This window comes from Kogia breviceps, chromosome 3 (assembly GCF_026419965.1).
Source record: "Kogia breviceps isolate mKogBre1 chromosome 3, mKogBre1 haplotype 1, whole genome shotgun sequence".
Classification (NCBI taxonomy): Eukaryota; Metazoa; Chordata; class Mammalia; order Artiodactyla; family Physeteridae; genus Kogia; species Kogia breviceps.
The window spans coordinates 11,241,829-11,386,007 of NC_081312.1; the positions used below are offsets into that span (position 1 = coordinate 11,241,829).

The 144,179-nt window shown below is 40.5% G+C and overlaps 5 protein-coding genes and 1 long non-coding RNA gene across 12 annotated transcripts; 3 read left to right on the forward strand and 3 right to left on the reverse strand.

The window, feature by feature from the left end:
- Positions 1-2,860: 2,860 nt before the first annotated feature.
- On the reverse strand, positions 2,861-17,065 carry LOC131752498 (uncharacterized). The gene is made up of 4 exons (XR_009334498.2): positions 16,613-17,065; positions 11,815-11,895; positions 3,724-3,852; positions 2,861-3,087 (listed from the first exon to the last, which is right to left on the reverse strand). It is a non-coding gene; the product is annotated as an uncharacterized lncRNA (long non-coding RNA).
- A 170-nt stretch (positions 17,066-17,235) lies between these two features.
- On the forward strand, positions 17,236-101,073 carry BTBD7 (BTB domain containing 7). Of its 5 annotated transcripts, none has more exons than XM_059056865.2 (11): positions 17,240-17,483; positions 48,580-48,767; positions 49,337-50,416; positions 79,098-79,306; positions 81,207-81,282; positions 84,549-84,709; positions 87,761-87,904; positions 90,545-90,734; positions 91,152-91,330; positions 93,157-93,591; positions 95,752-101,073. In XM_059056865.2, exons 2-11 carry the CDS (start codon positions 48,686-48,688, stop codon positions 96,565-96,567), a joined length of 3,372 nt encoding a protein of 1,123 aa, XP_058912848.1. In that variant the 5' UTR covers positions 17,240-17,483; positions 48,580-48,685; the 3' UTR covers positions 96,568-101,073. The 5 variants fall into 5 exon arrangements, with proteins under 5 accessions (XP_066883958.1, XP_058912848.1, XP_066883961.1 ...); XM_067027856.1 differs by lacking the exon at positions 17,240-17,483 and adding an exon at positions 17,767-18,009; XM_067027857.1 differs by lacking the exons at positions 48,580-48,767; positions 49,337-50,416 and having other exon boundaries at positions 17,236-17,483.
- Positions 101,074-109,066: 7,993 nt separating this feature from the next.
- On the reverse strand, positions 109,067-126,427 carry UBR7 (ubiquitin protein ligase E3 component n-recognin 7). Of its 3 annotated transcripts, XM_059056887.2 has the most exons (12): positions 124,717-125,039; positions 123,989-124,006; positions 122,655-122,788; positions 121,793-121,853; positions 120,818-120,913; positions 119,827-119,880; positions 119,166-119,271; positions 117,727-117,935; positions 117,404-117,553; positions 116,733-116,895; positions 115,647-115,708; positions 109,067-111,279 (listed from the first exon to the last, which is right to left on the reverse strand). In XM_059056887.2, the coding sequence occupies exons 1-12, from the start codon at positions 124,864-124,866 to the stop codon at positions 111,187-111,189; spliced, it is 1,296 nt and encodes a 431-aa protein (XP_058912870.1). In that variant the 5' UTR covers positions 124,867-125,039; the 3' UTR covers positions 109,067-111,186. The 3 variants fall into 3 exon arrangements, with proteins under 3 accessions (XP_058912870.1, XP_066883962.1, XP_058912871.1); XM_067027861.1 differs by lacking the exons at positions 123,989-124,006; positions 124,717-125,039 and adding an exon at positions 126,310-126,427; XM_059056888.2 differs by lacking the exon at positions 123,989-124,006 and having other exon boundaries at positions 124,717-125,030.
- Positions 125,058-128,562, forward strand: GON7 (GON7 subunit of KEOPS complex). Its single transcript, XM_059056910.2, has 2 exons — positions 125,058-125,329; positions 127,753-128,562. Exons 1-2 carry the CDS (start codon positions 125,122-125,124, stop codon positions 127,845-127,847), a joined length of 303 nt encoding a protein of 100 aa, XP_058912893.1. The 5' UTR covers positions 125,058-125,121; the 3' UTR covers positions 127,848-128,562.
- A 10,747-nt stretch (positions 128,563-139,309) lies between these two features.
- On the reverse strand, positions 139,310-144,063 carry LYSET (lysosomal enzyme trafficking factor). Its single transcript, XM_059056909.2, has 2 exons — positions 140,570-144,063; positions 139,310-140,123 (listed from the first exon to the last, which is right to left on the reverse strand). Exons 1-2 carry the CDS (start codon positions 140,665-140,667, stop codon positions 139,712-139,714), a joined length of 510 nt encoding a protein of 169 aa, XP_058912892.1. The 5' UTR covers positions 140,668-144,063; the 3' UTR covers positions 139,310-139,711.
- MOAP1 (modulator of apoptosis 1) lies at positions 140,700-143,535 on the forward strand. Its single transcript, XM_067027600.1, is given in 7 exon segments — positions 140,700-141,337; positions 141,704-141,827; positions 141,829-141,898; positions 141,901-142,494; positions 142,497-142,591; positions 142,593-142,716; positions 142,719-143,535. Coding segments are annotated over 7 exon segments (1,785 nt in total). The 3' UTR covers positions 142,859-143,535.
- Positions 144,064-144,179: the final 116 nt, after the last annotated feature.

Consider the following 144,179-nt stretch of genomic DNA (forward strand, 5'->3'; position numbering starts at 1 on the left):
AATAAAGCAAAAAAGTTAAAAATCACTGGTCTAGGTCAACCTGCTGATTTTACAGAAAAGGAAACAGCCTTCCAGAAGTAAAGTGATTTATCCAAATTCAGCAACTTGCCATAGCAACAGTACTTTAAAAATAAATAGAACTTCCCAGAAAATGTTTTTTCTGTATTGAAAAATGGCTTACCCTGATCTTTCTGAATAAAAGTATTTTATAATCATCAATCTTTCTTAAAATCTTTGACAGAAATATTTGCCACAAATATTATATTTTTCATGCTTACAAATTAAATACTGTGTTCATCATGCTTATAAATTAAATGTTATAAATGATTTATAAGTCTTGTCTAAAGACATGAATTTATAATTTCTATAAATTTCTTTGCCAAAAATTATCAAGGAAAAAGGACAAGCTTAATCGATATAAATGCTACATTTTACTTATACTGTTAATTAAAATTATTCCATTTCTTCTATAAACTTCCTCAACACAGCATTACACACAGCCACTACTGGAAAGGACTGAAACTGGCAAGAGAGATGAACCCCATTTGTCTCATCAGCAGTTTAACCACTCAACAGGTTATATTTTTAAATAAAAAGAGCTCAGAATATTTGCCAGGCTTTGAGCTAAATGTCAGAAAAACAATAAGATAGGAGCTATCTGTTTTTCCATCTACAGACCACATAATAGATGCTCACTAAATGCCTGTTCACATGAAAGAGCAATTTCAGTCTTCTGATCAAAGAGTAAATATTTTGATTTATCTACTACCCTACACCTAAGGATTAAAAAATTATCACACCTCGCATTTCCTGAAGGAATTTTAAATCTGGCTATGGAGATGAGATAGATAGGTAGTATATGTATATGGAGATGATCAGATATCTGAACTTTATACCAATTGGAAGTTAGCCAATAAAGTACTCATCTGGGAAATCGACAGTGAAAGTTCTACCAATGATATCACTGTCAAAATATTTTACAATCAGCTGTTTCACCAAGAAAATCATTAGTTTATTGTCAGATCTCACTTTTAAACCAAGAGTTGAACTACTTCATTTATTCCCCAAACTCACATTTTAAAACTATTCCATAAAAATTTAACCTGAAGACATGAAAGCTTCTACACACTAATTCTTCCCCAAAGAACATCCTGTAAATTCTTAAGATTTCAAAATAAAAACTTCCAAAACACCTCACAAATAGAAGACCTCCTCCAAGAAATTCCCCTTGATCCTCATTATTTGTAGAGTCCATATTTGCAAATTCTCCTACTTGCTAAAATTGATTAGCAACCCCCAAATGAATACTCACAACACTTTCACATCATTCACAGACATGCAGGGGTGGTGAAAAATGTGAATTGCCCAATGCTAAGGTCAAACAAGGCTATGTTCTTAACTTCTTATTTCAGTTCTCATACTGTAAACAAGTGTCCTTTCCATGGTCTACTTAGTGTCACACTTTTTACATTTTTGTACTTTTGGTTGGAGATTTCACTGTTTAAAATGGCCCCCAAACAAACCAATATATACAGCATGGATAAACAAGGTCCTACTGTATAGCACAGGGAACTATATTCCATATCCTGTGATAAACCACAATGGAAAGGAATATGAAAAAGAATGTATATATGTGTAAATGAATCACTTTGCTGTACAGCAGAAATTAACACAACACTGTAAATCAACTGTACTTGAATAAAATAAATTTTTAAGAATAAAATAAATTAAAAAATAAAATGGTCCCCAAGCATAGTGCTAAAGTGCTGTCTAGAGTGTCTAAGTACGAGACCGTGATGTGCCTTAGAGGAAAAATATATATATTAGATAAGCTTCAATCTGACATGAGTTATAGTGCAGTCGGCGATGAGTACAATACTTATGAATCAATAATATATAATAAATACGGTGTCCTTAAATAGAAACACACATAAAATCAGGTTATATATTGGTAGGTTGAGAAATATATTGTGACCAGAGGCTCACAGGAACCTAAGCCTGTACTTCCCCTAGGAGCAGTGGTTCAGTGTGTACTAATTCAGCATTCAGTGACTACATAATAAAACTACCCCAAATAACAAGAATCCACTACTTTGAAAGTGACACCTTTATGCATGTAAAATTAACAAGACAGGGCAACAGAGTTTGTTCACCAAAATGAACGACCATTTCCCAACATATAGCATTATTCCATGAGAATACTCAGTAAATACGTGTGTCAAGTAAATGGTTCAGAAAATTAAGCACTCCAGTTTTATGGCAAAGACTCCTCCAGTGCAATATTCCTCCCCAGCCAGCACAAAGGCAGACCGAATGGTCTACCTGTAATGGTCTCCTTTGTCATTAGCTGGAGCACATGGAGACGGCCATTAGAAGCTTAAGCACACAATCACCAGAGTCAGAGAAGAAAAATGTTCGGTTAAGTCTGGTCTTACGTTGCAGTTCTCATTAGTGTACAACTGACCCCTGAACAACACAGGTCCACTTACACAGGAATTTTTTTTCAACAAATATATATCACAAGATCCGAGGTTGGCTGAATCCTCGGAGGCAGAACCTCAGATACTGGAGGGCGGACTGTAAAGCTTCGGAGGGAATTTCGACCGCAGGGAGGGTCAGCACTCCTAATTCCGCCCGCACCGCCCCCTCCCCTCCGGAGGCCCGCACCTCCCCACCTTTCAAGGGTCAACTGTATTTTCCTTCAGTAGATTTTGTCCGCTTTCACGACGTTTCGAAAATAACCTGTGACCACACATTAATACCAAGCATGAACAAGTGTCTCAATTTTATTTAACATTCTTAAGTGACTGTATAACTCTATGACGCACAATACCAAAAAAGTGCAAAACAGTCACCATAAGCATGCGGTTATGAAAGTGAATACCCACAATGGTTGCATCATCAATCCAACTAAGAACTTTTGCGCATTTAAAGAAGCCACAGCGTTTTCTGAAAGTTTGCTGGACGTAAACAGCTGCTCTACACCTTCTCCCACTACTGTCTTCGGTTCTGGTTCAGATTGCTCAGCAAATACCCACTAGGGGTTAAGAAGGCGGTGAAAAACACCGCGAGGGCAATAGCCACCGCCTGGAAGAGAAGATGAAAAACGCTGTTAGCGACGGCGGCTTCCGGGAACAGTCACTCGCTGCCGAACAAAAGAAAACGAAAAACGCCCTTAAAGGTTTTGAGGAGTTTGGCTGTTGTCATCGAAACGGGGGCCTGGTGAAACCTGAAAAGCGGGAGCTCCCTTCCTAGTCGACCCAACAGAAATTTTTGAGGAGAACTCATTTTCCTTCTCATGGCGCCCCAGTTCTGACCTTTGAACTCTGGAAGCTAGACGCTGCCCACGATTTCCAACGTTTTAGGGAAAACGCTACGTCTTGGCAATTTAGAGGGCGATCGAAGGTGGCAGATATTCTGAGGTGGGCAACGACAGCTCTGCCCCTCGGACTTCGCGCCCATAAAAGGTACCGAGGACGAAGGCTCGGCCCTTTGAAGCCCGCGCGCTCCTCCAGGTCGCCGCTTCCCGCCGCCTCAGGCCCAACCCCGGCGCCCTCACCGCGACGCCGCCCCGGCCCCCCACCGGGCCTCTGAGCCCTCCAACTGCGGCCCGGCCACCGCAGCCTCCCACCCGAGCGGAGGCCGCGTCCACCCCGCCTCGGCCACGCGCTCCCGTCCGTCGCGTCCCGCCTGCGCCGCCCCAGCGGGTGGACCCCAACTCACGATGGTCGACGCGGGGCGCTGTCGCGGAAGCGCCAAGTGGACCAGGCGCTGACCAGGCTGCAGGACCAGCAGGGTCACACGGCGGCGGGGAAGTAAGCAGACAACCGGCAGGCGCGGCATGACTTTCGGCTGAGGCGAAGACGCGAGGATCGGCGAGGCGAAGTGATGTGAGGGAAAGCGAAATGACGCGGGACAAGGTTTGAGCGCGGGAGCTCTAGAACTGGGCGGGCAACTGGTCTGCGCAGGCGCCCGGGCCAAAGGGTGGGGGGCCTGCTCCCCTTCTCCCCGCTAAGCCCCACCCCCGCCACGCCCCTTCCGCTCCGCACCCTGCTGTGCCCTGCTGTCTCACACGTCCTCCCCACTCCCAGTCCTCGTGCACCTCTTCTCGCGTCACACGTGCAATACCCCAGTCCCGGTAGCCCTAGGCCCTGCTTCCTACCCCTCCCACATTGCCCTCTTCCTTACCTACCTTGCCCAGGCCCCCAGCGCTAAGGCACACAGTATCTCGATTTTCTGCTGGTGAGATGCTGGACACCTCTGTACTTACTTCCCCTTATCTTTCATTCCTCCCTACCTATACCTCGCAACATGCCATTACTTCTGTTCGTGGAATTTACAACATTTATACTCTGTTCTCTAATGTTAATTACATTTTCCATACATTATCTATAACTTAATTCCCAACATTGAAAACCAAGAACAAGTATCTGCTGTGTGCTGATATAAAAATATTCATGGCAGGAATAGAGTGTTTGGATCCAGTAAAGAAGGTGATATAATTATATGTCACTAGACTTGTAGCTCTTGAAGGAGAAATGGAATATATTGTGATTTTCAAATTTAATACTATAATAATCCTATATCTACTCTCTAAGATGATCTAGTTTCTTCACATTATTTCACTTCTAGGCTTATTGCACAACCAGCATTCTAGGATTTCTTTTAATTGTCTTATTTCTACTTCCTGAATTCTTTCTCTGTTTTTGGATTCCTACTTCATTTTGCTGTAGTACATCCTTAAGCACTTCTTTCAGGAAGGGTCTGTGGTTGATAAATTTCCTCAGTCCTTGGAAGTCAAAAAAATATTTTGCTCCATACTTAAATGCTAATTTGGCTGAGTATAGAACTCTGGGCTCAAAATCATTTTTCTTCAGGAATTTTAAAACCATTATTCCCTTGTTTTCTAGCAGTTAGTGTAACTGATGTGAGCCAATATAATTCTCATTCCTTTGATGTAGCCTCTTGTTTCTTCTTGGAATCTTTTTATCTTTGGACTTGTGAAGTTTCTCCAAGTTAGGGCTAGATATGGTTTTCTTTCATTCATTCATGAGACTTTTTAATTTGAAGACTTGGATCTTTCTTTAGCTCTGGGAGCTCTACTTCTATGTATTATTTATGTCTTTCCCTCTATTTTCTTTGTCTTCTCCTTGTGTCTTTACATGGGGTGGCAAGAGCAAGGGAGCTCTCTGTGGTCTCTTTTATGAGACAGAATACCATTCACCAGGGCTCTACTCTTGACCTAATCATCTCCCATAGGCTATACCTCCTGATACCATCACATTGGAAGTTACAATTTCAACATATGAACGTAAATATGCAGTCCATTACATTTAGTAAAAAGAAGAATGCAAAACATCTCATTAAAAAGTTTTAATTCTTAAAAATTATCATCACAAGAAAAAAGATTTTGTAACTGTGTGTGGTAACAGATGTTAACTAGACTTATTGTAGGGATCATTTCTCAATATGAAACCGCACACCTCAGTTGGGACTTGAACCCACAATCTTCCACCTGAAGCCACACAACTCGTCTCTGGACTTAATGAAGCTCAGGTTCTTTATGTTTCAGTGCAGAAGGAATTCAGCAAGAAGCAAAGTGATAGGTAAGAAGTAGATTTATTAATATCCTTTGTAAAGAGGTTGCAGGAACATGGGGCATGAGAGGATGGTCATGTCCCAGGTCTCAGGTGAGTTCTTGGGGTGGGCCACCAAGTGAGGGTCCCTGGCTTCTCGCAGGAAAGCATTCAAGAGCAAACCATAGTAAAGGAAAAGCAGAGATACACATTCCATAGACAGAATGTGATCTGTTTCAGAAGGTAAGGGCAGCCCTGGGAGATACACCCTCCGTAGGCAGAGTGCGGGCTGTCTCAGAAGGTGAGAGCAGCCCTGAAATATGGGGTGGTTAATTTTTATGGGCTGGGTAATTTCATAGGCTAATGAGTGGGAGGATTGTTCCAACTATTTTGGGGAAGGGGCGGGGATTTCCAGGAGTTGGGCCACTGCCCACTTTTTGGTCTTTTATGGTCTGCCTCAGCACTGTCATGGCACTTGTGGGTGTGTCATTTAGCATGATAATGTATTACAATGAGCATATAATGAGGCTCAAGGTCTACTGGAAATTGAATCTTCTGCCATCTTGGACATAGTAGGTTCTAACCAGTTATTGTGTCCTCAATGGCTGTGTCATTCTTTTAATGGTTGTGCCCTGCTCCCCTTCCCTCTTGTCTCATTTATACACAAATAGCATATCATTATATTATACACCTGAAACTAAAATAATGTTATATGTCAATTATATCTAATTTAATTTTTAAATTTTTACTTATCTTTTTACTGAGTATACTTGATTTATAATAATATATTAGTTTCAGGTATACAACATAGTGATTCAAAATTTTATAGATTATACTCCATTTAAAGTTATTAAAAATAAATAAATAAAATAAAGTTATTATAAAATATTGGCCATATTCCCTGTGCTGCACTATATATCCTTGTAACTTATTTATTTTATACATAGTAGTTTGTATCTCTTAATCCCCTACCCTTCTTTTGCCCATTGCTCTTTCCCTCTCCCCAGTGGTAACCACTAGTTTGTTCTCTATATCTATGAGTCTGTTTCTTTTTTTTATATTCGCTACTTATTTTTTAGATTCCACATGTAAGTGACATCATGCAGAATTTGTCTTTCTCTATCTGACCCATTTCACTTAGCATAGTACCCTCCAAGTCCATCCATGTTGTTGCAAATGGAAAATTTCATTCTTTTTTATGGCTGAGTAGTAGTCCATTATATATCTATATCTATATCTATATCTATATCTATCTATCTATATATATATATATATCTCACATCTTCTTTATCCATTCATCTGTTGATAGACACTTAGGTTGCTTTCATATCTTGGCAATTGTAAATAATGCTGCTATGAACATTGGGGTGCATGTATTTTTTTGAATTCAGTATTTTCATTTTTGTTGGACGTATACCCAACCATGGAATTGCTGGGTCATATGGTAGTTCTATTTTTAGCTTTTTGAGAAACCTCTAGATAGTTTTCCACAGTAGCTGCATCAATGTACGTTCCCACCAACAGTGTATGAGGGTTCCCTTTTCTCCACATCCTTGCCAACATTTGTTATTTGTGGTGTTTTTGATGATAGCCTTTCTGACAGGGGTGAGGTAATATCTCATTGTAGTTTTGATTTGCATTTCTCTGATGATTAGTGATGAAGAGCATCTTTTCATATTCCTGTTGGCCATCCATATGTCTTCTTTGGAAAAATGTCTCTCCAGATCTTCTGTCTATTTTTTAATTAGCTTGTTTATTTTGTTGATGTTGAGTTGTATAAGCTGTTTATATATTTTGGATATTAATCCCTTATCAGTCATATCCTTTGCAAATATTTTCTCCCATACAGTAGGTTGTCTTTTTGTTTTGTTGATGGTTTCCTTTGCTGTGCAAAAGCTTTTAAGTTTGATTAGGTCCCATTTGTTTAGTTTTTCTTTTGTTTCCTTTGCCTTAGGAGACAGATCCAAAAAATGTTGCTATGATTTATGTCAAAGAGTGTTCTGCCTATGTTTTCTTCTAGGAGTTTCATGGTTTCCAGTCTTACATTTAGGTCTTCAATCCATTTTGAGTTTATTTTTGTGTATGTTGTGAGAAAATGTTTTAATTTCATTCTTTAACATGTGACTGTCCAGTTTTCCCAGCACAACTTATTCAACAGCCTGTCTTTTCCCCATTATATATTTTTGCCTCCCTTGTCGTAGATTAATTGACCATAAGTATGTGGGTTTATTTCTGAACTCTCTATTCTGTTCCATTAATATATGTGTCTATTTTTGTACCAGTATCATACTGTTTTGATCACTGTAGCTTTGTAGTATAGTCTGAAGTCGGGGCGCTTGATACCTCCAGCTCTATTCTTCTTTCTCAAGATTGTTTTGGCTAATTAAAAAAAAAAAAAAAAGAATATCTACTTCCTTAGTTTAGGGGACAGCAATCTATGGCCCACAACCTGTTTTTCTAAGCAAAGTTTTTTGAAAGCCACATGCAAAGTTTTTATATTGATTGCATACTGAAATGATACAATTTTGGTATATCTGGTTAAAAACACAGTATAAAAATTAATTGTACCCATTTGTTTTTAGTTCTTTTAACATAGTGACAGAAAGTTTGAAATTACACAGTTTTCATATCAACCCAATGTTCTCTTGGACAGCTCTGCTCTAGAATCTTACCCTGAGCAATCAGATCCTGCATGAATGTGCCTAGCTACCTCCCTAACCTCATCTCCTTGTCTTCACTCTCCTCTTTGTACATCATGCTGAGTCACACCAGTCTCTTGAATCTACATGGCTTCATTCTGTCTCACTTACAGGTCCCTGCCTGAGAAATCTCCCCTGGACATTCCCACAACTTACTCACTTACATCATTCCATTCTTGTACTACCCTGCAAAAATACAGCCCTCACCCTATTCCCCATGGCTCTCTTTCCGCTTCTCTGAATTATTTTCTTCATGGCCCATCAGGACCATCTGAACATGGTAACTATGTGTCTCCTTCACTAGGAGGTGAGCACTGCAAGAGCAAGAGTCTTGTCTGACTTGCTCACCCTGAAGCACCCCAAGAGGCACCTCACACATGGTAGGTACTCAATAAATATATGTTGAATGAATGAATAATGAATGCTCACATCTCTTTGCTCTCTTTTCCTTCCCAACTAAAGACACTGTCTGGAGAGAGTAGCCTCTCTGACACAGTAGAAATTGACAACATAGGCAAGGGAGGCACTAGATTGTGAAGAGAGGGAATGAATGCACAATGGCACATTTCAATATTGGTCACCTGTTTGTAGCTGTGATATGGGAGAGCACAGCTGGACGAGAGATAGTAATGTATAATGTTCCCAGACGTTTCTCTCCCGCTATGGGTCAAAGAAGACTCGAGTTTTGCCTAGTCAGTTTCTTTCTCTCCCTCATCCTTCAAGATGAGATGTCAGAACTATCCCTTTGAACTCTTGTAATGCAGAATCAGGAGGAAACAGAAGGGGCAAAGGACAGGAAGCTCAAGACACCATTGGGTGCAGTTTTCTGAAGAGTTGAAAAAAAAGTGTTGCAAAGAATTGCACTGTGTGAGTAAAGTAGAAGGAAAAATGAAAGGGAATTTTTAGAAGGAGTGTTGTAGTCGATATATCCCATTTAGGACATCTGAAAAATTGAAATAAAAAACTTGAAATTTTGAAACTGTTTGGGGGTGACAAACTATATATCTCAATTGACATATCTGAGCCTGGACCACATGGTTGATGATTGTATGTTTAGACCATTTACATTAAATGTAAATAAATGTAAGTAATAAGAGGCAAAGTTTATCATATTAAATTTTTTTAAAGATCCAACTATATACTGCCTAAAGAAAACCCACTTAAAGATGAAGATATAGATAGACTAAAAGTAAAAAGATGGAAAAAGATATACATGCAAATATTAGCTACAGAAAGCTGGATTTGCTATACTCTCAAAGTAAATGTCCTTGCAAAGAATTTTTGCACAGATGAAGAGAGACATTTCATAATGATTAAGGGATCAATTAATTAGAGGACATTAAATTCCTAAATGTTTATGCACTTAATAACAAAGCTTCAAAATAGTTGAAGAAGAAACTGATAGACGCAAAAGAAAAAAATAGACAAATCTAAAATTATAGTTGGAGAATTTAAAACTCCTCTTTCAATAATGTTTGTTTTCAACAAAACAAGTAGACAGAAAATCAGTGAGGATATGGAAGACTTGAACAACACCATCATATTGAAGTAACTGATGTTTATAGAACACTGTATTTATCAATACCCAAACACACATTCTTTCCAAGTGTACATGCAATATTTACCAAGATAGAATATGTTCTGTGCTATAAAACAAGTCACAATAATTTGAAAGGATTGAACTCATACACAGTATATCATTTGACGACAATGAGATTAAATTAGAAATCAAAACCATAAAGGTATCTGAAAAAAATCCTCAAATATTTGGAAACTGAACAACACACTTCTAAGTAACCCATGGGTCAAAGAAGAAATCACAAGGGAAATTAGAAAATATTTTCAACTGAATGAAAATTAAAATACATCAGATTTTGTGGGATGTAGCTCAAGCAGTACTCAGAGGGAAATTTTTGGCATTAAACACATGTATTAGAAAAGAGGAGAGGTGTAGTTAAGTCTTTCATTTCTAATTGTGAAACGAGAGGCTTTGTTTATTATTAAAGACTTTATTTCTCTCTAGAGAGGAGACCGGAGGGAATACTGGAAAGATGTTGGACTTCAACGTCCTACAAATCTAGGTTCAATTCCTGGCTTTGTTATTTTTTAACTGTGTCACACTGGACCACTTACATCTTCTCTCAGCCTTAGTTTCCTCACTTGTGAAACTGAGTTAATAACACCTACAGTTCAGGAATACTTCAAGGATTAAATGTGCCTTTGGTACATAGATGGTCACACAATGATATCATGCTTTCCCATGTATCGCCAACAGTAGAGGGCAAATTGTGGGTTAGGGCACAACAAATAGTCAAAGTAGATCTAAATGGCCATGTACAATATAGGGGTAGGGAAAAAAGAGGTATAAACTAGTAGGTATAAAATAAGCTACAAGGATATATGTACAACATGGGGAATATAGCCAATATTTTAAATAACAATAAATGGAGTATAACCTTTAAAAACTGTGAATCACTATTGTACACCTGTAACTTATATAATATTGTACATCAACTATACATCAGTAAAAAATAAAAATTTTTTGAAAACAAAAACAAAAAGGAGAACTATGTAGGAAAGTTGCTAACCCTGAGATGCAGAATCAGTTATCATATTGTTAGAGAAACTCAAACTACGGAGTGACCTAAATCAAGATATATAAAGCCCAAGTAATGAGATAATTTCTACCCTTGTACTTGTTTTTTCTGTAGTACCTGCCTTAACATAAAACCCTAGACGTTTTCATACAGTTTTCTCTGATTGGTTATTTTTTGATTCCAATGTTGTTGACCTCTGGCATAGTCTGTGAACTTCTCTTTTCGTAGCAGCAGTAGTAGTAGTAGTAGTAGTAGTAGTAGTAGTAGTAGTAGTAGTAGTAGTAGTATTTAACCCTTCTAAAGCACCTATTATGTGCCTGGAACTGCTCTAAGCACTTCACAAAGTACTAACTCTCTTAATCCTCCTATACCCCTATAAGGTAGGCCCTATTTATAGATTATCCCCATTTCCAGATGAAGAAACCGAAGCACAGAAAAATCAAGCAAGTTGCCCATAGTTATATTAATGGTTCGGGAGCTTTTTCTTTTCTTCTTTTTTTTAACATCTTTCTTGGAGTATAATTGCTTTACAATGGTGTGTTAGTTTCTGCTGTATAACAAAGTGAATCAGTTACACATATACATATGTCCCCATATCTCTTCCCTCTTGCGTCTCCCTCCCTCCCACCCTCATAGGGAGATTTTTTAATCTCAGGAACTCCTTAGAGGTTATTGATGCCTCTAAAGAGCTTTTGTTTATGTAGGTTATAACTATTACTATTTACTATATTAGAAATACTTAAATATTTAAAGTATTAATTCACTTTAAAATAGCAATAACAAGCCCATCACGTACTAACATAAACATTTTTATGAAATATAAATAAATATTTTTTAAATAGTGAGATAAGTGGCATTGTTTTACATTTTTAAATCTCTTTACTGTCAGGCTTAATAGAAGACTAAACTACCTGAAAAAAATAAAAAATAAAAATAAACTACCTGGATTCCACATCTGTTTTTGCATTCAATCTGTTGTGATGTCCCATGTCATGTAACCTCTGGAAAATTCCACCATACGCTCTACAGAGAATGAGTGAAAAAGTCAAATATCTTAGTGTTATTATGAAAAGAATTTTTATTTAATTGTGTTTTTAATGAAAATAACGGTGACATTGTGGGACCCCTAAAAGGGTCTAGAGGACTCCTATATCCCCATAGTTTGAGCACCTGTGTGTTACATGAGTCCTGTAAGAACTGATTTAATACAGCCTATCCCCACTTCCTGGCCACTGTTGATTGGTTTGAAGTTTGGCTCCTGACTCAAATATTGGGCCAAAGCACCCCTCTCCAGGGATGTTATGCTTGGGATCAGCAGATTGAAACTCAGACTCTTTTATGAAATGAATGGTCTAACTTGGGAGCCATGTTGTTTTTCAACCCACGGAGAAAGCCCTTCCATGGTGAGTTAATAATGAAGCCAAGCTGTTGAAAGCAGCAGGTAAGCAACAGAAGGAACATCCTGACCAAGTTCAAATCCCTGGTTCTCCCTGTTCCTGAAGCTCTGATACTTTCCTGTCCTTGAATTCTGGGCCACTCTTTATTTTCTCTATGATAAATCCTGTGTTGGGCTTAAACTAATCGGAGCTGGATTTCTATCACTTGCAACCCAAAGAGTCTTAACAAAGGCTCTGTTCGTCAAGTCTTTTTTTTTTTTTTTTTCAAGTCTTTTTTTTTCTCAGGTTTTCCCCCACTTTTTAATAAAAAAGTCAACAAAAGTGCTAAAGTAAGCTAAGACAGAGCTCTGTAAGAGACAAGTCTGGCTGAATTAATCCGAATCATGAAAAGTTTAGACTGGGGTGCAGCTGATGTGAGAATCAAGCATCTTAGGTCTTTCTCTGTGACAAAAACCTTAAATTACTTTTGACAGTGTCAGTAAATCTGACTCCAAATTCAGCCACAATGCAATTAAGCTCCCTGCCGGCCCACCCCTACCCCAGGAGGTGGCACTTTTAGCTTCTCAAATTACAGGTACAAACAAACTTCCTCCTTTGGTATCTCCAAGTCACAAGAGACTAGCACTGTTGACTTAAACCTCTCCAATTTTCAATAAAGGGCTTGGTGAGCCCCGGATTCAATATATTCTCAGTGACCTACAATGTGGAACCTTCCTGCTACAGTTATATAAAAGGGCTTGATTAGAGCTATAGACTAGAGATCAGGTTTTTGAGCTCTGTGTATACAATGAAAAAGAAAGGCACACTCGCCCAGTTTTTTTAAATGCGATTTTTATAAATGTTCATGCTCTAAATGAACTGGTGTTAGGGTTCTAGAAAATTATATAATGTACTAAAACTGCAGTGCCTCAGGCTCAAACATCTTCAATTCTCTCGTCTCTAGAAAAAACTTTTAATTGCTGTTCCAGGACCGAAAAGGTCTTTGAGGAATGCAGTGCCTCTCTCTGGGTCTGTTTGTGTCTATCTCTACAAGTGCATGACCACAAAGAGAAACTCAAGATAGGAAAGCAGCAAGAGCAGAGAGCTGCAAAGGTGGGAAAAACACTTGAGAGTTATGCAACTGGTAACATCAGTTAACACACTTTTGAATTGAAAGCACAATGCTGATATAAGATCCAACAAAAGCTGCCATCCATTATTACAAAGAATCCTGAGAAAGAATTGCCCTTCTGCAGTTCAAAAGATAATCTTGGTCTTCCAAGTTCATTCTTTTAAATTTGTACAACATTATTATTATTTTTTTTATTTTTATTTTTTTCCGGTACGCGGGCCTCTCACTGTTGTGGCCTCTCCCGTTGCGGAGCACAGGCTCCGGACGCGCAGGCTCAGCGGCCATGGCTCACGGGCCCAGCCACTCCGCGGCATGTGGGATCTTCCCGGACCGGGGCACGAACCCGTGTCCCCTGCATTGGCAGGCGGACTCTCAACCACTGCGCCACCAGGGAAGCCCAAACATTATTTTTTAATAGAGTCTTTCTTCAAAAAAAAAAATTATAAGCGATGAAAAGTTTTAGTTTTCTTACATCTCTTTTTCATTTTTAAATCCGACATTCCTCTTCCACTCCTGAGGCACACCCAGATATTCTTCAATGGATTTCTGTTATGCAGGAGTGAAGAGAGATTGTAAGTTGGAGCCAACAGATCAAAGGTCAGACCTCCGCACTATCCTTTACTAGCTGCAGAGCTTTAGACAAATAAAGTAAGTATGATAATACTTCTCTTAGAATGCTGATATGGAAGAAATAGAATTTTCCTTTTCTTCATGATTTCAAAAACTCAGCTTCTATATTGTATTTCCAGAAAGATGAGCCTAGGGAGAGGCTTTGGTGGATCGTTACGTACGGTAGAAAAATGAAGGATCAGATTGGAGTAACAGAAAATGGGGTGACATTCACTGATGGAGGGAGCAGGGAGTGGAAAAACAGAACACTTGATTGCAAGTGACAGAAATGTACTGCTTTTATCCACCTCCAACTAGTTTAAGATGAAAAAAGGGGAGTTAGGCAACTTAATGGCTCATAAAAACTAAAATACCAAGGATGGATTGGTTTAGGGCACAGCTGTGCCCAGGAGTTCAAATGATGTCAAGGCTTCCATTTTTCTCAATTTGTTTCTTTCTGCTTGTGGTCCCCATTCTTTCCTATTGCTCATGTCTTTCTCCTTATAGCTAAGGAAGACAATTTACATTGTCCTTTAAGGTCATAATTCCAGAGAAATAGATTAAGAAGAAACATCTCGGGGCTTCCCTGGTGGCGCAGTGGTTGAGAATCCGCCTGCCGATGCAGGGGACACGGGTTTGTGCCCCGGTCCGGGAAGATCCCACATGCCGCGGAGCGCCTGGGCCCATGAGCCATGGCTGCTGAGCCTGCGCGTCCGGAGCCTGTGCTCCGCAACGGGAGAGGCCACAACAGTGAGAGGCCTGCGTACCACACACACACACACAAAAAAGAAGAAACATCTCCTAGGAGAGCCTGCCAGAAATTTCCAGAATAGATTCTCATTGGCTGGCTTGTGTCACATGCCCACCGAGATCTGTTGACTCTAGAACCCATACTCTTCACTGCTCCTGAATACTGTCTTAGCACTTAAAAAAATTTTTTTCAGTCTGTCTTCCTATTAGAGTCTAAGCTCCTCGAGGGCAAAGAATCATTTATTTTTTACCCTGAGCATCTAGCATTGTGCTTGGCACATGGTATTGGATGCTTTAAAAAAATGTGTGTAGGACTGAACTGAAATAGACAAATCTAAACTCTGACATATGATGTGTAAACCAAGTTAATTCAGTATCTAGTAAGTACACCTAAGTGGTATGATAAGAAAACACAAGGTAGATGACTTAAAGGGTGGGAAAAAATCATGGAACACTTACGCATGATTTCTGTAAAGGTAAATCTTACCGAACTAGCATACTAGAGTTCTCCCAGTGTGCAGACAGACAAAAGGACAAGGTGAAACCAGCAGACCTTATTTGGCTTTTCAAAAAGTCTTTGATAGATTTACACATCAAAAGCTTTTAGAAAAATGGTGTTACCCTCGGATTTTAGAATGATATTGTTGGTATTGTTTTAATTTTGTTTGTTATGTTGTGTCTAGGAAACAGAATCAAAATCAAGCCATGAAGGTTAGGAATAAATGAGAAAGTGTAAATAGTGGGGACCGATCTTATTTCATGTTTAATAAATTATCAAGAGGTGGTTTGGACAATGGAATTTTTAGTTTGCATATAACAGCTCTTTCAGTTAATGCAGTAGTTAGCTGAAGACAAAGGCAAAATAATAGAAAATAATGATAGGTGCCTTGAATTTAGATAAGATTCAATTGTGCATTTAGGGGGAAGTATAACAGTATAGGGGAATTGGAGGTGGGCACACAGAGCCAAACCTTTGCTCCAACTAGATGGGCCTATTTCCCTTGCATTTTTTCACTTTTCCATGCACTTCTTGTCTCCTGTCCACACGTGTGCTCTGTTGAAGAGACCCTTACCAGCTAGAAGGAACCTTTTTTTGGACAAGGGAATATTACAATCTCTGCTACAATCTCCAAACCTTCGAGGATTGGGGTTGGGGAGAGATGCATGGGGTGAAAGGGGGAAAAATTAAATAACACAAATTGGAAAGAAATAATCTTTCCAAGGAAGTAAGGAGGTGATGAATGAGCACAAGAAAGATACATCAAATCTGAAGAAAGTCCAGACAAAAGTAACCATCATATTCAAAGAGATAAAATACTTCCATTAAAGGATGTTAAAAAAAAAACTTAAATCTTCCAATCAAATGCAAAACGTATAAAATAATAAAGGACCAAGAGATGGTTAAAAACACATCACAAAATTGGAAATTGCTATTATCTTTTAAGCTTAGAGATGGTTTGAGAGCAACAAAAAGACTTGGTGGCATGACTTGGAAAACTTGTTTCTCAAAGGGTGGGGAGAGATTGAAAATGCAAATACTTTAAAGGGGGTTTTAAATAAATTCCCAGAGGACAAATACAGGATGTATTGCTAGGGCCTGTCAGAACTGTGAGAGATAAAGTGTCTGATGACCCGGGTCAGGTTCTAGTCTTGTCTTGCCTACTTACTAATGCTGCATGTGCGCCCCGGGGCAAACGACTTAGTATTTTTGAGCCTATTTCCTTAGCTGTAAAAGGGCGATAATAATACCTGTCCTGACTACCTCAAAGGGCGGTTTTGGTGTTCAAAGGAAGCCATGAATTTACCAGTGTTTTGCGAACTGTAAGGTGCTCCATAAATATAAGTGTTTTTGTTAGTGCATCGCTGAACTTACTGCAAACTCCCAGGCAAGGGGCATCTAGGGAGAGCGATTTGGCTCTCCCACGCGGCGACTATGTTTTCATCAATCTTTATCCCACGTTTATGGGGGTATCTTGCTGAGGAAAACTTTTCGGTGCCTGATGAAAAAAAAACAAATCCTCTATACAACTAGCAAGGTGGTGTCTGTAAAAGTACCATACAGACAGGGCTTAAGATAAACTGCCAAGAAAACGCCAAGACTGTCAAAAAGGACTTCTCCGTGGAAGCGCAGTCTTCGCTTTACGGAAGATGCGTCGTGAGCAATAGACCATGATGCCGGCCGCCGAATGGAAACATGAATTGGTAGAACCGGTCGTGCGGTAACGTAGTTATTATAATTCCACTCTGACAGATTTAACGATTTGCCACAATTCCGCGGAATAAGCAGGATGCTGCAACGAGCTTCAGACTCCGAGCCGAGAGCGGGAATAATACGCGCGCACTCGGCTGCAACCGATCCCGGGTCCCGTGAACGCGCCTCCCCCCGCCAGGCAAGGCGCGCGCGCCGCCGCCGGCCCACGTGACCCCGGGCGCGGCGGCGGCGGGGAAGGGCGGGGGCTGGGGCCGGCTCCGCAGCGCCGCGCAGGCGCCCCAGGCCCGCGCCGAGCCGAGCCCCTCCTGCTCGCTCCAGGCGTCAAAATGGCGGCGAGGGAAACCTGGAGAAGCCCCGGAGCCTGAGCCACTGACAGGAGCGGAGACGGGAGCTGGCGGCGGCGACGGCAGGAGGAGGATGGCCGGGGGCGCTGGCTCCGGTACGGACGGCGGTGCAGGCGGCGGCGGCGGGGGCGACGGCCGCGGTCGCAGCGGCGGCAGCAGCAGCAGCAGCGGCGGGAGGAGCCTCTGGGGTGAGTGTCCCTCGATGTCTCTGAGGCTGTGAGCTGAGGCTGTTACCGGCGCGGTGCTGGACGTCCCGACGAGGAAGGGGCTGTGCGGGGGCCGTGGGGGCGCAGGGCTGGGGCCCGGCCGCCGCGGGGGGCGCGGGGCCGGGGCCGGGGAAGGGTCTCTGGTCCGTCTGGGGCTGAGGCGGCGGTGGCAGACTGACCGGTCCCGGTGCGCTCCGTGGGGCGGGCTGGGCAGTGCGCCGCCGTCCTGGGGGCAGAGGCGCGAGGTGTGGCGCTTGGGGCGGGGAGAGCGGCCCGAGGTGGCCGCGGCGGCGGCGGCCCGGCCGGCTCCAGTCTCGGGGCTACGAGGGGCGGGACTCGCCGCTCCCAGGACGCCGGGAAACCGCTCCCGAGACTCGGGCGCGTGTTTACCCGGCTGCGGGGCTGCGACCGCCCCGGGGTGGGCGTGAGAGCTGCCGCCCGGAATCAGGGGTCGAGGAGTACAGGCCTGTGGACGGCTGCTCCCTGGGGGAGAAGTTAGATTGTCCGGGTAAGTTACTGTTTCGGGATCAAACTGTTGTGCTTTGACAGGTTGGGAGAGAGACAATACGGAGTCTTTGGTAAAGGATCCTGTGCTTGGAGTACTTGAAAGGCTAAAAGCGTGCATTTTTCAATGCCTCATCATTTGCACAGCTGTTTATTAGCCTTACCCCGAAGATGAGAACTTTCTCACCGTTTGGGGGGAGGAAGCCCTGAGTGTTGCTTCTGTTTTGAACTACAATAGCACCTCTTCACATACCAGCACAGATAATAAGTACTCTGGATTAGGCCTAATTCGCAGAAGCAGTCTTGGTTTTACCAGAGAACTGTTTCCTCTGCTAAAACATCTTACTGTAATGAGGAAATAGGCATTTTTACAGAATTACTTCGTTTTTTCAAGTAGCAGAATCTTTTGTCTCTGAATAGCATCCATTTCTTTTAGATTGCTGAAATCAATTACTTTCTCCCGGAAATGTGGAAGAAAGATTTGAAATTGCAAGAATCATACATGTTAATGGCAGCTGTGATAAAACTTGTCCTAGAATTTTGAAGTCAGAAAAATCTTTAGCGATCTGATGTGACTTGTTTAAGAACTGGGAAACTAGGCCCAGGGAGATGAGTGACTCGCTGTGGGTTCTGCAGCTGGCCAGGGATTGGACCAAAACTAGAATCTAGGCCTCTCTCCGCCCTTATTTAGAGAGCTCTTTTCACTACACTCCTGAGCCTCGTATTCTTCATTGATTGCATTCTTCACCACCATCCTCATCCCTGGGTCTTTGTACAATGTAGTTGAAAGGAGAAATCAGAGAGAGCGCCTCATTCTGATTTTTGACAGTTACTGTCAGTTACCACAAGTAACTGATGAATTTTTTCCCTGGCTTGAATTTAATAAAAACCAACTGACATTTCATTTAGAGTTTTCATAGGTCTGTGACTGACTGTATTTCTGTCCAATTATAGCAAACCAGTATTCTGTCCCACGAAACTTAACTACTATATTGTTTTGTCCCTCATTAACAGAATTTAAACAGGTTCTTTGTATCAGGCTCTAATTTTAGGATTTAAAACACCTGTGTTGTATTTGCCAAGTTGTACCACCTGGTTTCCACATAGCCACTTGAGTCACAGCAGTTTTCTGTGTTGTGTGTCACAGGTTAACCTTCAGAAAAACAGTCATGTCAAATGCTTCTGATTTCATATTCTAGTCATTGAAACTCACACACCAGAGTTGTACCTTGTGTTCAGTTACACGGGTGATTATTGAAGATCTGCTTTGTATTTTGCAATACTAGGTGCTACAGGAGAAAGAAACAAGTGAAATATGTAGACTTTGCCCTCAGAAAAGATAAGATGTACCCCTCTGAGTCTAGAAAACAATCTATCAATACAAAGAATGCTGTAGGTGTTCTGGTTAAAGGGAGATGAGTGAGGCCTCAGGAGTCTAAATAACTTCCTGGAACACTTGGGACTTGAGCTAGCTTCTGTGAGGGTTTAGATTTACAGAGAGATTGGAGCAGTTACTTTGTGAGGGAAAAGCAAGAGTGTAATGTGGAGATTAGCTTTGGGGGAGGGGAATAGGGAGGGAAACTAGGATGAGCTGACAACTGAATTTCCTTGGGAGGACATTAGACAGTTGAAAGGATATGTTTGTAGAAGGGTTTGAGTACAGGATTGAGGAGATTTGGATTTTTATCCTCTTGTGCAAGATATGGGGAGCCTTTGAAAGTTTGGAGGCCACACATTAATATGATAAAACTGACAAGACGCACCTGTCAGTGATCTGTTGGTTAAGTTAGAATGAGGAGAGAGTGGAATGAACCAGGGCCAGTAGTAGCTATTGCAGTTACCTGGGTATGAAGAGATGAGATCCTACACTAAGATAGAGTCACTAGGAAAGATGCATAGCAGGTATTGTCTTATTTGTTGCTGTTTTTATTGTGGTAAAATATACATAACATAAAATTTGCCATTTTAACCAGTTTTAAGTGTACAGTTCTGTGGCATTAAGTGTATTCACATTGTTGTGCAACCATTATCACCATCCATCTCTAGACCTCCATTCATCTTCTGTAGCTGAAACTCTATACCCTGTAAACACTAACTCCCCACTTCCCTTTACTTAGCCCCTGACAACCAATATGCTGCTTTCTGTCTCTACGAATTTGATTACTCTAGGTATTTCATGTAAGTAGAATCATACAGTGTTTGTCCTCTTGTGACTGGCTTATTTCACTTGGCATAATGTTCATCCATGTTGTAGCATTTGTCAGAATTTCCTTCATTTTTAAGGCTGAATAATATTCCATTGTATGTATATACTGCATTTTGTTCATCCGTTTATCTGTCAGTTGATACTTCATATGCTTCCACTTTTTTGGCTTTTGGAATAATGTTGCCATGAACATAGGTGTGCTCATATCTGTTTGAGTCCCTGCTTTCATTTCATTTGGGTATATATCCAGAAAATTTTACATTCCGACCAGCATGCGTCAGGGTTCCAGTTTCTCCACATCCTCACCAATGCTTGTTGTTTTTATTATTTTGATAACAGCCATTCTAATGGGTGTGAAGTGATATCTCATTGTGGTTTTCACTTGCATTTCTCTAGTGATTAGTGCTGTTAGCATCTCTAAAGCTTATCAGCCTTTTGTATATCTTCTTTGGAGAAATAATCTATTTGAGTTCTTTGCCTTTTTTTTTTTTTTTTTTTTTTTGTGGTATGCGGGCCTCTCACTGTTGTGGCCTCTCCCGTTGCGGAGCACAGGCTCCGGACGCGCAGGCTCAGCGGCCATGGCTCACGGGCCCAGCCGCTCCGCAGCATGTGGGATCTTCCCAGACCGGGGCACGAACCCATGTCCCCTGCATCGGCAGGCGGACTCTCAACCACTGCACCACCAGGGAAACCCCTTTGCCTATTTTTAAATTTAGTTGTTTTTTGTTGTTGTTGTTGAGTTGTAGGAGCTCTTTTGTATTCTGGATACCAATCCCTTATCAGATAGATGATTTGCAAATATTTTTGCCATTCCATGCATCGCCTTTTCACTCTGTTGAGTGTACTTTGATGCACAGAAGGTTTTTTTTTGGTAAGTTTTTAATTTTAATGAAGTCCACCTGATCTAGTTTTTCTTTTGTTGCTTATACTTTTGGTGTTAAATCTGAGAAATTATTGCCAAATCCAGTGTCATGAAGCTTCCCCCTTTAAAAAACTTCTAAGAGTTTTCCCCTCAAAAAACTCTTATGTTTAGGTCTTTGCATGTGGATATCCAGTTTTTCCAATGCCATTTGTTGAAAAGACGATCTTTTTTCCATTGAATGGTCTGCCCATCTTTGTTGAAAATCACTTGATCATACATTGAGGGTTTATTTCTGAAATCTATTCTGTTCCATTGGTCAGCAAGTCTGTCTTTGTGCTGTCACTGTACTGTTTTGATTACTCTAGCTTTATAGTAGTTTTGAAGTCAGAAGTGTGAGGCCTCCAACATTGTTCTTTTTCAAAATTGTTTTGGCTATTTGGGGTCCCTTGAGATTCCATATGAATTTTAGGATAGATTTTTCTATTTCTGCAAAAATTGTCATTGGGATTTTTTTGATAGGGATTGCATTGAATCAGTAGATTGTTTGGAGTAGTGTTGACATCTCTTCCAGTCTTCCAGTCCGTAAACACCAGATGTCTTTCCATTTATTTGTGTTTAATTTCTTCCCACAAAATTTTGTAGTTTTCAGTGTAAAAGTCTTTTATCTCCTTGCTTAAGTTTACTCTTGAGTATTTTATTCTTTTTGATACTATTGTAAATGTGATTGATTTCTTAATTTCCTTTGCGGATTGTTCATTGTTAGTGTATAAACACAACTCATTTTTGTGTGTTGATCTTATATCCTGCAACTTTACTGAATTCATTTATTCTAATGGTGTGTGTGTGTGTGTTTGTGATTAGAGTTTTCTACATATAAGGTAAGGTTGTTTTCTAACAAAGATAATTTTATGTCTTCTTTTCCAGTATGAATGACTTTTCTTTCTTTTTCTTGCCTAATTGCTCTGGCTAGGACTTCCAGTACTGTATTGAATAGAAATGGTGAAAATGCACATCCTTGTCTTGTTCCTCATCTTAGAGGGAAAGCTTTCAGTCTTTGACCATTGAGTATGATGTTAGCTGTGGATTTTCCATACATAACCTTTATTATGTTGAGCTAGTTTCCTTATATTCCTGGTTTCTTGAGTGTTTTAGCAGGTATGTTTTAAGAAAAAAATTCAGTTATGGGTGCTGAGTTTCTGCCTGGTGAAAGAAAATTCTTGTGTCATTGGTGGAATGTTATTGTCAAGTTGTTTTTTTTAAGCATCATCTTTGTACATTTGCAGTTATGTTCTGGCTGAAAAAAATAGTGCTATAGTTATTCAGTGGGGAAGACTGACACTAATCAAATAATCATACATATATATACCTGAGTAACTATAGTACTATTTTGCTTCCAGCTGTATTCCCAGCATCTAGCATAGTGCCAGGCACATAGGTGCTCACTAAAGTTATCAATTGAATTTAAAAGCAGAAGACTAAGATTTAACCCAATAAGCTAAAAAATATATTGTTTATAATTTTTATAGAAAGTGTTTATTCTATTTTAAACCACCTTCCCTCTTAACCCAGTCTTGGTACAGTGTTAATAAAAACAAAATCAGACTTCTCCACTCTAAAAAGAAACAGGCAAGTGACTTTTTCTAAAACAATTACCTTTTTTAAAATGAGGCAACATTTTTCTTTTTAAGTTGATGCTAATGGAAGTTGGTTATCAGAATCCAAAATTTCAAAGGGAAGTGTAATTTAAAGGAAACTTTTCATGTACTTACTAACTTCAGATTTATAATGAAATTCAAACATTCAGTACCTAGTTTATTTACAAAACAAGTTCAAAAATTTTTAATGCAAGCTTCAGTTCTTTTAATTTTTAAAATTTTGGCAGTCTAAATTTGACATTACAAGTTGTCTTTCACAGCATCCTTACTATCTCAAATAATGTAGAAACTTCAAAAACATATAATGTACTAAGTTTTATAAATTGACATTAAATCCATATAATGAACATAATATGTTAAAGTTGGAATAAACAGAAATCACTTTAATTCAATACACAGAACATCCTTTAATCGACAAGATTCAAAAAAATCTGCTTTTTTGAGCATTGTTGGAGTTTTTAGACATAGTGGTGATGTATTAGAACACTGGACTGGGAACCAAACCTCCATTCAGATTCTGATTACTATTTATGGTTTTGCAATCTTAAGCAATCCATTTTACCTGTCTGAGGCTTAATTCTTCCTCATCTGTAAGAGGGAAAACACACACACACACACACACACACACACACACACACAATATTTTTACATAGCAACTTTGCCACCTTGTATTTTTTATTCCATTCTTTCCCTCCCTGTTACCACTTACTTACTAGTCTGGACTATTTATTGAACAGCCTACCAGTGGAGTCTCTGCCATTTGTTCTCCCACTTTTCCTCTCCTTCTCTGGCTGTTCTCTATATTGCTACCACACTTTTTAAAAAATGCAATTGGAGGATGTTACTAAAAAATGCAATTGGAGGATGTTACTTCCCTACCTAAAAAACTTGTGTTGACTTCCCATTGTCTATCAAATAAAGTCCAAACTCACAACAGTTTGTAGACTGTTGTCTAACGTTAGATTTCACATTATTCTAGTCATACTAAGCTGTTTCTTGTTCCTTCTACTTCTGTTTTTCATGTGTTTATCCCAGTGCTTGGAGTTCTCCTGTTCTTTGCCATCCAGGAGACTCTGAGAAGATGACTCATCACCCATTTCAGCTGTAGATTTTGATTACTCCAAGCCAATCAACTCAAGGCATTTCCCTGTAAATTATTTGGGACAAATTATTTGGGACAAATTATTATTTGTCCCAGTTAGATTGAAAGGAAAGAAACATTCTGTTTCTGGGGGAGAGGATTTTTTCCCCTATTGTTTTTGAGCAAGAGAACTTGTGGCCCCAGTCACCACTGGCAGCTGTCTTGTGACCACAGGGGATGATGAAACATGCCCTGAGGATGGCAGAACAGAGAGGTAGAATGAATGTAGGTGCATGACAACATTATTTTAAACACTATTGTGCTGGGCCTGGGGCTTGGTGGGATTTCTCCTTGTGAATGAATTCCTATTGTTTAAGCCAATTCTTTGGGGTAATTTGCCATCAGAAATCTGATTCTTACAGTCGTCTTTATTCTTCAAGACCCAGTTCAAAAGTTAGTTTTACCAGTAATCATACACTCACTCCTTTAGTACTTTGGACCTTTCTTCCAGTCCTTATTTACTATATTATCATCAGTTGCTTGTGTGTCTAACTCCTGCACGTTACTCTTCGTACTTCGAGCCAAAGCCTATAGGATGTAGCACAGTGTCTGGTAAATTATAGATACTCAGTGAGTTGTTAGGATGAAATAATAACATGAGTAAATGCTTTGTAAACAATCTTTTAATAAATATGAGGTATGTTATTGAGTTTAAAACTAAAGCGAGATGGAAAAATCAATTAGGCCAGGCATGCAAAGTGTTCTTTGCTTGCTCTTAATTGTTTTCTAAAAATATTCACTTAGATTAAAAGTTTGACAGTCTCTTCTGGCTACAATTCCTTAAATTTTATGAACACTCTTACCTACTTAAAGCAGGAATCATGGAAGGAGCAATAATGAATTGTGTTGTTAGTGTGCAGTTTCTTTCCTTCTTTAGGGGGAGACTGAATGCCAGAAGAATTTCAAGTATAGTGTCTTTTTTCCCCTATATTCTGAAATTATACTTATTTAATTTGTTTTTTCTGGAATTTACTTGTGAGTTGTTCTTTAGAGAAAAATTCCATAACATGCTTCATAAGACTTAATTATTCTTTTTTTTTTGTGTGGTACGCGGGCCTCTCACTGTTGTGGCCTCTCCCGCTGCAGAGCACAGGATCCGGACGCGCAGGCTCAGCGGCCATGGCTCACGGGCCCAGCCGCTCCACGGCATGTGGGATCTTCCCGGACCGGGGCACGAACCCGTGTCCCCTGCATCGGCAGGCGGACTCCCAACCATTGCGCCACCAGGGAAGCCCGAGACTTAATTATTCTTGTCTTCAGACTTTCCCAAAATATTTCTTGCTTGCTTGAGACTGCACATGAGAATTTTCTGGTTAGGAAAAAAGCTTTGTGGCAGAACTAGATGAGTTTGTAGTGAATGTTAGTAATAGCTTATGACAGAGAAATCTCATTATAGCTTTAATTATGAAGTCATAGTTCTGTCACATGCTTCAATGATAAAGTCTGACAAGGGAAGAAGGATAGGGAAGGAGAGTTAAAATTCTCAACTTGGTGTACCTCACCATTTGTTGGCTTCAGTCAAATAAAACTTTGACATAGTAATTTGTAGTTATTTTTAAAACAAGGTAAGGAGGAATACAGTACACATTCGAAATTGTAAAATCATCTGTTGGGATGAGTATGAAAAGACATTTGTCTATGAAGAACAGCCTTCTTGTTTTGATGTCTAGTAGTTTGTTCCCTTGGTACCTTAGTTTCTACATCTGTAAAATGAACAGTATCACCCTCTATAGGGTTCTTTGATTAATTGAGGTAATCTATGTGAAAACACAATATAGTGTTCTGAGCATAGATGCTCAGGCATTCCTTTTTTTTTTTTTTTAAGCAGAGATTATTTTATTTTTTATTAAAAAAAATATTTATTTGGCTGCACCAGGTCTTCCTTGTGGCACATGGGATCTTTAGTTGCAGCACACAGGATCTTTAGTTGCGGCATGCGGGATCTAGTTCCCTGACCAGGGATCAAACCTGGGCCCCCTGCATTGGGAGCCCGGAGTCTTAACCGCTGGACCACTGTTGGGAAGTCCCTCAGGCATTCCTTTTAATATTGAGCTGCATGAGCCGCTTGTATTTTTTGGAGATTAATCCTTTGTCAGTTGCTTCCTTTGCAAATATTTTCTCCCATTCTGAGGGTTGTCTTTTTGTCTTGTTTATGGTTTCCTTTGCTGTGCAAAAGCTTTTAAGTTTCATTAGGTGCCATTTGTTTATTTTTGTTTTTATTTCCATTTCTGTAGGAGGTGACTCAAAAAGGATCTTGCTGTGATTAATGTCATAGAGTGTTCTGCCTGTGTTTTCCTCTAAGAGTTTTATAGTGTCTGGCCTTACATTAGGTCTTTAATCCATCTTGAGTTTATTTTTGTGAATGGTGTTAAGAAGTGTTGTGATTTCATTCTTTTACATGTAGCTGTCCAGTTTTCCCAGCACGGGCTTATTAATTCTTGAATGAGAAAGTCAGTCGATTTGTGTGTGTGTGTGTATGTGTGTGTGTTTAAATAACAAAAACTTTCTAGAATAAAGTTCAAACTCCCTTTCACGGATCATATGGCTTTTTGTTATCAAGGCTCTGCTGCTTCTCTGGGCTCATACCTTATTACTGCCAAATACCTTCCCGTTACTCTGCATGTAGAATTGCTTTAATTTCCTTAGTGAGCCAGGTTTTTTGTTCTTTCCTTGGGCCTTCACATAGTCAGTTTCCTCTGCCTTTTAGAGCATTATTTTGGCATCCCAACCCCTCCCCACCATTACCTTCACCAAGAAAAAAGTTCATACTTATTGTCAGTCTTAGATCTTATCTCAGATATCACTTTCTCAACAGCCCCATAAAGTAAATACTTTTAAATATTATCATCAAATACAGAAAAGATAAACAATTTGAGCAAGATCACAAAGCTTATAAATGGCAGATCTGGATCCAAACCTAGACAGTTTGGCTCTAGAGTTCACCTTCACTAATATGTGCTTCCTCTACATTGTAACTGCCTATTTATCAGCTTGTCCCTAAGTAATTTAAAAGCAAAAATTATGTCTATCTAGTTCATTGTTATATCTTCATGTGCCTATTATCAGCACATAGTAGGTGCTCAGAAAATGTTTAAATGAATGACTGTCTCTTATTTGAGAGCAGAATTTGTGATTAAACTCCTCTTAGTACCTTTCACATAATACGTGTCAGTAAATAGTCTTTTCATGCTTATGATACAAAGTGAAATTTATATGATCAAGTTCATTGTGGCTTTGAAATATATTGCATTTTGGAACCAAAGATAGTTACAGCCCCATTTTTATAATCACTGTTAACTCATTTTATCCTTCTATAGTAATGTTACTTGGCATCTTAAACTGGTGCTTTTGTAGGCTTCCTTTTCACATGGTATCCCTATGAACTGTTAAAATACAGATTATTTGTAACTCATTTCTAAATGGTACATAGGAGATTTTACAAAATAAAATTACACTAGTATATGCACTCTGATCATTTATATCTATTGACCTTTTAATGGACGTGATTGCTGTACATATATATATGGAACTTAGAAAAAAATAGAAGTACTCACATTTTAAACCCTGATGGTATCCCGAAGGATAAATGGTTTATCTATATAGAATAGTCACAGGGTAAATAATGATTTAAGGCATGCACATTGTCGTTCATGTTGATGGGAGAAATTGGAATGTTGTATTTCAGTACACTTTTCAAATAAGTAATGCCTGAAGCTACTTCCAGGTTCATGCTCTAATCAGGGTCAGTAGGTTAGAGAACCAGAAAAGTCTTCCTCCTCCATGAATGTTCTCACTTTACCAAAGACTTTGCTTCTTTGGTTAATCATTTTCTCTTCTGTATCCCCTATGCTCTGGTACAGGGTTTCTCAACTTTGACACGTTGGGCCAGATAATTCTTTGTTGTGGGGCGCTGTCCTGTACTTGCAAAATGTTTAGCAGCATCCCCAGCCTCTACTCACTAGGTTCCGATAGTACCCTTCTTCACTCCTAGTTATGGCAACAAAAAATGTCTGTCTCCAGGGGAGCAGAGTCACCCAGTTGAAAACTGATGCTTTACTGTATCATCCCTACTCATTTGTTACAATATCTCCCTCTCTTTCATACACACACCTTTCCAGACTTTCACGTGCTCTCTATTACTGCCTCACTTCTTGGCACCTTTTTCAGTCTTTTTTGAAAAGAGTTATAAAACATCTGCTCACTCCAATTTTATTTCTGGTTCAGTTTCCTCTCTTCAGGTCTATGAAACCACATTTTTCTGGTTTTCCTTTACATCTGTGGCTGCTCCATTTTGGTCTCCTTTATCAGCTCTACTCACTGGACAATGCCATAATTTTTGCTTCTTTCTTACTTTTTCTTATCTTGTCAACTCCTGCCTTTCTTGCCTCATTTCTTTGTATGTTGTCCTTCTTATACCTATTAATTCTTAAGCTGTTCTCTCTGTTGAAATGCCCTTACCTATGTTTCTCCCTATTTAAATTCTAACATCCTTCAAGAACCAAAGCAGATGTCATCTTTCCATGAAAGCCTTTTCTAATCACTAAAGCCTTTTCTAGTCCTCTAACTTCCATGCCATGTTCCTATTCTTTCTCTCTGTCTTCCACTTGCAGCTTTGTGTTATTTATGTATTGGAATATGTCCTGCACTAGACAGTAAGCTCATCTTTGTATCCCTGGCATTACCTGGCTCAGTGCCCTGCACATAGTTGGTGTTTAGATAGTTGTTGCAGCAATGATGAGGAGGTAGCAGTAGAGTGGAAAGGATTTAGTAAAAACAGTAATGACCTGAAAGGTTGTTAAAAGTAGGAGAAAAAAAAGAAAACTGAAGAAAATTTGAAACTGCTTGTGGAATTCTTTACATTCTCTTCTTTCATGGTTTCTTTGATATGGGCCTTTTCTGGTTTAATTCTCCATTTCTAAGCACCTTATTTATCAAGGACCCGTTATGAGCCAGGCACTCTTCAAGATACTTGGAATACAGTTACTGGAAAAGGAAACAGTCCCCAGTACTGTAGGAACTTAGTCTCTTTGAAGATGTAGAAATCTTAATTAATTGCCCCTGCAGAGTGGTAAGTACTGAAATTAAAGTGTATCCAAAACTTTCCAGTAGCACAGAGGAAAGGGGTGACTTCTCAATTTGAAGTAAACCTCTTTCAGATGCCATTTCTTACATGCAACCTATTCTGGTCACTACCCAGAATGATTAGTGTTTTCCATGCTTTCCTTTACTGTGTTCTCTTTCAGCTACCAAATTATAAGCATTTCCTGTGCCTCAGTACTTAGCCTTCCGTTCATTCTTTTATATCCTTTTCTTTAGGAAATGGATTTAGTTTTGAGGCTTCAGCTGACAAGTTTCAAAGCCATACCAGCTATAACAAAACATTTTTTTGTTGTGAAATAATATACATGCAAAGAAGCATAGTAAACAAATTTAAGTTTAACTTATTTTAACAAATTATTTTAAAGCTGACACCACCATGGTCACGAAATAGAACAGTGGAAGCATGCTCAAAGCCCCACTCATGCCTCTTCTCAATCACAGCCACCTTAAAGGTCACCCCTATTCTGCTTTTCATGGTAATTTCTTCTAAGATTTAAAAAAAGAAGAAGAAGAAGAAGCCCTGTACCTGAACACCAACTAGGTATTTATTCCAAAACAATATAGTTTCATTTTGGGAGACTGGGAGACAGAGGTGAAGGGAGACATTTCACAGTATTCTATCTTGTTCCTGCACTGAAACCCCGAAGAACATCCCCAGGTTCACTAGAAGGACTCACCTGACAGAGCATAGAGTCCTACTCATGGAGATCATTTATTACAGCACGGGATACAAAACAAAATTAGCAAAGAAAAAAGACACATGAGGCTAAGTCCAAAGAAAAACAGCTGCAAGTTTCCAAGAGGTCTCTTCCTGTGGAGTCACACAGGTCACACTTAGCTCCTCCAGCACTGACTTGTGACAGTACAAGTGAAATATTGTCTACTTAGGGAAGCTCATTAGAGACTCAGCACCTAGGGTTTTTCCTGATGGCTGGTCACACAGGCATCTACTACCTAACAAGTATCAAAATTCTAGGCTCCCAGAAGGAAAGCAAATATGCAGCATAAACCATACTGTTTGCACAAACAGTTTAGGTACAGTGAGCTGTCCTTATCAGTTAAGGAATGGAACACAGAAAGTCCAAGTTCCCAAAGACCAACCAGGACCAGCCTTTCAAGCAGGCCTTTCTAAGGGTAGCAGTTTCAGGCCTGCTGTGGCTAACTTTTTTCTGCTTGATATTTTTCAATTCAAAATTTAAATAAATAAAAACTCAGCTTTCAAATTGTGTCATTTTCTCTTAAAATGTATCAACACTAACTAACCCAGTGCAAACCTTCACTTTATACCTCCACTACTATCATTTGATTGAAAGTATGTTCTATGGAACATTGGACATGACCTATTATTGGTTTTTCTTAAAGTTCAGGAATACTGAATTAAGCAAAGTTATACAGGTTACTTAGCTGCAGGACTCTCAGCCTTTTGCAGTGATGTGTGACCTGGCCTCTATCTACCTGTCTTGCCTCATCTTACATTATCTCCCTTCCCTACTTCCCCTGTGTCAGCCACCTTGGCCTTCTTGCTCTTCCTAGAATTTGCTAAACTATTGACTCTGCTGTAACTCCCCAGCATCACATCACTACTACCTCTGTCAATAAATAATGTCAAGCTTTATTTATTTATTTATTTATTTATTTATTTATTAATTATTTGGTTACGCTGGGTGTTGGTTGTGGCAGGCAGGCTCCCTAGTTGCGACTGGCAGGCTCCCTAGTTGCGGCTTGCAGGCTCCTTAGTTGTGGTATGCATGTGGCATCTAGTTCCCTGACCAGGGATCGAACCTGGACCTGCTGCACTGGGAGCGCAGAGTCTTATCCACTGCACCACCAGGGAAGTCCCTCAAGCATTATTTATGTTTATGTATTATTTATATTTATGTGTTTAAGATCTTTCTTCTGTATGCTATGTGTTCTCTATGTCTTGTGGGCTTATTAATGTCAATAAATCAACTTATTCTTTCTCATAGCAGCCCATGCCTTTCATGGCATTTATCTCAGTGTATGATTTTATTTTTGTAATTATTTTTTTAAAATGTCCATTTCTCTCACTTGATTGTAAGCAACATGAAAACCAAGACTATTTTGTTCACAACTATAACCTTCAACACTTAGCATAGGGCACATAATTGGTACTCAGATTCTTAATGAATAATATAAATAATTCTATAAAACTGGGCTATAGTAAATACACAGTGTTTCCCAAACTAACCAGGATTTTTTTTAAGGCTTATTTCATTGTATTTTGCAAGACTGATGTTGTGTAGAATACACTTTGGGAAATACTGATATACTTTAAGGTGTAAAATACATAGGTAGGATTTGTAGCTAGGAGTTTGTATTTATTGTATATTCTATTTTTTTTTTTTTTTTTTGCGGTATGCAGGCCTCTCTTTTTTTTTTTTTTTTTTTTTTTTTTTTTTGTGGTATGCAGGCCTCTCACTGCCGTGGCCTCTCCCGTTGCAGGGCACAGGCTCCGGACGTGCAGGCTCAGCAGTCATGGCTCAGGTCATGGCTCACGGGCCTAGCCTAGCTGCTGTATGGCATGTGGGATCTTCCCGGACCGGGGGCACGAACCCGTGTCCCCTACATCGGCAGGCAGACTCTCAACCACTGCGCCACCAGGAAAGCCCTATTGTATATTCTTGATTGAACCTCTGTTAGGAAGATTAATTCAGTGTTGGTGGGCTAGATGAATTAGACTGGAAGCAGAGACCAAGATTGATTTTTGTGACAGTTCAAGAGAGATAATAAATAGTGACTTAGTCTTAAGTGATTTTGCAGTGGGATTGGTGAACCAGTTTGATATAGAGGAGAAGGATGAGGGAAAGATGCCTGCAGTTCTGTCACTGGATGCCCAGGATGTCTTCAGCAAATGACATTTGCATAGATTGGAGTAATTGAGTTTCTTCTTCTGGAAAGCATCCTCCTATTAATCTGGAAAATATATCCATCTTGTTTCCAGGCAACACCAGATAATTAAATTATCTTCATATTTAGGAATTAATATTTATTTTTGAATTAGCATACTGAATTACTTAATAATAACTGTGCTGTAAACTCTTTATCTAATGACAGCTTTCTGCTGTGGTTGAAGAGTGTGTTTACCTACATAATCTAATTTGGAGATGACAACAAAAATTGAGAACTTTTTTGTATATTGTTCTAACTACTTACATATGTATATATAAATCTGTTTTCTGATGTAAAAGTGTTTACGGGAAGGACCATGAAATTCAGACGTTACTAAAGGAAAAGACTGAAACAAGTGACTATTTAAAAAATTTAAACATTTATGACAAAAGCCATCATAGTTTTAAAAGGCTAATATGGGGCTTCCCTGGTGGCGCAGTGGTTGAGAATCCGCCTGCCGATGCAGGAGACACGGGTTCGTGCCCTGGTCCGGGAAGATCCCACATGCCGCAGAGCAACTGAGCCCGTGAGCCATGGCCACTAGGCCTGCGCGTCCGGAGCCTGTGCTCCGCAACGGAAGAGGCCACAACAGTGAGAGGCCCGCATACCGCAAAAAAAAAATTAAATAAATAAAAGGCTAATATGAATATTCTCCCTTGATATTTTAACATTAATATAAAAAGCGTTACAAATTAATAAAAAGAACAGCCACATAGAAGAATGGGCAAAGATTATAAAGAAACACAGAGGCTAATAAATATATTGAGATTCAGTTTCACTTATAATTTTTTAAAACGAAGATTGAAATAATGAGATCATTTTTTCCTCCATTAGATTGGCAAAGGTTAATATGACCAGAGTTTTGATGTTCTCATGCAAAGTTGATAGGAATGTAAGTTGCAACTTTTCTGACTAATACATCTCCAAATTAGAAATATATATACCCATTTATCCAGTAATACGATTTCTTTTTTTTTTTTTTGGCTGCACCTAGCAGCATGTGGGATCTTAGTTCCCCGAACAGGGATCAAACCCGTGCCCCCTGGGTTGGAAGCCCAGAGTCTTAACCACTGGACCGCCAGGGAAGTCCCAGTAATATTATTTCTTGATATTTATTCTAATGGCATATTTACAGTGGTTAAAGATAGAGGTAAAAGGATTGCAGGACTGTTTATAATATTGAAAAATTGGAAATGATTCTCAATATGTTTTGGTGAAGTAAATTATGGTGTATTTATACAGTACAGTTCTATTTAGGGGTCTTTAAAAGATAAAGTAAAATTTGTATGTACACATGTTTCTATATCCCTGGTATATTATGAAATGAAAATAGTTTTTTACAGAACTCTTTGTTAAATATCCCTACTTAAAACTATTTAAAGTTAATTTATGTCAAAATGCTAGAAGAGCAGAAATCAAATTGTTACTAATTGTCTATGTGGGAAGGGAGGCAGATTTTAGGGAATTGCCTTTTGTCATACTCTCCTGTGTAGGTTTTTTGGTTTTTTTGTTTTTAATTTAAACAACAAAAGTATAATTCTCATAAGTGAATGGGGAAACATTACGGTTCTGGGGTGGGTAGCATAGAGAAAATTTAACATGTATCTTGTTCTTTGTATATTGTGATCTGTTCTACAATCTTTAAAATTCTTTTGAGTCAACAGTGTGACTCTCAACTTTTCAAACTCTAGTAATAGAAGGCAAAAACTTCTGGGAGAAAAAGAAACACAGCTAAAAATTACAGAGATGCTAAAAATTATTTTTTTCCATATTTTCAATAAAGAAAATAAACTCATATTTTAATCTTGTAAAACTAAGAGGGGGGAGGGGATGTACATTGCCTGATGGTGGTGCTTGTGTACTGTCACCAAATAGTATGATTAGTTTTCTATTCAAATTAGATACCCCATCTGAAAATGTTCTTAGGAGCACAATGACTTTTCATCAGAAATTTAATAATTAAACATAAACGTTGAATAATTATTTAGGGATTTAAAATTCAACAAAACTAATGGTCTCTTTATGCAAAGGAGATGTGTGGGTATGGAGAAAAATAATTAGGTTAATAATACGGAATCCTGTAGCTAATCATCAAATTTGGAAACAACCCCCTAAAATATTGTTCTTAAATTTAAACTAATTCACCTGCTTGATGTCTAGCAGTGAAACATCTATAACGTGGTTCACTTTAGCTTTTTGTTTTTAATGACTTTACATTTAAATTTAGCCATTTCTATTCTTGGATAACCTACTTAAATATTGGTTTTAAGGGCTTCCCTGGTGGCGCAGTGGTTGAGAGTCCGCCTGCCGATGCAGGGGACACGGGTTCGTGCCCCGGTCCGGGAAGATCCCACATGCCGCGGAGCGGCGGGGCCCGTGAGCCATGGCCGCTGAGCCTGCACGCCCGGAGCCTGCGCTCCGCAACGGGAGAGGCCACAACAGTGAGAGGCCCGCGTACCACAAAAAAAATTAAAAATAAAAAAAAATAAAAATATTGGTTTTAATTTTACATTTAAATACACATCCGAATGCATAATAGTTTTCAAGTTTAACATTAAATGTACGTTTAATTTTCATAAATGAGAAAATTTCTACATTTAAAATTATTTCGAAGAATTTAGTATCTCTTTTAATGATTCTTTCACTGGTTTTGGTTTTCTTATCCTATTTAGAATGATCATCACTAGTTTTCCCTAGTGATTATTCCTAGGCTGTTCATGAATCCTTGAAGACTAGCTTTTAAAAATCATTTAGGTCTTCCCTGGTGGCGCAGTGATTGAGAGTCCGCCTGCCGATGCAGGGGACGCGGGTTCATGCCCCAGCCCGGGAAGATCCCACATGCCGCGGAGTGGCTGGGCCTGTGAGCCGTGGCCGCAGAGCCTGCGCGTCGGAGCCTGTGCTCCGCAACGGGAGAGGCGCAAAAAAAGAAAAAAAAATTGTTTAAAAGCTAAGAGGTAACATATTTCTGACCATGCTGAATTTATGAAGCAGGTATTTTATTTAGGAAGTATTTTATAACTAGAAATATTAAAAATACCAAGAATATATAGTATCAGTATGAATCTGCACTGTAGCCAGAGTTCTAAGAACCAGGTTCACCTCATTTATCTGCATTTATCCCCTCATTTTCTAGCTTAAAAAGTTTTATTGGTTACCCTTAAAAGAATGTTGCATAAACTGGTGGAATGGGATGTATTTTAAAAAATATTCTTTTAAGAATACATTTTTAATCGGAAAAAAAAGTAGCAGCAGGAGACTGACAGCTGTTTTGATTTATAATAGGTTCTATTAGAAGAAGCCCACATGGGCTTAATAAGATCCTCCTAAGCAGAACTCTAATAAGTAATCTCTATTTGCAGTAACACAACTTAATTTTATAGAAAAATGCAATTTAAAATATATCTTTGTTTAATATGAACAAAATGTTTTCTGACTTGCCTTTTATTGGTGGTGGGTAGGTAAGGAAAATACTATTCTTATACATGATCTTGAGCTACCAAGTACAGGTGCACAATGTCTTATTTTTAATTTGAAATTCTAAGAGTTCTGATAACCATTTCTTTAGGGACACTCATTTGATGGCAAACAATGATGTGACCTGAATTCATTTGGCAACAAAACCTAACCTGAACTAACACAGCTTAGTTTAAATGTTTAATATATTTTCTTGTAAAATATGGGGTAATATGACTAATCTCAGTGGGTGTGTTTACATAGTGTATACAGTAAATGTTTCATATACCATATTACTTTCTTTTAAAAGAGAGAGAGCATGAGAGAGAGAGAGAAAGAGAGAGAGAAGGAAAAGAGTCTGAATTTTAGAATATATCTAGCTCCAAAAGTTTCTCCCTGGTAAGGAATTGTGGACTTGTATTCTGAATAACACTCTTAAACTGGTGTTTTAAATTGGTGATGAACATTAAATAAAATTTTTATTGGTAGAACTACGATTGAGAAACAGTGTAATATGTAACATTTTATCGTTTAATTCTGTAGATAGAGTTTAATTACCAAATATGCAGGAAGAATATATGAAAAGTAGAATAAGCTAATGGATTATAGATATCAACTGTAAATTAAAATGTATTACTTAAAATTAGATACTGGAGGAGAGAGATAGGAGGAAGAAGATACTAGCTAATTTCAGTATTGCTCATAGTAGGGAGCCAGTGGATAGTAGCCAGAAAATAGGGAATTGGGGGTATTATATAAAAATATTAGTAAAGTTACTTGTGGGGTAGGGAGAGACTAGGTTGAAGTAGACAGGGGGAGCAACTAGTCTTTGAATATATCTTATTTTGTGGTTTTGACTTTAGACTCATCTAAACATTTTACAGAATTATGTAGCATAAGTTAATTAAAAATGCTGTGCCTAGGGCTTCCCTGGTGGCACAGTGGTTGAGAGTCCACCTGCCGATGCAGGGGATGCAGGTTTGCGTCCCAGCCCGGGAAGATCCCACATGCCGCGGAGCGGCTGGGCCCGTGAGCCATGGCCGCTGAGCCTGGGCGTCCGGAGCCTGTGCTCCGCAACAGGAGAGGCCACAGCAGTGAGAGGCCACAGTACAGCAAAAAATAAATAAATAAAAAGCCGTGCCTAAAAATCAAAAGTGAAATAAAAGTGTACTTCCAGTTAGTGATGTAATCACCCAGAGCAAACTATTCCAAGTGACTTTACATACACAGTAATTTATAGGATATCCTGAGTTGGGTATATCCTAAGGGTAAAAAAGAATTGCCAAAAAAAAAAAAGATTTTCGTTTATCGTAATGTTGATGATAGTGTTGACATTTTAATTCTTGGCTATTGTGTGTGTATTGTGGGATAAAATAAGTGAACAATTATGTAGGCAGTGTTGAGAACAGGGTTTTGACATGTGAGAAAGGAGAAACAGATGTAAAGTTAATGAGATTAAGTAAAAACCCTCTAAACCTGAATTTGCATTGGAAGCATCAGTATACACTCATGATGTATGTGTATGTATCTGAATACACATGTGTAGAAAATTCCCGAACTCTTGTACTAAAAAGGCAGTCAGCACCCCCTAGCACCCAGACTGTGGTTTCTATATGCCATTTCTCACTGAAAGGAATTAGGGCTCCTTTAAAGAGATGGCTGATTACAGGTCTAAGGTAAGGAAAATACAAGATACGCCTAGAATAAGGTATAACCCTAGAAAGCAAAGAAGCTCTCAGAGACAAGTAGTGTTTGTGTCATATGATCTCAGGGACCAATTTGAGTAAGCTTCCACTGTCCAAATATGGGACAATTTGAGCCTCAATTGGGATAAATACAAATAATTGAAACCCATCAAATATGGTTAATTCCATGAACACATAAGTTTTTTAACTTGCTGATCATCTTTAGAGAATGCTAGGATGTTAATTGTTTTAAAAATTAGTAAATAAAGGTAAAGAATTATTTATTCTTACCTTTCTGTTCAAACAACTGAATAGTTGATGAATTCCTCTTACAGAAGTATTCCAGCTTATGAATAAAGAAGGAGTGATAGAATATTACCATGTTGCAGCCCCTAATGAATTAATGACTCTAGTTGGTGCTTACTGATCATTGTTAATATTAGAGAATGAGAAGTAGACCTTTGGTACCTATTGTTGGAAGTACACATCACCACAAGTGAAGCAGTCTTGACAAAATAAACTTTAAAAGTACAAAAATGACACTAAATCTGATTAAGTTGTTAGATCTATAAATTTCTGTAAATACAGGGCTGAGAGAAACATATTAAGCTACATCATGGTGATGCATTTGCCAAAATTCAGGCTGTGGGAAACTACCATATAACCTGATTTCTTCAACAACAAGGAGAAAAAATTGCAAGGGGGGAAGGGTTGGGGAGGGACCTTTTAAAGGAGATTTAAGAGACATAGTCGTCCAGTCACAATGCATGGGCCTTATTTGGATCCTGATTCAAACAAACTAAGAAAAAATAAACCAGTAGTGGAAATGTCAATACTGCCTGGGAAGTTCATATTAAGGAATTGTTGTTCATAATTTTAGATGTGATAATGGTACTGTAGTTGCCCTTTTGTATCCTTTCTTTTTTTTTTTTTTTTTTTTTTGCGGTATGCGGGCCTCTCACTGTTCTGGCCTCTCCCATTGCGGAGCACAGGCTCCGGACGCGCAGGCCTAGCGGCCACGGCTCACAGGCTTAGTTGCTCCGCGGCATGTGGGATCTTCCCAGACCAGGGCACGAACCCGTGTCTCCTGCATCGGCAGGCGGATTCTCAACCGCTGCGCCACCAGGGAAGCCCTGTATCCTTTCTTTTAGAGATTCATCAGGAAGTATTTACAGATGAAATAATACACTATCTGGGATTTGCTTCAAAATAATCCAGAAAGATTGGGTAGAGAGTGGATTGGGATGTAGTGATACAGGACTGCCACAAATTGGTAATTACTGAAACTTGGTAATTGTTGAGCTTTGTCTTACGATTATCTCTACTTTTGTTATATTTTTCTCTCGTTTATTACAGAAGCTGCAAAAGTATCTCCTGCACAGGAGGAAAAAATAAGTGATAGATAGGAAGGAGTGAAAATAGAGAAGCATAGTCATATTTGTCTTTGGTGTTTGAATGCTTAGGGGTTTGATATTTATGGAGTATAATCCACAATCCAGAAACTTTTTATTGTTTGCCAACAATGAGGACCCAACGCAGCCAAAAGTAAATAAATAAAATAAACTTATTTATTAAAAAAAAAAAAGACTTGTGACAAAAACAACAGTGTAGTTAGACATATAGACGCATAAGGAAGACATGGCTGTTCCCATCAGAAAGGTTGGTATAGGACTGAGGACTTTTAAGGTACTTCCTTGTTTAGGGGGAAAAACAATGAATTAGGGGTCAGAATGACTGGTATCCAGTTTTGGCTTTGCCATTTTACTATATATTAATATTTTACTTTGGATAAGTCACTTCATCTTTTTACCTTAACTACCTAATTCAGAGATTAGAGAATGAAGCCTGTCCTATCTACATTGAAGACTTAATGTGAGAATAAAATGACTTAATGTGTAGAAAAGCATTTTGTAAACTATATATCCCTGTTAGAAGATACTCCTGCTACAGTCATTAAAAGAATGTTAAAAAGGGGAGCACAGGGCTTCCCTGGTGGCGCAGTGGTTGAGAGTCCACCTGCCGATGCAGGAGACACGGGTTCGTGCCCCGGTCTGGGAGGATCCTACATGCCGCAGAGCAGCGGGGCCCGTGAGCCATGGCCGCTGAGCCTGCGCGTCCGGAGCCTGTGCTCCGCAACGGGAGAGGCCACAACAGTGAGAGGCCTGCGTACCGCAAAAAATAATAATAATAATAAAAATAATTTAAAAAAATTTTTAAAAAAAGGGGGGGGAGCACATGTCATTGCTTTTTTTGTGGGGCTTTTTTTCCCTTTACTTTTTAAAAATTATGATTAAAGATACATATAACATTAAATTTACCATTTTAACCAGTTTTAAGTGTACATTCACATTGTTGTGCAACCATCACCACCATCCATCTCCAGAACTTTTCATTTTCTCCAATGGAAACTGTACCCATCAAACACTAACTCCCCAGTCCCTGGCAACCTCCATTATTCTTTCTGTCCCTGTGATTTTTTTTTGTTTTGTTTTTTGTGGTACGCGGGCCTCTCACTGTAGTGGCCTCTCCCATTGCGGAGCACAGGCTCCGGACGCGCAGGCTCAGCGGCCATGGTTCACGGGCCCAGCCGCTCTGCGGCATGTGGGATCTTCCCGGACCAGGGCACGAACCCGTGTCCCCTGCATCAGCAGGTGGACTCTCAACCACTGTGCCACCAGGGAAGCCCTGTCCCTGTGATTTTAACTACTGTAGATGCCTCATATAAGTAGCATCATATAACATTAGTACTTTTGTGCCTGGCTCATTTCACTTAACATAATATCCTCAAGGTTTATCCATGTTGTAGTATGTATTAGAATTTCCTTCATTTTTAAGGCTGAATAATATCCCACTGTACATATATACCACACTTTGTTCATCCATTTGTCTGTCGATGGACATTTAGTTTGCTTCCACCTTTTGGGTGTACCACCCTGTTTGAGTCCCTGTTTTCTTTGGAGGGGTTATAAAGCCAGAGGTGGAATTGCTGGATCATATGGTAATTCTACATTTAATTTTTTTTTTTTACATTTAATTTTTTGATGGCTCATGGTGCTTTTTTTTAAAAAAAACAATACTGTTTATATATTTTGAAACATCTCAACAGAGTCATATTTGAGGCTGTATGCACACTGTGATCTATACTTTTTTTTCCCTAAGAAATGTTTTTTTACTCCCAAGAACTAGTGCAGTTTTTAAATCACACTCTTGTAAGAGGCTTAGGCTGTATGTGTGGAATATGGATCCTGAGGAACAATTTTTGGACTGAAGAGCTCAAAGAATGATTACAAACAAGTCTTTCCTTATTAAACGGTTATTTTTTAAAAAACTGATTTCATTCAGCTGTTTTGAGCTCAATACTTCCTCTATGCCAGGCACTGTTCTATGTGCTGAGGATTTAGTGTCAAATAAATGAAGTTCTGGCTCAGTGTTAAGTGGAGCTTACATTGTAGCATGAGACAGTTAACAAACAAACAAGTATATATTCAATAATTTCAAGTGCTGAAAAGTGCTCCAAAGAAAAATAAAGTGAAGAAAGGGGATAGAGAATGATGGGATCGGACAGGATGTTGTTTTTAGAGGATGATTAGGGAAGGCGTCTTTGAGGAGATGGCATTTGAGCAAAGGCCTGAATAAAGTGAGAGAGTGAACCATGTGAAGACTTTGTGGAAAAGTGTTCCAGATGAAGGGAATAGCAGGTCCCAAGGTGGGAGCTTTTAAAGGAGACAACTCAGAAGTTAAATGAAGATCTATCTCAACCAGTACCCTGTACCCATATGAGGAAATGGATTGGTTTAAGATATCTCATTGGAAAGAAAAGTAAGAGAAAAATAAAGATGGAAAAAATGTTAGGGAAATTGATTTGTATATTCTGTTAATGATTTTCGAACTTTGGGGACTTCCCTGGTGGTCCAGTGGGTAAGACTCTGCACTCCCCGGGTTTCCTCCCTGGTCGGGGAGATAGATCCCACATGCATGCCGCAATGAAGATCCTGCGTGCTGCAACGAAGATCTGGCACAGCCAAAATAAATAAATAGATAGATAGATAGATACATACATACATACATACCACTTTGATAATTCTGGAATCACGGTGGGTGATGGAGGCTTAAGGGCTTGTATACTATAACCTTATGTATATTTTTGAAATTTTTCATGCTACAGTTTAAAATCAGAAATATGTAATATGAAAGAGCAAATAACATTTTTTCTAAATATAAAAATTAAAATGTACTACATTATTTCTGGCAAATGTTATAATTTTATAAAATACTGTTTATTTCATTTGATGTTGAAACATTTATATATATATTATTAATGGGTGATAAAATGAAACATTCCTGAAATGGAAGGATTTTGCTAAATATTTTTTCAAATGAGTTCTGTGATGCTTGAAGAGAAATATAGTAATAACTAATCTATTTTACTTTACCTGGAAGAGATTTCCTTAGATAAGTGAATTTTTAACCTTAGCCATAAAGCTTCACGAATGTATATTTTCTGATGGCAATAGTTTTTTGATGGCAATGTTTGTAAATTTTTTCAAACTTTAAATTGTGGTAAAATATAACACAAAATTTACCATCTTAACCATTTGTAAGTGTACAATTCAATGGTATTACATATTGTTGTGTGTGCATACTGTTGTGCATCTGTCACCACCACCCATCTCCAGAACTCTTCATCTTTCAAAACTGAAACTCTGGGCTTCCCTGGTGGCGCAGTGGTTGAGAGTCCGCCTGCCGATGCAGGGGACGTGGGTTCGTGCCCTGGTCCGGGAGGATCCCACATGCCGCAGGGTGGCTGGACCCGTGAGCCATGGCCGCTGAGCCTGCGCGTCCGGAGCCTGTGCTCCGCAACGGGAGAGGCCACAGCGGTGAGAGGCCCGCGTACAGCAAAAACAAAAAACTGAAACTCTCTACCCATTAAATACTAACTCCCCATTCCCTTCCTCCCGCCTCCAGCCCATGGACACTACCATTCTGTTTTCTGTCTCTGTGATTTTTACTACTCTAATGGCCTCATGTAAGTGGAATCATATAGTATTTGTCTTTTTGTAACTGACGTTTCACAGCATAATGTCTTTAAAGTTCATCCATGTTGTAGCATGTATCAGAATTTCCTTCCTTTTTAAGCCTGAATAATATTCCATTGTATGTACATACCACATTTTGCTTTTCATCAGTTGATGGACACTTGGGTTGCTGCCACGTTTTAGCTACTGTGAATAATGCTACTATGAACATGGGTGTACAAATATGTCTTTGCGACCCTGCTTTTAGGTCTTTTGGGTATATAGCCAGAAGTTAAATTGCTGGATCATATGGTAAATCTATTTTTAATATTTTGAGGAACTTCTGTGCTGTTTGCCACGGTAGCCCTTTCCACAGTGCACAACAGTGCATGAAGTTTCCAGCTCTCCACATCCTTGCCCAACATTTGTTACTTTCTGGGTCACTGATAATAGCCGTCCTAATAGGTTTGAGGTGGTATCTCATTGCGGTTTTGATTCGCATTTCCCTAATGATTAGTGATGTTGTCTTTTCGTGTGCTTGTTTGGCTATTCATAGATCTTCTTTGGAAAAATGTCTTTTCAAGTCCTTTTCCCATTTTCTAATCAGGTGGTGGTGTTGTTGAGTTGTAGGAAATCTCTGTATATTCTGGATATTAATCCTTTATCAGATATATGACTTGCAAATATTTTCTCCCATTCTGTGGGTTTATAATTAATTCACTTTCAAAAACGAGGTTGACCAAAATAAAATTGAAGTCCCTTTCTGCTCCATGAGTCTGACTTCTCTGCCTTAATAAGTATGTTTAATGGAACATAATTTCACCTCAATGAGTTGCTACTCTCATAAACATTCTTGTTCTGTGTTACTGGAATGAATAGGGTTTGTGGTACTGGGTGGAGGTCATCTGCCTCTGTGTTAGATGCCCCTAGAGAGACATATGAGCCAAGTTGGTGGCTTTGTAAACTCTCACTCTGATCTCATCTATTTGAAGATGCCTTCAAAAGGCAAAGGTCTCTTGCTGACTGCTTCTGATTTACTGTTCACAGTCTCTTTTTGTTTTGTTGTTCTTATTAGGTGTCCAAGGATAGACTGAAGGTTACAATATCTGTGACTTTAGGCAAGTTACTAACCTCTCAGACTCATCAGTTTAAAAAAGCGAGCAGGAGTATTGGAGGATTAAATGGGTTTAATACATATAAAGGCTCTAAGAACAGAGTCTGGCATATAGTAAATCCTCCATAAATGGTAGTTGTTATGTTAAGTAAAACATGTTTGGGTAATGAGAATGGGCATACGAAGTTATATTCTTTTAACTTAGTTTTTTTTTTTTTTCTTTTTAAGCTTTATTTCTAGCTGCTCTGGAAATGTGAGATTTCGCTATAGAAGTGATCATTCATCCCACTTTGCCTCATTAGGCCTGGGCTGTACCCCTTTTCACTCTCAAGCATCCTGATTTGAATGATATGATTTGAATGATGTGGTCACCTTAGATTTGACAGAAGTGAAATATTAGTATAGTTTTGCATTTCTTTTTAATTATAATTGTTTTTCATATTCACATATGCCCACATTCCTGTTCTTCTGTAATTATCCGTAAAAATCCGACTAAGTGGAAAGCATGTTTAAATTCCAAAGTCCAATTGCCTTGTTTTTCTCTGTGTACTAACGTTTAATATAAAAGTAAACCCCTCCCCATCCTCATTTTCCAAATCAATAAGTATTACAGCTTCAACGGATTTTAGGAACCCTATTTTGACTAATTTATAAATGTTGCAACCCATACATTTCAGTTTAGGTTTATAAAAACTGAGACTCATAGAAGTTAAATGTAGCTTATCCTGTGTAAGTGGTAAATTAGTGACAGGAGGGAGAACTCTATCCCAGATACCTGACACTCATTGTTCTCTCTACTGTGTAAAGTGTAACAAGTATTTTTATGCAAAGGTCAGAGTTTTCTAAAGTGTGTTCTGCAAGTCCATTCTTTTAATGCTCTGTGGGGCAAAGGGCATCCTTTAGATTATGCTGAATACTTCCTCTTGGAGGTTCACAATGCACCTTACCACTTTAAAGATGCTAAAAAGTTCTGAAGTAAAGAAAAGTAAAGCTTTGTTTAATACTGCATTTTCCAAACATTGCGAAAACTGTTTGGAAACGCTAGCCTAGGGATTTGGAGAGGAGAGAGAGGTTGATTTTTGGTTTTGAAATTTTTCCCATAGGGTTGTTAATTCTCTCTGTTACATTCAGCATGATTTTTCTCCCTTAGTTGGGTCTACTACAATCACTGAAGCTTATTTTAAGCCAGTGCGATCCTCTGATTGAGATTGGTCATGTCAGCTATTAACAGAAGGAGCTCCCCCAGAAAGGTGATTCTAGGAAAAGGGTTTATGAGCTCTCTAGGGCTGTTTGCATCCTCTGGGCCTCTCCCAGCCCCATAGGCCCTCTCTTTCCCTTTCCTTTCCTGTCATATCATCCAAAGATTAGATTTCCTCTTGTTCTGTGTAGGAGACAGACAGAGCTTGCCTGGAATGAAAACATCCCTGGAGAGGTAAGACTGTGACTGACTCTCACTTCCAGCATTTAAAGGCAGTGGATTTGATTAAGAAATAAATAACATTATACTGTGTTCCATTTGGCATGAGGTTTTTGTTACCTAAGAAATAAATGGTTCTCTGAGAATTTTGAGAGGTACAGCTTTAGTAACTTAGTCAGGGTTACCCCCAGGATTTGGAATTGGGGACACAGGGTGGACTTAAGGGTTATATCTGACCCAGAAAAGATTCTCCCACCAAATCTTTCCAAGGCCTATGTTTATTTTAGTATTAGAGCTCTAGTAGAAGATATTAATGTCACCCAAATCAGTTCATCTTGAAGGGGATTTCCATTGACTAGGAGCTACCAGGAAGAGACTCTGTCCCTAAGTCCCAAAGACATTTTTATTTCAAGCCACATCACCAGAGTGAGACCCCAGCTGTCCCGGTGGTGCTAATTACAGTGGCAAATGGCTAAGCATCTATATCTCAGCTGTGACTTTTCTAGTGCTTGCTAGGTGTTCTTGTGTCTTCAGTGGGTCTGGTGATGTCTTCTAACCCTTCTGTGGTTGCTTTAGAATATCTACTTGTGCTCATCATAAAATTGAGATTTTTTTAAGGCGTTTTTGGCATGGTTTAAATCTCAAACAGACCAATGTAATAATGTTTGGTGTCCCTGCAAACTGTACAAAATTCTCAGATGAAGATAATTCTCGTATATGTGTGTGCACGCATTTATGTGACAAAGTGAGAACAGTTAACTCTGTCCACTTCTATAGATGCTCTGACTTTTCTTCATCTGGAAGCAAGCCTCCATTCTTCCTTGGTTTGTTTCAACAGCATACTTTGTGCTGTTAGTGGGTTTACTCTGCAGTCATTAGAAATCAAAAAGCAAAACAGAACAATAACAACAAAAAATGAAGCAACATGGAACATCAAAATTGAAGTTGGAAGAATGGAACTTCCTTCCTTAAAGAAGAAGTGAGACGAGGACTACCATTAGAGTGACACTTTATTATTTATTTTTTTAAAACATCTTTATTGCTTTATAATGGTGTGTTAGTTTCTGCTTTATAACAAAGTGAATCAGTTATACATATACATATGTTCCCATATCTCTTCCCTTTTGCGTCTCCCTGCCACCCCTCTAGGTGGTCACAAAGCACCGAGCTGATCTCCCTGTGCTATGCGGCTGCTTCCCACTAGCTATCTATTTTACATTTGGTAGTGTATATATGCCCATGCCACTCTCTCACTTCGTAGAGTTACACTTTAGAAACACTTTATCAGCACTTTCCACCATCCACCATTACTTCCAGATTTAAAGCTCATCTTTTTAATCTTTTTTTTTCTCATTTTGGTAAAGGCTTTTATTTTGCATGTTTTTATTCTGGATTTTTCTTAATATATTTCAAACTTTTTTTGAGAAAGGATTGCTTATGCTGTTTTATGTTTTAAATACAAATCTTTAGTGACTGAGAATAGGATTTTACTTGTAAATGAGACCACAGACTTGGCTTTCCAGGATCCTATTTTCTTTTCCTTTTTTTTTTTTTTTTTTTAAATATTTAACTATGGTTGATTTATAATATTGTGTTAGTTTCAGGTGTACATCTTCAAATTCTTTTCCATGATAGGTTATCACAAGATATTGAATATAGTTCCCTGTGATATATAGTAAATCCTTGTTGTTTATATAGTGGTGTGTATCTGTTAATCACTTATCTCTCCCCTTCCCTTTTCCCCTTTGGTAACCATAAGTTTGTTTTCTGTGTCTGTGTGTCTGTTTCTGGTTTGTAAATAAGTTGATTTGTATTGTTTTTTAGAGACCCTATTTTCTTTTAAAGAACCGGTAAAAATGCCTGATAGAACCTTGAAACTTTTTAAGGAGCTCAATTTGAAACCTAAGGTTTATTACTTAGACTTACTGTTTTTTAAGGTTTGAACTGAAATTAACACAGGCACATGTAGTTTCCGTTTTATAAAAGTTGACACCGTTCAAAGTGAATTACCAAAAAATTGCTTTTTCTACATTTTTAATATTTAAGAATAGAAAACTGAATTTACGTACACTGAGCATCAGCCTTTAAGAAACTGACTTTTCTGGAAGAAGTAATTTTCTTGATTAAACCCTCTGGATTCCTTGCTGGGTAGTTCTTAACAGAACGTACTGTCGGGCTTCCCTGGTGGCATAGTGGTTAAGAATCCACCTGCCAATGCAGGGGACACGGGTTCAAGCCCTGGTCTGGGAAGATCCCACATGCTGTGGAGCAACTAAACCTGTGCGCCACAACTACTGAGCCTGCTCTCTAGAGCCCGCGAGCCACAACTACTGAGCCCTCATGCCACATCTACTGAAGCCTGCGCACCTAGAGCCCGTGCTCTGCAACAAAAGAAGCCACTGCAGTGAGAAGCCTGTGCAGCACAACGAAGAGTAGCCCCTGCTCGCTGCAACTAGAGAAAGCCTGCGTGTAGCAACAAAGACCCAATGCAGCCAAAAATAATAATAATAAATAAAATATATATATTTTTTAATCTAAAAAAAAAACCAGAACGTACTGTCACATCTCTTGCTGCCATGCATCAGTAACGTGTGCTGAAGTAAAAAGTCCATAATGTGCTGTGTTCTCCTAGGGTAAGCAGGTAAATTTCATATAGGAAATTAAACTTGCTCATGTGAGCATACGATTTGATTGAAGTTAGTTACTGCTACTTTGCATAATATCTAATTAGTAGCAAGTTTCCCAGTTTTCTCTTGAACACTATAGGTAGATAATTCTATGCTTAGATAAACAAATTTCCACATATTTATAGTAGGAAAAGATTGAAGGAAAGCACAGATGTTGAGTGATTTTCTTAAACTTGAATTCCTGAAGTTACACTGTGTAACAGAGATGAAAATAAATTCCAAGAATCTTGACATAGTTCTGTTTTCCAGCAGGTGTTCTGGGATCTGTATGTGTGTGTGTTTAACTCTTAACTTGTTAAAACGTTTCATCCTTAATTATGAGGCCAGATTGACTGCCTACTTACTGGTTGGTTTCCTAACAGTTCCAATAATAGATTTTAAATTGTGTTTTCTCTTAAGCCATTATTGCTTTTGGTCAAATAAATTTTATATATCTGGATGGTATAAATATTTTGAAGCATTCCTGTTAACACACAGAATTTCTTCTCTTTGCGCTTAATCTTCTGCTTGCAGCTCTGAGAGTTAAGGTTCTGTGATGTAGAATTTAAACTGTAATTGTTAAAATTATCTCTTAAACTGGTACTACCCTGTCTCTGTTAAGTCATAATATCAGGTAAAAGAAAGTGTTTTTATTTCAGGGCTTTATGGAGAGGAAAGATAAAAGTTTTTATTTTTCCTTGTGTCTCCTCACTGTACTTATTATAACTTCTTTCAAAATTGCTATAGAACAAGTAGCGTAAAGATAATTTAGTTTGCACTGTCCACCTTTCCTTCCCCCTCTTTCAGTAAAATGCCTAATTATACAGATTAAGGATCAATTTAAACAATTTTATCTAAGGTAGAAAAACAACAAACCATTCAACTATCTCTTCTTCTCTGTATGTCTGCATCAACATACATGCATTTGCACTGCTGGTATCAAACACCTCTTAAGTGTTTGTAAATTGCTTAGAATGTTAGATTATATTGACTGGTGGTTGCCTCTAAGGAGTAAAAAAATTTTTTGAAAAGTTTCTTTTTAGTCTAAATACTTTTCCCTGTGATTTGAAATATTCTTTCTGTAACTATATTTAAGTAAGTCTGATATGTTACTTTTTACTTTCTTAGAAAGTATATAATTGGTACCTTTTATGGCTCAAGATTACAGATAGCACTGATTCATAGTTCAACTATTTGTTTACATTTTCTGAAATTTTTACATGTGAATTTGACAACATGTCATTATTTGCAAATAAAAGCAGTTTTCAGTAGCTTGCTTTTTTTTTTTTAACTGTACAATTTGAGATACATTTGAAAAAATGAATAAAATTATTTTTGTTTCATATCAAGAAATGGATGAAAAGAGGCTACTGGATCCAGGGTTGAAAGTTCATAAAGGCCTCTGGGATTATACTGTGAAGAACCAGCAGATGGAATGCCTGAGTGACTGAAGAAAATGGGTGCTAATGCATCTAACTATCCTCATTCATGTTCCCCGAGGGTAGGGGGAAATTCTCAAGCCCAACAGACTTTTATAGGTAACTGTTTTAGTTTTTCTAACTTCATTTTCTTTTGTGAATATAAATAGAATTGGGTTTTCGGTGGTCTTTTTGGATTAAAAAAGGATTAAGCTATGGAAAAAGTCATTACAGATAATAATTCTGTAGCATCCACATTTTTTCCCATCAAATGTAAATCTGGCTTATATGATTTTTATCCTAAGCAAGCTGCTATAGCACAGTTGAGCTTTTCTTTGGTTGTCTTAACCATAATTGTCAATTACTCTAGGAAAACTAGTAATCTCCATTGGTGTGGAAATAGCAAAATATGTTTCTTGTGTCTTGGTCCATTTATTTTGCCCATACAAATGCAGCATTTTTTACAATTAATAATCTGCTTTGTTTGTCCCTATTCTTTATTTAATATAAAAATGAGTTATTTGAACTCTTTAGTTTTCCCTTATGAAAACAGAAATCAGTTTTATTTGAATGGTTCAGAAATGTCTGTCTGTAAATATTTTTAGCACAAAATGTGTATTAAATTGAATGCTGAAAATGACTGTCACGAAAAAAGAGACAAGTTTTCATTTGTTTAATTTCCTTCTTAGGGACATCATCCTATTCTCAGCAAGGCTATGGTTGTGAATCAAAATTATATAGCCTTGACCATGGCCATGAGAAACCACAAGACAAAAAAAAGAGAACCTCTGGCCTTGCCACCCTCAAGAAGAAGTTTATCAAGCGTCGAAAATCTAATAGGTCTGCTGATCACGCCAAGCAGATGCGAGAACTCCTCTCTGGGTGGGATGTTCGAGATGTCAATGCATTAGTGGAGGAATATGAGGGAACTTCAGCCTTAAAGGAGCTTTCTCTACAAGCCAGTTTGGCTAGACCAGAAGCCCGGACATTGCAGAAAGATATGGCCGATCTTTATGAGTACAAGTATTGTACTGATGTAGACTTAATATTTCAAGAAACTTGTTTTCCTGTTCATCGTGCCATTTTGGCGGCAAGATGTCCATTTTTTAAAACACTACTTTCTTCCTCACCCGAGTATGGGGCAGAGATCATAATGGACATCAGTACAGCTGGTATAGATATGCCCATGTTTTCTGCGCTGTTACACTACCTTTATACGGGAGAGTTTGGAATGGAGGACTCAAGGTTTCAAAATGTTGATATCCTCGTTCAGCTTAGTGAAGAATTTGGAACACCAAATTCCCTTGATGTAGATATGCGTGGACTCTTTGATTACATGTGTTATTATGATGTCGTCCTTAGTTTTTCTTCAGACTCTGAACTGGTTGAAGCTTTTGGTGGAAATCAGAACTGTTTAGATGAAGAGCTCAAAGCTCATAAGGCTATTATTTCAGCACGGTCCCCATTTTTTCGAAATTTATTACAAAGGAGGATACGGACTGGTGAAGAAATCACAGACCGAACTTTAAGGACTCCCACAAGAATTATATTAGATGAGTCCATTATACCAAAAAAATATGCGAAAGTTATATTACACTGTATGTATACTGACGTGGTGGACCTCTCCGTTTTGCACTGTAGCCCCTCTGTGGGGAGTCTCAGTGAAGTTCAGGCTCTCGTCGCAGGGAAGCCAAACATGACTAGGGCAGAAGAAGCCATGGAACTTTACCACATAGCACTGTTCTTGGAATTTAACATGCTTGCACAAGGTATGAAATTCTGATTTTTAATCTTGATTTCTAGAATGACATATTTGTCTTCCAAATTGAAAACACAACCAGTATGTTCCATGATTTCAATGTCTGGGATGTAACAGGGTCAGTTTTTTCAAATCTGTAGTTATGACATCTGAGGCAGAATGAGGGTTAGTGTTAATGTGGCTCTTCATTTGGTATTAAAACCAAGCATTCAAAACTAATGACTAAGCAATAGATGAGACTTGAGGCTCTTTCTTCCCTAATGTAAGATGATAGGTGTGGGAATATATAATTACCTAGCTACCACCCACCTACACCCTGTCTGCTCTTGAGCTTTGAGCTAGCCCTGTTTCCCAGATTTCAAGGTTATTCTTGATCTAAGATTCCTTGGGTGACTTAGATTCTCATATTTACACCAGTGCCTTATTGATTCTTAAATATTTAGAATAAGAGTGAAAGTTCATTACGGAAATGAAGATAGTCCCATTTGGATACAGATTAACTGAATCAAAGAATTGGGCAAGGTTTCTGACTTAAATTTTAAAATATTCTATATCTTTTCAAGTTCAACTTGTACCTCAAGCAGCAGTTTACAGGGCATAAGGCAGAGTTAGTGCTTAGACTCGTGCCTTCATTTAATTTAAACTAAAACTAAGTTAGAATGGCACATTTTTTGTGTTACAGGCAAATAAATACATGAAAGTTACATTAAAAGAATTGTATATCTGTTGGTAAACATTCGAATCAACATTTCAGAGCTGGAAAGAGATCTTCCATGGGAGAGCAAAGGGAATTTGCTGGCTTGACAGAATGCACTCTTAGCTTTCTATGGCTGTATATTAAAAGAAAACAAGCTATATGACATGAAACTACTTGAGAAATTTAGCTGATGAGTGTTTGCTAAAAGAACACTAAAAGTTGCCAATTAGAGGAGAATGTTAATGGTTTGGGTAAAAGACATTAATTTAAATAAAGAAAGCTAAGCACATTTTTCTAACTTGAAAAAAATGTATGGCTAAATCAACAAATTAATAAGACTTTGAGAAATAAAAATAAAAGCCCCAGTTAAATAACAACGTCAGTGACAAAATGAGAGAGATTATCAGAAGACATTATAAACATGAGTGAAAAAGTTAAGATTTGTATTACATAAAGAATCTTTTAAAATCTTATTTTACCATTACCTGTTTAGTAATAATACTAATTTTTAATTACCATAATCAAAATGTCATTAAAATATTTTCTTACTAGTTTAAAACAAAAATTATTAGTAATAGTAGACTGTTAGACATCAGAATATAGGAAAATACGTCACAAAAATAACCTAGCAGCTTGACCTACCATTCTTTCATTCTGTAAAACCAAATTTGTCAGAAAATGCCTCTACAGAAAAATTTAAAGGTTGCAACATTACCAAAAAGATACAATAATCTCTATTTTCTCAAAATGGCTTTTTTTTGACAAGTTTAAATAATAAGAAACCAAAACGTACTGTGTATACTTTACTGTTTTTAAAAATGGGAAAGCATCCCTTAATGTTTTTTTGTTTTGTTGCTGTTAAGTTTTTAATGGAAAGTAAAATGGTGAGCCAGTTCTTGGATCTTGGATAATACTTGATGTAGAATTCTTTTATGTTAAGTGAGTTGAATTTTTTATGTATATAATTCAGCTAGAAATTGTATTTTTTGGAGTACATTTAAAGCTATGAAACAACACTCCTTGCAGAACCTTAATTTTGGTTACTTAAAACAAGCAAACAAATATTCCCTTAAATTTGGGTGTACATGACTCTCTGTTTCATTATTCAAAATACAGAGTTTGGGGCACCCCATATAGGCCTTATCTTTCTCCCATACCCATTATACTGTTCATACTAGGGTTTATAACAGACCATAACTTCAATGTAATTTTTACCTATTCCCATGGGAAGGAGAATATTTAGTCACTTGGAGAGGGATTTTATATCATAAAGCCTAAGACCTCAGGCTCTGGTACCAGACAGGCTGGATTTGAATCCTTTACTATCGTGTTTTAACTCGTTTGACCTTATAAGTCATCTCTCTAAGCCCCTGTTTTCTCATTTGTAAAATATGCATAGTAATGCTATAAGGTAGGTTTATGAGGATTAAAGGAAATAATATATGTTAAGTGATCTGAATAGTGCCCAGTACATAGTAAGCATTCAACAAATGTTAGCTGCTAAATGATAATCATCACAACATACATTGTTCACTACCACAGTCTTTTCTAAAACTAACTTTTTAAGTTTTAAAAAATAATTTTATAATTATATTGACTAAACCGCATATTGAGAATAGTTTACAGATTTTTTTTAAGTAATTACTCTTTTTAAGATTTTCTTATAATTTTATCACAAGTGAGTTGGTGCATACCACTTATCAAACTATTGTATCTGGCTGTTTGTCACTCAGCTCTCAGCCAGAGTTCTGCAAGCAGATTAAACCTATAATCCTCTGAGGCATCTATTATGTGTAATGAATTGGCATCTCTCCCATGCATCCAGCATGATACTAGTTATATACCATTTTGGAGAGAATTAAGAAAACAGTCACCGAAATAATTTTCTGTGTTCTATGATTCAGATGAGGACTCCCAGTTAAGAAAGGCTGTGAGACTAGACTGGCAACTTGAGGATAGGACCATATTTTCATCTTTGTGTCCCCAGTGTCTGGGGCATAGTAGGCACTCAGTAAATGTTTATGAATGAATGACTGTTACCTTTTATTCCAAATTAGATTTAACTTTAAAAGTTAAAGCCCAGTTTCAAAAGGAGACAAATTCTATCAAGGGAGGCTAGGAACTTTTTTTTTTTTTTTTGTGGTACGCAGGCCTCTCACTGCTGTGGCCTCTCCCGCCGCAGAGCACAGGCTCCAGATGCACAGGCCCAGTGGCCATGGCTTATGGGCCCAGCCGCTCCACGGCACGCGGGATCCTCCCGGACCAGGGCACGAACCCGCGCCCCCTGCATCGGCAGGCGGACCCTCAACCACTGCGCCACCAGGGAAGCCCGAAGCTAGGAACTTGAGACAACATATGCCCTTCAAGGTGGAGAGGTAATTTAATAGTTTTAAGAACATCATAGGGCTTCCCTGGTGGCGCAGTGGTTAAGAATCCGCCTGCCAGTGCAGGGGTCACAGGTTCGAGCCCTGGTCCGGGAAGATCCCATGTGCCGTGGAGCAACCAAGCCCGTGTGCCACAACTACTGAGCCTATGCTCTAGAGTCTGCGAGCCACAACTACTGAGCCCACGCGCCTAGAGCCCATGCTCTGCAACAAGAGGTGCCACCACAATGAGAAGCCCGCTCACTATAATGAAGAGTAGCCCCCGCTCGCCACAACTAGAGAAAACCCATGCACAGCAACGAAGACCTAACGCAGCCAAAAATTAAATAAATAAATAAATTTATTTTAAAAATTTAAAAAAATAATAATAACATCATAAAAAGAGGCAATATAGGCAGACAGCCGGAGTGGTTTGGCAAGTAGATAAAAGGGAGGACTCCTGACCTACATTGAGAATGTGTTTTATTCAGACAAGTAGGCAATCACTGTTAAGGAGGTGAATTAACAGGTAATGAGGCCGCAACTTACTGTGTGCCACCCTTTATTAAGCTCCCATGAATACATGGGTTAGTACTTTTTCATTTTGCTTCAGTGGTCCATCTGTCTGTTCTTGCATTAATATCACTTGCAACCAGGTGGCAAATCCTGACCTCTGCCCCCTCAATTCCCTTCTAAACACAAGAGACCTGAGATTTATTTTCAAACGAAGTGAACTAGAGAGATTGCACATCTGGAAATAACAATAAAGAAGGGTGGGGGGTGAGGCTCAAGGTTGAAATCTAGAATTATGTGAAAGCCTACAAACTAAATGGAAGGGAGCAGAAGAAAACGTCAGTAGAATCAAGATATCCTTACATAAAAGAGCATTTTATTGAACAATGAGACATAAATAGAGTGCTATAAAAGTAAAAACAGGAGCTTTTGGAAATGAAAACTGTAATAGAAGGATTGAAAGGGAAAGTTAAGAAATCTAGAAAATAAAATAACAAAGAGATGGACAACAGTGGAGACAAATAAGAAAACTAGATTATTCATCCAGAAAGTGTAACATCTTAAATAGTGGCTTTAGAAATATATACTAGAGAAAATGGAAGAGAAGACAGTATCTAAGGAATAATACAATCAATATTGCCAAGGCGAAAGGGATTTCTATATTAAAAGTTTCATCCCTTTCACTAGAACACACCAGGGAAAAAGAGAAGATTCTGAAATGATTTAGAGAGGAAATAATTAGTTTCCATACAAGAAATAGGAATCAGAATGGTATTGAACTCTTCAGTAGCAACAACTGAATTACATATTGTCTTTAAAGAGCTGATGGAAAATTGTTTTAAACACAAAATTCTATGCTTAGCCACACCGTCAATCAAGTGTCAGGCTAAATAAATGCATTTTTCAGTCCTGCCTCGAAAAACTTACCTCCCCTGTACCCCTACTCAGGAAGTTACCAAGGATGTGTTCCACTAAATGATGAAGTAAACCAAGAACAAGGAAGTGTGGGATCCAGTAAATGGGGTCTAACACCAGAAAGAAGAAAAGAAAATCCTAGGTACGAGCTGTGTATTAGGTGTAGGGGGCCTCTAGTCTAGACTGGACTAGGAGGAGGAGGAAAGGCTCTAAGAAGTAAATATCTGGGAAGAAATCAATTACCTGAATGTTTTCCCGTTGCGGAGCACAGGCTCCGGACGTGCAGGCTCAGCGGCCAGGGCTCACGGGCCCAGCCGCTCCGCGGCATGTGGGATCTTCCCAGACTGGGGCACAAACCTGTGTCCCCTGCCTCGGCAGGTGGACTCTCAACCACTGCGCCACCAGGGAAGCCCTACCTGAATGTTTGAACATTAAGTGACAAGTGACATTGAAAAAGGTGTTACAGGTCTTTTGGTACATTTATGAAGAATTAGCTATTGTTAATTTATAAAAAGTGAAGCAAGTGAGAAAATATTTGCCAGAAAAACTTAGTTACATATGGGAGAAAATGTAATTCTAGTACACAGCCTGGCTCAGCAGTAAGTAGTATTTAAATAGTCATCATAGGGACTTCCCTGGTGGTCCAGTGGTTAAGGTTATGTGCTTCCACTGCAGGGGGTGTGGGTTCAGTCCCTGGTGGGAGAGCTAAGATCCCACATGCTTTGTGGCCAAAAAACCAAAACATAAAATAGAAGCAATATTGTAACAAATTCAATAAAGAATTTAAAAATGGTCCACATCAAGAAAAAAAAAAAGTCATCATAATTTGAACATTGAATGTTGGTTTAATAAAATTTCTAGAATTTTATTTTCATAAAATTTTATAAAAATTGTAATAGAGGGGCTTCCCTGGTGGTGCAGTGGTTGAGAGTCCACCTGCCGATGCAGGGGACGCGGGTTCGTGCCCCGGTCTGGGAAGATCGCACATGCTGCGGAGCAGCTGGGCCCGTGAGCCCTGGCCGCTGAGCCTGCGCGTCCGGAGCCTGTGCTCCGCAACGGGAGAGGCCACAACAGTGAGAGGCCCGCGTACTGCAAAAAAACAAAAAACAAACAAAAAAAATTGTAATAGAAAGAGATAAATACCAGAAGATACTAAAATTCTAAAAAAACTGAGAGTATTTGCCTCTGGGAAGCAGGACTAGTGTGGAAGAGAGATAGGGCAGGAGGTTTTATTTTTAGAGTAAGCTTTTTATTGCTAAGTACAAGACTTTGTAAATTATGAGCATACACTGCTTTGATTACAAAATTGATTTTTTATAATAAAATAAAGATATGACATCAATACCCAGAAGAACCACAGAGATCTAGATTGGCCACAATCCTGAAGAACTGGGGAATTTATCATATCTATCAGGACTATTAGCTAATGAGATCATGCTTATAATTTTGGTCAACACAGGGCTTTTACTTTCCTCTCATTTGGTTATCTTGACAACCTTTGAGTATAGTAGGGCTCAGAGATTAATAACTAACCTCTTCCTAAGCTTGTAAGTGATGAAGTTGTGACTCATACCAGCTCTTCCAACCCCAAGCCCAGGAATTTGGGCCTGGTGAGGCACGGGAGCAGAGTGAGAACCAATTTCCAAGGACGATGGTGGGAGGCCACTGTGGCCTGGTTGCAGGAACAAGTCAGCAGACTAGGGGTTGAAGCGTCAACTCAGAGGAGCCTCGGCTGTAAGCCTGGTGGGACTGAACGGCTTGCGGGTGGGGCTAAACACATATGTGGGGGAATTGTGGGCCAGCTGGAGATTTAAATACCTGGGTACGTCACCACTCAGACTGCTTCAGAGCACTTCACCAGAGAACAGAGGGCTTTGTACTGAGTGGGCCATTCTTTCCTAAATAGGCAAGTATTCCAGTATCAGTTATTTGACTTTTTCAGCTGCCCAGAGTAAGGAACTCCCTCCTAATGTTGGGAACTTCCTCACTGTGTCAGTCTTCATAGAAGGCAGAGCCCACCTCCCAGTGTAAAAACCTAAAAGGTCAGATACTTGCTTTCTCAGCCTTCTCTGTTTAGGGCTTAAGCACATGACCTAGGCTTTTTGAATCTAGAGCTGATGGCACAGAGAATCAGGGACTGTAGAGAATTCTTCCTGGAAGCAGGGTAGGAGCAGCAACACCTAGTGGAAAAGGAGAGAAGTCAGCGCCAGTGGTGCCAGTGATGGCATTCACTGTCCAGGAGTGGTTTTGGCTAGGGTCCCAAGGCTGCACAAGGTACTCACTGAACAGTTTCTGTGGTGTAGTACTCACTTGCAGCCTTCCTTTGTTGTGTGTTTTCTGAGCCTGCTCTCCAACTTTCCCAGCAGCTCTGTACTCACAGTATCCTTTCAAATAAATTCCGTTTCTGCTTAAGCCGACTAGAGTTGTTTTCTGTGGTTGCAGCTTAGAAGCCTAGTTCATAACAGTACCTATATTAAAAAGACTAGTGTATACAATTCCAAAATAGATGACTAGATTGGAAGAGCCTCAAAAGAAGGACCAGGTGTTTGATCACTGACTTTGGCATACACTGTATAAACAGCTCTGAAAATGTGAGAATATACTATTGATTCATAATTTTTTTTTAGTATAAATCCACTCTTGAGGAGAACTGTAGGTTTTCTCATGAACTTTAACAACCCACAGGCCTACAGTAAGAACTTCTGTTTCCGTGTCATAAATACCGTTGACCTCAGAACAAAATAGCCCAGAATTAGCACCAGCATCTACATGCATATTCCAGTCCAGGACATTTTACAGTAATATGCTTTAAACTGCAGATTTATTTTTTCATATTGATCAAAACTGTATTATTCCATCTTTGGAATATGAAGTTTATAACTTTAGTTCCAAAATAGCCTCTGAAATGCATTGTCCATATTTTTAGTCATAATGCATGTGATTATATTTTATTGAATTAAAAATCTAAGAGAAACAACTGAAAGCAATGACCTAATTTTTTCCCTTAGCAACTTGGTCAGATTCCAAGAGTGTGTGACTTGAAACGAATGCAAAATAGCAAAGACTAAGTGTTCCCACTCTAATCCATTCCCCCTCCTCCCGTTCTCTCCATTGTCCCCACGTTGACACTCTTCCTTCGGTCTCGGTTTGGTTGAGCTGACGTTTGGTTGAGCTGACGGTTCATTTTGCTTCTGTCTGTAGTTGTTTCCTCTTCAGCGGATTAGTCTGGATATACTTCCTAGAGAACAATGGAGCTAAGTTAAAGACCATTATCAACAGATCAGAGTAGTAAATATAGGTTTCAGTTAAATATGTGACACAGATGAGGAATTAATCTCAGTTTCAGGAGTGACAGTTCAAAAGACTCAAGTTATACATCTCTAATCACAATAAAATTTAGCTTACAAAACTTACTCAAAATTGTAACATGTAATATTTAAAATATTTAATTGCACATTTAATTTTAGAACTTAAACCGTTTTTCATATAAACTATAAACTCTTCACCTCTGACCCTCTACTCTCACTTTTCTTTGGTTTTGTAATATCTTTGACTTTGTTCACTAAATGTTCAAATTCTACCCTTGTCTTTAAGACCAAACTTACATGCTACTTCCCTTGTTTGGTCTTAGGCATTAAAAATTAAAATATTTTCTGCTTCTTGCAAACTTCTAAAACACTTTGATTATTCTTTTCGGTTTTTACATCTTCTGACTTATTTTGAAATTAAGCTATTTAACTGTTTCATTTCCTCTACCAATGAGTATCAACTATATTCTCTAAAGACAAGATCAAAATCTGGGTCATCTTTGAATCACCCAAAAAACCTAGCATAGGGCTCTGCTCCTGGTAGACTCTCAGTTATATATTTTGAATTATGTTTAGTACCTATGAAAACTGAGTACCTTTTTCTTTTAAAAAGGGGGAGGGGGGTTCCTGGTGGCACAGTGGTTGGGAGTCCGCCTGCCGATGCAGGAGACGCGGGTTCGTGCCCTGGTCTGGGAAGATCCCACATGCCGCAGAGCAACTAAGCCCGTGAGCCATGGCCGCTGGGCCTGCGCGTCCGGAGCCTGTGCTCCGCAATGGGAGAGGCCACAACAGTGAGAGGCCCGCATACCGCAAAAAAAAAAAAAAAAGGGGGGGGGGTATAATAAATGTTTAACCCTATAAGTTGCAAATAAAATGAAAGCAATGAGCCTCAGTTGAGATAAATATGAAATATTATTTTTAAAAGTAAATTTAGATGTGGTCCAAATGATGTATAACTCTGTACTGTTAAATGCAGTTTTAAGTTAAATTTCAAATTGTCTCATCAGCTGTTTACTTTGTTGGTCCATTGATATGAAATAGAATATCAATTGAATTTAGAATATTCTTGGAAGCCAGTCAAGGCTATTAATTGTTTGAAGCCAAAAAAGTTTAATCCAAGTATAATCTTACCTTTTGTTCTAATTATAATTTAGATCAAAGAACTAATTATGCATCTAAAATCTCACTAATAAAAACATATTTGTAGTAATAATGCAAATATAATTCAAAATGTTAAAGTAACTTGGAAATTCTTATTCTAAATTAGACATCTTTTTACTTCTTATTTATCCTGTTTTATTAAAGGAAAATAAAATTGTAAAGGAGTTGCCATTTTCTTGTTTATTGAAAGTAGAGTGTTTCTTCACCCTTATTTTATATTCTTAGAAGACAGTGAGTGTAAATACTATGGCTTGTTATATGACTTTTTGAATGTAAATGTAATATACACCGGGCACTTTGCAGTCATAGCAAGTATTGTTTTAAAATGCATACAGTTTATTTGAAGTAAAGTCTATCAAATGTCTTTTCCTTTTTATTTAAAATTATGCGGAGTTTAATTAGAAGCCTTTTCTCAACACTAAGTGCAACCTTTTTTCTGTAATACTGAAATTCCAAGGATGCCACAGTGAAGGGAAATGAAATAGAGGAAGATTGGTTTGGTTTGGTTTTTTTCCCCAACCCAAATTGTTTGTTTATTATAGTCAGTGTCTAAGCAATTGGATTTAATTTGAACTTTATAGATATTAATCAGATAAAAGATGAAATGCTATACTCAGGTCAGTATGGATATGAACACAAAACTTTGAACAACAGTACTACTTCTCTGGGATAAGAAAGCTGAGCATTTATATTATTTAAAGAGCATGTTGAATTCTGGCCACTTGGAGGATAGGAGATAGCATCCGCAGTGTATTGTGAAACAGAGATACTTGATTTCACATTAACATTTTTTGAACACTGTTGCTATACAAGACACAGTGCCAGGGAGAAGAGAATTACAGTTTTCAAATGCCACTGTGTACCTAGCAGGCAGTTCAAATATGCTGATTCATGTCATCTCCCATTTGCTCAGATGTTCAGAGATAAATAACAGTGCCCAAATTTAATGGTATTTTATAAATACCATTAGATGAGGTTATATCTGTGTTCTAATCCTGCCTCTGCCACATACTAACCATATAAATTCTGTCTGGGTTCCTCAACTTGAGCTCGTTTATTCCTCTTCATAGAAGTACAGGCGCCAAGCACTGTGCCTGGCTCACAGTTGGGCTTTAACAAATGGTTTTAAAACTGGATTACATTAACTCTTAAGTAGACAATTTCTAAAGATAAGAATTGAGTTATTTTCCTTACACATTGTTTGACAGTACAGTTCCAAGTTTGTGAAGTCTAAAAAATTACCAGATTCAGACTTTTTTAAAAACAATGATGCAATTGCAAGAAACATCCAATGTTAGATGGCAAAACAGAGCCATTACAAAAAATGGTCCATAGAACTTGCCCTATGTTGGTGGGCTATTTGGTGTATTCTCCCATTTTGCTTTGATTCAGTTATAGTTCCCTTTTCTCTTAGAAACACTAAGAAAGGGCTTCCCTGGTGGCGCAGTGGTTGAGAATCCGCCTGCCGATGCAGGAGACACGGGTTCGTGCCCTGGTCTGGGAAGATCCCACATGCCGCGGAGCAACTAAGCCCGTGAGCCATGGCTGCTAGGCCTGCGCGTCCGGAGCCTGTGCTCCGCAATGGGAGAGGCCAGAACAGTGAGAGGCCCGCATACTGCAAAAAAAAAAAAAAAAAAAAAAAGAAACACTAAGAACCTCCTATACCTTCTTATTGCCAAGGAGTGCAGAAACTAATGCAGTCTAAGATGCAGGTTATACCAGTACAAGGAAAAGAGGATTGGGAGAGGGCATTATTAGTGAGTTAGGAGGGGAAATGACAGGAGGAAGGACCTCTGTATTATACAAGTATCCTGGCTTTTCAAACTCAGTGTTGAGATACATAGTTGATGTTTCTGCCTTAAAACCAAATATTGCACTTAACTCCTAAAATATCCAGAGTAGAAGGACTCTGCCCAGATACAAGTATTCTTTCTACTTCTGTTTTTTTGTTTTTGTTTTTGTTTTTGTTTTTTGTTTTTTTGCGGTATGCGGGCCTCCCACCACTGTGGCCTCTCCCGCCGCGGAGCACAGGCTCCGGATGCGCAGGCCCAGCGGCCATGGCTCACGGGCCCAGCCGCTCCGCAGCATGTGGGATCCTCCCGGACCTGGGCACGAACCCGCTTCCCCTGCGTCGGCAGGCAGACCCCCAACCACTGCGCCACCAGGGAAGCCCTACTTCTGGTTTTAAAAGTGGCTGGAGGAAACTATTCCAGGAATTAAGATAGATTAGATGTTTTTAGCTATTACAGTGTGCAAAACATTGAGCTAAGCTCTTTTTGTGTAAGACCTCCCTTAATCTTTACAGTAGCTCGTATGATAGCTGCTATCATCCTGCCTGTTTTAGAGATGAGATGAGTAACTTAAGTTGTTACTTCCCCAAGACCACTTCTACTGATCAAAAGGTGGACTTCAAAACAAGAATTTACTGACCACCAACTCTATACACAGTAGCTAAGCTTCCTATATACTTTGGTTTTAGGGGGGTTTTTTTGGCTGCCCCGAGCGGCATGCCAGATCTTAGTTCCCCAGCAAGGGATCAAATCTGTGCCCCCTGCAGTAGAAGGGCAGAATCCTAACCACTGGAAGGCCAGGGAATTCCCTATACTTCGTACTTTAAAAGTTTATAGACAGTGTGTTTGGTAACATTCATAAGTAAACCATTCCTTGTAAAAACTTTAAATTTGAATGAATTTATTTCAAAAGCAGTGTATGCTCATTGTTGGAAAAAAAAAGGGAATAGTACAGAAACATAGCCTAAAGTGTATATTCACCTATTACCACTCCTTTCCCCGAATCCTTATTGATGACATGCTTTGAACAGTTTGAGTTTCCTTGCAAACCTTTGCATGTGTATGAGTGTGTGTGTGTATTTCGCATGCATATCTTGTTCTGTTGTAATATAATACCACACTATACATGTTATCCTGTGTCTCGCTTTTTACATACTTAATAAACTTTGGGAAAATTATGTCGTTACATAATAGTTACTTTATTTTAATAACTGTATTTTTGTTTGTTTCTAAAAATGTAAGGATGCCCTGGTTGGATATTCAGATAATAAAAATAATACAAAAGGTGTTGAAGAACCCTTCAGAATCACTACTCAGTGAAAAACACGTAACAAACAGTACCTTTTTATAAATATTTCCTGAAGACTGAATCTGAGTTTGGAGTGTTAATTTATGAGCCTGCTAAAACATTCAGTGAATATAAACTGACTAGAAAGTTCTTCCATCCAGCTATTTTTTCAAAAATGTAGATGAAAAGGAGTATCAATTCCTATTATAAATTAATATGGGCTAGCCTCACTAAATATGTCTCCATGAAGGGGGTAGCTTTGATATATTAAAAGACTTTGAGCTCTGGTTTTGTTCTCTCCACTGAAACATGCCTCATACTAGCACTGATGTGTCCATAAGACTTCGAATAAATGTTTTTACATGTCAAAGTACTTGAAGGTGAAATATCCACACATCTGAAAGTCATGCCAGAAAACTGAAAACACTGTTTGCACACTTACATGGCTTTGTTTTGAACCATGTTCCTCTTCAACAATAATAGACTTCTGAAGTGGGTTTGTTTTAATACTAAGTTTTCGCTGTCAGTGTTCTTCCTAATGAAGTTTACATTAAAGAACAATGCTGGAACTTCCCTGGTGGTCCAGTGGTTAAGACTCCGTGCTTCCACTGCAGGGGGTGAGGGTTCAATCTCTGGTCGGGGAACTAAGATCCCACATGCCGTGTGGCACGGCAAAAAAAAAGAAAAAAAAACCAATGCTGAATTTTGGAACCTGATTCACTAACTATTTCTAGAAAATACGTGGGCATCACCTTGGTTTTCTAAACCTTGATATCTGTCTGAGCTTGTATCTAATTATGAAAGGTTCAGAAATGTATGATTAAATAATTTCTTTGTTATTTTTATGCCTCATTGTAAATTCTAGATTGATAATTTTTTGTTTGTAAGTGTAAAGAAAAATATTAAGTATCTAAAGTCTTCAGTGGTGTGAACTCCCCCTCCTAACCTAGTTAAATAGAAGGTAGTAAGTACTAAGTTAAATAGTAGATAGATAGTGTGGTAAAATCTGTTCATCATGATAGGTCTGTAAACCTGAGAGAACAGCAGCTGCCTGAGTTTTCAAGCACATAAAGGTAACAAAGGGACATTATGGGAGGAGGGAGGAATATAACCTGTTGGTTCAAATGGATCCTTGGTATAGAATTAGCACTATGACTCCTATACTTCATTCATTTAGCAAACACTTATTGACCTCTTACTGTATGCCAGACCCTGAGAGTAATGAATAGGATAGTCCAGTGGTGAGTGCCAGCAGGCAATTCCAGTGTCAGTGCCCTAATAGAGAGTAAAGCACTGAATGGTAGGGAGCACATAGGAAAAAGAGGAGCCTCAAACTTCAATATAGGGAGTTAGGGAAGGAGGGCCAGTTAGGGAAGGAAGGACAGTATCAAGAAGAACTATACAAGAACTTTACAGAGAAGTGACCTGGAGAATGAAAGGAGTTAAGTAAATAAAGGTTGGAGATAAAGAGGCACATATCAGGAAGAAGGAACTGCAGGTAGCAAGGCCTAGAGATAAATGAGAGCAAGGCACTTTTGGCTGGTGGGGAGGGGAGGGGTTGCAGAGATAAGAGAGGTATGGTATGGAGAAATGAGGCTATAGCAGCCGGCAGAGCTGTGTAATGAAGAACTTGGTATACCATGCTGAGACATTTGGCTTTATCCTGAGCCTGTGGCCTGATTAAATTTACATTTCTGAATGCTCTCTTTGGTTGCAGCATGCAGAAACCATAAGAAATGTTCCAGAAATAGTGTTTTTATTTTAAATGCATACATTCTTTAAGCAGGTAAAATCTATTAATTATGCATCAAAAATTACTAATCCTTTTTAAAAAGTTCCTATTCCTACTCTATTTATTCATTTATTTAGTAGAATTTTTTGAGCACCTATTTTTTGCCAGGTACTGTGTAAGCTCTTAGCTCACATTATGCTCTGTGGTAGGTATTATCTCCATCTTACAGATAAACTGAGGCTTGAAAATATTGTCACCTGGGGTTACAACTAGAAAGTGTTACGGCCTAAATTTGAATCCTGGTTTTTCCAACTCTAGAGCTACTCTTTCCCATTTGAGGGGAAGAGGGAGTATGATCTCTGTAAGAAGAAATCATCTATGAGGTGCACTGTTTCAAAGGGAGTACACGATTATACGGAAGAGATAAAAACCAGTAGATATCAAAAAGTTTTCTGAAAGTCATAATTACATGGCTCTACCCCAAGAGCTTTGGACTTTCCCTTTATTATGATAATGGAATTAAGGATACTAGCTTACTGTTTTGTTCCTAGTGGGAAAATGGTTTAAGAATAATAAACATGGTATAGCTGTAAATGGGTATTTTTTGTTTTTCGATAAAGAGACATAAACTTCTCAGTTTTTCACGTACTAAGTACGAGGATTGTTTTTATGTAGCATTTTAATAAATGATCTGTGAGAAAAAAGTGCACATTTAGGTTGTTACTGACCCTTTCTGTTCCCTTTATGATCTTTGACTTGCTCTGCTGTCTTAAGATTATGCTCCCTTCCTACCCTCTCCTACCCCTTGCAGATCCCCAAACTTGCTTTTGAATTAGAATATACCAGTACCAGTGGGTGCCCTCTTCAAGGGAACTTAATTATAGTAATAGCTGCCATTTCTTTAATGTTTATCCTAAGTTAATGTGCTAGATGCTGTGTGTATATTTTCTTATTTAATTCTCAAAATAACCTGATGAGGGAGATTTTTAGGTTTAGGAAACATTTTTCAGATGAGGAAACAGGCAAAATTTCATACATCACACAGCTAAAGGGAGTTGGGATTGGGTCTCGGATCAGTTCGACTCTAGTGGTGTATCTTGGCATCTCTCTTCCAGTAAGGTGCCTGCACGTGAGAAAGTGTGTTCAATTTCAAGGAGTTCAGGCATCCTGTAGGTCCCAGAATTAGATCCCCTTGCGTTTTAGTTTAGCAGAGGCTTATATATAGTGTCGGTGTCCAGAGAACAGACATCCCCGTGAGTGCTTCTCCCTTTCATTATGCTGTCCTCATCCCAAAAAACACTTAAGCACAAATATTAAAAATGTCATATTAGAAACGTTAATTTATAACAGACATTAAAGAAATATAAATCGATATTGAACTAAGTATCTTAGGGATTCTTAGTCTTTTTTTTTTTTTTTCCTTTCATGGTGTAAAGAGAAATCTTCAGTCTTTTGTCAGTTGTCGTCTGTGTGCTTTAGCCTCCTCCTTCAGTTACTAAAGTTGTTCTTTAGACATTTTCAGCTTCTTTCCCATCTTTGTTTTTCCCTGTCACACAGCTTGGCAGAGCTGTAAGAGTAAAGAATACAAGCACTCTTTGTACATTTTCACACACAAGTTACCCTTTCCCATCAGAAGGCAGTAATGTTCTCAAAGCAGTGAGCCTTCTCATTTCCTTCCCAATATTTGCTTGGATTTTGTGGTCATTGATAGATTTTATATTGAGCACTAAGGGAAGGAATTACTGGCTCCTTCCATAGCCTGGTGTTTCTGGTTATTTTTTTTATTATTTGATTTTTTGAATAGATAATCATTCAAATGGAACAATTCAAAAGGTACAAAAGGGTACTCAGCGAAAGGTCTCCTGCCCTCTCAACTTTTTGTCCCCGAGCCCCTCAGTTCCCCTTCACAGAGGCAACAGCGTTATCAGTTTCTTGTATCTCCATCCAGATAGACAATCCAGAGATTGTATTAGGACATAACTTTTAAAATATACTGAAAGGGAGTTTAAAAAGATATTTGGAATGGATCTATAATACTAGTAATGCTTTCTGGCATTTAGCTATGACAAGAAAATCTTACAAGGCTAGTAAAAGGGGCAGAAGTTTGAAAGGTATACTTCCACATAGATAGATATGTTACACTTAAGTCTCTGCCTGTATGTTAATGCCCTTCTACCCAACAGGGACAACCAGATTCTGAACATGAGCCAAAAGAGTATAAGAAATAAAACCCAGAAAAATTCAGCCTACGTTTTTTAAATAATGAAAATAGATTTTAATCCAGAGTTATTTTCCCCCCAGCTTTATTGAGCTATAATTGACATATAGCGTTGTGTAAATTTAAGGTATACAATGCAATGATTTGATACATGTGTACATTGCAATATGTTTACCACAATAAGATTAGTTAGCATATTCTTTATCTCACTAATTAACATTTTGTTGTTGTTATGGTGAGAACATTAAAGCTGTGCTCTCACAGCAACTTTCAAGTATACAGTACAATATTGTTAACTAGTCTCCATGCTTTACATTAGATCTCTGGACCTTATTCATCGTATAACTGAAAGTTTGTACCCTTTGACCAACATCTTATTTTCCCTGCCTCTCAGCCTCTAGAAACCACCATTCTATTCTCTGATGTTTTTAGATTCCGTGTATAAGTGATACCATATTTTTCTTTCTCTGACTTATTTCACTTAGCATAATCCTCTCAGGGTCCATCCATGTTGTTGCAAATGGCAGAATTTCTTTCTTTTTATGGCTGAATACTAGATATATAGATTATAGATATAGATAGCTCACATTTTCTCTATCCATTCATCTTTTGATAGACACTTAGGTTGTTCCTGTCTTGGATTGGCTATTGTGAATATTGATGTGATGAACATGGGAGTGCAGATACCTCTTCAGGATAGTGATTTCATATCTTCAGATATATATACCCAGAAGTGGGATTGCTGGATCATATGATAGTTTTATTTATAATTTTGTGAGGAACCTCTCTACTGTTCTCTGTGGCTGTACCAATGCACATTCCCACCAGCAGTGCACAAGGGTTCCCTTTCTCTCCAACCGTGCCAGCATTTGTTGTCTCTTGTCTTTTTGATAACAGTCATTCTAACAGGTGTGAAATGATGTCTCATTGTGGTTATGATTTGCATTTCCCTGATGATTAATGATGTTCAGCACCTTTTCATGTACTTGTTGGCAATTTGTATGTCTTTAGAAAAGTGCCTGTTAAGTCCTTTGCCCAGTTTTTACTCAGACTGCTTGCTATTGAGTTATATGAGTTCCTTATATATTTTGGATATTAACCCCTTGTTATTTATGGCTTGCAAATATTTCCTCCCATTCCGTAAGTTACCTTTTCGTCAGTTGTTTCTTTTGCTATGCAGACACTTTTTAGTTTGTTGTAGTCCCACTTGTTGATTTTATTATTATTATTTTTTTTGGTACGCGGGCCTCTCACTGTCGTGGCCTCTCTCGCCGCGGAGCACAGGCTCCGGACGCGCAAGTCCAGCGGCCACGGCCAACGAGCCCAGCCGCCCCGCGGCATGCGGGATCCTCCCAGACCGGGGCACGAACCCGCGTCCCCTGAGTCCCCCTGCATCGGCAGGCGGACTCCCAACCACCGCACCACCAGGGAAGCCCCCACTTGTTGATTTTCGTTTTTGTTGCTTGTGCTTTTGGTGTCATATCCAAAAATACTTGCCGAGACTGATGTCAAGTAGCTCTTTCCCAGTGTTTTCTTCTAGGAGTTTTACAGTTTAAAGTCTTTAAGTCCTTAATCCAGTTTGAGTTAATTTTTTGAGTGGTATTAGATAGCGGTCCAGTTTCATTCTTTTGCATGTAGGTATCTAGTTTTCCCTACCGTTTATTGAAGAGACTATCCTTTCCCTCACTGAGTATTCTTGGTATCAGTCCTTTTTTTTTTTTTTTTTTTTTTTTGCCTAGCTATGATACACCTTTACCTAAAATATTGATTGCAGTTCTTACTGCTCTTTGGAAATGTAGTAATGTTAGACATGTTCTGAGAAAAGGCAGCTAAAGCAGATCAAAGAAATGAGTACTATGGCAGACTAAAACGATTAGGATTGTCCAGTATGTCAGAAAGGATATTGCTAAGATGCTTATAAACTTACTGTGACCCCTAATGATCCTCATCTTCAGGTATTCATACCATTATGCAACCCCGTCCCCTTAAGTGTGAGTGCAACATAAGACTTGTTTCTAACTAATACAATATGGCAAAGATGATGGGATATCACTCCCATGGTTACATTATATTAGATAAGACTCCATCTTCATAGTAGACTTACACTAGAGACTTTTTACCTTGCCAGCTGTGAAAGAAGTAAGCTGCTATGTGGTGAGCTGGCCTGTTGAGTGGGCCGCATGGCAAGAACTGCAGGCAGCCTGGCAGCCTCTTGGAGCTGAGTGTAAACCCCGCAGCTAATAGCCAGCAAGAAGCTGGGCCTTTCGTTTTACGGCTGCAGGGAAATGATTTCTGCCAGCAACACAAATGAGCTTGGAAGCAAATTCTTCCCCAGTCGATCCTTCAGATGAGAATGTAAACCCAGTTGGCACCTTGATTGCAGCCTTAAGAAACCCTGACTAAGAAGGACCCAGGTGACCCGTGCCCAGACTCCTGACCCACAGAAAATATGGGATGATATGTTTGTTGTTTTAACCCACTAAGTTTGTGATAATTTGTTACATAGCAATGGAAAACAAATACATTATTTCATCTTCTGATTTTCATAGGTTAGAATGGTTTAATGTCAACAATTCCATGTGATGTAACTTAATTAGGGGAAATCAATCATTTAAATCTAATTTATCACAGAGCCTTCCAGGTGATAACCAGCCACGCCTCTATAAAAGACTCTGTTCAAGAAAGATGGTGCTATTAGCCACAGTCCCAGCTGCTACAATTGGCTGGAGGCTATAATTGATATTCTCACTGTAACTATATCACTCAGAGTTTAGTCAGGGAAGCTGAGCAACTCTGACTTTCGCGGTAGAGGAATTATTATAGGAATTGGGTCTTACACAGTTGTGGGAGAAGCGGGGGAAGCGAAGGTCTGAAAGGGAGAGGAGTTAGACCCAAAGGAGTTAACAACCAGTCGACCTGGGAAGCCAAGGACATCGAGCCACTAAGGTGGAGCTGCAGAGGGGGAAGTACGCCGATAGTGGCAGTTGTATCCCTGGATCTTCAGCCAATCATCTGGTGGTTGCCTGGGGCCGGGCGGCGTTGTCACCAGGGCTGCAGTTGGGAGGGAGAGCTGGGTGCAGAGCTGTGGAGAGCAAGAACAAGCTAGAATCCACGGGCACCTCTGTGTCTGCCTGTCACCACATCTAGCTACAGTGACTTTTTTTGTTGTTTGTTTTCGGGGTTTTTTGTTGTTTTGTTTTCTGTTTGTTTTTTATTTTTTGGCTGTGTTGGGTCTTCATTGCTGCGCGCGGGCCTTCTCTAGTTACAGCAAGCAGGGGCTACTCTTTGTTGCGGTACCCAGGCTTCTCATTGCGGTGGCTTCTCGTTGCAGAGCACGGACTCTAGGCACACGGGCTTCAGTAGTTGTCACGCACGGGCTTAGTTGCTCCGCGACATGTGGGATCTTCCCGGACCAGGGATTGAACCCATGTCCCCTGCATTGGCAGGCGGATTCTTAACCACTGCGCCACCAGGGAAGTCCCTACAGTGACTTTTAGAGAGTAATGGCTGCTGCTGCTGCTGCTTCCTTTCAAATCACACGTTTCTGTTTTGGCCAACTTTAGCTTAGAAACAGACAGGGATGGAGATCATGGAAAAGAGTTTTAGCTTAAGCAAGTTTAAACAGTACAGGTCAGCACGGTCTCCCTCTTCCATTACCCAACCTAGATTTTCTTCATGCTTTGCCAACATTTCAGCAGGTCTAGATAGCCTGCCAGGTGAGATGACCCAGACCTTCATCCCAGAAGTATCTGCAGTTGCCCAGCCTCCGTGATCACTGAGCAAGGAAGCACCAAAAGGTACTGCAGTCGAGTCCTTTGGATTCTGGACGAACACCTTCCTGCTCCTTTTGTACTGCCCCAAACCTAGCACCCTGGCACAGCACTCTCAATATCCACTCTCACAGTATTTATATCCAGGTCTTGTAATTCCTTGGGTGTGTGTGCTTTCTTCCCAGAACAGGGACTGTACTTTCTCTCTCAGAATGTGATTATGCTTGAACAGATCCTGATTATTGGTTTGGAGCTAGTGAGAGGAGGCAGGGGCAGATGTTGAAGAAGACAAACCCTGTCTTTTCAGGCACCTCCAGGGTCTTCGGGCAAGAGAACGCTACTGTCCTCCAGCAAGGAGTTGGGAGGTGCTATTGCTCCCAGCGCGGAAAGTTCAAGTGAGTCTTGGGGCTCAGCATTCCAGCTCATCCACCCAAATATCCCCCTTCCAGGTTTCCGTGTCCACCTGTTCCTATCGAGACCCAGATTTTGTCAGAGGTTTGCCAAGGCTTTGCTCACGTCTTCTCTGTAGTTCTGATATCCTTAAAATTAAATCTTGAGCCTGAGTTTTGGCAGTCTTTTCTGCAGCTGCAGGAAATAAGGGTCTCTTTGAACACTGATCTAGAAGTTTCCTGATTTTGACAGAATTCTTAGACTTGAGGGGTGACTAACTGTCATTTTCTTTTTTTCATGACTTTTCATCCAGCCACATCAGGTCCTTCGAATTACTAATGTTTCCATTCAAGTTCAACCACTACTACTGAACTGATACTTCACTTAGTGAGAAATCTTAGTGCTGTCATGCCGCTACAGGCAGGGATTATCACCACCCCACTTGTCATTAGGAATGGGGTCCTCTTCGCCATCTTACCAGTGAGTGATTTAGTTCCAGAATCTCACTCAAGAATCTTATTTCCTAGGGCCACTTATCTTACTATCATAGTGTGAGTGTCTCCTCTCATTCCCCCATAACCTGTGCTGAAACAGCCTAAAACAAAGGCTTGCTTGCAGGTAGTTTATTTGGTCAGGAATCCCATGAACAAGAGTGAGAATTGGGGGGATTGAAGCAGGGGAGGAAGGAAAGCGGCCTAAGAGTGGGCCACTGTGTTGGTTACCGCTGAGGCTACTGGCCTTCCAGCCTGCCAGGATCCTTGAGGAGTTTTGTAGAATCTTCTTCAGAATGGTCCTCCCGAAGGATAGCAGAGAGGAGCCTTTATCCTGCCAGGTCTCAGAGGTTGCAGAGTCCAAGGACTAGCAATGAAAAACACTGAGGCATAGACTGACTTGTCTTCTAACCCCCATGTCTGATGCTTATTCTGGCTGGGATCTGGAATTCTGGTTGCCTTTTTAAAATAGATGTGCGGGGATGACATGTTGATGGTGGTGTTTTCAAAAGCAAACCTTTTGGCTGTGTGATCGTCATGGATTAGAATACTGAAGGGACAGAGATAGTGGGAAGCTTTTCTATAATTAATGTGTGAGGTACTGAGGGTTTGAACCAAGGTGGTGTTAATGGGCATGGAAAACAAAGCTAATCAAAGAGCATTCTGAAGGAAGAATCAGTCAGAAACATTAACTAGTTTGTTTTGTGTGTGTGTATGTGAGAGAAAGAGAGTTGGCACAGCTGATTTAAGATTTCTTGCCTAGAAAAAGGATAGTGTTCATGGACGCATTGGCTCCCCGATATTTTTTAACATAATCCTCAGAACTCTGATGGGATTATTTCATCCTGGGTGTGAGGAAATGAGACTAACAGAGGGTGGTGTGCTTTGATCCAGTACAGGCTGATAGGTGAGAGCCAAGAGTTAGTGATATAATTACCTGAATTCAAAGCCTTATATGCTCTTTCTGCTACTTCATGCTGCCCTCACTTCCCTCTTGTTTCATAGTTCCTTTCCTTAGGATTTGGAATCAGTCATGTACGAGTTAGTAGGAAAGAATTGAAACAACTTTTCTCTCAAGCCTATTTGCACTTGAAGTCTTAATTCTAACTCTGGTGCCACTGAAGAGTCAGTGTGCCTGCTCTAAGGCCAGCCTTCCTCTAACCTAATTATATTGTTTTATGTTGCATGGCAAGCGTAATCTCCTCCATAATTCCTTTTCTTTCTTCCCCCTTGTCTATTTCTTTCTTCCTCTTATCACCTCAAACCCAATATGAAACTCTAAATTTGGAAGCAGCTGATACATTTCCTGTTAGATATGAGCCAATGAAAAGGTTTCCCACTGATATTGGTGAAACACGTATGAGGGTATACCTAGGAATAACAAAGAGTATGAGGGTGGCACTAAAGACAGATGCTGACAGTGTATTATTCAGGAAATCTGTCAACGTTGAAGTGCATTTTAGTTATCAGAGGAACACGAAGAGGAGAAAATCCGAAGTGTTCATAATAAAAACAGAAAGTGGTCCTATTTAACATGCAGCAGTAACAGTCCTTTGTATTACTAAATGTCACATTAATTTGTTTCACGTCTTTGTCTTTCTGCCTTGATCATTCACGTTATATGGCTCAAATTTTTGAAGAGAGGCATTTTTGTCACTGTTAAAGATTAGAAAGAAGATATTCTGATGAAAGAGAATAGAAGAAAGGGTATAAAAAGTTGGAGATGGATCTGTAAAATGGGGTTATCACACAAGCAAAAAGAATTGTAAATTGCAAGAAGACAGACTTCATACTGTCTGCCAGCCTCACCAGAGCATCGTTGAAAATCTGCTACCTGAGCAAAATACATGGGCACCTTTGAGCCATTCCGTGGCTAGGCTACAGATGAGTTTTTCTGTTACAAGGAAATTGTGAAAAGCTTTGATTCATCCAAAAAGGTGTATAGTTTATTAGCCATCGCTGTGTAAGAACCACCAGAGAATCGCAGTGGCATTTAATAAGAAACATGTATTTCTCACAAATGTCCAGGTCAGCTGAAATCACCAGTTTAAATGTGCAGCACTGGACTCACTCTGCCTGCCGCCCGGGTTGAGGAGGGCCCGTGGCTCTGTTCCCACTGCTGCTTATTTTCCTCCTGGGACCAACAAACTAGCCACGGTATGTTCTTCCCGTGGCAGTGGCAGAAGGTGAGAGGGCAAGTCTAGATCCCAAAAGTACTTTTGAAGCCTTTGGTCACATCACATTCACTAACGTTTAATTGGCCAAAGCAGATCTCATGGCCAGTTCCAAAGTCTTGGGGCGGGGACATACACTCTGCCCGTGGAGGTGGCGGGGTAGGGGGGTCAGAGGCTGGTAGTAGTGACTGTGTCTAAGCAGTAATCTAGCCCATGTGGATAATAGTCTAATAAGCTCTAAAGTTCTAGTTTAAAAAGGTAAAGTAGTCATTCTGACTGTGTCATTTAGGAAATACATGTACTGTTTAATCTGTGGTTAGGAAATGGAGTCAGTAAGCTCTATAGGGGAAAAAAGAGAGAGCGTGCCCTCTGTAAGTTAATTAGTACTGAATGGGAGGAAACAAATCTGACTTCCATATATCCTGAAACTGGCAAAGGGGAAGGGATTTTAGAACAGTGCTACTCAAAGTGTGTCTATAATGGGATAAGTACAGATATCGAGAGTATGAATTGTAAATCTTTTGTAGCAATTTGACATTGCCATAGTATTCAAACAGTGTTTTTACTGAATTTTACTAAAGTATTGGTCCATGGCAGATCGGAAACTTAAAAAGAGGCAAAACCAAAAAACTGTTCCTTGACCCAAGATGGTTTGAGAAGAGCTAAGATAGATTATGACTCTCAGCTCACTAGAAATGAATACCTGCACTGCACGTAAATGGACCTTGTGATTTATACTTTGGTCTTTTGGGATTTGGGTTATTATCACTTTGTCACTAAGAATCTGACCACCTTTCAGGGTGCTTATAATGGTTTTGGACTTACAAGACTGGTCCAGATTTTACTAAGGAAATGGCATTGTATGAAGCCTCTTTGCATCTTACTTGCTAGCCTTTCCCTGCCAGCATCCCTTTGGCCTTGCTGCTAGAGTATTTACATTTTCATTCCATTATTGACAAGCGTGACAAAAGGCAAATTACCACTCATTGATATTCTTTGCTATACTATGAAAATGCTAATTTTGACAAAATTAGATAAATCTCTTTAAAATATACCTTCCAGCTTTTTGGGAGGGAACTTAATTGTCTTTCTTTTACATTTGTGAGTTAATATTGCCATGTTTGATATATTTGTAAGGTGCTTTTCTATTCATGAGAGAGGCAGTTCTAAGTGAAGAAGTTCTGATGAGCATTGATTAGTAGAAGACCTAAAGTTAGAGGCATAAGAAGGAGATGGAAAGAGATTTATAGGATAGAAGGGAAGGGAAGGATGTGTTTCGTTAAGTATGACTTGTCCTCTTCCTAGCTGTATGACCTTGGCAGATTAATTAATCTTTGTGAGTCTTAGTTTTCTCATCTGTAAAATGGGAATCATAATATACCTTCTTCAAGAAGAAGTGCTAGGATTAAATATTATCTAAATTAAGCACAGAGCTTGGTACATAATAAATTTCAAAAATATTAGCTATTATGTTTGTTTTTAATTAATTATTTACCAGGTGTCAGGTAGATAGATAGAATCAGAGATAAGATGGGGCCACTACCAGGACTTCCCTGGTGGCGCAGTGGTTAAGAATCTGCCTGCCAATGCAGGGGACACGGGTTTGAGCCCTGGTCTGGTAAGATCCCACATGCCACGGAGCAACTAAGCCCGTGCACCACAACTACTGAGCCTATGCTCTAGAGCCGTGAGCCACAACTACTGAGCCTGCATGCCACAGTTACTGAAGGCCGCACACCTAGAGCCCGTGCTCTGCAGCAAGAGAAGCCACCACAATGAGAAGCCCACGCACCTCAAAGAAGAGTAGCCCCCTCTCACCACAACTAGAGGAAGCCCGCACGCAGCAATGAAGACCCAACGCAGCCAAAAATAAGTAAATAAATAAATTTATTTAAAAAAAAAAGATGGAGCGCTCAGTCTGATAGAGGATTCAGACAAATATATCAGAAAGATAGACTAGTATGAGAGTTTAATGCTATTACAGAGAGAAACACAGGGCACAGTGGAAACTTTTAGGTAAGAGGAACACCTGACTTTTGACTTAGGCTTTGGGGAGCAGGTTCAAGATAGGCTTTTGAAAGAGGCAGTATCTAAGCTGAGTCTAAAAGATGTGGAGGAGTTACGAAGGATAATTAAGAGCATTTCAGAAAAATGGAACAACATATGTAAAGACCTAGAGGTGAGAGAGTTTGGTGGAATTCTAGGAAATTGTAAGTAATGCAGTATGACTAAAGTGCAGAATATGAGCCAAGTAGGGGCTGGAGAAGTTGGCAGAGGCCAGATCATCCAAAAACCTGCAGTTTGGATTTTATCTTGAAGTCAAGCTACTGAATAATTTGTTACTTATATAACAAAGCTGTGTGTGTGTGTGTGTGTGTGTGTGTGTGTGTGTGTGTGTGTGTATGTGCCGTGTATATATATGTGTGTGTATATATATATATGAGGAGGGAAGTGCTAGAGGAGGGAGGAGGAAGGGCGAGATTTCCCAGAGGAAACGAAGTGACTTTTGGATTAAAGATGTCTGCAGAATATCCATGTGAACACTCTGGGAAGTTTAAGAAATGAGTCTGGATGTCAGGAGAGAGCTCTAGGTTGGACCTTGAACGACATAAGGATACAATGGGACTTAAGGCCATGGGGACAGGTGACATTACCCAGGAAATTGTGCAGTAGAAAGAGCTTTGTAATTACAGCACTTGATGAAGGAAGAACATCATCAAGGGTACGGTCTCATTTAAATCTCATATAATAACCCTGAGTTAGGAATATAATCCCCGTTTTACAGATGAAAACATTTCAGGCTCGGGGAGGGTAAATGATTTGCCCAAAGTGACTTTTCTGCTAAATGGTCAAGCTGGGATTTCAAGTCAATTTGATTTCGAAGTCCATTTTTCCTATCATGTCTAGCTTCTTTGTAAACCTCAGAAGTTTAAACATATGATGTTCTCTTTAATGCCCTTTCTTCCCTCTGCCAATATCCTGGTTTTAGTAGGATTGTGACACATTCTTTTACAAACCACATTTTCTCTAATTTGCCTGGCTTTGTCCCCAAACATGTCTACCAGATTGCCTTTCCTGTCATGTTGACTCATACTACTTGACTCCACTTCAGTGCCTGCTTTAAAACAGCAGACTGACAGAAGTCCTCCACTGGCTACTGGGCGAGGCCTGTCCTCAGCTTGGCATTCAAGGCTTACAGTAAAATCTTGAGAACTGTTCAGCACTTTTCCATATTTCCCATTTCTCATCAGCACATATTCATGCCTTTGGTGTTGTTTACATGCAGGTTTCATTTATAAGGATCTCATTTTAACGTTTAGATTAAATAAATTAATCTTTAGATTTAATTACTCTTATGCTTATTCTGTTATTTCTAAAAACGATTTTATCTTTGTGGCAGAAAAAGCTTGGATGTCATCCTACCTTAGTTCCATACCCAGTGTAAGGGTTCTTGGTACTCTACCCCTAATGCGATGAGCTAGCCTCTGCTCCTGCCTTTTTCTAGAGGGATCCTTTTGTTGAGGGGAGGTAAGGAGAGCAGTTCTAAATGTTAGAAATTTCTTAATAATGAGTCAAAATCTCTCTTCTTTTACCATCATGTGTTTCCCATGACTTGCTCTTGCAACCACAGAGAATGGGTCTTTTCTGCCTCATGAGGTTCCATCAAACATTGAAAGATAGCTCTGATGTCTCTCCTCAGGTTTCTCTTACATAAACCAATAATAATCTTGTTTGTTCAGAGCTTTTCTTCAGTAACGGGTCTCAAACTCACCACTGTACTTACACCCTCCTCTGAGAATTCCAGAGTTTTGTCATTGCCCGTCTAAACACAGGGCTCAGAACAGAACACAGCACCCCACAGGAGAGCAGTGCAACATTATTCCTTTGATTATGACTAATGCTTGTATCTTAAAAGCCTGAAATTGCTTTAGTTTTATAGCAGCCATGTCACATTTTGCATTTGTTCAGTTAATATACCCAGATGTTATCTTTAAATAAGCGATTATAGTTAAGCTAGCTCGCCGTTATCTTTTACTGTGCCGTTGCTTTTCTTTAATCTAAACATAGAACTTTCTGATTTTTTTAGTTAGATTTCATCTTCATTTTGATCCATCTTTTTAGCTAATTATGATCATTTTATCCAGTGTATTTTTAACTGCGTTTCCCAGCTTTAGGTCATCTCAAGACTTTGAAGCATACTTTCCACAACTTAATTCAAATTCTTGATTAACATCAGAAAGACAGAGACTCTCCACTCCATCCCGGGAATTAATCAGTGCTACCTGCAAATGGTTCTGTTAGCCACTGTTCTATCATCCCTCCACATCTTTCTGTCTTATCTTCAAAGATCTCATTTGTACATTCAGCAAATTTTTATTTAATGCCTACCATGTGGTAGAAGGTGCTAGGGATACAGTGAAGACAGCGGTCCCCGTCTTCTGTAGCTAACAGTCTAGAGACATCATGAAGTGTTTTGTTAAATGCTTTGCGGAAATCAGGTTGTACAATTCTCTGTGATATTCTGCTTATCTGGTACCATATCAGAAAAGGGGAGGAAGCGTTACTTTTTACAAACTCTATATTGGCTCCTAATTATCTTCTATCACCTGAAAATGGGAATTGTTACCATTCTCTTTTCACTTTTCATAGGTTCACAAGAACTTGGAGCTTTGGAAGTCTCCAGAGCTCAATGCTGCCCTTTCTGTCTTTTACTGCTCTATCTTTTAAAACTCTGAGCTCATTAGAGAACAGCCTGTTTAGTCACATTTTTGTTGTTGTTGTTGGTGGTGGTGGTGTTTAAACTACCTCCCCATTATTGGGGTTCTTTTTTTATTTTATTTTATTTTATTATTTTTTTTGTGTGTGTGATATGCGGGCCTTTCACTGTTGTGGCCTCTCCCGTTGCGGAGCACAGGCTCCGGACGCGCAGGCCCAGCGGCCATGGCTCACGGGCCCAGCCACTCCGCGGCATGTGGGATCTTCCCGGACCGGGGCACGAACCCGTGTTCCCTGCATTGGCAGGCGGATTCTCAACCACTGCGCCACCAGGGAAGCCCCTCTTTTTTTATTTTATAGTAAACTTAGTTGTGAAGAATTTCTGCCCAACTTTAGCCATTTTCCTTTACACAGTCTTTGTCACTCTAATTTTCCTTATATTTTATCTTTGTATTTTGAAATTATCTTTCCTAAGGAAAATAGATGACTGTCCTCAGATTTTCTTCTTCTCTTCTTTGAGCTCTTAAGGTGCCATAGTCACTTTCTCCAGGATCCTGGTCCTTTTCACATAAACCACATATTTCTTTTTAGTTCACCAGATGAACAAAAAACTGCAGTGTTTTATCTGTTCTCTGAGGGAGTACACTATCAACGATGCAGAGTGTTATTTTTTTTATGAGAATAATACAAAAAACAGATGTCCTCATAGTTCCTAGAAGATAGCGCACCTGTCTTACCCCCGAGGGTGGATTCTCTTACCAGTCAGGTGTCATCCAAGCCTTCCTATCGCCAGTTCCCCAAACTGTGCCATTTCTACCTATTCTTCTTTCTTTCCCCTTTGGTCCAGTGCCCTCCACGATAATGTCTTATACAGATTGTTGAGTTGTACATAGATGTTTATTTTCTTAAACAGTTATGAGGGTTCCTTGCCTTTTTCTATGGATCTGTCTTTATGGAACAGCAGATTTCCTACAGATGTCATAATCTATTACTGTTACCAATTGTTGTTACCTCATCCCACCAAGTCTTGGTGATTACCATGAGATGTTATTTATCTCCTTGTTCTTTTTTACCATTGATACTTTTAAGGTTGGTGTCTAACACACTGATGTTCAATAAGTAATATTTATGATTAATCTCAAGAAGTATTTGCCTTCTCTTTTAGGCTGTGAGGATATCATTGCTGAAAGCATCTCATTAGATACCTTAATTGCCATCCTCAAGTGGAGCTCTCATCCATATGGCTCTAAATGGGTACACCGACAAGCTTTGCATTTCCTCTGTGAGGAATTTTCCCAGGTCATGACTTCGGATGTTTTTTATGAACTCAGCAAAGACCATCTGCTTACTGCTATCCAGTCTGACTACCTACAGGTAATCATTTATACACCTCTCAAATTCATTGTCATTCATAGGTGCCCCAAGAAACCCATCTGTACTCTGTTACTCTCCCATCTAGGGAGATCAGCCCACCCGGGAATACCCTCTTCATATTTGTGCAGCCACAGCCTTCTAGCTCTCTGGCCCTTTGTGCTCTCTGCCGCCATGATTCAGCATTGTGAACGGGCCCGGGTCCCAACCAACCACGCCAAAGGGGTTGTGACAGTAGGCAAAAGGCAAGGTCAGAAGCACATCCCAGTGGTGATTCTCTTGGCTTCTGTTAATAATAGATTTACTGTAACAGTCTCGTTTATTTGGTGAAGTATCAGAAGATACTTAGTTTAAGCAGCACAAAGTAGGAATAATATTCAATTTCTGACCTACTCAGATGCTTATAAAAACTCAATGTGTGTGTCCTGCTGAAGTATAATAATGTTTTCAACTACTTATTTTTAGTTAGAAGTACTTTTAAGCAAATTCTTGTGCCCTTGACTTATATGTCCTTTATAATTAGGTAATTTAAACTAACAATAGATTTAAAATATTGTCAAAAAAATACTTTCAGGTAGAATATGTTCAAGCTTTTTTTTCTCTTTTTTTTTCTTTTTGCATTGGCTGTATGAATTTTATGCTGGAAACTGTACAACAGTTTTAATGTTATGAAGTCATAAACTCATTGAGCCATTTCCTGTTTCTTTGTATTTGTACCAGAAAAATTATGAAATGCTTCCATCTCTGTCAGAAATGAAGATTTTAAAAAATCCACTTAGCATCTGTGTTTTTCCTTCATATATTGCTTTGATTGCAGTACAAATGTTGTCATAATTGGTTTTGATTTATTTAGGATCTGTGTTCATTAACCTTATTTCACTGTCCTGATGCAGACATTATGGGAGTTAGGATTTGTCAGTTCTCTCAATTATTGTTTTTAGAAGCTTTGCATTTCTTCTTAGAAAGTAAAAACCTTGGACAGCAGCCTAGATTTTGCCCTCAGATTTTAAATAAAGTACAAAAGAGGGGCTTCCCTCGTGGCACATTGCTTAAGAATCTGCCTGCCAATGCAGGGGACACGGGTTCAAGCCCTGGTCCGGGAAGATCCCACATGCCGCGGAACAGCTGAGCCTGTGCACCACAGCTACTGAGCCTGCGCTCTAGAGCCCTCAAGCCACAGCTACTGAGCCCGTGTGCCACAACTATGGAGTCTGTGCGCCTAGAGCCTTGCTCCACAACGAGAAGCCACTGCAATGAGAAGCCCGCGCACTGAAATGAAGAGTAACCCCCACTCACCGCAACTAGAGAAAGCCCATACACAGCAACGAAGGCCCAACACAGCCAAAAAAATAAATTAATAAAAGTACAAAAGAATGAGGGGCACATTGCCATTTCACAGACAGTGCTTGAAGGGTCCTTCACCAGTCAGTAGCATACTTTGTGGAGATTGTAGTGTCTTCTGCCAAAACAAGTTGCCATTCTTGTTTTTTTCTGCTCCTGCAGGAGATAGCGATCACACTATATCCTTACTCTTCTACTTTCATCTGTTTATCTCCATATTGTCCCCAAAAGAATTTAAGCCAGCTGTATCGAAACTGTATAGTAAGGTAAATTTAAAACAGAGGAAGAAAACAGGATAAAGAAAAAATAAAGATGGAAATAAGAATAAAAATTTAATTAGAGCCAAGAGTGAGGTTACTGGACAAAACACATGTCATTCGGTCTTGTGTATTTGCTGCTGATACACCACAGGTTTAGCTCAGACATTGGAAACAGCCAGTGTAAAGAGTGAAGCGTGGCAAGTTGCACGTTGTATTTACTTTATGACCTAGGAAGAGTCATTAATGAGATTAACCATCTATCTGATTGCACTAAAATAAATGTAAACCGTTTTTTATTATAGGCAAGTGAACAAGATATCCTTAAATATCTGATTAAATGGGGTGAGCATCAGTTAATGAAGAGAATAGCAGACAGAGGTAAGCTCAGAAAACTAGCTTTTGCAGCTGTAAGCTTTTCCTGAAAGTTACTGAAGTGCGTGCTGCACGTCAGTCTTTTGACAGTTGCCACTGTTGCCTGGTGAAAACAGAAATTTTTACAATCAGTAGAATCCTATAGTGGAAAGGGCATACTTTGTTAGAAATAAATATACCAGAAAATTTAATTTTGTAACTTTAAAGTGATACTCTTAATGTTATCTTTCTATGTGTTTAATAATATATGTTGGCTGATTTATGAAAGTATAAGAGTGAAATTTTTCATTTAATTAAAGTGTTACAAAAGCATGTCATTGATGAAAATGTTCTAGAATTAGATAGTGGTGATAGGTGCACAGCATTCTAAATGTACTAAAAGTCCCACTGAGTTGTACACTTTAATTAAGATGGTTAAAATGGTGAGTTTTATGTTATGTGAATTTTACCTCAAGGGAAAAAAAATATATGGCTACCCAAAGAGAGTATATTTGTTGTTTATTTTAAATTTTTGTGGAAGGTAAAGGAGAAATGATCCTCTTGAATGGCCTACAGCTGGGGATACTGCAGAAGAGATAGGAGCATAATATGTAGCTTATGATTTTAACTAAACTTTGGAAGCTTATGATTCTATAGCAGTCTTATATTTATATCTAGGCTTAGCCCACCCACCTGTGCTCCTTCTTTCATAGAATATTGTGTTCCTCTATGTAGTGAAACCAAATCAAAATATTAGAAAACTTAAATGCAGGTTTCCCTTTCCTGTCATTTTCAACAGCTTTATATAAATATAATTTACATACCATAAAGTTCACCTTTTTAAAGTGTTCAGGTCCGTGTTTTTTAGTACGCTTACAGTGTTGTTCTGCCCACATTTAAAAATATATTGTAAAAAATCAAGCTAAACCTGCCTTCAAATCTTTTTATAGTGTCCCTTTAATATACCGCAACCCAAGCGCTAGGGAACAAAAGCAGTCCTCCTCTCTTATTTCTCCTAATTTATCTTTTGCTAAAAGCCTTTAGCAATTTCAGATTTGAAATTTTTTAAATACAGAAACCACTACTATTAATTTGGGACATTTTTGCACTGCCATTATACAGTCTATCCTTATCTGCAGATTCTGTATTTTCAAATTCACCCACCTGCTAAAATTTATTTGTGGTCCCCAAATCAGTACTCATGACACTTGCGTGTTCGTGTGCAGAGAAGTGCAGAGTGACACAAAATTGGAGTCATACGTTTCCAGCTTAAGGTAGAACAGAGTGAGCCTCTGCCGTCTTATTTCAGCTCTCAAACCAGTGTCCTTTTCATAATCTTTTTAGTGCCGTGTTTTGCACATCTTTATGGGGTTTTCTGGTGATCCCATGGTCTGAAATGGCCTCCTAGTATAATGCTTAGTACTGTCTAGTGTTCCTAAGTCCAAGAGTGCTGTGATGTGCCTTACGGAGAAAATATATGTGTTGATAAGCATAGTTCAGGCGTTGAGTTACAGTGCTGTTGGCTGTGAGCTCATTGTTAATGAATCAACAACATGTACTAATAAGGTGTCTTTAAACAGAAACACACATAAAACAAGGTTATGTCTTGATTGGTTAACAAAACTAATGTGACCAGACGCTCACAGGGACCTAACCCTGCGTGTCCCTGAGGAGCAGTGGTTCAGTGTTCACTAACTGTGGTGGCTTTAGAGAACAAAACCACCCCAGATAACAGGAGTTGATTGTATATAATGCTACATAATCATCATAGGCTTGTTCGTTGATGTAAGACTGGTAATGATGAAATGTCATATTTATTTTGAGCAGATAATGAACATCCTTGATAAAATTTCCCTTAAAAAACAGTGGTTTTGGGCTTCCCTGGAGGCGCTGTGGTTGAGAGTCTGCCTGCCGATGCAGGGGACACGGGTTCGTGCCCCGGTCCGGGAAGATCCCACATGACGCGGAGCGGCTGGGCCCGTGAGCCGTGGCCGCTGAGCCTGCGCGTCCGGAGCCTGTGCTCCGCGACGGGAGAGGCCACAACAGTGAGAGGCCCGCGTACCACACACACACAAAAAAACCCAGTGGTTTTCAGGCAGGGTTAGAATGGAAAGCTCTTTCACAGGGATGAGGAGGACGCTGCACCAACCAGGGTGCCCTTTGTTTCCGTCCCCTTCATACACAGGTGTCTGCCCTTACCTATTACATATTTGGGAATTTCTTGTAATATTTCGTTTGAAACCAGGACACCACTACTTTGAGAAAAAATTTCTTTTGAAAAGCAGTGTCTTTTATAAGTACTGAAGCCAAAGCATAGCAAGACAAGAGAAAAAAAATCCTTTTTCCACACGTGTAATAATTTTATTTTGAATGACTCCAAAAATATCTTACCCTCTCAAAAAACAATATCTTTATCTATCTATCACGTGATTTAAGGGAAATACCGGTTTGCCTGTAGTGTTTGCAAAAAATCCAGCATTTATATTTGTGAGTGATAAAGATCTTATTTTTTTAAGGAAGAAAAAAAATACAGCCCCCTGGTTTAAAGATATGATTAAAAATTCCCCAAATATGAAATTTTCCTTCCCACCTCAATATCAAAAGCATATATATATATATACACTTCAGATTTTCCCCTTTCACTAATACTCAATGAAGAAAACATTTTATTCTCTGCTTTGGACAGTGGTATTACACGTCAGATGTCAAAAGGTTCACTTTTATGCATTAACATTCCCATGTTACGGAAACTTAGGAGGCTCATAAAATTCTTCAAGTCAAATCGAGTGTACATTAGGTTTTGCTGCTTTAAGATACCAGGTGATATAATTTTAGAATCTTGTTAAATTGCTGTTAAACATACATAGTAGCCTAATGAGCATACTGGTAACATACAGTGATCAGAAATAACATTTGGCCTGCGTTGCCCTTATTGTACTTTTTAAAAAACTGGTCACAAAAGTGAGAAACCTTAAGAAAAAGCCCAAACTAGATTTTAATAGATCGTCGTTTTTTCTCCTTTGAGTTAGTATGTGGAAAAGAATTCTGTATTCTTTAATGCAGAACAGTCATGAAGAATGTTATTGTACTGTTGACACCATGCTTTTTTCTTTGTCTGAGAGTATCTCTTTTATGAAACCTTCTTAAGCCATAAAAATAATTTATTTTTAATGCTTTTGAAAGCCGATATACTTACTATAAAGAGTGTTACTGAAAGTGTACTAAGGAAAGAAAGCCTTTCTCTGAAAATTTGGACTTGGTTGGAGACTTCTCATTTTCTGTCTCTATCATAGAGCCAAACTTACTGAGTGGTACCGCTCACAGTGTGAACAAGAGAGGCGTAAAAAGACGAGACCTGGACATCGAAGAGCTTAGAGAGATCCTTTCTTCTCTCTTACCTTTTGTGCGAATTGAACATATTTTACCTATAAACAGTGAAGTCCTAAGTGATGCAGTAAGTGTCTTTTTTCACTTATCCGTTTCATGAAAAGAAAGTGTCTTTTTTTAAAAAAAATCATTGTAAATAATTTCTACTAGTGGAGTAGCATGAAACTAAATTCCATGAGGACAGAGACAGATGTCTGTTTTGTACTGTATCGTGTCCCCAGTGTCTGGCACGTGGCACAAATAAATGTTTGGTGGATGAGAGTTGAGTGGATATATCAGTCTTACTTTTGCAAGAGGATAGTTTCTAGTGGAGTTGATCCAGCCATTTATCAGTGTAGATCAAGTAGTCCTTATTTAAAAAGAAAAGGGTAGAAATTACCTTTGGAGACTCTTTAAGAATAGCAAGGCTTCCCTGGTGGCGCAGTGGTTGGGAGTCCGCCTGCCGATGCAGGGGACGCAGGTTCGTGCCCTGGTCCGGGAAGATCCCACGTGCCGCGGAGCAGCTGGGCCCATGAGCCATGGCCGCTGAGCCTGTGCGTCCGGAGCCTGTGCTCCTGTGCTCCGCAACGGGAGAGGGAACAGCAGTGAGAGGCCCGCGTACTGAAAAAAAAAACAGTAAATCAGAGAGCAAGAGAGAAGGAGATTAGTTCAGTGTAAAAGAGATGACTGACTCTTATAATTAATTGTATTTCAGGTAAAAATTAATGGAGCTGACTGATTATGTTACTTTCATAATTTTTTAAGTGAATTTTTTAGACTGTAAGAATTGCTGTAATTAATGGATGGGAAAAATAAATATTCTTCACATATTGGTTTATCACCTTAATATGATGTCATAAACATCATAATAGTTTATTATTCAACTGCACAGAAGCATTATAAAAGTCATCTGGAAAAAAACTGATAAGAATTTTTTTAAGTTCGCTAAAAAGAAAATAATTAAGGAGGGATAACTCTTCCATAATGTAAAGTATATTTTGAAACTCTAACTGTTAATCTGTGCTAGCATAATAGAGAAGACAAAATAGCCCAGAAAAAGACCCTAATTAATATAAGAATTAAACATATAATAAGCGAGCTATCCCAAATCACTGCAGTACTATACTAACCCATCAGTGGAAGAGGGAAGAAATGTGCTTAAAGTTAAACCCTCATTTCACTTGCACACAAAATTAATCCCTGTTAGGTTGAAGAATTAAATATTAAGTTGAAATATGGAAAAACTAGAAGAAAATAATTAAATATTTATGGACTCTCTGATTAGAAAAATGTTCAGTCTCACTAGTCATCACTCACACACCAAAGAAAGCAAACTAAAACAGTAAGTTATCATTTTTTTACCTATTAGGTCACTGAGTTTTGAAATAATATTGCTGTTCCTTAGGGGAAGCATAGCTGGTACACTGGTAGCATCATCATTAAAGTTTGGGAAATAGCCTAAATATCTCATAACAGGGAGAATAAATTATAGCACGACTACTTGACAGAATATTTTGCTGCCTGCCCTGAGCAATGGTTGTAAAGACTAATATAGCAACGTAATAATGGAATATAATTTTAGAAAGAAGGATAAAAAATATTTTTTTTACTTCTTTTTTTTAACATCTTTATTGGAGTATAATTGCTTTACAATAGTGTGTTAATTTCTGCTTTATAACAAAGTGAATCAGCTATCCGTATACATATGTCCCCATATCTCCTCCCTCTTGCGTCTCCCTCCCACCCTCACTATCCCACCCCTCTAGGTGGTCACAGAGCACCGAGCTGATCTCCCTGTGCTATGCGGCTGCTTCCCGCTAGCTAGCTATTTTACGTTTGGTAGTGTATATATGTCCCTGCCACTCTCCCACTTTGTCCCAGCTTACCCTTCCCCCTTCCCGTGTCCTCAAGTCCATGCTCTAGTAGGTCTGCGTTTTTGTTCCCGTCCTGCCCCTAGATTCTTCATGACCATTTTTTTTTTTTTTTAGATTCCATATATATGTGTTAGCATACGAAAAATGTGTATTTTTGTGTATTCTAAAATTTAGTTAGGTAAAAATTCATTTGAAAAAGACTGGAAGGAAATATATCAACATTATTACAGTTGTAACAGATAGAGTTGTGGGGTTTTTTTCCTATTTTCAAAATATGTCTACTGCTATGTTTTATTAGTTCAACATGATTTTAATGCAGCAATTAGACGTTTATTATATTTAGCAAGAATAATGTTAAAGAAGCAATGTTTGGTTTCGTTGAAAACCTGGGTCTCAAACCAAATTGATCCCTGAATTTGGTTTAGAAAAAAATTTTAGAACTTTTGTTTAATACACTTAGGAAATATATATCTCTTAATCTCCTGCCTAACACTGAGCAAGTCCCCAATAAAAGTTTGCTAATAATGGCTGTGAACCGTAATGCTCTTTTAGCATATGCTAAGCACTGTGCCAGACGCTGCTTACCTTCCTCACCGTCATTTACCCCTTGCAGCCCCCTCATGGGCTATAAGGACTTGATTTATAGTCTCCTGGAGTAGAGGTGGGAACAACAGGGCCACCACATTTAGTCAGTCATGCAGTGTCCCGTCTCCAGGGCTATCTAGGGGCCCTTAAGGTGAGGCCCAGGTAAAAGGAGATGTCCATGGTCACGTGGCTGTTAAATGGAGAGTTAGGGTTTGAGCCTAGTTCTCCTTCCCTTAGAGCCCCTGCCCCTAATCACCATGCAGACTGTCCATCTTTGTACTGTAGATACAGGCCCAGGAATGTGCTTGTTTTGTCTTGAGGAGGGCAAGCGGAGGGAGGCATCAGTTCCCAGATGAGTAAGGAAAAAAACAAATTGGCTCTCATCAAGAGTTCTGAAAGTTCGTCTGACTCATTATATTTTTAATTAGCATAGCTCTTGTTTTTGAAACATCATTCCTCTATGTAGAGAAAAATGGAAAATTGTAGTACCTTTTTATGGCTTGCTGAATCCTTTAAATATTGAACATTTGAAGTATTTTTAAATTTCACATATATTCCTAAATTTGTATTTAAATGCGAAAGTTCGAACATTTTGATTTATAGGTATAATTATTTTTATCTTTGTAATATTGTGGTGCTACACAGATCTCTGTTTCTGTAAAATACATTTTTTTTTCAAGATGAAAAGAGGCTTGATTAGTACTCCTCCATCAGATATGCTTCCTACAACAGAAGGTGGAAAGTCAAATGCCTGGTTACGGCAAAAAAATGCTGGAATATATGTTCGTCCTCGACTGTTCTCTCCCTATGTAGAAGAAGCAAAGGTAATAAAAACCATTTTAAGATGTTAGACTACTTTGTTACAAACTATAAGCACAAATACATGTATTGTGATATTACTTAAGTATTTAGAAATAGCCTAAATGTCCGATAATCGGGAAAGTGAAAGTAAATTCTAGTTTGACTGCTCACCAGAGTAGTTTTCCAAATGTTGAGTTATCAAGCATGTTTTTATTTTTATAACTTAGGTCATACTAAATTGCATTTTACATTTGTTCTCATCTTAGTTTTTCTTGCAAACTGTTAGCTTGGAAAACATTTTTCATTTTAATGAAATGGTCGCCAGTGTTTTGTGATCTTGAGGGTGGGAAAAATGTTTGAAAGAAGATTGCACACATATTTTCTTCCTTTTGTAAACTAAAGAAATGCCATGACTTCTTGTAACATATTTTTGCAGTGGCTGCTGGAAATTGTGTTTAGTTTTGGAATAAGTATACAAACTAAGACAAAATTTTAGGCCTATTAAGTAAAAAGCTGGCATTATGTATATTATAACATAAAGAACTCACCACGTAAATATGGTAATGGGAAATGAAGTACTGCAATTTTTATTAGAAATGTTCAGCCGTAAGATCTTTGGGGTGACCTTTTGAGGAACTGACAGTCTTTGAAAGTCACAAATCACCAGTATGCTTAATGAAATGAATTAACAGGCAAAACAACGTGTTTGGGTATAGAAACATAGTTATCTTAAAATTTTTCTCATTTTTATTGTTGGAGTCCCTAGTTTAAGACATGTCTATGAAAGGATTTGTGAGAGGTTTATTTTATTGAATAGGATGATAATCTATCCCTTATTGAGTAGTTGATACTTTTTTTTTCCAGTTTACCAATTTTATTTTATTTTTAACTTATTTGTATTGGAGTATAGTTGATTTACAATGCTGTGGTAGTTCCTGCTGTACAGCAAAGTGAATCAGTTATACGTATGTCCACTCTTTTATTTATTATTTTTATTTTTTGGCCGTACCGCACGGCACACAGGATCTTAGTTCCCCGACCAGGAATCGAACCCGTGGCCCCTGCATTGGAAGCACAAAGCCTTAACCACTGGACTGCCAGAGAAGTCCCTATCCACTCTTGTTTAGGTTCTTTTCCCATGTCACTACAGAGTATTGAATAGAGTTCCCCGTACTATACAGTAGGTTCTTATTAGTTGTCTATTTTATATATAGTAGTGTGTATATGCCAGTCCCAATCTCCCAATCTATCCCTCCCCCCCACCCCCCACCCCCCCGAGTAGTTGACACTTTAAATAGTTGTAAAACAGGAAAAAAGTAGAATGGATGGGTCTGGTCTTTCTGAAGTGCGTTCAATGATTAAAGTGACTCAAGCAGCTGAGGGCCTCTTGGAAGGTTGAGTCTGGTGATAAAAGGCCCCTAATACACTAGATCTACCCTCCCTTCTGCTCAGGATGGAGCAGCAGTAAGCTGATCAGACAGTCCTCCTGTACCCGTGCATAGCAGAAAAATGCCCCCAGTAAATGTGGAAAATGTTTTTACATGAGGCCATTTTGACCGTTCTGCAGTTTGTTGAGATAGATTCATCTGAAACTTACTTAACAATTAGGTTTATGTATAGGTCTGTTGAATTTAATATCAGTCTTTAATATTTTGAGCATTTCTTGTTGGCTCTGATATTTATATACATTGTTGTATATACATATATATACATATATATGTATATATACGTATATATGTATATTTATATACATTGTTTTCTTTATAGTAACTTTATGTATAAGTTACTTTGGATTAATTTTATATCCCTTCTTCAAATTTCAAATACTTCAATTAAAAGCAGATTTTTCAGGCTTCCCTGGTGGCGCAGTGGTTAAGAATCTGCCTGTCAATGCAGAGGATACAAGTTCGAGCCCTGGTCTGGGAAGATTCCCACATGCCTCGGAGCAACTAAGCCCGTGCACCACAACTACTGAGCCTGTGCTCTAGAGCCCATGAGCCACAACTACTGAGCCCGTGTGCCTAGAGCCCGTGCTCCACAACAAGAGAAGACACCGCAATGAGAAGCCCACGCACCACAACAAAGAGTAGCCCCCGCTTGCCGCAACTAGAGAAAGCCCGTGCATAGCAACGAAGACCCAATGTAGCCAAAAAATAAATAAAAGTAAATTTTAAAAAAGAAAAAGCAGATTTTTCAGAAAATGATTCTTTCTTTTCAAAGATGCTCCAAAAAGATCCTTTAAAAATTAAAGAGGTAGGGGCTTCCCTGGTGGCGCAGTGATTGAGAGTCCGCCTGCTGATGCAGGGGACGCGGGTTCGTGCCCTGGTCTGGGAAGATCCCATGTGCCGCGGAGCGGCTAGGCCCGTGAGTCATGGCCGTAAAGCCTGCGTGTCTGGAGCCTGTGCTCTGCAACGGGAGAGGCCACAGCAGTGAGAGGCCCGCATACCGCAAAAAAAAAAAAAAAGTTGGGTAAAAATTAAAGAGGTAGGAAAAAATTAAAGAGATTAGGGTACTTTTTCCTTTCACCACTAATTTTAAGCTTCATACACTGGAAACAATAAATTAATTCCCTTTTTATATGATGATGGTGGTAATCTTTCTCTAAATGTGATTTGGCAGAGGAGTAAGGTTGACTAATTCTGTTAATACTGAATTGTTTTCAGTCGGTGCTAGACGAGATGATGGTGGAACAAACAGATCTTGTGCGTTTGAGAATGGTTAGAATGTCCAATGTGCCAGACACACTTTACATGGTCAATAACGCCGTGCCACAGTGCTGTCACATGATCAGCCACCAGCAGATCAGCAGTAACCAGTCAAGCCCTCCTTCGGTTGTAGCAAATGAAATCCCAGGTAAGGCAGTAACCTTGTTTCAGGCATTCTATTTAAATGAATAATCTGATCATATTTTGCATAGTCAGGACTCAAAAAATTATTTGAATAAAAGAATGTATATATTTGAAAGATTTTTGAAATATCCTGAGATTCAAAAGAGAATATATGCAAGTAAAATTTTATTTGGGCTGTGAACTAATAATTCAGTTCAGGAGCTGTTTGGTATTACCAAGAGCCTTTTGGACACAGTGAAATTGTAAAACCTTAAAAAATAATTAGAAGTATATAAATTACTACCTTTCCAGGAAATTAAAATACTATCAAAAATTTATGAGAAGATTCTGATGCAAAACACATGCTTTTTTTCTTGCATTCAACAGGTGGTCTTTTGTGTAGCTCAGGTATTGTGCCTACAAACTATTTCTCTTCTTCCAGTTCCTCGTCTCCTCATTATGAAAGACATGGTCAGACGCCTGCAGGAGCTACGACACACCGAGCAGGTGCAGAGGGCCTACGCACTTAACTGTGGGGAAGGCGCCACAGTGAGCTATGAAATTCAGATTCGAGTGTTGAGAGAGTTCGGGCTTGCAGATGCTGCTGCGGAGCTCTTGCAGGTGGGAAACGGCGCTAAACCATTTAAAATAGGGAGCCTTGGGTTAGATTGTCAGTTATTATTAATAATGAAAAGATTATGGTATTCTTTTGGATTTTGTGATGTTGTGTTATATGTCATATTTTAAAATATGTAATTTGTGATTTCTAATTCTAAATAAATATTCAATTTTTTATGTTTGAAAAAAAATAAAAATATAGGGAGCCTTGACTGTCACTCAGGCAGTATTTTAGATATCCCAAGGAGCCCTCGTGGCATGTCTTTTTCTTTGTAACGTGCTCTTTGACTGTCCCTGGTACCTTGGGTGACCTGGAAGCCCCCAGTGAGAGGCAGTGTGGTAGAGTGGGCAGGGCACAGGCTCTGGAGTGAGAACTGGGTTTATATCCTGGCTCTGCTGCTTTTACCAATTAGTTAACTTGGAGCAAGTTACTTAACCACTCTGCGCCTCAGCTTCCTCGCCTGTAAAATGAATTGTTGTGAAGAGAAGAGCTGCTGTATGTAAAGCAACTATGCCTCTTGTATATATTAAGCGCATAAATGCTAACTGCTGAAAGTTCATGGTGTGTACGCCCAACAGAAGTGGAAGAGAAAGTAGAAAATTCTGACCTTCCGCTGCTTTCTGTCCCTGGTTTGGTCACTAGATATCAGGTTTTAGCCTACTACATACTTAACAGACCTTCCATATGCCCCTGTTTTTCCTTCTCTCCTCCCCGTTATTATAAGAATTTTTTTTTTGCATGATGGTTCAAACCCTATAAGCGTGAGAATCAAGGAATGAGTGCTTTTTTTTTTTTTAAACTAGCACGAAGAAACCCATTTCTAGTAATTATTTGGTACAAAAAACAGTAGCATTTTTGTATAAAATGTGTAAAGTAGTCTTCATAGCAACTGAAGTAGAGCCTAAAATAAAATTTAATTTCAGCTGGTCAAGCGATTGAATTGTATTCTTGCCACTGACTACAAACCACTTCAGCCCGAGTTTTCAAAGGGGAACATGGTGTGGTGGCCGTAGGCAAGGAGCAGGCCATTTTTAGGTTCTTGATTTTCACTTTTTACTGTGGTTTCCGTCTCTAAAACAGGCTTGTTTTCTGTTCATTTCTATTCTCTTTGCCATTCTAAATTGTATCTTAATTTGATCTCTAAAATTGTGTAAGTTTTACAATTTAAGAATTTCCATATAGTGTTTATCAAAATAGTAATCAAACTTATTTCTGTATAATAGGTAAGGAATAGTATTTTGTAGTTTTTATTTCAAAAGTGTACAGATGTTTTGTCAGAAAGTTCTAGAATCCTCACTTATATGCCTTTTCTTCTTTTTAAAATTAAAAAAATTTTTTTAACATCTTTATTGGAGTATAATTGCTTTACAATGGTGTGTTAGTTCCTCCTTTTGTTTTTTTTTTTGTTTGTTTGTTTGTTTTTTATTTTAACATCTTTATTGGAGTATAATTGTTTTACAATAGTGTGTTAGTTTTCCCCTCCTTTTGTTTTTAATGTTAATTTTATTTTCTTAGCAAAGACATATTTGCATTAGGTTTTATTTCCTGTTTTTGATTATCACATAATCTTGCAAGAGATTACTGACCTGCTTTCTGGAGTATTCAGTTAAGCTGCTCTCCTTGATAGCTGCTGCACTCTACCCTTTTATACTGTTTTTAAGGTAATTTTTCCTTGGGCTTCTGGCCTAGAAAAGTCTGTTGTGCCTTTTACTGTTGCTGAATGTGGTTTTCCTAGGTACTCTCTTAACTCTCTCAGCCTGTAAATTTCTGTCCAGGAAATCTGCTAATAAATATCCTACCTTTTTCCCCCCCCCCTATTCTTTCTTAGAATCCTCACAAGTTCTTTCCTGATGAACGTTTTGGAGATGAAAGTCCACTCTTGACAATGAGGCAATCTGGGAGATGTCGAGTTAGCAGTACCCCCGCTGCAGAAACCATGTTTACAGATCCGGACTCTTTTGTGGCCTTCCATCCACCCTTGCCACCTCCACCACCGCCGTACCACCCCCCAGCTACCCCAGTCCATCACCACCTCAAAGCGGGCTGGAGACAAAGGCCTCCCAGCCAACACCCTTCACGTTCGTTCTCTTATCCCTGTAATCATTCACTGTTTCACTCCAGAGCAGCTCCTAAAGCAGTGCCCCCTCCAGTCTGTTTGCCAGGTGTTCAAGCAGCAGGACCCGACTGCGCCGGCACCACAAGGCTGGGGAGACAGACGGTAGCCGCCGTGGCCTCAGCAGCAGTAGCATCTGAGAGACCAGTGGTATGTTTGCACCTCAGTAACTTACGGAAAATTACAAGCTTCTGGAATGTTAGAAGCAATTTCCTTGGCCCCAGGAGCCCTACTGGGACTCAGCGATGTCCAGAAGTGTTACTGACAAGCTGAAAGCATAGACTTAAGGGAGTGTGGAAAAGGGAAAGAAAAAGAGAGTGTAAGGGGATGAGAAAGGACAGAGAAGAGAGACGAGGTGTTTGCGGTGGGATTAGGCCAGGGCCTTCCCTTATGTTCGTGTGCAGGTTTCCAGAAGGATGGGGTTACTGGACAAGGCAGATGACGTTACCGGTTTCATAGTGTGCTGTTCAAGCACGTGTCTAGAGTCTGGCCCTGACCTCTATTCTGTAGAGTCTACTATTCTACCAAAGGCTTTGATGGGGCAGCAAGGGGAAGCTACTTGTAGCTGAGTATAGCATTGGGAACAATGTGGCAGAAGACTCCTCATTCATAAAATGGGCAGAAAATTAACCCGCATGCATGTCTCTGCCTCTAGCAAGCTAGCCCATATGATTTGACTGGAAATCACAGTCGCTAGCGCTAGTAGGTAGTAAATTAAGCAAGAATTCTTTGCTTGACCTTGCCCTGCATTAGAGGTTGAATTTCTGTTTTATATAATACATTTGGAAAAAAAGCAGTGGTGATTTTTAAGTCTGCCTGCTTAGTCACATACTGTCAGTAGCGTTCAATATAGAGAAGAACAAAAGATATATATTAAAGGGAATCGTCATTAAAAGATGGCCTTTTGGAAGCTGTGGACTAGTGTACGCCTTGGGTCAAATTATGGTCCTTCCTCACCTTATATCCGTCTATCCGCTTTCCCTGCTGTCCCCCCGAACCCCTCCAAAAAGAAGAAACAGCAAAGGTTGATAGTGTTGAATAAACCTAATTCCCATCTTATTGGCCTGGCCCTCGGTTCTACAGTTACAAAAGTTCTACTACTGTATATTTTATTTATTTATTTTTTATAAATTTATTTATTTATTCTTGGCTGCGTTGGGTCTTCGTTGCTGCACGTGGGCTTTCTCTAGTGGCGGCGAGCAGGGGCTACTTTTCGTTGCGGTGCACAGGCTTCTCATCGCAGTGGCTTCCCTTGTTGCGGAGCACGAGCTCTAGGCGCGTGGGCTTCAGTAGTTGTGGTTCGCGGGTTCTAGAGCGCAGGCTCAGTAGTTGTGGTGTGTGGGCTTAGCTGGTCCGCGGCATGTGGGGTCTTCCCTGAACAGGGATCAAACCCGTGTCACCTGTATTGGCAGGCAGATTCTTAGCCACTGCTCCACCAAGGAAGTCCTACTTTATATTTTAAATAAAACTCCCATCAAAGGTATTTCATCTGTGTGTTCATTACAGTCTTGATTATAATAATGAAAAACTAGAAACAGCCTTAAGGTCCGACAGTGGACAAATGGTTAAGAAGTCATGCCTCATCAATACAGTGGAGAATAGTATGCAGTAATTTAAATAGTATTAGTGGCAGTGTATATGCACTAAGTGTATATGCACTAAATTTATATGCACTAAATTTTATGAAAATATGTGTGCAAAATATAAAAGGTGAGGGCTTCCCTGGTAGCACAGTGGTTGGGGCTCTGCCTGCCGATGCAGGGGACACAGGTTCGTGTACCCCAGTCCGGGGGTATCCCACATGCCGTGGAGCGGCTGGGCCCGTGAGCCATGGCTGCTGAGCCTGTGCGTCCGGAGCCTGTGCTCTGCAACGGGAGAGGCCACAACAGTGAGAGGCCCGCGTACCACAAATAAATTAAATAAATAAATAAATAAAAGGTGAGAGAACTGCTTCAAAATGCTAATAACAATGGTTATCTCAAGTAGGGAAGTTTAGGGTTTTTGTGGGGTTTTTGCCTTATAGTTTTCTATATTTTTATCATTTTAAAAAATAAGTAGGGGAATTCCCTGATGGTCCATGGAGTCCAGATTAGGACTCCATGCTTCCACTGCCGGGGGCCTGGGTTCGATCCCTGGTCGGGGAACTAAGATCCCACAAGCTGCATGGCACAGCCAAAAAAAAAAAAAAATCCAAAAAAATAAAAAGCATGTATCATTTTTCTAATGAGGAAACAAAAATCAATGAACATCATTTGAAAAAGAGGGAGTCTCGGGCCTTTAACCCTCCCCCTGTTTTGTTTCTGTTTGCAGTGTACACAACCTGTGCTAAATGATCTAATGCCAGATATCGCCATGGGAGTGTCCACACTGTCACTCAAGGACAGGAGGCTTCCCGAACTTGCTGTAGACACAGAATTAAGCCAGTCAGTTTCTGAAGTAGGACCAGGGCCTCCCCAGCATCTATCGTGTATTCCACAGAGGCATACACACACATCTCGAAAGAAACACACACTAGAGCAAAAAACAGACACTCGAGAAAATCAGCAGGAATATCCAGATTTCTATGACTTCTCGAATGCTGCTTGCAGACCGTCTACGCCGGCTCCTGGCAGACGCACCCCTTCCCCTTCGCAAGGTGGATATTTTGGTCCCGATTTGTATAGCCACAATAAGGCATCACCAAGTGGCTTAAAGTCAGCCTACCTACCTGGCCAGAGCTCTCCTAGAAAGCAGGAAGAAGCTAGGAGAGAATATCCACTTTCCCCTGACGGGCATCTGCACAGACAAAAGAATGAGCCGGTACACCTCGATGTTGTTGAGCAGCCTCCCCAGCGGTCGGACTTTCCTTTGGCAGCCCCAGAAAATGCTGGCAACGGTCCAGCCCATGTCAGGGGGCGAACAGCAGTGGAAACTGACTTGACTTTTGGGCTGACTCCTAACAGACCTTCACATTCTGCATGTAGCTCTGAAGCTCCAGAAGAGAGATCTAGTAGAAGACTGGCAGACGGCGAGTCCTTGGGCCATGGAGCTCAGCGAAACACAGATTTGGAAAGGGAAGATTCAGTCAGCAGGGGAAGGAGGTCCCCAAGCAAGCCGGACTTCCTCTACAAAAAGTCTGCCCTTTGAGAGCAACCTCCAAGTTGTCTGTGCCTGAGATGTGAAACATCCCACTTTATGATGTAACCCAACAACTTAAGAGTATGGATGCCAGCTGATGACTCAGTTTCACATTATTTTATTCTGGTTTTTGTATATACATGTTTATTAGACATGGCATGCTAAGAGGGTTATTTTGAATGCTGCATCTGTCTATTTTGTGTTTGAACAATTGTGTGGGGAAGCATTTTTAAGAGCAAGCAAGCTGGCACTTTTTTTTTTTTTTTCTCTTTACAAATGATGGAATTTTTTTGCACTTGTACTTTTATCTGTATTGTTTTTATATCAGTATGTTAAACTTTATTGCCACATTTAAAGGACTGTATTTTCATACTTTTTTGCATTTTACCTTTTCATCTAGCAATTTCCACGTGCACTGGACTGCACACACTAAGATGTATTTTCTTATGAAATAGTTCTGTGTTTATTTTTTAATTATAGAAATTCCAAAGAACAGCACATCAAAACGCTCCTCTCTTTTCGGTAATTGTTTTAGTTCAGAAATCTTCCCGCTCAACCTTCATAAATCTAATGTCGTGCTTTTTAAATAAGTCTCGGGAGCTGGCCTTCATTCCTCCAGCAGGAATCCAGTCAGGATCCAGAAGTTTCCTGGTTCAGTAAAGAACAAGAAGGAGGGAGAAAAGCCTTTCGTGTCCAGACGCAAGCTATTGCTTTATTCACAGTGCAGATGCTGTTAGAACCGCTGCAGATTCTGGTAGTGTGGATTCGAGTTTCACTAGATGAGGTTCTAAAGCGATCTGCTTTCCTGGAATCCTACAGAAGTGGAATTAGCGAAGTAACTTAAGCTTGCCCTAGGGGCTTGCTGCGGCTCTCCAGATGAGGCCGGGGAGTGACTGCTTGACGCCTTCGGTTGTCTTGCTCTCTGTGGGAAAAAAACAAAAAACAAAAGGGCTTCAGCCTTACGGATGTCATTTGGTGTTTGTAAGCATATATTTTCTTTTACGTGTTTTTAAAGTGTGTCTGAATTTTGGTATCCTTTTAAAAAGTCGTTGTATAGTGCATAATGCTTGGTCACCAAAAAAGAAAAAGAAACCTTTTTTTTTTTTTTCTTCGGTGAAACACTACATGTCCTACTTGAACTCCACTGGGGACGCTGGTTTGGGATTTTACTGAACCACTGAGCACATGGGATCTTTTTAAGATCCTCTCCCTTAGAAGGGCAATGTGTGAGCTAAGGACTGTTTTTTTCTTACTCTCCAATGTAAATACATTAGTATTTGAGTTTTTAAATCACTTCAACATTATTTGAGCATTCACTTTCTATTTTTACACATACACACACAGCCGCAGTAGCACTTAGAAGAAAAGAGACTTTCTGAACACTCCCTCCCATGAGGATGTTTGGGAGCCTCTTTTCTGTGTATGTATATATATGTAAAACTCTGAATCACTCACACTCACTCTAAAACTATGCAGGGCTAGGGAGCCTTTACAAGCTACCATATAAATGAATGACATGCACTTTTAAGTACATAGGTTTCTATTGGGTGTCAAGAACTCTGATTTCTCCCGAAACTGTAGTTTCTCTTACAATCTTTTCCTACTTTTACCCTGTGGATATACACTCAGGAATAATCTGACATTTAAAAAAATCCTAACCGTAGGTAGTCGTAAAGATGGGGACACGTCAGTTTGTCTGCCTGCAGCGGCAAACCGCTGTCCCTCGCTCTGCTGCCTGGCTAGTCAGCTGCTGCCCGAGCGCCCCTCGACGTCGGCCGAGCTGCGCACCGAGCGAGCAGCTTGGCTCTCCCAGCGTCAACACCAGGCTACCGTGAGGCCGGCTACACATCATCGCCTTTGAGGCTCCTTTTTTTAAAGATGAAAAACGTTAGGACTCTGTTCTCGTTTTTAGGAGGTTTTTGACTTTGTGATAGATGACGGTGTCTTTTGAAGCCAATCTCAGTCTGTCTCTCCTCAGAAACACAAAGTGTTAATAATTCCATCGTATTCCTTAATGTGTATTTATATACATGTGTTGACATGAATTATTTTGATACAGTTTTAAATTTCTGTTCTGAATTCAGACTGTGCTGTGCTGGTACTGCAAATAATAGTGAGTAGACATAGTTGGTGGGGGAAATCTTTCTCACCTCCAAGCTGTTCTTTTTAAAAAAATGTTAGACAAGAGCTATTGGTGCCACACTTGCATTTTTCTGAAAATTTATTAAATATTCTTTCATGTCCCTAAAATATAATTATAAAAGAAGTGGCCACTGTTCATAGTTTTATTTAATTTATGAAGTTTGCTTTTAATAATTTAGTAGCATACCTGGCTAAACTCTATGTATAGAGAGAAACGTGCTGTGGATTGAGGACCGCTGTGATTTGCAGAAGGTAAACAGAAGTGGGCTTTGTGTTAGGGTCGGTGTTAGCGGACTTTTAATGTATCTTGTGAAGTATGGTCAGTAGGGTAGGTTGAATAGCTGTGTGCCTCTGGCTTTTGAACCCCTCTGTTCGGTTCTCTTTAATGCTTACTAAGCATTAAAATCTTTCAGTGCTGTACGAAGATAAATGTGAAGTCTGAGTGAGATTACTCTCAGAAATAAACATGTGTAATATAAAATTTAGGCCACGGGACCTAGCATTTTACTCGGTGTAGAAATTTCATGAGAACCAAATCTCAACATACCAGATCTCCTCCCGAGGCCACGGGCAATCAGGCCATTAGACAATCGCCACCTTTGGTGTCCGCCATGTTGAGGTTAGCGAATACCAGTTGTTAGATCCTGGAGCGGAAGGAGAAGATCTGTGTTTCTTCGGGATGCTGTTGGTCTGTTTCTTATATTTCTGTTTTAGTTTTGTGACTTTGATTAGTAATTTCAGTTCAGAGTCACCCTGTGACTCCTAAGGGAAGAAGATAGCAGCATGAAAGGCAAAAATTATTCCTGAAAAAATCGTCGTTTGAATTTACCGTGTACTATACACACTCTTTCTCACACGCCCCTGTAGCGTTTTCTAGGCATGTCCCTAGACCTAATCTCTCCTGACATTTTGGCAACCAGGTAGATTTTAAGGATTTTAAATGAGTTCTTTTTATTTGAGTTTTTTTGGGTTTGTTTTGGTTGAAGCCTCTATGAAACTTTACTTAATTCTTGTTCATGCTTCCTTAAAACACTGTTCCTTATTGGGTTTTCTTTGGCTTCGTTGTTCAAGCTCTAGTAGCAGTGGACCATACTTGTCCATTTGGATTTAGGTGATGATGGAGGGGAAATAGCGTATGCAGCATCAGCAGCAGGGTGCAAAGAGGATCCCTGCGTGTTGGTCTCTAGAGGTGAAAGATGAGCACTTCTCAGTAACTACTCATCGAAATATGTATTTTCATGTTTAAGTCTGCCTTTTAGGGGAAAATGTGTTTCCTGAAACACTTGTAAGATACTGGTTTTGCAATTCTAAGGCATTTATGTTTTTATCTTAGGACTGAACTCAAAGGGAAATGTTTGACTTTTTTTTTTTTTTTTTTTTTGGTTGACCTTCAACTTACTGTTGAAGGTTACTATTAAAGCAGCAGTGATGGGTGCTATTCCCTGTTCTGCAATGGTTTACTTTGTCTACTAAGGAGTTTACTTTAAAACCTCATTACAGATAACCTTACTAAAAGAATTACCGTCACACACTAAAAGGGTATTGTATTATTTTTCCATTAGCACTGTTGTACGAACAGTGTTTTATGAAATGTTAAGTTGTCTTTTTGTCCTGTCGATTGCAATAGGTGTTATGTAATTGTTGTATTGGCAAGTTTTTTGATTTTTCTTTTCCTCTAGAAAAGCCTCAGACCATGAGTCAATCTTCCATATTCTAAATATTATAATGCTGTGGCCGTTTCTATAGAAAGATTACTTGCAAGTGTGTGTCTTGAAAATAACTTCTTGTGTCTGTGTGTTTACGTGGGTCCTGTCTAAGAGCTGAAATGAGCTCTGGAAGCTTCATAGTGTACCTGCACGTGAGTGTGTATCTGGGTTCCATGGGCACGTGGGACGGAATCCTGCTCTTAGGTGGGGTGGCTGAACGATAAAGATTCCTGAACTCCACTTGCTGTTTATGTATCACGTCTGTGCATCAGAGAGGTGGTATCTTCTACAACACTGCATTTCTTGTGGTTGTGCTGTTACTGGTATAAAGTCAAGTGCCTTCAATGCTAAAGGCTCAGAAATTTTTCTTAAACTGATTTCATGTCCTATGCAAGTGTTTTCTACAACCTGCATAACCAGTACTTTGTAAAACTTGTTTACGCTTCAAATGTACATAGTGTTTTTTAAAGAAATATATAGTATTTTTATTTAGGTACCTCCAAACTTGAATTCGTCTGTGTGAAGCATTGTAAAATGATACATTTCTCTTTTGAGTATCATTACAGTTGTACAAAGGTTTTCACTGGTTCTATTTTTCTACTGTTACTGACAAGCATGTAACACTGACTTTATCCTACATATAGTTGGCGTTTCAAATAAATGGCTTGGATAGAACCCGCTGAGTTGGATACAGTCTGTTTTAGCAGGTAGCACACAGCCGTCAGTTATAGAAGCGATCTTGTCCCCACCACTAGGGTAGAAGTGGGAGGTTTTCTAGGTGGACTTCTCCTCTGTCTCTATGCTTTCAGTTATTCAGAGGCTTTTTTAAAGTATTATGGATTTCTTGGAAATACCATGTTTCATTTGATTCAAGTTCAAAATTTTCTGTGATTTCATTGGGGCATTTCTGAGAGATTTCATTTCACAATTTGAGCAAAAAAGTAACTTGCACAGGGGTCTCCAGGGGAAGTTCAGCATTCCAAACACAGCGACCCAGCAACTGGAATCAATCAGTCACTGGAAGGGCTGTGGTCAGTCGGTGAGAGACCCAAATGGACCCCAAGATTCACAGGCCTCCAAGTGTCAGACACCTGGCTTAGATTCAAACTCAGGAGCATTAATATTTTTCAATTTGAAAGGGAAATGGAGTCATGATCTAGAGTCTAGTTTTCAAAAAAAACCATGCAAAACAAAGTTTTCCAATTTCCATTTTTTAAAATCACTATTTAAAATTTTTACTTTAATCATTTCACTAATAAGCTCCATCCTAGCATTTCACCCTTTGTGCCTCACTGTGGCATTTCTCTGTTTATATTTTGTAACCATCTTAGGTTTAACTGTGGAATATCAAGATAAAATAAAACCTAAGGTTTCTGGAGGTGAGCTTCCTCAAAATCTAAAACAGGAAATTGAGTAAGTCAACTTTCACTTCTGTTCTTGTGGATTCCCCTGGAAGAGTGAGTTCAGGCCAGCTTCCCTAGCTGCTTGAGGCCTTACCTCTCCTCAGTGCATTAAGGAATATTTCTTGAGTCCGCTCTTCCCAGAGTTTGGGAATGTGGAGCAGCAGATAAAGCAGACAGGATACCTATTCTCAGAAGCTTTAAACTAGGGAGAGACTTCCCTGGTGGTCCAGTGGTGAAGAATCTGCCTTCCAATGCAAGGGGCGCGGGTTCGATCCCCAGTCGGGGGAACTAAGATACCATGTGCCGCGGGGCAACTAAGCCCTCCCAGGGCAACTAAGCCAAAAAAAAAAAAGAAAAACCAGCTAGAGAGACAATTGGAACAGTACATAGCAATAGGAGGTTACTGTGGCTGAGGGGAAGGCTGGGTTGACATGGCCCAGGAATAAATGGTAGGAGAAACACGCTGGATTCAGTGCAAAGCGCTGTATTTTTATTTTCCCCTGTAATCAATGAGTTAATAAGTATTGTTTTCTTTAATCCTCTGTGAATCACCTACTATTATTAGTGCATTTTACAATTGAGAAAACCAAAGCGCAGAGATATCGAGTGACTTGTCCAAGGTCACACAGCTGGTAAGTTGGGAGAGCCTGAGTTCAGAAGCAGGCATTGTGGCTTCAGAGCCCAAGTTCTCAACCACGGTGTTGTATTGCACACCAGAAAGCATGGTGACCCAGGCAGGGTGACCGTAGTGTGCAGAGAGTGGAGGTAGGTACAAGCACGGCATTTACTTGTTCAAACATTTATCCAATGAGTAAGCAAATTCTACCCGCCAGACCCTGCTAGGCCCTGAGGTGACAGGAATGAACAAGACAGTCACAGCCCCACCCGTAAGAACGTTAGGGTCTCAAGGAAGAAAAGACATTGTACCGTTACAGAGGTAAGGCTGGGGGTCTTACTGGTCCTGGGATTGGGAAGGCTTCCATGTGGAAGTGACCTTCAAAGTGCAGGGGAAGGCAGAGTCATGGGGCTGGGAGGAGAGGGCTTCCCGGGAGGTTTCCAGGACCAGGCAGGGCCTGAGCCAGGAGGGACTGAGCACTGGGGAAGCCAGTGTGGGCTGGGACGAGGTCTGAGCCCATCTTGCCAGCCCTTCCGGGGCAGGCCCAGGATTTTGACGTCGGGAAACTGCTATAGGGTTTTAAGCAGGGGCCTAAATGTGTTCAGATTGCATGCTTCACATCACTGGATTGAGGAGGTGCAGGAGTGGGTCAGGCAACCAGGCAGGAGGCTGGCATAGCCATCCAGGGGACAGCTTGAATAGCCGACAGAGAACAGGGAGGAATATGGTTAGGGAGTAATATCTACAGGACTTGGGCCTTGCTTGGACGTGGGGAGAGAGCAGGAGGCGTCAGATCTAGGGGAAAGACCATGAGTTTAACGTTGCTTGTGTTCACTTGGTGATTCCATGTAAGCTGGGAACTCAGAAGCAACGGGTCAAGCTGGAGGTTCCAGGTGGGGATCGTCCACATACATGGGTGGCATTGAAAGCCTCAGGGGTAGATAAGGTGACTTAGTGGGGAAGGTTTAAAGATGAAAAGAGAGCCTAGGAATGAACTTTGAGGACCTCCGACCTTTATAGGTCAGCTTGAGGGAGTTGCTGACCAAGGGCAGCCTAGCAGGTAGAGAGCTAGTGTGGCACTCAGAAGGCCAGGCAGAGGCTTCTCAGAAAGGACGGAATATGATCTTCAGAATTTATACAGTGAAAGAAGTAAAATACAAAACAGGGCATACGGACGCTCCCACTTGTGGAGAAGACAAGAAAAAGGAGCAAGATAAGAAGACAAGAAAAAGGAAAAAAATATAAACTTGTATATTCATAAAAACGTCCGCAAAGTCCTATGAGAACATTTGCAGGACTGCCTCTGGAGAGAGAAGGGCATTGTAATCGGGTGGGGGGAACTTAGTTGTATACTTTTCGTACTGGTTGAATTTTAAATTACCTGCATGTATTACTTTTTCAAGTTAAAGGTTAAGAGATGAAGGATCAATTCCACCCCTCCCCAAAAGTTAACTGAGTGGCTACTGCTCGGAGATTTTGGAAAATCAGGCTCAACAGATGCTTTGGGTCGGCACCGTGGAGGTGAGTGAGGTTGGCAAAAGCGGTTTGGTGGAGGGATAGGGAGAGAAGCCGGGGCGGGGGGTCGGGTTGGTGCGGGCATCTGCGTGGGAGGTGAGGCGATGATGGCCTGGGTGAGGAGCTCAGGGTGGAGAGGTGCGCGGAGAGCATAGAGGCTGGGGCAGTGGTGAGGTGTTGGGAGTCATGGCCAAACCCCCTTCATCTCCACGCGTCCCTCACGAGAGACTGTCACACGCCCATGTACAGCCCAGCTGGGGTCTATCCCCCATGGAAGAGGAGGCGGCCAGCTCAGCATAATTTGTTCTTAAAAGACTCTTAGTTCTGGGAATTCCCTGGCAGTCCAGTGGTTAGGACTCAGCGCTCTCACTGCCGAGGGCCCAGGTTCAATCCCTGGTTGGGGAACTAAGATCCCACAAGATTTGTGGCACGACCAAAAAAAAAAAGACTGTTAGTTCCTAATCACAGCTACTTTCTCCAAGTATCAGAAATCATTCAGGGACTTCCCTGGTGGCCCAGTGGTTAAGAATCCGCCTGCCAATGCAGGGGACACGGGTTTGAGCCCTGGTCCAGGAAGATCCCACATGTCGCAGAGCAGCTAAGCCAGTGCGCCACAACTACTGAGCCTGCTCTCTAGAGCCCACGAGCCACAACTACTGAGCCTGCGCTCTAGAGCCTACATGCCACAACTACTGAAGCCCACGTGCCTAGAGCCTGTGCTCTGCAACAAGAGAAGCCACCACAACGAGAAGCCTGTGCATCGCAACGAAGAGTAGCCCCCGCTCGCCACAAGTAGAGAAAGCCCGCGCGCAGCAACAGAGCCAATGCAGCAAAAGATAAACAAATTTATTTTAAAAAATCATTATCTATGTCTTAAAAAAAAAATCATTCAACACTAGCAGGAGTTCATTTTAGAAACCTCTAGGGAGGGCCTTCCCTGGAGGTCCAGTGGCTAAGACTCCGAGCTCCCAATGCAGGAGGCCCGGGTTCGATCCCCAGTCAAGGGACTAGATCCTGCATGCGGCAAGTAAAGATCTCACGTGCGGCAACGAAGATCCCACACACTGCAGCTAATACCTGGTGCAGCCAAAATAAATAAATGTTTTTTAAAAAAAAACCTCTGGAGAACCCCAGTGAAGGTCCCTGTCCTTAGTTGCCAGAACCTGCCATCCCATCCCCCTTGTAACAGGACCAAAGCAGATGAACTGAGACATTTGGTCATTTCTAGTATTGGTCATCTGTCTTATTGACAGTAACAGGACAGCTCCCCAGAAGGGACCCTCACGCTCCCCAGACCCTCCCAGACCTTTGCCTCCACGTTTGCTTATTTGTCTGAGTTTGAGGGATGCTCCCTTCACAGAAAGTATGGAAGTGAATCGTGGGCCTGCTCGCCATCATCCGCTAAACCTACCTTAAATGTCCCAGCTCCAAACGCAGCTTTACACTTGACGGTGATAACGACACTGGGACCATGGGCCTCACCTCGGTCTTGACTTAACCGCAAGGACCCACCGACACGTCCCTCGTCTGCACACCTTTTGCCCACGGGCTCCTTTTTATTTGGTCTCTAAACCCCCGGAGCTCACCATTCCGAATAGCCTCAGATGCCAGCCCTGAGCCTTTGCGTCAGCGTCAGGGTTAAGACGTCCTCCTCTGAGGCCTTCCCAGTGGGTAAGCCTCACATCTTGCAGAGCCTTGGATTTGGGGCCAGTGTCACTTGTCTGTAAACTTCGAGGCATCTGCATCCACAAAGTCTGGTGTCCAAGCATGCTTGTGACCACTGCTGGGTGGTGGCCGAGCTTGGGAGAGAGTGAGGAGGCAGAGACCAGAAACCCCGAGGGCGGAAGGGCTCGTGTTCTGGAGGGAGACTTGCCTAGCAGGGACCGTCACCGGGGCGCCACGAGGTGCCTACGGGTCCTCATCCTTAAATAGGGGGGCAGTAGTTCACAGAGTTCACGGAGTGAGCTTTGACTGGGGACTTTAAGTATTTTGCCTCATAATCCTTGAGTCACTCTGAGTCTTCTCCCCATTCTCAGCTGAAGAAGCCCCTCAACACCCCTGGCAGGCCTGCCGTGAGGGTCTGTGGGCAGCTGTTGCCTTTCGCACTCTCCTCCTGAAATCCCTCACCTTAAACCCACGTAAACACCCTCCATTTCTGGAACCTTCCATCAGATGAACCAAATACCTCGCCACCCTCTGTGACCGAACTAAAAACATTTGTTTTTCCCACTTCTCCACATTCTGATAGATCCATCCAAACTCTGGTTAGTCCAGGTGTGGGTGGCCCTGAGAGGCCCGAGTGCCCCGACTTCCCAGCATCCCCCTGGGGCTTCCAGGACCGTGCCCTTTGCAGCGGTGGGGTCTGTCGTCCCCCTGGACCTGCTGTTCCCGCTCTCCCAGGTCGCTTGCGCAGCCCCCTGGATTCCCAGGCCGGCCCCCGACCCCATCCGCGTTGCCCACCTTTCCTGCATGCCTCCCCCACCTTCCCACTCTCTCCTCTCCTGCCTCTTGCCTTGGCGGAGGTCCAGCCCTCCTCCCGCCCTGCAGGCCTCTCCCGAGAGCTGGCATCTTGCACTTGCCACGCTTGAGGGTCAGGATAGGCAGTGTGTGGCGGCCTCCCGTAACACCCCAGCACCTCTGCAGCCCCTGCCGTCTGGCTGTCCCACTCTCAGCTTGTGACTGTCACCCTGTCACTCGTTTCAAACCCGGAGGCCTGTCGCAGTCTGGCTGTTGTCCTCTCGTTCCAGGCCCGGCCATCAACCTGGGTAGCCCGGGGGACTGTCTCCAGCTCCCTGCTCTTCTACTCCCCTCCCCGCTACTCTTTGACCCTTCCCTTGTCCCCAGAAGGGCTCCACCTTTGAAACCTTCGCTCACTTCCTGCTCTCAGGCCACCATGTCCCAGATGCCCCTCCTGTCTTCCTCTGGAACCTCTGACCTCTGGCCTCCTTGCTCCCCTCTCAAGGACAGCCCAATGTCCCTAGGTGTCGGCCTCCTCCGTTTGCTCACCTTCCCACCAATTTTCTGGCCAAACTCAACCCATAAACAATGGACATGTCCATCTCCTGCGTCTGGACCCAGCTTTGGGGGACACCTGAAGCCAGTCGTCCGCACGGTGCCCAGGCTCCCGGCGTCAGTGCCCAGGCCGGCTGAGTCGGCCCTCACCCAGCTCCCGGCCGCTTTCCACCCTCGCCTCCTCCCACGGGGGCCACCCTCCAGCTCCTGGACCTCACGGGCAAAATAGGCTGCCCCCGTTTCCCTCGTCCTCTCTTCTGTGATACTCCTTGTGGGCGAAGGCACCACACTCTCCTCTGGGGTCACCATCCGTTCCCAGCATCCGTTCCCAGCCTCTCGCCTGGGGATGCTGCGCTGGGGTCGTGTTTCTTGGAAGGCTTAGGAAACCCTCCCTGTAGTGGTTTAGATGCTGGAAGACAGTCCAATTCTGTCATGTAAGTATAAGTGAATTTACCAAAACAAAACCCAGAAAAGAGTCAATGTCCCTCCTATCCCAGGGCAAAATACGACATCCTGTGATTTATGCAAAAGCTATTGGCATCATTTCTGCTCCAAGAGTTTTTTTGGCCACGCCACACAGCACGCAGGATCTTTGTTCCCCCACCAGGGATCGAACCTGTGCGTCCTGCAGTGAAAGTGCGGAGTCTTAACCACTGGACCGCCAGGCTAGTCCCCGCTCCAAGATTCTTAACTGTTCCTGGTGCCCCATTGAATGAGGCCGGACTGTGGAATGAAATGAGCTGGGAGTCACCCCTGGCAAGCTGTGGACCCCCGGGTTCTCAGAGCCTGTTTTCACATCTGTAAAATGGGGACGGACAGTCACACTCTGCAGGCTGCTGTGGGTGGCTGAATGAGGCCAGGCGCACAAGCGCGTGCAGCCTGTACCTGTGCAGTCACCTGACGGCGGGGCAGGCGGCCCCCAGGTTCCAGCCCTTTAACCATGAGCTGGAAGGACAGTCCCTGACCTCGCGGAATTTACCGTTTAGTGGGGAGGACAGATACTAAGCAAATAAACTCACGAATATGTCATGACGAACAGGGCTAAGTGTTGTCACGAAGTGAAGTAATGATTTGAGTATTAGCAACACGGCAGTGTCTCTCTCCATCCATGATGAAGAGGTTGTGGGGGGGAGGGGAGGGGAGGCCGGGCAGGCGAGAGCCGGAGGCCTCCGTCACAGCAGCTGACCTGCCGGTGCACCGAACACGGAACCTGAGAATGGAATCAGTGGCTGGCTCCGCAGCTTTGTGAAGAAACTGGTGGGGAAGGTGCGTCTGCCATTCTCAGCAGCTTCTCTCTCCTCAGCTGCTGCCCCATTTTATTCACAGCTCCAGGCCTGAGGGAGCGGAGAGCCCCTTCCCTCGCGGCTGGGGTGCTGTGACCCCAGCGTGATGTCGGGGGCCTGTTACAACGGAACGGCCTGAGCAGCGCCTGGGGCCCAGAGAACATAACAGCCGGGGCGCAGGCCACGGCTCCAGAGCCCAGGCGGCCTCTCTCACTCCACAGGCGCTGCTCAGGGTGGGATGAGACACGCGGCTCGCTTGTTGTGACGGCTGGTTTTCTGTGCCAACTTGACTGGGCCGTGGGGTGCCCAGCCCCCCCGTTGGGCTAAGGTATCCTGGTGTGTCTAGGAGAGCGTTTCCGAGTGAGATTAGCATTTGTACCTGCAGCCTCAGTAAAGCAGATGAGCCTCCCGGTGTGGCGGCATCATTCAGTCCATTGAGGGCCTGAAGAGAACAAAAAGCGGAGGGAGAATTTACTCTCTGCCCGTCCGAGCTCAGACACTGGTCTCCTCTGGCACTAGGACTGACACATCATCAGCTCCCCTGGTTTTTGGATCTTCGGGCTGGGACTGGAACTACCCCACTGTCTTTGCTGGCTCTCCAGCTTGGAGAGAGAGAGAGACAGAGAGAGAGAGAGATTTTAAGGAATTGGTTCACGCACGTGATTATGGAGGCTGGCCGAATGGGATAAAACAGCAGCAGAGACAGGAACCACCCCCTCTGCTGGAGCAGGGCCCCAGGGCAGGCAGAGCTGCCGGAGTGGACCCATTTTCTTACAGCCTGCCAAGGGAGGCTGTGTACATTTAAAAGTGACTAAAAACAATCTGAAAAACCACTATTCCGAATTGTTTTATTTAAATTTTACAGAAACCTGATTAGAGTTAAGTATGTAATAAGTCCAGTAACAATTCTACAAAAATGCACATACAATGCCAGAATTCCTTAAAAGTAACTAATATCATATTGTTTCGCATAAAACATGCATTAATATCAACTGCCACATGTTGGCCAAAATCAGTCTCTACAAGAAGAGACGGTCCAATACAGTCAATAAGAAAACTAGTTGTTAACAATAGGTTAAAAAAAAGAGGTTTTCTGGTTAATGTAAAAGGAACAGTACCTTTCCTAAAACAGGTCCTTCACCACTGGGTGATTTGTGTTGTGCTGCACAGTAATGCATCACCTCCAAGACTGGGTCCTGACCTGTCATAAGGATGGAAGGAACTTTCTGATAGTTAAATCAAATGTCTGAGAAGATATAAACTTTCAGGCCACAACAGTACACAACTAGTACCACCTTGCAGAGGGGGTTCAAAAACCCTCAGACTTGGGACAGAGTTCCCAAGCTGGGGATGTAAACCATCTTGAAGATGCCGTGAGCTGTCACCCTAGCCTTTCCACCCTTTCTACAAGGCCAGCTCAGAGCACACAGGCATCTCCTATGGCCACAAGACCTTCCAGCTCCACACGTCACTCTTCATGAGGATCTGTAATGAGGTTTGATGCAGAAAAACGAGTTGTACTATTTCTTTAAGTCCTTGACTTTCTGTAGGCCTAGTTCACCTTATCCAGGGATCGGTGGGCACTTGTGACTGCTGGACACACAAAAAATATTAATATACACTTGTGGCCCCAAAGCCTCAAATGCGTATAGTCTCACACCTCAAAGTGTGTCGTCTACTGTCAGGAAAGACCACGCTCCTCCAGAGGGAGGGAGCAACTGAGGGCTCTTTGTTTATCAAAAGGTGTTTTCCAGATAGACTGACGGGCTTTAAAGAGATTTCAAACCAACTGAAAGGACATCCCCTCAAATATGGGGTTTTATACAACATCCCATGAGGTTCTTCCAAAGATCTCACAGTCATTAGGGACTCAGCTGTGGACAGTAACATTTATATACATAAAGCTCATCATTTGCACAGCCTAGGGCCTTGCTTGGGATCTCTTCCACATAGTCTCCCAAAACAAAGCACTCACTGCCCTGCTCGCTACAAGTAAGTTAAGCCAGTAGCTTTTTTCTTCAGCACAGATTTAAGGGGAAAAATAATAATTTATTGGGGGTTCTAATACCATTTTCTTAACAGAACAATATCAAAATAGGTCTGTTTATCATCTAGGCTTATGAATATCCCTGATAATATAAAGAAACCCAGAGGACTCTGTAAACCAAGATTTCACAGGGTAGTACCCGGTCTATTTTCTAGGCAGCAGAGAGGGACCAGTATAATGGCAGATTTTCTCCAGGAAGCCCTGTGAGCGCTACAGTACTGAAATTCTAATATTCTAGTGCCAGTAGACTTGTGAATGGAATTTTCACTTTAAATTTATTAGTAAAATTTGTAACAAAGGTAGGCTTCCTCAATCCTGCCATCAGCCAATCTCCTTGCCTGTGATAAACATCTAGGCCAGAAAACCATCAGTCCCGGCCACTCCGGAGGTTTGGCCTGGAGGAAGCAAGCTCTGAGGTCCCTTCTAAGCTGTGAACAAACCTCAGAAAACAGGGATGTGGGAGAAGGGGCAGAACAGGCTTGAGGAAGCTTTGACCCAAGGCACCACGATCGTAGGGACGGGGGGATGTACGGAGGTTGAAGCTGACAGGAAGAGAACTTGACAGAAAAGGTCCTGGAAGACAGCGGCTCTGTGACAGGGCAGACACACTTGGGAGTTAAAAGCAAATCATAAGGGAAAAATAAACTAGTTTACTTTCTCAAAACCAAATCAAACTTCTTGAAACTCATGAGCAAATAACCCTGGCTGGAGTGGCGTGGTGGGGCTCAAGTCTGTGGAATGAGCTGCATTTAGCTGAGTCAGAAAGAATGCTGGTTGAGAAATCAGCAGGAGGAGGCCTCTCCAAGGAGAGGACAGAAAGAGGACCAAAGGTGAGATATGCCTCTTTTATTCCTGGCGCAGTAAGCGGCCCCCTCACTGGCTGGAGGAGGCGCCGCACCCCAGTCTAGCTGCAATAATACTGCAACCCATCCACTCTTCTTCTCTTCTTTGACTGAAATTCTTCAAAGAACTGCTGGATGTCCTCTCTCTTAACCACCTGTCCAGGGAGAGCGAAAATTAGGAAAGGGAACATCACAGAATAGCACTAACTGGTTGTAACATTCACAATCAAGTCCAACAATACTGCTGCTAAGGACCATTTTAATGTGCAATTAATTATCCTATCTCCATTGCACAGACCAACTCATCCTGGCTCGGAGACCGGCCAGTCAGGGTCATGCAGTAGGCAGACACAGCACACTGGTACGGAGCGTGGGTTCCACCACCGCCCTTGGTTTCCTCATTAAAATGACATGAAAGCAGCACCCATCTAACAGGGCCGTTTGAAGAGCAGATGAGATGTAATGCCTGTAAAACACCGCCCAGCACAGAGTAAGTTCTCGATGAATATCAGCTGAGAAGAACAGTGGCAGAGCCAGGACGAAAACTGAGGGGACTAATGGTCTCCCGAGGCCACTGCTCGACCTCATGACACAGCTGTCTTGGGAATGTCCTTCAGTTCCGCAGAAGCACCCACAGCAAACAAAAGCTGCTTTTTCTGAGATTTGTGCTCTCTCCTTTACTGAAAAAAAGGAACCCCCAGACTCTTCCCTCTTCAAGAGTCCAAAATTAAAGATGTCTGCTATATAAACAGAAAAATAACTGGCAAAAACTATGGAAGCAGTACTCCCAGTAAATGGAATATCTATGTTATGCAATAAAAATGAGAAATTTATCTTGTATTTTATAGGAAAAAGGACTAGAATATCACAATAAAGTGTTTCTATTAGCAAAATAAAATAAGAAAATAAGGGGAAATATGGATAAAAAAGTAAACCAGGCCTACCCAGAAGGAGTCCCTGCTCACCCCAAGAGTGAGTCTGTGCTGCAATTGACAGGTTTGTTAACATGGTTTTTAATTACAAAGGTAACACATTCTTATTATTATAAGGGAATAAAGGTGGGGCGAGGAGAGGGAGGGGAAGAGAAAAAGAAAAAGAAAGCACTGGAATACAGTGAGCAAGAGGGAGAGAGAGAGAGAGAGAGAGAAGTAAGAAAGAGGACAAATACTTGTGTGTAAAACGAAAACCTCCCTCGTGACATACCCAATAGCACAGGCAACCTAACTCACTGGGGTGAGACATGTTCTGACAACTCCTCGAAATGAAAGAACTCACACCAGACTGGCGGCTGACACACCAGTCTCACAGGAACCAAGAGTCAGCTGGGGGTCAACCTGTGAGGAATTAGAACTCCTCAGAGTCAAGATAGAGATGCGAACGCACTCCGAGGCAACCACAGCTCAGAGCTCGGAGGCACTGTGCTTGGGAATGCACACTTATAAATGCTAATAAATAGGATACTGGGGAGTTCCAATGTGAACGATCTGTCCCTGGCTCGGATTGCAAGCATTAAACGCTGAAAGACAACACAAGGACATTTCTCTGGCAAGGATATAGTAGGAGCAGACTTAAAAGCCCACAAATAACAGAAATTAGAGTGTGTAATCTTTAGTTTCTAGGCATCCTCAAATGGTCACAGCCAACATGCAGAGTAGAAATGTTAAAGAATAAATACCTGGGTCCAATAATGAATCATTTTATTGGTTTGTCCTAGAAAATGTGTAGTGTCTAAGTGTTGTTATTATTTTTTAGTCAGACACAAACATTAAATAAAGGGCAGTCCATCATTTGACAACACCCAGACCTTATCAGCATTCTCTTCTATAGCCAAATACAACCAAAGCAGATGAGCTTTACAACTTAAGGTGTTAGTAAAGATCTAGTTAGTAATGTCGAAAACAAATGATAAAAAATATTTTTCTGTCCTTTTAAATCATCACATCAGATTATCTCAGACTCATAAAAAATGGCTCTAGCTGTCACAAAGATCCATACATGTGAAGACACATGTGAAGACTCTGGATAAAATTGTTTCAAATGTGAATGGAAAAAGACGATATACCTACTGTTTTTCTTTTATGTGAACTTAAGTGTGTGTGTAATAAAATCAATAAAGAGCACAGCAACCACAAACTACACAAAAGCAGAGGCAAGAGCATGTGCTTTGACACAACTGAAAGACCCTGAACATCCACTAACAGTGCCGAGGTTAAAACAGTTACACCTGGGGCTTCCCTGGTGGCGCAGTGGTTGAGAGTCCGCCTGCCAATGCAAGGGACACGGGTTCGATCCCTGGTCCAGAAAGATCCCACATGCCGCAGAGCAACTGAGCCTGTGCGCCACAACTACTGAGCCTGTGCTCTGGAGCCCGCGAGCCACAACTACTGAGCCTGTGTGCCACAGCTACTGAAGCCCACATGCCTAGGACCCATGCTCTGCACCAGGAGAAGCCACCACAATGAGAGGCCCGCATGCAGCAATGAGGACCCAATGCAGCCAAAAATAAATAAATAAATTTATTTTAAAAAACAACAACAACAAAACCAAAAAACAGTTACACCTATGGACCCTCTTAGTTCCAGTGAGAGAGAAGCCTGAGGCTGCATTAAGCAGAGGACAGCCTTTGCAACAGAAACAAGAATAACTGTCTGTTAAGAGCTGCTGGGAAGCAAGAAGTCCGTCCCTAGTGACAGTGAGGAACATTCTCTAAAAACGAGAAAACCATTTAGGAAGTCTCTTTAACTTTGGACTTCACAATTCATTTTGCAGAAAGGCAGCATTGCCAGATATCCAGGCAGCTACAAGTTCTTCCCACATTTATGAGAAAGCACTCAGTTGGTAGAGACTTCTTCCAAGAAAGCAAGTTTCCGGGCACGTCCCGAGTGTCCGTCAGACCCATGTCTGACTTCATTTGTCTGTCTGGCTATAGCAGAGCAAAACATTTTCTATCCAGAAGGACAACTATAGGCCATGAAAAGAAAAGTTTTGCTTTATATCTGCCTTTGGAAGATAGAAAAGTATTTTAGAAGAAAAAGTCCATCATAAATGTATGAGTAGTAAAGGGCTAGGAGGTATTTGTAAATTCATCTGGAAAACTATTTTATAAATTTATTTATTTATTTATTTATTTATTTATTGGCTGTATCCCGTCACATGTGGGATCTTAGTTTCCAGACCAGGGATCAAACCCATGCCCCCTGCAGTGGAAGTGCGTTGTCTTAACGACTGGACCAGCAGGGAAGTCCCTGGAAAACTATTTTAAAAGATTACATGGGAATTCCCTGGCAGTCCAGTGGTTAGGACGCCTTGCTTCCATTGCAGGGGGCATGGGCTCATACCTGGTTGGGGAACTAAGATCCCATGTGCCATGTGGCCAAAAAAAAAAAAAAATTTACACATTATAGAGTTAGTGTCACCCTTAAAAGCATACAGACTGTCCTAACCAGCAAGAGAAATGTTTTAGCCCCCCAATATAAAGTTCTTTTATTTTAAACTAGAGCTCAAAAAATCACAGAAAAGCAGTCTGGCTTTCATTTTTTCCTGCCTGGTCATTTTTCCTTCCTTCTCCAAAAATCCCTGCTTGAAGGTCAGGACTGGGAGAATCAGTATGGCTGATCCAATGGCCCTCTCCTAAGCTACAACTATTCTCTCCAGATCATGCATGACTGCTCTGTCCCTCCGGGAAGGACTCCTGATGTGGCTAGTCCACTGGCGTTTCACTACTATTGATTTCCCTTTCCTCTGCCTGCATTAAGCTCTCAGTCATCTTTTTCATCAAAGAAAATGAACTATGGAAAACAATACGGAGGTTCCTCAAAAACCTAAAACTAGAACTACCATATGATCCAGCAATCCCACTCTGGGTACGTATCCAAGAAACCGAAAACACTAATTTGAAAAGATACATGCACCCTAATGTTCACAGCAGCATTATTTACAATAGCCAAGATATGGAAACAACCTAAGTGTCCATCAACAGAAGAATGGTTAAAGAAGATGTGGCACGCGCGCGCGCACACACACACACACACAATGGAATATTAGCCATAAAAAGGAATGAAATTCTGCCATTTGCAACAACATGGATGGACCTAGAGGGTATTATTATGTTTAGTGAAATAAGTCATATAGAGAAAGACAAACATTACATGTTATCATTTATATGTGGAGTCTAAAAAATAAAACAAACAAATGAATATAACAAAACAGACTCACAGATATAAAGATCAAACTAGTGGTTACCAGTGGAGAGAGGGAGGGGGAGGGGCAAGTGAAGGGTAGGGGATTAAGTGGCATAAACTACTATGTATAAAATAAATAAGCTACAGGGATCTATTGTACAGCACAAGGAATGTAGCCAATATTTTATAATAACTTTAAATGGAGTATAATCTATAAACATGTTGAATCACTATGTTATACACCTGAAACTAAAATAATACTGTAAATCAACTATACTTCAATTTAAAAAAAGATACTTTATTCAAAACATACAAGACTATGATTAAAACTCTACACTTACTGTGCCTTCATCAGCAAATCTCTTGAGATAGTCTTTAAGTTCAGTCTTCAAGTCATTGTATTCTAAATCAAAACAACAAAAAAAGGACAGAAACTTTAGATAAGCCAGTTGCATTTAGAAACAAAATATTTCTTGACCATTGACATTTGAGTGTATTTGTCTAAACCACATTTTTCTTTAAGTGAAATCTGCATAGAAACTTGTTTTCAATTTCTCTCAAATTCCTCCCTTTTGACATCTGGGACACTTTTTCATTTAAAAACCCTCAAAAAACAGATATCCTCATTCCCAAAAAGATTAGCCAATAATTTTTTTTAAAGTTTTCCATCTCTCTGGAATTCTAGTGCTTGAAATATCTTGGACTTGTCAAACATTAAGTTTTAAAACTCATGCACTCACTCAACAATTTATATTATGTACAAGGCACCTTGAGGGCTACAAAAATGTTTTAGATGCAGCCTCTATCCTCGGAAAGCTTTTATTCCAATAAAGGCAAAAGGACATTAATCAAACAGTTACAAATACAAGACAGGAATAATCAATGTCAAAAAAGGGGCACAAAAGTGGTGGCATCTGAGTAGAAATGGCTAGGATGGAAATCACTAAAATAAGTTGGGCATACTGGGGGAAAAAATGTAAAAGCCTGTAATTAAAGGTTTGGGAATGTTTCCCCTCTAGTGGTTTCCTGTGAACCACTGAAGCAACCTCAAGAACTGTCAAAAAGATGGCATGCTTTGCTCAAAAAGATGACATGTAATGTTCAATGAAAATTATTTCAGTGGATGGAAAAAGAAATTGATTTCCTTTTATTCTTTACTCATACATCTACCCTTAATCAAAATAGCATGTTACGGTTTCTCAAGCATGTAATTATTCTAGCATGTAACCCTAATTCAATGGAAATAGCATCTAAATACCCAGCAACATTACAATCAAGCAAGTGTAGGTGAGGCCTACTATATAATTCCAAATTTAAACCATTTTGTGTTAAATTAAAATAGGTATTAGTTGTCCTCCTTATACATAATTATTTTAATAGTGAAGGAAACTTCATGAACTTCATGAACTTTCACAAACAATATTTACCACAAATAAGTTCCACTTGCTGGACTCTGTTCATGCTGTTAAGGGTGTCCATTAGAGGGTCTCTCCTGTCAGCTGCCTGGTCAACCTTGCCTTTGTTTTCATAAGCCAGAACTGTGTCACATTCATCTGTCAGGAACAGGACATCTAGATCGCCATACATTTTCTTTAAAAAATAAAACCAGTTTCCCCATTAGAACGATATGTCATTCTCAGAAAGTCAACCTCATGAGAAGCACTAAAAATTTATTTAATTAATATCCAGAAAAACCTGAGCCTTTTAGCAGAGCTGCTTGAACATTTTATTCTTTTTGCCCAAATCTCTTTTAGAAACCTCCCAACTTCCCAGTAGATATTATATGACCTAAGAGATCGTTATTTAAAAACCACTGACTTACTGTAACTTTCAAGTAATATGTTTCCAAGCAATTCTATGATATGAAAAAGACAAGCTATTTTCCACTGAAATGAAGCTAAGTAAATAAAAAGTATTGCATAATTCTTAATTTCTTCCATAAGCATTCGGACTGCAAATACTAGTTCATAAATTTGCTTAATATAAAAAAATTTTCAGTTCTCTATAATATCAGTTTCATAAATATACTTTTCAGGTGCTCTTATTTTAGGCATCAGTCCACAAAACATACTAATATTGAACTTGATCAGGTACTTACCATACAGTCTTTGCAGGTACATAACTTGCTACGCCAGTTCAGGGGCCAATAGGTGGCGGTGTCTTTCTTTATAAACTGCTTAGCTTTAAGCTCCTGAAGTCTGCAGCCAGACTGTGATTCTGTGTTTAGATGTTGATTCTTAAATGCTGTCTGAAATTAAATTAAGTTTTGAAGTGTGTTTTTTAAACTATCATACTTTTCATAGTTTAGATTTCGTCAAAGGATTTCTTTAGGCAAAGGGTACAATTGAAACCCCAAGCTCTACAGCTTACAGAATTAATTTTACTTAAGTTTTTTCTTTTATAGCTCAGATTTCATGTTACCTGGAGATCAGCTTCAGAACTAGAGCTGGTACATGGTTCGTTCATCTGCTCTGCTTTAACTTCCTTCTCAGCAGCCTTTCCATGTTCTGGAACATCCTCTTTGAGAGCACCATCATGATGAGCTCCATTTTCAGGCTGGATAACTTCCTGGTCACCTACCGCATCAACATTCAGCACCAACCCATCATCTTCAGCAGTTACTTTGGTTACTGTGGGTTCATTGAAAAAACACACACACATATCCAAAGACCAGTTAGCCAATGAAATCACTTAATCTGATTAAAACATACTTCAGAATCTGGAAAAGGAGAAAGTCAACCTTAATCTCTGGAATAATAAGAAAGGAAATAACGCTTTTTAGGTTATGCCTGCCTAATCCAAAGAGTCAAATAACTGAAAAGATCATTTAAAAATACCAATCACTACTTAAGCACTTTCTGTGTAAAAGAGAAAAAAAAATACTATAGATGTTAAAGAGAGGGACACCTCAAGAAGCAAGAGGCAACAGGAAGAGATTTAACTGCAAATACAGGTAGAAGGGCAGTTTTAGGAAAAACAACAACTTTTCTTAATGAGAGAAGGAAATCAGAAAGGGTGCGTGTAGAGACAGAAATACTGTGAAGGAGAGAAGAGAAATGATAAGGGAACTCAGTTTGCATGATGGCATTTTAGTTTAGTAGGAAATGAGGCCATCTGCTGACAGGGAAGGAAATGAAGGAGGGGCAGAGGGGAACGGTTAAGAAAACCTGATGAATGCGAAATAAATTCAGTTCCAGCAGAAAGTGAGATTTAATTGTAAAGGGTATGAACAGAAAGAAAGCACACCAAGTTTAAGAACTTTGAGACAAATCAAAAATGTCTGATGCTGCTTGTGCTCTGTATGGCGAGGTGTTCCCCAAAGGTGAGAAGGGCAAGAAATTATGAGGCCAGAGCAGCAGATAACTGCCACTTTAAAAATAAATTAACAAAAAAATAAAAAAATTAAAAAAAATAAATTAACACATATAGCATTACAAATAAAATATTTAATGCCTCAAGAACATTCATTGCTGATTAGTGGCTTGGGGTCAATTTCTTAGAGTATAATAAAAGCACTATATGACAAACTATACCACCACCCTCTCCCCAACCAATAGCATGTCTTACATTTAAGAACCATGTTTATCTCTTTATCTTTCAAAATCCCATTCAAAACTGCTTCTTCCATTTTCTCTAATTCTGGTCTCATCCACATTCTGCATCCTGCCATTTAAGTACAAATTTGTTCTTGGTAGTCTCCCAATCTATCTATAAGCACCTTGTGGAGAAGGAACAGATCTTATACTTTTTTCCGCAGAGTCCAGTTAAAACTAGTTGATAAAAATTATATACTGAACATACAAATTGTTCTGAACATACAGCACAAGCTGGTGGAGTACCAACTCCACAGAGACATTTACCTGCCAAATGTGCAGCATAAGCCCACAAGAAAGAACAGCGTTTCATGCAAGCCTGGCACACCATCTCTTGGAAATCTCCACTCTCAGGGGGAACGGCACCAAGATGCTGTGAACACAGAAAACCGAACATTTTCCTTGTGATCACCAAGTTGTCCAAAAAGCCCATGATTTTATAAAATATTGCAGGACTTCCCTGGTGGCGCAGTGGTTAAGAATCTGCCTGCCAATGCAGGGGATACGAGTTCGATCCCTGATCCGGGAAGATCCCACATGCCGTGGAGCAACTAAGCAAGTGCACCATAACCACTGAGCCTGCACCCTAGAGCACACGCACCACAACTACTGAGCCCACGCGTCGCAACTGCTGAAGCCCAAGTGCCTAAAGCCTGTGCTCTGCAACAAGAGAAGCCACCGCAATGAGAAGCCCATGCACCACAACAAAGAGTGGCCCCCACTCGCTGCAACTAGAGAAAGCCCACACGCAGCAAGGAAGACCCCATGCAGCCGGGGGGGAAGAAATATATTGCACTAGTATGTTGATCATATCTTTACTATATTTTTAGAAGAGCAATTATAACGTAAAATATAGTAAATTCCAAAAGACAAGATCTTTTCTCTTTTTGTAAAGACAATGTCGTTAAAAGGTAAAAGCTCTCCTTACCCTTCCATGGAACCAGTCTTCACAGACTACACACTGGATCATCTCATCTGGAATCTAACACAGGAAAGCCATTTGTTTGTTAATGATTACAGTGAATTCTGGGATACCAAAGTAAATCTGGCACACATTAGAATTAGATATTAAATAACTATCTACCAATTCTATAAAACTGCTATCCACATGCCAGAAGTCAAGGGGACAGGGAGAAACAGCAATTCAAGGGGCCAAAGAAGTTCATTCTCCATAAACTGGTGTTACAGAAGGATTACATTAAGATAAGCACTTTGTGAGCAATTATCAAAGCTTTCATATCAGTTACTTAATATATGATTCCCATAAAACTTTATAAATAAGTAATGTATTCTCACTTCAGACATAAACCCAGGCCCAGGGAGGTAATGTGAATTGCAGCAAGTTGCAGAAGTGAATGCACAGAATTTTCACTTTTGTCAAAATAAAAGGAAACTAGAAATTAAAACTCACATTCACTCACTTATATGTGCACAGAAAAAGGTTTAAAAATACATATACCAAAAAGTGTTAACAGTGGTTGTTTCTGGGAGGTAAGAAGGTACAGGAGTGAGGAAGAAGAAAAATTCTTTTAAAATTTTGTGTGTACTTGTAATTGAAATTTTTAAGAGAATCCAGTTTGTACACCCTATTTCTTTCCTCGCAGGGATGCAAGAAATTGAAGGTCATTTTCTGGGAAGTGTTCAGGGGAATGGAGCAAACAGGCAGGCAAAGAGGGGGGAGGAAGGAAAAATGTTCTGGCCTTGAGAAAGTCCTGTCCAATATTTCATTCTCATGATTTAAGAATGAGAAGAATAGCTGGGATCTGTTCCGGTTGTAGCTCCAGCCCAGAGTCATAAGAAGGGATAAATCTAGAAGCCTTTCACAATCCCCAAATCGCTAAAGGGTCAAATATGACAAAAGGCTGAGGAGTGAAGGCTAGAGATGACACAGTCCCGGTGCTAACCTCTAAATCTCTTACCTCATCTTCAGGATCAGGATAAGGTCTCTTGCAAATGCAGTACAATCCAAAAAAGTTGTCATTGTACTTATTGCCACAATTTATCTTTGCTTTGTCCTGAAAGATATTAATTTCAATATATAATATGGTCTAACGTTAACTATAATTTCATGCATCATGAAATTTATGTGTTCAATAAATTTGTGCATTAAATATCTCCCTCCCCAGAAGTTGGTCTTTAACTTTCAAAGTACAAAGGAAAAAAACTCATTCCTATTAAAGGGATACTTTTTCCAGGATACAGGGAAAAAATAAAATTTATTTTCTATGCCTTCTTTGTAGCAATTGGGGGAAAATGAATCATAAATATTAATTATCAACCTATGTAAGCTGACATTGGCCTAGAATTTCAAAAGACTTCTTAATGCCCAGCTGTGATAGCCAAAGCCCCCATGTTACTAGGAGGTAAAAAGCAGGCAAGGAAATTGTCTAAAAATAATCTTTGAGGAGGGAAAAAGCATGACAGTTTTAGCAATATGATTGAACAATGTAAAGTCCCTTATTTTCTTTTTCATTTCTGTTATTTCATTGAAAGTTAGCGTATAAGCAGTTTTTATTATCCAAAAAGCAGTGAAAAACTTCTAAGTGCACATAACCCACTCATTATTACCAAGTTTTATTTATTCAGTTTTTAAAGTCATCCCCTTTGCTTTAAAAACCTTAAAGCATAAGCACAATCAACATAATTAAACGTGAATCACTTTAGAACATTCCCCCCCAAACCCTTCATATTAATTACAATCTATACTGTAGGCTCTGAAAAGGTTACTTAGTTTTCCAAAAAGTAATAAATGGGATACAGTCTAATACTGATTTGTCCATTTACAAAGAATAAGCATAAGAACCTCCTTTTTGGAAAATACTTGGTTTTTATCCACTCAGACAAATATCATCTCAGCTACTTTTCATGCATTTATAGTTACAGTGCTTACTTACGGGAAATAATTTGCATTCCAAATTTTTAAACTTGCTGTTTCCACAATCACAACAAAAATTTCTGAAACAAAGGAGGAAGAGCCAATTTTAATTTTTCTTTTAAATCTAATGACTTACTCTTTAAATTCATGTCATAGCCTCTTCCCTTTCAACTGGCTTCTAGGATCTAAAAAGTGACCTTGGTTGTTGTTCATGTATCCAATCCAGAATTTTTCCAAGCACATAACAATAAAAGATTTAATAATTCTAGAGATTAACATGCATAAAAACAAATATCTATATTACACAAACACTAATAAAATAATGGCAGAGCAGCAGCAGTAATTTGAGTTTGCACCATAATTTTATTTTAAAAGGCCCTCTGGGGACTTCCCAGGTGGCGCAGTGGTTGAGAATCCACCTGCCAATGCAGGGGACACGGGTTCGAGCCCTGGTCCGGGACGATCCCACATGCCGCGGAGCAACTAAGCCTATGTGCCACAACTACTGAGCCCACATGCCACAACTACTGAAGCCCACGCTCCTAGAGCCTGTGCTCTGTAGCAAAAGCCGCCGCAATAAGAAGCCCACGCACCGCAACAAAGAGTAGCCCCTGCTCTCCACAACTAGAGAAAGTCTGCGCACAGCAACAAAGACCCAACACAGCCAAAAATAAATAAATAAAATAAATAAATTTATTTTTTTTAAAAAAAGGCCCTCTGGAAAAACTGCTCTCTCCAATTATATTATATAAAAACACATTACATTTTACCAGTGCACAACTACTTTGAATACAAAAAAAAAAGATTAAGAAAATAAAGTGCAGTTGGAAAAGAATCTAAATATTTGAAAAGCATTCAGCATCAGTCTCTGACCGTTTTACCTTTTTGTGTATAGCTCAAAAAGTTTATGACTTCCATGACATTCATAACTGCAAGCTAGGCAAATTCCTGCTGGTTCTTCTCCCTCTGGGGTGCAGGTACTACAGGCATATAGTGCTTGTCTCTTTACTGAGCCCTAAAAGACAGCCCCAATTGGAAAAAGAGAGAGAAAAAATTGAAGAAACATGGCAGTCACCTGATGCCCATACTATGATCTAAGAAATAACTGAAATCAGATTACCTGTGGTCAAGATTTTCCTGTAAAAAACACTGAGGCTAATAAAAAAGCTTATTCAACAGAATACCAAAACACTGTTGCATGTTTTCATACACTAGTGCTTGTTTTCATGTAATTTTTTCTTAAAGTGATAGAAAGAAGTTTAATATTTTCAGTCAGCTGTGAATAAGCTGGTCTGCTTAATCATTTCAACACATAAAAATGTAGGAGAATGTGTGTAAGTTTCTGTAAGTAATAATCATACTTAATTTTGGAAAACGCTTGTGGTTCCACCAAAGAGAAAACCAATGCATTAAATGAATCCCTTTGATTTTTAGATGTATGCTGAAGTATTTAGAGGTGTAGTGTCATGGTCTGCAACTTATTTTCAAGTGGCTGAGGAAAAAAGAAAAAAGAAAGTCTATTACAATGAAGGGGTAAAAGAAAAAACAAATGTTGTAAAATGTTAAAAAGTGAATATATGTGAAAGTACACAGGTGTTCATAATATTATTCTTTCAACTTATCTGTAGACTTAAAATGTTTCAAAATAAAAAGTTGAAAGAAAAACAAGCAAATCCTGATAATGAATAGTACCCTCTTCTGGGAAGGGGGGAGATACAAGGAAGATACAAGGAAGCTTCTGGTATGCCAGTAATGTTCTATTTCTTGATCTGGGTAGTACGTACCTGCATGTGTTTTTGTTTATGCTTTCCCAAGACTTATACATGATTTGTGCACTTTTCCACATATTTCACTACAATAAAAAAAATGTTAAGGAAGTCCGTTTCAAATACCTAACTACATTTCAAAGGTAACTTACATACAGACTTTTTTTAAAAAGGAAAGCAGAGAAAAAGTTGTTTCAGTGGTGACCAAAGGTTTTAAAATACCAGCCAACATTAAATACATCTGACACAAGGTGTATTAAAAAAATGTAACCACTTTGCAGTGTAAACTCAACTGGACAACGATGACAACTGGTATTATGATCTCAGTCCACACCACGTAATGACCCCAAACCTCTCTCCCCATCCTTCAGTGTTCCACTCCACTCCCTTGGAAGGTAACCTTCCTCCTCCTACCAATTCTCACCTCTTATTAGTTTTCTTCTACCCACCTTTCTCCATTTTTGTACCTAGAAATATAGGATGAGTCACCAAACACGACATCACACCCCCTCAAATCCTTGTTCACATCTTCCAAATGCTTTCTCTCCTCCCTTCCCCTCCTCTGCCAGTGCCACCAGCTGTTCGGGTCCCGGTCTATCCCCCTGGGGGGCAGACTGCAGACAGACGAGGTACTTGCTTCTTCTCTCCAAAAAACCAGCTAGCACTTGTCAAACTAAATTGCAGAGGAACCAGCTGTCCAGGAGCCCAGCCCACACGGGGAGATTTTCAAATCCAGAGCTCTCTCCTTTAACTCTGTTTTGACTCTCCCATTCGATTCCTAATAAATGCTCTGAGGATGCGAAAAGTAGGGACAAAGATGTCTGGATGTGAAAGGTCACGGGGACGGTTTCGTGAAAAGCAGCTGAGGCACCGAGAAGAGACGGGAAAGGAAGGAAAGAGCAGCCGCTCCAGGGCCAAAGCCTGGAGAATCGTGGGGGGCCGGACGGAGGAAGACCGAGAAAGGAGGGGAGCCCTGGTGGACACAGGCTGAGGAAGGGGGCTCAGGAGACTAAGGGTAATAGGACAACTGGGCCTGCGATGGGGAAACGTACGACGAACAGCGGCCTCGGGCCACCACGGGGGTGCCGGCCACGGCAGGCGAGAAGAGGGTAAGTCCAGCGGGGAAGAAAAGGTTCAGGGGAGCCCGAGGGAGGCGAGGCCCGGGCCGCGCGCCCACCTGCGAGTAGGAGCACTTCTCCGAGTCGCTGCCGCCCAGGACGGCGCACGCCTCATTCTCCAGCTCCTCGTCCTCCTCAAGTACGTCGACCAACGATACCACAGGCTCCAGCTCCGACTGCCGCCCAGCGGGCTCCTCGGCTCCGGCCATTCTCAACTGTCACCCGGACCGCCCTCTCGGCCCCGGCGGAGGCGGGAAAAGTGGCCGCGAGGGGCGGGGCCGGAGGAGGCGGGGCCGAAGTGCCAGGCACCAATCCCAGAGACGGGGAGCGAAAGAAGGAGGAGGAGTGACTTCCGACAAACGGAAGTTACTCCTTTCCCTTCTCCCGCCTGCGCCGGCGGCGAGCCGGCTTCCGCTTCCGGGTGGCGCGTCACCGCAGCACGCTCTGGAAGTTCGGCGGTGTCCATGGAGTTGTCGGCCGAGTACGTCGGGCAGGAAGGGCAGCGACAGCAGCTACGGGTGCCCTGTGAGGCGCCGGGCGTCGCCGACCCTTTCCAGGGCTTGTTGTTGGGCGTGGATAAGATGAGGGAGCTGGTGACCAACCTCCTTGGCTCCCCGGTACAGCGGGAAGCACAGGAAGCACAGGCGGCGGCTCCAGACGAGGCGTTGGACGGTGAGCTCTGAGACAGTGCTGGAGCGACAGATGGATGGGCAGGGGCACCCGGGGAGTTTGCTCAGGGAGCCCGCGTGGAGTGGCAAACTTGGAGAAAGTGAGCCTGAGGGGAAGAACTCCAACTAAAACTTGTTAGCACCTTTTGCCAGATCTGGGCTGTACCTGGGCTCATTTACCAGGGCTGCTTTTCACGATTCTCTTTGCATTTATATCACACACACAAAAAAACGTGCTGAACGTCTACTGCTCTATGCTAGTCATTGGGCTGAGCTCTGGAGAAAGAATGAAACTCAGTTCCTGTCCTTGTGGAACTCTGACCGCTGAGGGGTTAGACAGACACACAGTCTTATTAAAGAGTAGAAGGATGACCCTAGGCTCCTCTGTAGCTATTGCAAACCTAGAGAACCCAAGAAGACTTCAGAGAGGGCGTGAATTCTAAGCTGTGTGTTGAAGGATGGAAAGGAATTTTCCCCGGTGTAAAATTACAAACAAGTTTGGAAGACTGCCATCTGTCACAGAATAGGAGCAGGTTCCGAAGATTGCAACAGATTTCAGATGAGGAAGTCTTAACTCTCAGGGACTCCTTTCCTTTCCCAGTTTTGTAGGTGCAGTTTGAAAGTAGAAACGGGAAATTTAAGTGTATTCGTTTTTTGTTAAGTCTTGTCTTGACTACCCTGAGCTGAAGAACCTAAGAACTAAATATTAGAATCAGGACTTAATTCCTCTGTAGAGGAGCTTAAACTGTACTTTCCTTTCCTTTCCTTTCCATCTTGTTTACATCTTGATTGCCAGATATTGTGAAGGAACCAATTCAGAATATTACACGAACTTCAGATAATAGATTGTTTCCATGAGAGAGAAGTCCTGGTTCTTGGCTCCAAAAGTGCCTCTCTAATCCGTTGAAAATATTATCATTGGAATAAGGACAGGTATAGGTAGAGCCATTTAAAAAATACATATATATATATATAATTACTTACTGGAAAAGTAACTGCCGTCTGTTCTACTAATAGTGGGTCGGTAATATCTTCATACAGGAAGACATGCTTTTGTATGTTTAATGAGGTCCCCATAAAGCTTCGGTTTGAATTTCCTTTGTCAAAAGCTGTAGAGATTAAAATGACAAATTTTATCTTATATGAATCATATCTCAACAAATACAAAATTTTAAAAATGTAACAATTATGAAAGAAAACTGATAGAACGCAACACTAGAAAGACAAATAGTGGTGATCATTTTGTAATGTACAGAAATGTTGAGTCACTGTGTTCTGCACCTGGAGCTAACAGTGTTGTGGGTCAGTTATACTTCAGTTGAAAAAAATCATCATAATGACCAAAAAAAAATCCAGTTACCAAATGTGCAGAAGACTTGAATAGACAGTGCTCCAGATAAGATATACAGATGGCCAGAAAGCACATGAAAAGATGCTCAACATCATTGACTTCCAGGGAAAGGTAAATCAAAGCCACAGTGACATACCATGTCATGCCCACTAGGGAGGCTGTAATCAGAAAGAACAATAAGTCTTGGCTAGGATGTGAAGAAATTGGAGCCCTCATACATTGCTGGTGGAAATGCAAAATGGTGTACCTTCTTTGGAAAACACTTTGGCAGTTCCTCAAAAAGTTAAACATAAAGTTGTTGTACGCCCAGCAGTTCTACTCCTGGGGATTCCTAGTTCCACTCTAGCTCTCCCGAGTGAACTGGAAACATGTTCCCATTAAAAACAAACGCACAAATGTTCATAGCTGCATTATTCATAATAGCTAAAAAGTGGAAACAACACATGTCCATCAGCTCATGAGTAGATAAACAAAATATATATCCATACAATGGAATATTATTCAGCAACAAAAAGGAATGAAGTACTGATAAATGCTATACAACATGAATGAACTCTGAAAACATAAGTGAAAGAAGGCAGACACAAAAGGTCACATGTTTTACGATTCATTTATATGAAGTGTCCAGAATAGACAAATCTAAGAGATAGGAAAGTAGATTAGTGGCTGCCAAGGGCTGAGGGGAATGGGAAGTGACTGCTAATTTATATGAGATTTCTTTCTAGGAAGATGAAAAGTGTTCTGGAATTAGTGGTGATGGTTGCACAACCTAGTGAATATCTAAATCAATAAACTGTACACTTTGAAAGTGAATTTTATGGTATATGAATCATATCTCCAAAAAGAATGATAGAAAAGAAAGGTTTTAAACACCAAAATTCCCAGTCTTTTTAACTGTACATGTTTCTAATTTGATATATCCCTTGGTCTACTAATCCCTAAAGTGAAATGGTCTCGTTATCAACTGCTTTAGCAGTTGATATGTATATACATATGTATATGTATATACATATGTATATGTATATTTCTTTCAACCAATGAACATATTGTCATACAACAAATATTTATTTTAAAAGGTGATGATGAAGATGATGCAGAAGATGAAAATAACGTTGATAACAGAACTAACTCAGATGGACCATCTGCAAAACGGCCAAAAACACCAACTTAACTGTAGCTTTTATGAAATTTAAAAGACTGCTATGATATCTTATTTATCACACACTGACATTTAAGGAAGACTTGTGCTCTAATTTGGAAAGCATTTGTTTTGTTCCCCTGGGACAATTTTGTCAAAGAAGAAACTTTTCTGCTGTTTCCATCAAAGAAAGATAGAATAAATGTTTAGAAAGGAATCTTTTTTCTTGAGTGAGAAGTAAGTTTCAGACCATGGAGATAAAATAGACATTTAATAATGTATAAAATCCACTGTGTTGGCAACTGAATTCTTTCTTTATACTTTTCAAATACCCTCTGGATTAATTTGTGTGATGTGTACATCTTTTAGCTTCTGCTTCTGTTATAAAAAGTACATGTCAAGGCTCATGGACAATTACATTTCAAGGAACTGACATGAACAAGTGGTGAAAATTGGGTATTAAATTTAAGAATGGCAGTTCTGTATAAGTAGAAGGAAAATGGGAATAGAGAGAAATACTGAAGAGAAAGGAGAGCCCTTGAGAGAGACCCAAGGAAACCTTGAATCCACACTCACACCCAGTATACAGACGTCTGGAGACAATACCACTCAATGGATATATGTTTAACCTGTATCTTAAGAGAGTTAAATGGGGTGTGCTTTTAGGCTGTGATTTGCTATTTATGTTAACACAAATATAAGTCTTTAGGTAAGCAACCTGTGTTGAATATAAAAAGATATTTCATGTCATCCTGTAGTCAAACTTTGATTTTTCTTAGCAAAGGACTATCAAATCCTTTAAATATACATATGTATATATTCCTAAAATATATGTGTCTGTGTATATATTCCTTTTCTGCTTGTCGGAGGGACTAAGGCATTTTTCATGTACTCTGCGTGTTTCCTGATTCATTTAGATAGCTAAACTGCAGAGAAACCAAGTAGCATGTACCTACTGAAACACAAATTGTCATAGAATTTTAGAGTCGGAAGTAACCTTACAGATTATATGATTTATTTCAGAGGTGAATCAAATGTTAGGTATTTGCCCTGAGTTACAGAGCTTATTGGCAGAGCTTGGGTTATACACATAGCCTTTGAAAGATTCCTGTAGCACTTTCCCAGTTACACATTCTGAAACCTATAGCTTACAAAGTACATGCTATTAAGGAAACTGAATTTACACACCTTTTCGTATCTTTAAAGTATTGTTTTACTTGGAACATCAGCCTTCCACTAAGTACTCTTATGTAATTAAAACAATACCAACTAGAAAAAGTTTTATAAATGGTCAGAAATTACCTTGATTAGTTTGTAATAATGTCTCTAATATTGGGACTTCAGCTCAGTTACTGATTTGTAATAATCTTTTATACAATCCTTAAAAAAACTTAACCTGTATAATTAAAATAGTTCATATTTTTAAAGTAGTAGCTGAACTTTGCTCCTGAACATTTTGTCTCCTTCTGTGTTTAGTAAGTATGTTTATGAAGAAGAAATGTCACCATATTTTTGCTTGTGGTCTAGTGTTTGGAGGTCTGGGTTATAGGTCTGATCGATCTTTTTCTGATTCTAATACTGTCTTCCTAAGTGAGCCACATGCATGACAAAAAAGATTTTGAAGGTTTGAGGGAACAGCTTGAAGGACCAGTAGAAAAGAAATGCCTTGACTGGTTTTCTAATCTGAAAACCAGAGGTAAAACGTTGGCCACAGGCATACAGGATACAGTTATTCTCTGAAACAGCTCCAACTTTACTGTTATACAAGAAAGTCAACCCCACAATCCTACCTAAAAATAAGCTTGATGCTAGACTTAGATAATCTTTTAAAATATGAAATATGGAGTTCTAAATATGAAATATATGGACATATGCAAATATGTATATATGTTAAGTGCTTTTGTGTCGCATTAAATACTTATTTTAATAGAGTTCTGTGGCCAAGGACAAGGACTTTTATAATAGGTTGCTGTTGCTTGGCTGTAATATTAGTTAGGAAGTTTGAACATTTAAACATTTCCTTCAGCAGAACTTTCTCAGCTTCTGAGACAATGTTAGGTCCCCATACTATATGTTTCTGTGGAACCTGGCCCCCTGTACTTACCCCTCATAAAATGTACTTTATTAGAATTATTTCTTCAAGCTGCTCAATTTTTTAAAAAAATAAATTTATTTATTTATTGGCAGCGTTGGGTTTTCGTTGCTGTGCGCGGGCTTCTCATTGCGGTGACTTCTCTTTGTTGTGGAGCACGGGCTCTAGGCGCGCGGGCTTTAGTAGTTGTGGCGCACGGGCTTAGTTGCTCCGTGGCATGTGGGATCTTCCTGGACCAGGGCTCGAACCTGTGTCCCCTGCATTGGCAGGCGGATTCTTTTTTTTTTTTTTTTTTTGTTGGTACGCGGGCCTCTCACTCTTGTGGACTCTCCCTTTGCGGAGCACAGGCTCCGGACGCGCAGGCTCAGCGGCCATGGCTCACGGGCCCAGCCGCTCGGCAGCATGTGGGATCTTCCCGGACCAGGGCACGAACCCGTGTCCCCTGCATCGGCAGGCGGACTCTCAACCACTGCGCCACCAGGGAAGCCCAGCAGGCGGATTCTTAACCACTGTGCCACCAGGGAAGTCCCTCAAAAATTTTTTAAAACTTTTATTGAGAAGGCTTGTATTTTTAAGGAAATAAAGTTTGTTTTCTTCCAATTGGAAAAATCAGAGACATCTGTGGCCCACAGTTTATTATGTAGTACTTTTCCCTAGATCCTATTTAGCCTATTAAAGATACACCTATTTCTCGGTAGAACTGTTCAATCTACAAACAGAGAATATCATTTCTTATCTAACATACTGCAGTAAGATGCATACACAAGACATCTTAAAAACCTAGGCTTTAACATGTTTGGGGAAATTAATCATACTGCAATCATCTTGTGATGTCATCTTGCACATTTTAAGTATATAGTAAGATTAGAGTGTAAAATTATAGAAATTGGAGAATATTTGTAAAATAACACTTTCAGTTTTAACAAATGAGAAACAAGTTGGTTAGTTTTTGTGATGAAGTTGGGTTCTTTTCTCACTACCTAGGGCATAATAAATTTCAGGTAGATTCAAGATGTTTATTAATTTAAAAAAACCCAAAAACCTGTAAAAGTACTAAAAGAAAATGGACTAAGAGTTTTTATAGTCTCAGAGTGAGGAAGGTTACCTAAGGAAGATTTTTAGAAATCCAGACACCGTGATAGAAAAGATTAGTAAATGAAATTACATAATAATGAAAATTTCTGAACATTCTGTAAATGAGGTTAAAAGGCAAAGCGGGAAAAGGTATTTAGTATTTTCAACAGAAATGACTAAGAACTAAAATTCCTTTTATAGCTCTCATATGTACCAGTCAGAAAGACAATAGAAAATTTCACTTCAAAGAAATGAAAAGTAAAACCACAATGCAGTACTGTTTTCTTACTCCTCAGACTGAAAGGGCAAAAGTTGTGATGCAATATTGAGCTGGAAAGGGCATGAAGTCCATAATATATTGGTGGTGAGAGTGTAAATTGGTATAAGCTCTTCAAAAGTCAAGTTGACGATTCTGTCAAAATGTTAAATGTGCGTGCTCTTTGACCCAGCAGTTTCACTAATAGAAATTTATCCTATGGTTAATAGCACACATATGCATAGATAAATATATAAAACTATTCATTGTAGCATTATTCTTGGTAACAAATGATCATAACAACCTAAATTTTCATCAGCAGAAGACCCTAATTAAATTAATAAAGAAGCACATTAGTACAATAATTCTGTGCAGCCATTAAAAAAAGACCAAGGTATAGCTCTATGTGTTGTTAAGATCAATATGCAGTATATGATGTTAAATGAAAACTAGCAAGATGTAGAACAGAGTGCAGAATGCTTCTAGTGGAGAATATTGGCTAGATATGCGTATAGTATCTCTGAAAGGATAGTCAAACTGCACCTGGAAGAAGGAGGTGGGGTTGGGAGTGAGAGCAAGACTTTTCATTGTATGCTCTTGTTCTTTTTTTAAAAAAAATTATTTTATTTTTGGATGCATTGGGTCTTCATTGCTTTGTGTGGGCTTTCTCTAGTTGCTGTGAGCAACTACTCTTGGTTGCGGTGCGTGGGGTTCTTACTGTGGTGGCTCCTCTTGTTGCAGAGCACAGGCTCTAGGCACGCGGGCTTCAGTAGCTGTGGCATGCAGGTTCAGTAGTTGTGGCTTGCGGGCTCTGGAGCACAGGCTCAGTAGTTGTGGCGCACGGGCTTAGTTGCTTGGCGGCATGTGGGATCTTCCCGGACTGGGGCTCGAACCCGTGTCCCCTGCATTGGCAGGCAGACTCTCAACCACTGCGCCACCAGGGAAGCCCTCTCTTTGCTTTTTTAAAAAGGCATATGTTACATATTTTTCTACACAAACAGAAAAACAAAAAAGTCATGCTCTTTTAATAAGGGCAGATCAGCCATATTAACAGTTTAAAACATTGTCATGTACGTAATTCACGGCAAAAATAAACGAATGCAGACTTAAAACGAAATGTCCACATTTCCCATCTGACCACTACTTTGTCAGAAGAGGGAGTATGCAACTTCTAAAGAAGTTTACGAGAGCTGGGCTAAATATGAGAATAGGGTACCATTAATGAAAGGGAGGAGGTATTTGTAAAACTGATGGGCCCAGCTTTTACCCTCTAGCCAGTGCAGTATTCTCAAAGTATAAAAAGAATTTCCCAATGTTACTGTAACTATTCCAGTTCTCAGGTGACCTTTGGGATCAGAGTTGCTCTATTTAAAGACATGGTCCGGACTTCCCAGGTGGTGCAGTGGTTAAGAATCCACCTGCCAATGCAGGGGACGCGGGTTTGCGCCCTGGTCTGGGAAAATCCCACATGCCGCTGAGCAGCTAAGCCCGTGCGCCACAGCTACTGAGCCTGTGCTCTAGAGCCCGCAAGCCACAACTACTGAAGCCCATGTGCCACAACTACTGAAGCCTACCCACCTAGAGCCCTTGCCTGCAACAGGAGAAGCCACTGCAATGAGAAGCCCGTGCACCGCAGCAAAGAGTGGCCCCCACTTGCCACAACTAGAGAAAGCCCGCGCACAGCAGCGAAGACCAAAACGCAGCAAAAAAAATAATTTAAAAAATAAAATAAAATAAAGACATGGTCCAGGAAACAGTGAATGCTAGACAGTAAGCCTCTATTTAAATCTTTTAAAAAGTAGCAGCTCACGTTGGGGCAGCAACAAGGCAATTGGGGTACAGTTTTAAGTAGAAATTTACTCTTATGCCAAAAATTCTGCTGGGGATAGAAGTAACTTCTGGAAGCACATTACTAGTTTAAATGAGTGCTTTATAGGGCCAAGGTATTGCCCCTTGATACCAGAGTACTGAAAGTGTGTGCTGTAGTTCTAAGATGTCCTCATGATACTTGCTGCATATGTTTGGTGTTTTAGGAAACCATTGTTTTCATGATTGTAACTTAAGAATTTCTCAAGACTAAGCACCACTTAAAACCTTGTTTGTGACTGTGGTCTGTGTTTTTCTCGCATGAATAAGGAAAATCCCAAGACAGCCAACATCACAAGAACTGTTGGAAAAAATAAATTGAGAGACTCATTTTAAATCTTGGCCTTGAATATATCCCTACATGCTGAAACTGGAAAGAGCTTAGTAACCAAACTTACCTAGAACATGACAAATTATGCTATGCACTTAGTAACTTTATTCTCTCTAGATTGTTTTGCAACCTCGTGAGAGAGTTGTCGAGTGGCAATAAAAATCACTCATGTAGTCAATAATTACCGAGCACCACTATGTGGCAGGCACTGTTCTGGGCATGGGGCACATAGCGTGAACAAAATCCCTGCCCTCATGAAGTTTAGATTCTGACAAAAATGTATAACATGTCATATGACAGTAAGTGCTCTGGAGAAAAACAGGGGAGGCGGATGCTTAATTTTAAATAGGGTGGTCAGAGGCAGCCTCACTAAGCTGACAGTTGAGCAAAGGTCTGAAGAAGATGATGGGGAGACGGTCAGGGCTGAGCATCCAGGCAGAAGGTACACTGAGCCCAGAGGTCCTGAAACATGTTTTTCTGGCATATTCTAGAATCAGCAAGAAGACCAGTGTGGCTGGAGTGGAGCAAGGGGTGGAGGGGGTCGTAGAAAATGAAGTCGAAGTCGAGGGCCACTTGCTTAGAACTTTGTGTGCCATGTTAAGGACTTGGGCTTTTATTCTGAGAAAGGGAGCTATAGAAGGATTTTTGAGAGGAATAACATTTTAAAATGATCCCTCGCCTCTTGTTTGATAGTACTTTTAGGGGACTTGAGCAGATTTTGGTGGGTGGAGAGATCAGCAGCTTATCTTTATAGACAGGTTAAGTTTCAGGTGCCTGGTAAGATATCTTAGTAAATATCAAGTAGGCAGTTAGATATTCAAGTCTGGAGCTCAGGAGAGAGATCAAGGAAGTGATAGAAATTTGGGTTTTAAAGGCATGAGCCTGGATGCGATGACAAGGGATTAAGTGTAGAAAAGAGAACTGGGGCATGCCAACACTTGGAAATTGGGCAGATCCTCAAAGAGGAAACAGCAAAGGGGATAGGAGAAGCTGGTGAGGAAGGAAGCAAATCAGAAAAGTATCTAGAATTGGACTAACACATGGTAGCTACTAGCCACATGTGACTGTTTAATTAAAATTTAAAATTCAGTTCCTCAGCCGCACTGGCCACATCTCAAGGGTTCATTTCATGTGGCTCCTCGCTATTCATAGGGACAGCACAGATACAGAACATTTCCAACATCACTGAAATTCTATTGGGCAGTACTTACCCAGAAGCCAACTGAAGAAAAGGGAGTGTGTCAAAAAGTAATTTGAGGGGCTTCTCTGGTGGTCCAGTGGGTAGGACTCTGTGCTCCCAATGAAGGGGGCCCGGGTTCGATCCCTGGTTGGGGAACTAGATCCCACATGCATGCCACAACTAAGAGTCCGCCTGGCTCAACTAAGACCTGGCGCAACCAAAATAAATAAATAAATGTATTTTTAAAAATCCATTTAAAAAAATAATAATTTGAGGGGGAATTCCCTGGCAGTCCAGTAGTTAGGACTCCATGCTTTCACTGCCAAGAGCCTAGGTTCAATCCCTGGTCAGGGAACCAAGATCCCACAAGGCACGGCACAGCCAAAAAAAAAAAAAAAAAAAGTAATTTGAGGACTGAGACTTGACCATTGGGCTGTTACATGTAAATGACTGGCAACTTCTTGACAAGAGAGCAGCTTTGGTAGAGTGGGAGGCAAAAGCCTGACAGAAGTGTATTCAGGATAAATTGGACGACAGGAATCAGAATCACAAAATATAGACATCTCATTCCCGACCTTGGGCTCTGGCTGGCAGCTGTCTGCAGTCTACCTGGTATGGTCATGTCTACTCTGCTGCTGAGGGGCCTGACAGGCCCGGCCTGCAGCTCCCGGTGGCGCGTGCCCAGATGCATTCCAAGCCACCATGGGAGCAGCTCAGGACCATGGATGTTGCCATTGGGCTCACCTCCTGCTTCCTGTTTCCTCCTGCCTGGGGCTGGGTCTTGTCACACCTGGAGAGCTACAAGAAGCAGGAGTAAAGAGGGCTGTCCTTTCCCTTATCCGTGACATGACACCCCCAGCCTGTCCTGATCATGTCTACTGCATTCCTGGCTGGCCTCCCCTAGATCATGGCCTTCAGTTAGTGACCTTCTGCAGCTGACCCTCATGACCTCTCTTTCTCCATGCTTGACATCCTAGGACCACATACATTCGTTTATAAGTCTATTTAACAACAAATTCTATTTAAACCTTGGAAAAAAAGAAAAGAAAGAATATATAGACACCTTCTTAAAGATTTGCACAATTCAAACAGCTGGGGTAAGCCTACCATTAAATAATTGTTGACACTGTTCCAAAGACAAACACAGTTCTCACGAGTAACAGTTGAAGCTTTATGGTGCATGAAAACCCCTGGCCCAGTAACTCTCAACCCTAATAGACTTGCTTGAAGACCTCCTAAAACAGGTTTGCCTTGGCCTCTCCCCCCAGGGATTGATAGTTGGGAGGGACCCTGGCATTGTTTATGAGGAGTTTTGCTTTGTTTCTTATTTCCTTGAGGGATTCTAACATTCAGCCACAGTTCAAGACCCACTCACTGCCTTAGACCAAAACAAAAATACCAATGCATGATTCCCAACCATGGTCCAGAGTCATATGGAACTTTATCAATATATTGGAGAATTTATAAAGTGATGGCACATATTTGATGCAAAAATGAGTCATGTGGTGCTGTGGTTATCTTTTCTGCCAGTGATTTGGAGATTGAGAACGTTAAATCCATCAAGAAGGAAATCAACACCAGATAATCAACACAGACTTTAACACTACCCATGGTGAACAAACATACGGGCTTGATTATTTTAAGGGTGCTGTTACTCTCGTAGCACTTTATCTGATGATTCCACTTCTGCAAAGAAAAGCTTGTTAATTATAAAAGCTTCGTTTGAAGTAGAATCAAATTCTAAACTTGGGGAATCACATTTTTTACTTTGAAACTGGTAGCCTCTTTAAAACCAGAAAATTTGGGAATTCCCTGGCGGTCCAGTGGTTAGGACTCTGCGCCCCACCACTGCAGGGGGCACATGTTCGATCCCTAGTTGGGGAACTAAGATCCCATATGCCGCAGGGCAACTAAGCCCGCTCGCTCTAGAGCCCACATACCATAATTAGAAGCCCAGTGCCACAACAAAGAGCCCGCATGCCGCAACTAAGACCCAACGCAGCCAAATAAAATAAATAAATATTAAAAAAAAAAAACCCACTAGGAGCTGTAACTGTTTTTCTCAATCTGGAAGCAAATATCACTGACTAGCTATAGATCCTAGGATATGTCCCTTCCCTAAAATCCCTGAAGCACTTTTTTTTTTTTTTTTTTTTGCGGTATGCGGGCCTCTCACTGTTGTGGCCTCTCCTGCTGCGGAGCACAGGCTCCGGACACGCAGGCCCAGCGGCCATGGCTCACGAGCCTAGCTGCTCCGCGGCATGTGGGATCCTCCCGGACCGGGGCACGAACCCGTGTCCCCTGCATCGGCAGGCGGATTCTCAACCACTGCGCCACCAGGGAAGCCCCCCCTGAAGCACTTTGTATATTTGCCATTTATCTCATTATCTAATCCTGTATTCACAGCTTTTTGTATTGTGATGTGACTATGAAATAAGTGATCTGTTACAATACACAGGTCTCCTATCCATTGGTTTCAACCTCCACCTCAATCTAACAGATCTAAGGACTAATTTCACCTTTCTCTCTTTACCAAAAGAGTGCTTTGAACTACTAAATAGCCATTGACAAAACAGGAATAATCTAAAATTTGGATAATTAATTCCTAAATAATCAAAAACCAGATTAACCCTGCAGTCTAAACCTTTGTGGTCGCATTTGGAACTAGTACATTACTCCTATTCTATAATTATTTTAATATTTCTACTATCAAGGCAATATCTTGAAAGAGATGGACTGAGCATTTACTCACCAAATCCCAAAATACTAGAATCTTAAGTGTAAGAAAGTCTACTTCAATAAAAAGGAATCACTACAAGACAAAGAGAAAACTCACAAACCTTGCATTACATCAAGCATTTATAAAACAAAAAATAATGGAAATAATTTCCTTAAATCATTTCCAAACTACCACTGCCTCAAGACAAAACAAGAAACTGCTCAGGGTTTCCCTGGTGGCGCAGTGGTTGAGAGTCCGCCTGCCGATGCAGGGGACACGGGTTCGTGCCTCGGTCTGGGAGGATCCCACATGCCGCGGAGCGGCTGGGCCTGTGAGCCATGGCCGCTGAGCCTGTGCGTCCGGAGCCTGTGCTCCGCAACGGGAGAGGCCACAACAGTGAGAGGCCTGTGTACCGCAAAAAAAAAAAAAGAAACTGCTCAATGACTTTCCTTAATCTTTTTTTTTGATAAACAGTATAGTGGAATGATAGAACTGGAGATCTGAAACAAGATATCCTGGGTTCAAATCCTAGCTCTTCCACTTGCTGTGTGACCATGAGCAAGTTATTAATTGGTATGTGCTTCAGGTTTCCTCATTTTCCTCTTCTGTAAAATGGTCCTAGTACCAATACATACCTGCCTCATAGGACTCGTGTGCAGCAGCATGAATGTGTATCACTCAGGAAACTGCCTGCAGCATGCATGCTTTTAGTAAGCATTCAAAAGATACAAGTGATTTGGTTATCTGACCCTTGCAGAAACATGTATTTCAAACTGCTGCTTAATTTGAAGATTCAATGTATTGTAGCAAAAAATGTATCATTTCAGTAACTAGACCTTTGGAAGTAGTAAAGGAGAGAGATGAGATTAATTGGAGAAGAACAAGAATCTGATCACACTGCTTCTGAGCTACAAGAGTACCTATTTTATCTTTCAAGTAAAAGCTTGCTATGGAATGCTCAGCCTTCCATTCTGGTCAAACTGGATATAAGGTAAAGGTTGAGGTTGCCTGAAAACTTTTAGATTTTCAGTAGCTCACGCACATTGAGAAAAACCTTTCTCAGTTCTTTTCCAATCTTTAGCATGGTTAGGCAGACAGTAGCCAGTGCTGAAACATTCGTCATTTGTGAGAAGCACCACAGCTCAGTGATTAGGAATAAAGGCATCAGATGCCAGGTTAGAACATTGGCTCCGCTTCTTGGCTGTGTAACCTTTGGCAAGTTACTTAGCTTCTCCACCTCACGGTCCTTATCTGTAAAATCTGGATAATAATAACTTATCTCATAGGGTTGTTGGGAGGACTACATGAGTTAATTCATGTAAAGCTCTTAGGACAGGGCCCAACGGACTAAGCACCAAAAAATGTTATGATTCTTATTCAAATTGGTCAGTGTAAACGTTTCCCTGGTATTGATGACATAACTGTATAAAAATATATCTTGATCTCACCCAGAAAAGAATAAAAATAATCCTAATATCTAATTTTCCATGTTTTAGTTACTTGTATTGTTACCAGACATGAGGTAGTTAAGTACAGATGCAAAGGAGGCAGTACAGGGGTCACATCTTCATGCAATTAACCTAACGTCTGAAGACTGGACCTTAGGCAGAAAAGAAAATCAGGACGATGACTTGAGAGCGTCTTTTAGATGTCACACATCTGACAGGGACTGGCTTAAGTATTTTCATTGAGCACCTTGTTTCCATCTTCTATGTGTTAGATTTCTCAACTTTCAAACACTTAGTCTCTTCCCAAGTAGTTTAAAAAAAAAAGTTGCATGAATAATTCTAGCTAATTAATAATGCCAGTAGCATTACCAAAACGAAGAACACATTTTGCTTCTCAAGACAGCCATCACCTCAATAATTTTATACCAATTTCTCACAAGCTGATAGCAAACAAGCATAAATAGTTGGCTTAGCTACAACAGCATGAATTGGTGTTTTAGTCTGAAGAATTTTAAAGCAAGCCAAGTAATTGTATAAAATTTAAATTTTATGACCATGTTTGGACCTTTTTACATTAAACACAATGGAAATGTTCATTTTTTCCCCAAAGGAAAAATTTCTGAATCATCACTATGTTGCACAGTAGAATAAAAATATGAATCCAGGTACTTATTCAAGTTTCTAAAGAACAAATAACAGATAAAATTTTACTTCCAAAATCTGAAGTCATCAACATGATTTTGTAGTACTGTATCACAGGCTTTACCTAAAAATTCAATATTCAGATAAAGATAGTCCCCTAGTCACATTCTTTAAAAAGCCTCTGCCCCACCACAGCTTCCTGAGATCTGTGAAGAAACTGCAGTCTTGTGATCAGGCTTCATACAGTACTGGCAGGTTTGTACTTGTAAGGAAAAAATAGTGACTGTTTTTATGTGTCAATCAGTTGTAGTCTGCTGATCTGATTAGAAGCCTTGACAAATGCCTGGTGGCGATTGCATACAACTGCCAAGCATATGGGAATAATACAGTAGCCCATCGTTTTGGGGTCAGCTCTTGTACAAGAATAAAGGAACAAAAACATCTGCAAGTAAGGTATCAGAAAAATAACTGTCCAAAACCAAAAAGGCAGGGAGAGTAACCGAGCTTTCAAGGAGTGTGTCCATGTGGTTCCTTCAAGGGGCTCCTCTGGGTGCTGTTGAATGTGCTCCAAGGCCAGCCTATTGTAAGTCTCGTTGATTTCAAAAACATAGTAAAATGCTGCTGCACTTGCTAACAGATACAATCCCACTCCAATCCATCCCATACGCTGACGGAAGTTCATCATTCTCCATGCTCTGTGCCTTTGAGTTAAAACAACAATAACAACACAGTGAGGATCTAGTAATGCTGTCAACTATTCCAAATGTAGTTACTTTTTGTCCAATGAGCTCTAAAATACTCCCTAACACATTTGAGGTTTAAAATAACTAAATTAAATTTACATCTATTAAGGAATATAAACATCTTACAGGTTGTTTTAGGTAATAGTTATGCGGAAGTAACGTTTTAGTATATATTAAGTGTGCTTTTTACTGAATCCCACAAATAAAGCACTAAATCTGGCTTAAATAGGTCCAGCACACGTTCCCCTAAATTGTAATTAAACTCGTTTCCTAGAGAACATTTCACTTTTATACTTCAAATACTTTCTGAATAAACAGTATTGCTTCAGACATGAAAGCTTGGTTCTACAAGTCAAACCAATGTCGGAGCCCCCAAGTTAAGACAGCAACTCTTAAACACTTACAGTGGTCCCGAAAATCTTCCTGTTCCCACGGCAAGCGTTAAAGAGTCACTCAGCTCTGAATAATCGGGTGGCTTTGGCATTTCAGAGAAAGCCACCATAAGAGAAATCTCCGGGGTCACCGGCTGGGAGAATGGTGAGCACGGCCAGCCTGGAGCAAAAGCTAATTGTGATTAAGCACAGCGTGACTGCAGCCGGTCACGCGGAGGCCCGGCCCCTGTCGCCGCTGCCGGAGCCCCAGCCTGTGTCACTCGGCCCAGCCACCCTGGCCTCCCCTGCAGCCGGCCCCGCCCCCTGTCGTGCTGCAGCGCCCGCCGCCGCGACAGGGATGCGCGGGCGGCGCCAGACTCGGGTCTCTCCGCCTTGCAGCGCCGGGAGCCCAGTGCCCGGCAGCGGCCACAGGCCGAGCCTGCAGAGCTGGGCAGGTCCCGGATCTCACCTCCTGTCCCGGTTGGCCCGCCCGCCCGCCGTCCCGGATGCTGCCACAGTCGGGGCTTCCGGCTCGGGCCGGAAGCGAGCTTGCCCCGCCCCCCGAAAAGCCCGCCCCCTCGTGACGTCAGGGAGCCTCCATCGCGGCACCTCCTCCATGAGCGCGCCCGGAACGGCTCTGCTGGGAGTCGGGGGAGGCTACGGAGGCCCCGGTTTTGGCGCTACCCTTCAGGTGGGCGGCAGTCTGGGCCTGGCCGCTTCAGCGCTCCTCAAAGCCTCTCCCCGGCGCTTCGCTCGCGGCTCTGATCGCCCCCGTCGTTCCTCGCCGCGGAGAGCACCGCAGCAATGGGCGGTCAGCCATTCCCCTGCGCGCCTCTGCGCAGTTGGGATATCCCTCTCGAGTGTCCATCCGAGTGCAGGAGAAGCCGCTCACTCTCTCCTCGGACCTGGCCCCCCGGGAAGCGTCGGAAGCAGGCCCTGGCGCCTCGGCCACCGGCGACGGACCCAGACATGACTACTAGATAGCTGCGAGGGGGAGTGGGACCCCGCTGTCTGCTGCGGGGCGCCCGAGGCCGGGAGAGGGTAAGGTGGCTGCTTGCCGCAGTGCGGCCGGCCGCCGGCGCAGCTGCGCTTCTCTGGGCTCGGGTTATTCGTTTACAACTTGACCTAACGTGACTACTTCATCTTCACTGCCCGTCGGAACTGCAGACGTCGACGAGACTTAACTCAGTTACCGCGGAGGAATACTGTGAATTGCAGTGGCATCAGTGACCGGGAGAAATTGGAATTTAAGTGTGTTGTTTTGGGCATCATTACGCTGAGGCTCTTAGAAAGACTGGTGTAGGGGAATGGACGTAAACCCGCGGAAAGCGCTGTTGATTGCCGGCATCCCCCAGACCTGTAAAGGGCAGAAATTCAGGAGGCTCTGCGATCTGGTTTAGCTCCCTTGAGCGAGTACCGACTGCTCGGGAGGATGTTCCGGAGGGAAGAGGACAGGAATGCAGCCTTAATAGGACTTACTGAGGAGACGAGTCATGCTCTGGTCCCTAAAGAGATACCCGGAAGCGGGGGTGCCTGGAGAGTGATCTTTAAGACCCCTGACTCAGACAGTGAATTTTTAAGCAGGTTACATGAATTCCTAGAGGGAGAGGGCGTGATATTGGGTGAGTTTACCAGAGCTCTTGGGTATGGAAACGGCCTTTTTGACCTAGACCAGGACATGATCCCAGAAGTGCGGGCCCCCATGTTGGCACAGGCATTAGATGAGGCTCTTCAGCTTGCCCTGCAACACCTGAAATACAAAAAGCTGAGCGTATTCTCAGGCAGTGATCCTCCAGAGCCAGAAGAAGAAGAGTTTGAATCCTAGCTGTTTCATGCCACGCAAATGATGAAGACACGGCAGGTGTCAGATGCCGAAAAAAGAAGGCGATTGCTAGAGAGCCTTAGAGGCCCGGCATCTGATATCATTCGTGTCCTCAAGATAAACAGCCCTTTAATTACCCTGAATGCCTGCACGCTCTGGAGCAGGTATTTGGGGTTACCAATAATCCCAGGGTGTTGCAGGTCAAACATCTGACCACTTACCAGAAGGATGAAAAAAAAATTGTCTGCGTATGTACTAAGGCTGGAGCCTTCACTACAGAAACTGGTAGAGAGAGGAGCAGTAGAGCAAGAAGTTGTGAATCAGGCCCGCCTGAAGCAAGTCACTGCTGGAGCAGTCCAGCGCGCAGGAAGTTTGCTCTGTCAGAGGACAGCTCAGCCCCTGGCTTACTGCAGTTCCTGACGCTAATAAAGGATGAAGAGGCAGCTGAGGAGGAGGAGGAGGCCCTCCTCCAGGCAGGATCAGAGGGGCACTTCACCTGAATCTTGGGAAATCATGAAGGGCTCTCTGGCAGTGAGCAGAGCATAAGGTAGAATAGTCTGTATACTCAGTGACAGACATTAACCAATCCCTATCGTGTGTTGCCAAGTAACTCATTTTTGTGCAATTCTCAGTATAATCCTTTGTCATTTCTGTGCCCATTTAATGTCTCCTAAATGCGTCATTGACTAGAAGGATGTAGTTCTGCACTGGTATTTATATATTTAAATTCACCCTGTGAATTTTTTTTTACCACACACAGCTGTACAAAAAGTCTCATCACTACGCACGTGTGATACTCTGAGAGGACGGCCAAGGCTCAGGTGCACATGCTGATGCGATCTCGTTCAGATGTCAGCTTGTGTGATAATAGGTGCAAATGTAGCTGTCAGATGTGATAATGTATCATAGAGAGTTTTGGATTGTGTACGGCCCTACGTTAATCATGAAGATCGTGAGCAGGGGTTAAGAGGTTATTTTCTGTGTGAATTGGAATTTTATTGATTCTATGCCATCAAAACAAGAGGCAGAATTAAATGCTGCAGTTGGTCAGTTTGCAGCTGCTACCTCTAACCCTAGATTTCTGATGTGTGTCTCAAAGCATCTAGTTCTGAATATCATTTTAATAGGTTGCAAAATTATAGATGTGAACTTATAAAATAAAGAAATGTGAATAAAATGACCATTTTACCTAGTTTGTTTGTATCAAGGTTGCAAGGGAGATTTCACTTGAACAAAGGGTTCTAAAAGCATGAATCTGAAGACCACTGAACTTGCACAGTCTTAGTCCCTTGGACACTTTCCTCCTGGTGCCCAGGTGGGTAGGGAGTAGTTTTCTAGGTGAGAGTGCTGGCAGGACCTTCTCCTGAAGTACAATAGAATGAAATAAGACTGTATAAATTAGTGCAAGTAGCAGGTTCAAAGGCATCAGGGCGTTGAATTTGGAGGGTGAAAAGAAAGACAGGAACATTGCATACCTCTGCACGGCAGACTGGACTCAATGTTCCATGTACTTCCTCACTTAATCCTCTTAAAATCCTGCAATATAAGAAAACAGCTAGTTTCAGAATTCTGTCATCTGCCTTACTGCAAGGCCGATGTTCTTTCCATTGCTAAGAAAGAGAAGCAATCCTAAGGGTGTCTGGACCCAGCCTCACAAGGGAAGCAGGGCAGATTGTTAACAACAATTAATAAATGAACTATTAGTATGCGTTAGTGTGGACTACATCTTAATCACTACTACAAACTGGGCACTAAGAAGTGGGGAGTATGAGAACCTGTAAGACCCACAGGCAGCAGGGAGGGTGGACATGGGTTAGTGAT

Excerpts from the sequence above, each read along its gene's own strand:
- BTBD7 (XM_059056865.2), top strand. The coding sequence starts at position 48,686 with ATGGGTGCTAATGCATCTAACTATCCTCATTCATGTTCCCCGAGGGTA. Across the intron at positions 50,417-79,097 it reads ATTTAACATGCTTGCACAAG|GCTGTGAGGATATCATTGCT; the intron begins GTATGAAATTCT and ends CTTCTCTTTTAG. Across the intron at positions 79,307-81,206 it reads TCCAGTCTGACTACCTACAG|GCAAGTGAACAAGATATCCT; the intron begins GTAATCATTTAT and ends TTTTTATTATAG.
- GON7 (XM_059056910.2), top strand. The coding sequence starts at position 125,122 with ATGGAGTTGTCGGCCGAGTACGTCGGGCAGGAAGGGCAGCGACAGCAG. Across the intron at positions 125,330-127,752 it reads TCCAGACGAGGCGTTGGACG|GTGATGATGAAGATGATGCA; the intron begins GTGAGCTCTGAG and ends TTATTTTAAAAG.
- LYSET (XM_059056909.2), bottom strand. The coding sequence starts at position 140,667 with ATGGTGGCTTTCTCTGAAATGCCAAAGCCACCCGATTATTCAGAGCTG. Across the intron at positions 140,124-140,569 it reads GGAAGATTTTCGGGACCACT|GCACAGAGCATGGAGAATGA; the intron begins GTAAGTGTTTAA and ends TTTAACTCAAAG.
- UBR7 (XM_059056887.2), bottom strand. The coding sequence starts at position 124,866 with ATGGCCGGAGCCGAGGAGCCCGCTGGGCGGCAGTCGGAGCTGGAGCCT. Across the intron at positions 116,896-117,403 it reads GTACCTGCAAAGACTGTATG|AAAATGTATGGCGATCTAGA; the intron begins GTAAGTACCTGA and ends TATTTTTTAAAG. Across the intron at positions 111,280-115,646 it reads GATTTGCTGATGAAGGCACA|GTGGTTAAGAGAGAGGACAT; the intron begins GTAAGTGTAGAG and ends CTCCCTGGACAG.